This window comes from Rhineura floridana, chromosome 20 (genome assembly GCF_030035675.1).
Source record: "Rhineura floridana isolate rRhiFlo1 chromosome 20, rRhiFlo1.hap2, whole genome shotgun sequence".
NCBI lineage: Eukaryota > Metazoa > Chordata > Lepidosauria > Squamata > Rhineuridae > Rhineura > Rhineura floridana.
In genome coordinates, this window is record NC_084499.1 from 6936124 (window position 1) to 7055276 (window position 119153).

The 119153-nt window shown below is 45.8% G+C and overlaps 4 protein-coding genes across 20 annotated transcripts; 1 reads left to right on the forward strand and 3 right to left on the reverse strand.

The window, feature by feature from the left end:
- Positions 1-5824: 5824 nt before the first annotated feature.
- On the reverse strand, positions 5825-72886 carry ST6GALNAC6 (ST6 N-acetylgalactosaminide alpha-2,6-sialyltransferase 6). Of its 10 annotated transcripts, XM_061604435.1 has the most exons (8): positions 38218-38294; positions 31915-32024; positions 28389-28448; positions 23851-23915; positions 16668-16841; positions 14005-14402; positions 11621-11728; positions 5825-11496 (listed from the first exon to the last, which is right to left on the reverse strand). In XM_061604435.1, the coding sequence occupies exons 4-8, from the start codon at positions 23863-23865 to the stop codon at positions 11307-11309; spliced, it is 885 nt and encodes a 294-aa protein (XP_061460419.1). In that variant the 5' UTR covers positions 23866-23915; positions 28389-28448; positions 31915-32024; positions 38218-38294; the 3' UTR covers positions 5825-11306. The 10 variants fall into 10 exon arrangements, with proteins under 10 accessions (XP_061460419.1, XP_061460413.1, XP_061460421.1 ...); XM_061604429.1 differs by lacking the exons at positions 23851-23915; positions 28389-28448; positions 31915-32024 and adding exons at positions 38438-38513; positions 45878-45958 and having other exon boundaries at positions 38218-38351; XM_061604437.1 differs by lacking the exons at positions 31915-32024; positions 38218-38294 and adding an exon at positions 38438-38491.
- Positions 39414-57530, forward strand: LOC133373953 (uncharacterized). Its single transcript, XM_061604438.1, has 2 exons — positions 39414-39581; positions 55787-57530. Exon 2 carries the CDS (start codon positions 56506-56508, stop codon positions 57505-57507), a length of 1002 nt encoding a protein of 333 aa, XP_061460422.1. The 5' UTR covers positions 39414-39581; positions 55787-56505; the 3' UTR covers positions 57508-57530.
- Positions 72887-73184: 298 nt separating the features above from the next.
- Positions 73185-87609, reverse strand: ST6GALNAC4 (ST6 N-acetylgalactosaminide alpha-2,6-sialyltransferase 4). The gene is made up of 6 exons (XM_061604439.1): positions 87097-87609; positions 80363-80427; positions 78325-78510; positions 76655-77067; positions 74289-74396; positions 73185-73384 (listed from the first exon to the last, which is right to left on the reverse strand). The coding sequence occupies exons 2-6, from the start codon at positions 80372-80374 to the stop codon at positions 73195-73197; spliced, it is 909 nt and encodes a 302-aa protein (XP_061460423.1). The 5' UTR covers positions 80375-80427; positions 87097-87609; the 3' UTR covers positions 73185-73194.
- Positions 87610-95487: 7878 nt separating this feature from the next.
- Positions 95488-105863, reverse strand: PIP5KL1 (phosphatidylinositol-4-phosphate 5-kinase like 1). 8 transcript variants are annotated; one of them, XM_061603939.1, is made up of 5 exons: positions 105787-105863; positions 103858-103913; positions 100806-100918; positions 98288-98447; positions 95488-96464 (listed from the first exon to the last, which is right to left on the reverse strand). In XM_061603939.1, the coding sequence occupies exons 2-5, from the start codon at positions 103896-103898 to the stop codon at positions 95888-95890; spliced, it is 891 nt and encodes a 296-aa protein (XP_061459923.1). In that variant the 5' UTR covers positions 103899-103913; positions 105787-105863; the 3' UTR covers positions 95488-95887. The 8 variants fall into 8 exon arrangements, with proteins under 8 accessions (XP_061459923.1, XP_061459919.1, XP_061459922.1 ...); XM_061603935.1 differs by lacking the exon at positions 105787-105863 and adding an exon at positions 105225-105370; XM_061603938.1 differs by lacking the exon at positions 105787-105863 and adding an exon at positions 105096-105167.
- Positions 105864-119153: the final 13290 nt, after the last annotated feature.

Here is a 119153-nt window from a genome sequence, read left to right on the forward strand (position 1 = left end):
TGCTCAATGGGATTTACTCCCTTTTAAGTACACTTAGGAATGCAGCCTAAAAAAGGAATGCTAAAATAGATCATTGTTGGTCTTACAATTTATGATAGAAAAATGCAAAAAGGTAAAGATGTAGCAGTATTTATTCCCATACAAATCATTATAAAATTCTCTTCCTTGTTAGTCTGATGTGCGGTTCAACGCATGCAAGTTAATGCTTCTATAAAGTTTTCACTGGGCCTTGTCAAAAGCACAAGAAATGCTGGCCGAGGTTAAAGTACTAGCCAAATAAAGGACAACCAATCATTGAAAGACTGCCAGCCGCCTTCAGAAGTCTCAGCCAACAGAAGTTCTGTACGGGACTTTGAATCCAAACAAATATGTTAATGTGCAATGCACTTTGAAGGTCTATGGCTCTCATGTCTTGATTCTGGGCTTCCCTTGTCCACTGGATGCTAGAGGAGACAGACCATCCTGGTCTCATCCAGCAGGACTTGTCTTTTGTTCTTCCATAGGAGGTCCTATGGAGCCAATGAGCCATCAGCAGGTCAAGCTTGAAAAAAGGACAACCAAATGGAAGTTCCTGATTGTTCGTGCTGATTGTTCTTCTGCAAATATAGTCAGAATAGGACTCTAAACTATCCAGGTGTCTGATTGCCAGTGAGAAGCCAGTAGACCCAAGGGTTGCTGATTCGGTCCCAGAGGAAATGATACCCAGCTTACCAAGCAGTCATTTCTCTCCTGTAAGCATTTGCATTACACAAAACTTTTCATTCAGCGACGTCAACTCTTCTGATGTGAAGTTCTGCGTGAATGAAAGGCTTGCATAATACTTTGTTGACCAAAGTGAGTGATCAATATGAATAAAATTGAACGGCATCCACCAAAATAGGTGAGCAATAGGAATAAAAGAGAACCTCCCCTGACCATTGAAATGCTCCCCAGAATTACTAAAAACAAACAGTAGCTACTCTTTTGGGGACTTAGGCCCCTAATCATATGGTAACTCTGTAGGGCAGGTGTGGGGAACCTTTCGCTCTCCAGACACTGCTGGACTACAGTGCTGGCCATTGGCCACGACTGTTGAGGTTGATGGAAGTTGCAATTCAGCAACATCTGGAAGGCCAGAGATTCCCCACACCTGCTGTAGGGCTAGAAGCGAGTTGTGCATACATTCAACATGGAAGCTGTAGTGGTGTTATGATAAACAAGCAATTGAGGTTTGTATGTACCTTAGATATTGTAAATATGTAAATGCATGAGACAGCGTGCTTAGCTACCCATCTTCTGGCTCTGTAATAGTAAGAGATGGGGAGCCATTTGGCCCATGAAACCATCCTGGGGAAGCCATGCCCCCCTGCCCTACACCTGATGTTATATATGACAGGTAAAGATACAGCTGGGCCAAAAGGCAGGATGCAGGCACTGCCACTCAGCTGATTGGTGGCCCCTGGAAAGCCCCTTGCACCAGACTTTGCAAACCCTGAGGATCATGCGGGTGGCCTAATGAGGAAACATCAGTCTTTGGATCTTGTCTATGCATCCAGAGTTGGAGATCCAAGAACCTCACGGAGGAACTTGACACACACAAAGCCTAAGGTAGGTAAGAATTGATAACACAAAATGCTTCTGAATATTAAGTGCAACTTTGCTATTGTCCTTTCGTTATTGTATCATCTTGTCTACCTCTTTGACTACATTTTTATATTTTACATTGGATCAACACTGAACTTCATCCTTCCTATGATGTTCAAAAGTGTTCCGCATTTTCTTATTCTTACCCAGCTTAGTCTGAGTTTAGTCTTGATGGTTGGGGGCAGCATATCTTTTCTGGCGTTTGACATGCAAACACACAAAGTAGTGTGGCTTAGTTACCCTGTTGCTGCTTCCCAGCATTTGCAAATTGGTTTCAAAACAGGCAGACAGATGGCAACAATGAGCAGCAGTAGCCTGCCTTCCTTTCCAGCGTCCCTTCTGCTGTCATTGTGGCATTGGTAAAGTCTAAAAGGCTAAATCTGAAAAGCTAAATCACACGCTTGAGAGAGCTCTGGTTATTGTTTAAGGTAGATTACAGAGGACAATACCGTATGCCAAACAGGAATGGCTGAACAAGCCTATCTAGGATTTGTATTCTGCAGTGCACAATGATACTGTGGCGTGATAAAGAGGCCACTGAGGTTATCGTTAGCTTGCTGATAAAAAGGTGGCAGCGGCCAGAAACCATTCCAGTCCAAACTCTGGGGAAATGACCTCTGGGTGCCAATCACCTCTCTATGATCTGCTGCTTCATGGGGAAGAGCTCAGTGGCAGAGAATCTGCTTGCCATGCAGAAGGCCCTAGATCCAGTCTCCAACAGCGTCTCCGGGTGGAGCTGAGAGAGGCTCGTGCTGGAAACTCTGGAGAGCCACTGCCAGTCAGTGTGGACTATTCTGAGCTAGGTGGACCAACCGTCTGACTCACCATAAGGCAGCTTTGTGTGTTCCTATGGATAAATAAAACAACTTTACTGCTTTGTCTCACTTTGTATAAACACAGGATTGCCAGGTTGTCCTCGCCAGGTGCGGGATGACGCTGTCCAGGCTGGAATACTGTATTGTGGTGTGATAAGGAGGCTGTTGAGGTAATTGTTAGCTTGCTGATGAAAAGGTAGCGGCGGCCAGAAACCATTCCAGTCCAAACTCTGGGAAATGACCTCTCTGTGTGCCAAGTACGAAACAGATCAGCTGGGTGGGGAAGAATCACTGCCACAGTAGATGATCTAAGGACACTTCCAGACACGGATGACTTAGAAACACCCAATCTTTGCTGCTCTGCTTTAAGGTAGCAAGAAGTGGAATAGGCAGCTGTGCTTCCAGGCTTCTGGCATCTAAACCACATCTTGTAGACAACTGGGCACCCCCCCTTCTTTCCCCAGCCCCAACTGTTATGGGGGAGGGGATTTTGATTGGGAGTATCGTAGGGTGGGGAAATGGTTTAATACTCTCTCCACACACACACACACACACACACACACTCTGCACTCCCAATTATGACTGTTCTCCTCACCCCACTGAAACTTTGGTGGGGGAAGAAATTGATATAAAGGCTAAACACACAATTCAAACTAGACTTAGAGATATAGAGCGTCAAAGTTCAATAGCAGCAGCATCCAAAGTATGCTCCCCTCTTCATCACAATCTGAACTTTGACATTAGAACTTACGCACCATACCTGGACTTTTTAACCGTACCCAGATACCGATATGCATTCTCTAAGGCAAGATTCAACTGCCTAATCTCAGCAATATCGGAAGGGAGATACCGGGGTACTCCTTATGACCAACGTATCTGCCCCTGTAGGATGGGAGATACAGAAACACTTCTTCACGTTTTTTTTTGTATGCCCACTATACTCCCTCCAACGCTCAAGGTACCTAATCCCATATATAAAAATGTTTCCTAACAAGACCTCTGAGTGCTAGCTGACATGTTTCTTGGATGGCTCAAATAAGACCCTTACGATCTCTGTTGCTAAATTTATTCACGCAGCTCAAATCAAACGCTCCAAATCCTTTCCCTGAGGGTCTTTTTATAGTTTTTAGTTCGTTGTTTTAATTCCTCTAAGATTCTAGTAACAATTTATATCGTAATTTATTTTCATTCACTCTTGTATTTTCTATTCATTATTTCTTGTATTTTATATTTCCTGTATGGGTCTCTGACTGTTATAATAAATATTTGATATAAAGGCAACACCATTTGGAAAGGGAAAGATTAGAGGTGATTCCTCGAGAAGAGAGACCACACAGAAAGTAACGGCTTGAGCAACCAGCCAGGAAAGTTACTGAATAGCTGTGCAATGAATTGTCTATACCTGGCGAAACTGCACAGCTATGGTGTGGGGGGGAAAGTCAGATTTACTGAGCTCTGCGGGGAAAATGAAGCTGAAGAGAACAAAATGGGTGGAGCATGTTTTGATCACTCATGTCGTGTGGAAAAACTGAGCAAACAGAGAGTAACTATTCAGTAAATGCTCACTGTGGAAGTAGCCCATAGGTCCCTATTGACTCCTGACAGTTCTGATCTCCAGTCACTGCCCCTGCCTTCCGGGGAAATCTTAGGGTAGGGAGTGTTTTAAAAACTATTGTTGTGGACAACGGCTGGTAGGGATGGAAAGATCTGCCAGTTTTGGTTGTCTCAGTTTCTCATTTTTCCAATTCAGTTCTCCACATTGCTACAGCAATTTACAATTAATTGCAAAAAATCCTCATGAAAATTTTCCAGAATTTTAGTGTGAATTTCTCCTAATAAACACATTTTTTGCAGGGAGTTGTGACTCATATGCACATTTTTGCAAGCCATTTCTCGTCATATAATGAGGTTATAATGTTGTTTTCACTTGTATATTTATTTTTATGCACACTTCCCCCTAACATATGTTTTTTTTGTAAACATTGGTTGGAGAACTGCATTGTAAAATTCAAATATGTACGCATTTTGAAGGTTGGCTGTGTTTCAGTTCTCATGTTGTTTTCGCAAGTGTAAATTCGATAAATTCAGCTTGAAATGCAAACTGAATCGAAATTCTCACCCATCCCCAATGGCTAGACTACCATGCAATGCATATAAACAACAATGGCTATATGCAAATATTAAATAAAGTAAAGACAAGTAAAGGCATATAAACAAGGACCGTACCACCTGATTCTGTTCTCTCGTTTTTCTAATTTTAAATTTAGTTCATCACATTTCTGCAGAAATTTGTGACTTTTTAAAAAAAAATCCTCATGAAAATTATTTAGTATTTTAGTGTGAATTTCTTCTAATAAACACATTTTATATGCAGTTTGGATTAATGTACATATTTTGCAAGCAATTTCTCTTAATATGGTGCATTTCTGTATATTTTCAGCAATATGTTCATTTGCATGCACACTTTCCCCAAATTATGCATTTTTGTAAGCACTCTTTGATTGCAGACCTGTATCACAAAATTTGAGTCAGTGACTTGAAGGATTGCTGTCTTTCAGTTGTCACGTTGTTTTAGAAAGTGCAAATTGTATACATTTGACTTTGAATGCGAACTGAATCAAATTTCTTCCCCATCCTTACACCTGCTGAATTTGGGGGGTTTCACGGAGAGCCCTCTTTATCCCCCACCCCACCTACAATAATTTGAGCAGTCAAAACAAAAAGGACCCCAAAGAAAACCACGAAGCTCAAGTCGGTGAACTGGCATCATTGCTCAGCCCTCGTGCGTGGGAAACAGTTGCCATGGCAATAATGAGAAGAATACATCTGGGCAGATCAACCCTTGACAAGCGATGAGGGAGAAATTAGATTCAGTTCACAAATTGATAAAATCTGCACTTTCTGAAACAATATGAGGACTGAAACACACACCCTTTGAAATTCGCAGTTATCCAGATCTCACGATGCAGTTCTTCAGCCAAGCAGTGTTTACAAAACTGCATACATTAGTGGAAAGTGTGCACAAAATGAATATATTAGTTTCAATAACATACAAAATTGCAGTATGTTAGGATAAACTACTTGCAAAGATGTGTGCGTTGCTCAAAACTGCATTCAAAAATGTATTTATGAGAAAGTCACACGAAAATGGTGAAGAATTTTCATATGAATTTTTAGAAAAATTGGAAGAATCACAAGAAATGTGGAGAACCAAATTTAAGATTAGACAACTGAGAAGCCAAGAGAACCTAAATTGACAGATCCTTCAATCCCTACCAGAGCCTGGAAAAGTTACTTTTTTTGAACTACAACTCCCATCAGCCCAATCTAGTGGCCTTGCTGCCTGGGGCTGATGGGAGTTGTAGTTCAAAAAAGTAACTTTTCCAAGCTCTGATCCCTACCCTTTACTAAGCTGGCTGAACGCAGAGAGATCAGTACTGACTGGCCCAGGAGTTACTTTCCTCAAGATCATTTATAACATTGATTTGTTACCATTTAACCACCTTGTGGTTCATGGAATGCAGGGGGCTAAAAAGTAGATATGAGGGCCTTGACACCCTCTCCCCAAGGCCAGGGCTGGTGCCAGGCATGACTGGGTCCTTGAGCACCAGCCTGCCCTGGGCCCACAGCGCTGTAGTCCAACTCATCCATACAGGCAGCATGGAACTAATAAGCCCACCCGTGCATCCCACCTACCTCTCCTGTCCCTGTGAATAATGTGTGTGCTGCGGGCGCATGCCCGCCATCAACCAAGATGGTGGCAGGGGCATTAGCCCCTTAGGGAAGCCCCCGTTGCCATCTTGGTTGATGGCAGGCGTGCATGCGCAGCACATGTCATTCACAGGAACAGGAGAGGTAGGTGGGGTGTGTGCAGGCTAATTAAAGCCCGCACAGACTATATGGGGGGGAGGCTGGGAGCTCTCTCTACGTGATGTGCGGCAGGGTTGGGAGCCGACATTGCCGTGGATTGTGGAAAGGGAGTGCTATCTTCCCACCTTAAGGAGGGACCCTTCAGGCCCGACCTAGCCACCCTCTGGCGCTGGCCTGCCCAAGGCTTTCAGTGCAGGCTAACACATGGAGTGGAGATTTGAACATGCTTAGTGCTTGTACATACTTCAGCACCAACATACGCACCATTGCCAAGCCCTTGGGAAATGGCCATAGCTCAGTGGCAGAGTTCCTGGTTCCATCCCAGGGTTCAATCCCTGGCATCTCCAGGTAAGGCTGGGAGAGTTAGTGTACTTTACACAATACTGAACAAGATGGGCCACTGGTCTGTCTCAGTGGAAGGCAGATTCCTATATCCCTACGTTCTAATGGGCATTTCCCTCTTGGGAAGAATAGGAGCATGGGGGTCAGATTTAAATCAGGTCATGACAAAACAGGGGCTGGCAACCTTTTTGGCAAGTTGAGAATTTTGATAGAGTGCTGAGGGTACAAGTCATAAAATGGCTGTCATAACACAAAATTAGAGAGTACAATCGTTGCTGCTTCACACCTCCCATGCAACCTCATGTTTACCATGGGAAGCCAGCTATTTCCTGCTGGTCCTGTTGGTGGAGATACAGCTGTTAAAGGCACAAGCACCCTGTTCCCCCCCCCATGCCTGTCCCGAACCAAAGACTCGGCTGCTATACTGTACCCACTTTACTCATTCATTGCCAAAAATCCTAACAGGCTGGAGCAGCCAGGCTGCTTCATTTTAAAGAAACCGCTTAGGATACCTGCATATTTCGCTTCATTACACTCTTTCTAGGAGGGCTAACTTATTTTAAAAAAAAAACAACCTCAGAGTCTGGTGCCCCTGCTTGGGGTGCCAATAAAGGCCTTCACGGGAGCCATAGCACCCACATGCACTCGGTTGACGCACCCCACAAGAGAGGCTTCTAAAATTATGCATGTAGGGAAGAAAGTGGACAGGGAAACATTTTTCTCCCTCTCTCAATACTTGAGCTGAGTAGAGTCATTCAATAAAACTGAATGTTGGAATCTTCAGGACAGACAAAAGGCAGAACTTCATACAGTGTATAAACTATAGAATTTGCTCCCACGAGAGGTAGTAATGGCCACCAACTTGGATGGCCTTAAAAGAGGATTGTACAACTTCATGGAGGATTAAGACTATCATTGGCTATTAGCCACGACGGCTAGGTCCTGAATACCAGTTCCTGAGGTGGGGACAGTACTGTTGCGCTCAGGTCCTGCTTGCATTGGGGCATCTGGCTGGTCACTGTGAGAACAGGATACTGGACTAGATGGGCCCCCTTTGGCCTGATCCAGCAGGGCTCTTCTGAAGTTCTTGATGTATTCAAAATAATAGTTTCCTTTTAAGAAATTGCTGAACAATTAAGTTGTAGCACCTTTTTAGTTGCTTAAAAGTTTATTCACAAAGGGTTTTAGTTGATTAATCTAACTGATTAATCAATTAAACATTGCAGCCCTAACAATAAGAACCAACACTCTGGATTAAAGAATTCAGAATAGAGCACCTGAAGATGAGTTGCAAATCAAATGAGAGCCATATTCACCATTGCTTCAAAGTACTACGTACCAATTTTTGAAAGAGCCAAATGTTTAAAAGGTGGGGCTTGTTTTTTAAAAAATATAATTTTTACACAAAAAGAGAGCCAGCTTCTAAAATGATAAATAGTCTATGCTTAGTGCAGAAATGGTATGCTTGTTTTTTGCAAAGTGGATTATCAGAACTTTTTTTTTTTTTTGGCAATGTACACTGTCCATTCAGATCACAGAATATGGAGGGGTTTGGTTCAAAATTCCTGCTGCTGCGGTTGTTGTTTTTGCTACAGGTGGAAGTTGTGTTACCACCAGGGGCGACTCACAATTTCGTGTGTCACCAACCATTAGGCATGGAGGAGAATTTTGTTTGGTCTGCAAGTTTGAGCAAATCAACCCAATTCATACTTCCCTGCTGAATATGCAGATTGGAATGCTGATACCTTCTCCAAATTTTGTGACATAGTTCTCAGCTCAAATAAAAGGTATACAAAAATACACGTTAGAAGGAACACATATAAATGAAGGGTGTGTGTGTGTGTGTGTGGTTTCAAAAAAAGAAAACAGGATGGAACAGACTTATGACTGAACGTGTGCAAAGCTGACAAAAGAAAGACTAGAAATGGACAAATGCGTCAGCTGATCGCTGCCATCTGCTATTTTGGAAAAGGGGCAAAACCAAAACAAATATCCCAAAAGACTCAATGTTTAGTTGTGCAAGTGGTGAATTTCATTTTATTGATAGCTTGGATTGATTGATGGATTGAATGGGAGGTAGGGGGCATTAACTGCTGCATGGTGGGGGCTGTGCCATGAGATGGTGTTGGAGGAAGGATGAACGGGTGGAGGCAGGATGGTGACTAGGCCATCAGTAGGTGTCTGATCACCAAATGGCAACTAGCCTACCTCAGAGCACTCCCAAACTGTTGCTATTTTTGAGTGGGATTAAATCACATACCAACAAATTCAGGTTGCCCAATTAAAACTGATTTAGTACTCTTCACGGCCATGCTTCTGGGGTTCCCAGGGGTATCTGGCTAGCCAGTTTTGGAGAGGATGCCGAACTAGATGGAAACCTCGGTCTGGCCTGCTAAGGTGAGGGTAAAGTTTTTCACAGGTTGGGAGCCCTCTGTCTCCTTTGGTGTGCAAGGATTGTGGGTGAATGTAGGGATGGGCGAGAAATTCAATTCAGTTAAGCCAAAACTATCAAATTTGCACTTTCCAAAACAACATGAGAACCGACACACAGCCATCCTTCAACATTTGCACTTATTCTAATTTTGCGATGCAGTTCGACAAATATGCATAATGTGTATGGGGAAAGTGTGCATAAAATGAATGTACTGGAGAAAATAACACATAAAATACATTCTATAATGAGAAACTGCAAAAATGTGTACATTAAAGAAACTGCCTACAAAAATGTGTTTTTGAGGAGAAATTCACGCTAAAATGCTGGTCAACTGACACGAGGAAAAGCAAATTGCTGCAGAAATGTGGAAAACTGAGTTTAGGAGTGGAAAAATGAGAAACAGAGAGAGATGAAATTGACAGATCTTCCCATCCCTAGGTGAGCATGAGGAGACTAAGGATTTGAATTGGGAGGGGACTGAACTGAGGCTATCTTTGCTCTCCATTTTATTTTCCTTCCTCTGAAACTCTAGAGCTGAGCTCCTTTTAGCAAACTAATGCTAATGTGAAAAACCCACGAGTTCTTTCTTTAAAAAAAATCTCTTTTTAATTACATAGCTAACCGTTGATACATGATTTGTATCTCTTGAATTAAAACAAAACATGTCATCTGTTGTACCTCACCCCTCTCTCTTTTTTAGCTCTAGTTGGGGTATATTTTCAATGACCTTCTCTGAGTAATGCAAAGAATAAGGGAGGAGGGCAGGTTGCAGGGTGGGTGCTTGCATCTTGGCTAGGGATGGACAAATTGATCTCATTTTTCCACTCCTGAGTTCAGATCTCCATATTTTGACATCAGTTTGCAAAGTACTCATGAAAACAGCAGCAATATAGTGCAAATTGATCTTAATATACACATTTTTGCAGAGTGAAGTCCCTTAACATAATGCATTTTGTATTTTATTTTTTAAAATTTACATATGCACTTGAATGCATAATTTACACTCATATATGTATTTCTGTACACACTGGCTGCAGAACAGCATGGCCAAATTTAAATAAGTGCAAATTTCAAAGGAGGGCTGTGTCTCAATTCACATATTCTTTCGAAAAGTGTGATTAGGTAGGTCCGCCTTCCATCACAAACTGAATCACATTTCTCTTCCATTCTGTGAATGTGTGTTTATGAGAGAATGAATGGATAATGGATGAACGAAGGGGGGGGGAGAGAGACAGACAGACAGAGAAAAGGGGTGTCCCTGCCTAAGTTTGGCTTGAGCCTCACCACCACCACTGGCAGTATCCCCGCCCTCCAATTCCTTTCCCCCAAAGGAATGCTGCCTTCAACCCCCCAAAAAGTTGCCTTCAGCCATGTTATAAAGGGTTAAATAAAAGTCGTGGGGTTATTTCCAATGTTAGTCCTACTCAGAGTACAATCATTGAAACTAATGGACATAACTAACTTGGATCCATGAATGTCAATGAGTCTACTCTGAGTAGGACGTAGTTTAATACAATCCATTGTCAGACTGCACCTCTAAACTTTGATAGCTAAGAATGGAACGTCCATGTGCAAAGGCAGCCTACCTTTGAATACCCATTGCAAGGGGGAGGCAAACCACAGAGGGCTGTTGCCTTTGTACCATTCCCTGTGGGCTTCTTGGAAGATTCTGCCTGGCGAAAACGACACCCTGGACCCTTGAGCTGATCCAACAGGGCTCGTTTTGGGTGCTAATACTCTTGGTGTGCCATAGAGATGGGATTGTGCTCGGCTCCCCTTCCTGTGACCTGCAGTCGTGGCCGCGCACTGGAAATTGGGCTGCCACACAGATGATCAAGAACCTTGTAGCACCCAAGGCTGGTTTGAGATTTGGCTCCTCTGGTGGGGCTTTCAACTGTAGGCTTACCTGCAACAGGCTCCAAGACACCATTTTAAAATGTCCCACAGTGCTCTTGATATTATGCACCAGAGCATTGTGGAAAATTTTAAATGGCGGCTGACCAGCCTAGCAGCCCGACACAGGGAAGGTCTGGGGTTTGGCACCGCTGCTGCTGAGCCTGGTAGGAGCATCTTGGCTCCTGAACTTGCTTCACACGAATAACTTCTCTTTCCTCCGATTGCGGAGAAGGCTATGCAGCCCTAATGACTCCCCGCTGCTGCCCTGCAAGCTGGCGGGTTTGGCACTTGTGTGGTTCCCTCCTCAGTACCACCCTGCAGGGGCTTCAGTCCCAGTCTGGGTGGGAGAAGGTGATGTTATAGAGGCTTGCCCACTTGGCAAAGACCCGCTTCTCGGTGATGAACCGGTGGTGGTTGCCCTTCTGGCTGTGTTCATTGTGGATGTAGGTGACACATTCGTCCGGTCCCTTCTGTTCATAGTAATGGTAGGGCAACTTGTGGGGTTGAGGCTTCCTGCTGGTGGGAAGAGGACCGGGGGTGGGAGGAGCAGGGAGCAGAAAAGCAGAGACATAAGGATGAGGCAGCCCCGGGGCAAACCCCCCTCAAAATTGACAAGGAGCATTCAGAGTGCAAGACTTACATGCAGTAGTTAGGAGGGATCATCCCATAGACGTGGATCCTGTCACACAGCTCGACGGCTATCACCATGGTGAACCAGCCTGTGCTCAGCCACGATTGCGATGTCACTCTGTGAAAGCAGGGTGAAGCCAAAGAGATTGATCAAAGGGAAAGGAAACCTTCACCAACAGTTTTTTTTTTTTAATGCAAGAGCCATCTGTGGGTATTCTATATATGTTGCAGCATGGAGTGGTCCCGGTTCAGGATTCCAGCCACTCCATCCCTTCCTTCTCTTACCCCACCCCCCAGTTTTCTGTCACCCCACCCCACTCCTCACAGTCAGTCAGCTTTCTGTCCTCACTCAGCACACTCAATCCTCAATTGTTTTGAGGTGGATTCCCCCTTTCCCCTTATGGCCCACCCCCCAAAAAAGATGTTTTTGCACTTTTGCAAACCTTAGGATTCCTCCAAGCCTCCTAATATTTCCCTCTGGTGTGCGGGTGATTCTGTTTCGGCTACATAAGAAATGACATTCACCACCCGGACATCAGAAGTAACAGGAAAGTTCCTGCTCTCAGTTGGGTCTCCTGATGGCTCCCAGACTCTCTCTCTCTCTCTCTCACACACACACACACACACACACTCACTCTCTCTCTCTCTCTCTCTCTCTGTGATCTGTGGAAGCTGTCCTGCAAGTACTCCTATTGTCAGGAGTGAGGGAAACGGGAAGAGCACCTTTTCAGGTCTGGCATCCCCATGCCCTTCACCAGAGATAAGTGCCAGGTGCCTGTTTTGTTATCTTTCTGGTGACAAGCTAAGACTTGTGTTGTTGTTCTCCCAGGCATTTAAAGTGTACAATGTTTTGAGCACCCCCGTCCCCAGACATCCTTTTTATCGTGGATTCACGATTACTTGTGCTCATGATGGCATCAGGGCAGTTCCACACAATCCCGCTTTCAATATGCTTTGCGGCTGAAAACGGTTTGGGGCAGACATACTGCTTCCTTTCCATTCGGTGCACGACCCATAGCTTCCTGCTGAAATCCTGTAACTCTCCATACCACAAACACTCTGGGGGTTGGGGTGTGTGTCTTTCTGTCCTGCTTTTACTGTGCTACAGCGCAAGAGTCCCCTCTAGACAGCATTAATGCGTTAACACTGGGGAAGCATCACAGGGCAATTAACAAAGCAGGACAATGGGTGGATAGCCTAGTATAAATCTACCACCAATGCACTGTTGTTGCAGGATGCACTTGCAAGAAAAACAGCAGTCTAGAGGGGCCTTTATTTATTTTAACGGCTGTTTTTAATTGCTAGTTTTTATTGTAACGTAGTTCTGATTTTCTTTTTATGTACTGATTTTATTGGGGCCTCCAGACTGGCATTTTTTATGGCAGTAAATGTAGGTTTGTGCAATTAACGTAGGTTAAAGTCAGAGCTTGGAAAAGTTACTTTTTTTGAACTACAACTCCCATCAGCCCAATCCAGTGGCCATGCTGGCTGGGGCTGATGGGAGTTGTAGTTCAAAAAAAGTAACTTTTCCAAGCTCTGGTTAAAGCTCTGGGGCAACAAACCTTTTTCAAAACAAAACAAAGAACAGCCAGATGTTTTGCAGTAAGAAAAGTGACAGGAAGATGCACTAGAAAGTGTGGGATAACGACTGATTGACGAGTTGTTGTATAACTTCCATGCAAACAAATCAGGATGAATGCTCTATAAACAGCGGGCATCATATAACCTCCACACAAACAAATCAGAATGCTCACTAAACCTCTGCACAAACAAATCAGAATGAATGCTCAATAAAGAGTGGATGTTATATAACCTCCACATAAGTTTTGTGGAAAGAAGCCAGGATAAAGGCTCAATAAACAGGTGCCCAGGAGGTGCCCAATGCCTTATTTTACTGTTTGTAAACCATCCTGGAAACCATTTTCGCAGAAAGCTGGTATGTGGAGATGTAAAAAACATATCCTTCTTAACCTAAAAACTTTGTACCAGATGGAGCTTTTAAACCAGCGTCAAAGCCTATCTTCAAGGTACCATCTTGCAGCAATTTATTTATTTATATCCTGCTAAGTAGGAGCCCAGGGCAGCAAACAAAAGCACTAAAAACACTTTAAAACATCATAAAAAGAGAGTTTAAAATATATTAAAACAAAACATCTTTAAAAAAAATTTTTTTTTTAAAAAAACAGCTTTAAAAAACAGCTTTAAAAACGTATTAAAAAGCAATTCCAACACAGATGCAGACTGGGATAAGGTCTCAAATTTATGAGCAATGAGTTCCACAAGTTAAAAGGAAAAGATACAACCAGCCTATCTGCCCTCCCTCTTCACAGCAGGGCTAGCCCAGAAGTGAGGCTACAGACAGGACACGGGAGGGACAATTCTGAGAGAGTTTACCTGTCCTTCCCCGTCTCCTTTTTGAATAATTGATCAAACTGACTCATGCGCTTGGGGGAAGCCACAAAGGCCGACATGTTGGGAAAGGATCTGCAGACACGCTGGATGACTTTGATCAAGGTCTTCTGCATTCTGTGCGGTGGACCCCAGAAAATGAAGGTGGTGTCTGGAGTCTTGTTGACAAACTCCTGCGGCCTTTTCAGGACCCGGAAGATACTGGAATGGGCCACTACCCTGAAGGTGGTCTTGTTGCCAATGTCCACTTCATAGTTTGTTGTCGGAGCATCGTTCATGCGGATTGTGCATTCTGACTGGTCGATCTTTGCTCCCAGTTTGCTCCCAAGCAGGTGGCTAGAACTAGTGATGATCACGCATTGGCTGCAGTGTCGATCCAAAGTCTGGAAAAGAAATGCATGCCTAGATATAATGGCAACCATCTCTCTCTGGCCTGATTTGTACATTCAGCAAACTCAGGTGGTTTCATCCTTCCTGCACTGTGGTACTTCACACTGTCAGGGGAACCACATTTGTAATGCTCCCCTATGTTTGAAAAATAACAACAATGAATTCCTTGCACATAGAAAACTAGCATGTAAGGAAAAGGGACATTTCCCCTTTATATGCTAGTTTGTTTATATGCAGGGAGGCTGTTTTGTTTTTTACATGGAAGAACATTCAGGAATTTAGTTTTTCTTCTGGCCCCTACAGGGCAGCACATGCACCTCCCTGAGCTTTATTTATTATCTCTAGACTCTCCACTGAGGATACCTTGCAAAAAAGAGATCTGTCTTGGCAATTGTGGCCTTCTTAGTAGTGGTGCCAATGTTATGGAACTATTTTGAAGCTTAAGAAATCTGCCTTCCATTTCATGTTCCAGTGACAAAGACAGGGATGATGAAACTTTGGCCCCCTCCAGATGTTGGTGGATAACAACTCCCATCATCCTTAGCCAATGGCCATGATGGCAGGGGCTGACAGAAACTGGAGAGCAGCAACTTCTGAAGGGCCACCGGTTGCCCAAGCCTGGTACTTGTATTACCACCAATTACTGCTGCGGTGAAGGATCATTTTGCACAATTTTAAGCTGTGATTGAATTGTTACAGACTATTTTTTCTTCATTCCATTAAACACCAGCCTGTACTATATTTATCTATCTATCTATATCATGAATGACAACTGAGGATCACTCTCCATGCATCTGATAGAGTGGACTCTGGTCCACGAAAGCTTGTGCCACAATAAAATGTGTTACAGCCTTTAAGGTGCTACAAGACTCTGTTGGTTTTGGCTGATTAAATCCTTCCGGTATGGTGTAGTGGTTAGAGTGTTGGACTACGACCTGGGAGACCAGGGTTTGAGTCCTCACACAGCCGTGAAGCTCCCTGGGTGACCTTGGGCCAGTCGCTGCCTCTCAACATCAGAGGGAGGCAATGGTCAACCCCCTCTGAATACCGCTTACCACGAAAACCCCATTCACAGGGTCGCCATAAGTCAGAATCGAGTCCTGTGGTGGCAAGCTCTGCATTGTTTCAAATAACCTTCTCTGTAGAGTTCTTGCCATTTGACAATATATACAGCTTTAGGCTTTCTTATTTATTTTTTTTTACATTTCATTTAATGTTTTCATTTAAAAACATTTTCAACTGGCCTGTCCCCTCAAATGTCAAATGCTCCTAACAACCAATGCAACAATACATCGATACCAAATATGAAAATGGCAGATAAAACTCAGAGCTAGGCATCTGACGATGCCCCTGCAGATGTTGTTGGACTCCATCAGCCTCAGCAGCCAGTGATGGGAGTTATAGCCCAGCGACATCTAGAAGGCCACTGGTTCTCCAACCTAAAACTTTATTTAAAAAAAAATAGAAGAGATCAGCAGAAATTAAGAAGCAATTTCACACACTACAGCTTCATAATCACTCCCCCGCCAGCCTGCGATTCCTGGTCATCATCGATGGCTCCCAGGCAGAGCTTGGAAAAGTTACTTTTTTGAACTACAACTCCTATCAGCCCAATCCAGTGGCCATGCTGGCTGGAGCTGATGGGAGTTGTAGTTCCAAAAAAGTAACTTTTCCAAGCTCTGCTCCCAGGACAGTGTTCATATGCAAGACTGCCTTATCTGGAGTTTCATACATAATCTGCTAGAGCAGGATCAGAGGGGCATTCTGGGCATCCTGGCTGGTGACATTAGCTTTACCATGCCAGAAATGATGGGATTTCGTGCTTGAAAGAGTCTCCTCGCCCCTTTCCAGGAACAGCAATGCTTAATCTACAACAGGGGAAACTTTTTCAGTCTGAGAGCCACACTCCCTTCTGGGCAACCTTCCAAGGGCCACATGGGAAGGGTGGGTGGGGCCAGATGCGAGAATGGGTGTCCATTTTACTTTGGAACAGTCGGCTAGTTTCTTTCCACACACACTCCTCTCTATTCTCCATCCAGCCAAGCAAGAAGCATCATCACAGTTCAAGGAGACATTCCAGCCAGCCAGAAACTCTCAAGGAGGGTGTGAAGCAGGGACAGTGTGAGATGTGGCCTGGAACAGTCCCAAGAGCCACACAGAAAGGCATGGGGGATGGCATTTGGCCCCAGGCCAGAGGGAAGGTCTCCCTCCCTGATCTATAAGGCAAATGCAACTGAATGTTCAAGTGCTTCTCATACCTTGTTTCCAGAGACGGGCAGGTATCCGTATTTCACCCCCCATTTCTTGAGGCTGGAGGGCAGCTGGGGCTTGGCTTTTAAAGCAGTGTAACGGAAGGCCTCGTTCCTGCCGTTGTAGATTATGAGCAGCATGACCAGACCAAACAGGATCACAAAGACAACAGCGTGGTGGCCCTGCAGGCACAAACAGCGAACAAGGGGGAAAGGAGTTCAGCGGGAGATCGAAAGAGCCAGAAAGCACGGAGACTACTCTCCGGGGCACTTATTCACACAGCTTCTCTCTGGCTTGGTAGTAGCATGTGTGAGAAAGGGATCTCTAATTAATCACAAGCTGAGTGTAAGCCAAGGGTGTGATGCAGTGGCAAAAAAGGCTAACTCAGTTTTAGACTGCATTAGTGGAATCAGCGCTGCCAAGTCACGGGAAGTAGTAGATCAACTGGGTGTGATGGGTCCTGTAAAAGTCCACCATTAATGCACAATTATTGTGCCAATGATATTTATTTATTTATTTATTATTAAGGTGTTGGACTACGACCTGGGAGACCAGGGTTCGAATCCCCACGTAGCCATGAAGCTCGCTGGGTGACCTTGGGCCAGTCACTGCCTCTCAGCCTCATGAAAACCCTCTTCATAGGGTCGCCATAAGTCGGGATCGACTTGAAGGCAGGACATTTACATTTTTATATGCCACCCTTCCTCCCAGCAGGAGCCCCGGGCGGCAACGTAACAACATAAGAATAACGTATTATGATATAAGGACATAAGAAGAGCCCTGGTCTAGTCCAGCATCCTGTTCTCACAGTGCCCAACCAGATGCATCTGGGAAGCCTGAGTGCAACAACACTGTCCTCACTTGTGATTCCTGGCAACTGACATGCAGAGGCATACTGCCTCCAACAGTGGAGGTAGAACATAGCTCCATGAATGTGCTCACTCTCCCCAAAATGCACAAAACACTTGCCCCAACCTCCCAAAATACCTTGGCCCCAAATGTAGTGAAAGCAGGGAGTTCCACTCCTCCTACTTTTACTGTCCCAGGAATCAATCCCCAGCCTCGGGCAATTGATCCTAGCAATCCTGGTATGCTAAGGTTGTGTATGCTTACACCAACCCTGCACGGTAGTACTGCCACCACCCTTCTATTGGTTAACTACTCTGGGGTGAAGGGACCCCCAGAGCCCACTGAACACCTGAGCCTCTCAGGACCAGAGGCTAGATACCCTCCTGGCCCCTTCAGAAGTCTTAGGTGAAAACGTTCCTCTAGTATACGGTAGTTTGGTCAAGTAGCCAGGACTGAAATTAGGAACTGAACCCCTTCTCTGGAATAAACACACGTTGCTTTAAAATAAGTAAAGTTTATTAAAAGAAAAAAATAAGAAAAGGGATAAAAGGGTACAAAAGATAAAAAGGTACATACAAATGATTTTGGAGCAGCAAATCCAATCCTAGGACCAACACCCAAAGGGGCAAGGTATATAACAAAACAGTCTACAAAAGGTTCTGGGCACAAAATAAAAATAAGAAAGCTAACTGCCTCAGCTGTACTTACAAAGCTTCCGATCTTTCTGGAGTTAGCGTTCTTCCCCTCCGGGTCTGCCAGTCAGGTTGGATAATGGAGCCACCGCAGAGCATCACCATAAGCAAGGTGGTGCCCGCAAGTGGAACACAGCCCAGAGTCCGAGGCCTCCTCTTATGGAGAAAATCCCTGCCTCAGCCGGAGACAATCACCTAATTAACATTTTCATCAAAGGAATGATGAAAGGATGTTCCCACAGCACCTGGCGCCGTTCCTCTTGGTTTCTCATAACAAGCCGAAGGAGTTTTACGGCCTTGGCGGAACCAGGCCCCTCTTACTGATAGAGAGGTGCCAAATTGCTGCAAGCTGATGCAGCTGGGCTGTAAAATCACCAGGTCACCGAGATGGGAAAATATACAAAAAGTTTAACGGTTTGCTACAAGTGACCCAGGAAAATAATTAAGGGGATCAAGCTGGCATGACACCAAACACACAAAAGTCATGGGGGGGGGCAGAGTCTTTTACTGTATCTTCCTCTCTCATCCCATTAGACGAGGCAGGGCCGGCTCCAGGCATGCAGGGGCCCTTAGGCATCAGCTTGCCCTGGTCCCCCGGTCAGTGTGTGTGTGCGCGTGCGCACGCATGGCCAGAGCTTGGAAAAGTTACTTTTTTGAACTACAACTCCCATCAGCCCAATCCAGTGGCCATGCTGGCTGGGGCTGATGGGAGTTGTAGTTTAAAAAAGTAACTTTTCCAAGCTCTGCGCATGGCCCCCCACATGACCCCCCACCTGTCTAGTCTTTACCATTGCCTTTAATGAAGATGGCGGCCGCCGTTTCCCTAAGGGGAATGAAGCCTCCGCTGCCATCTTTGTTGATGGCACACGAGCGTGCTATGCACGCCCATCTCTGCCATCAACTAAGATGGCGGCAGCAGCTTCAGTACCTTAGGGAAGCTGTGGCCGCCATCTTCATTAAGGGCAATGCTAAACAGCCGGCTCCTGGGTAAGTGGGTGGCGTGGGGGGGCCCGCGGATCGTGGAAGGGGAGCAGAGGGCCCCTCAGGGGCTCCTCTAGCTCCGGGACCCTCGGGCCAGTGCCCAACCTGGCCGCCCTTTAGAACCGGCCCTGAGACAAGGGGTCACCAAACTGTGGTCCGGAGACCGACCCTGTGGTCCGCCAGCTTCATTTAAGTGCAGCAGCTGCTGGATCCTCAGAACCCAGTCTGCCCAGAAGGTGAGCAGGACGGACCGGAAGTGACGGGGGAAGAGGCACTTGAAAGGAGTGGAGAGGATTAGCAGCAAAGTTAATGGGAGGCTAGAATAAAAAGGGTTAATACTGATGGAATTAAAAGTCATACAGCATCTAGCACAGTGCATTACAATTGCTACAATGGGCAGAAAAACTATGAAGTGGTCAGCCAAGACCCTGAAGTGCTCTGTGGGAAACAAAGCTGAGGAATCACTGGTCTAGAGCAACCTTCCCCAACCTGATGTTATGGCTTAAAAAAACTTAAATGCTTTATATTTGCCTTTTGTGAGTTAATTATTTAGTGTTGTGATCCTGGGGAAATCTGACTAAGGAACTCATGCAATTGCTCGGACAGGGAGGGGTAAGCGGATGGCGGGGATGGCGGATGTGGTGGTTGAAAAGCCACAAGAGCATAAACAGCCTGGACTGTGCATTAACTCCAGGGAACCTAAGTGGTTTTTTGGCTTTGAACAACAGTCATGCACTTAAGCCCAAAATGAGTCACGGCAATTTTTGCATAGTTATCTATATAGCAAGCCCGTAAGACGGCATTGAGGATGCCTGGCTTGGTGCAGGACAGCGGCTCCCAAACCTTTTTCCCCACAGATCACTGGAAAATTGCTAGGAGTCTTGGCATACCACTGGATGTTCTTGTTATAGCGATTGTAATGCTCTGTGCTAAGTGCTGTATGATTTCAATTGCATTTTGACTGCTTCAGTTTCTTGTGTATTGTATTTTATTGTATTCCATACAATTCAACCTGTAATACAATAAAACGTACAAAATGAAAGGACAATTAAAAATCAATATGAATATCGGCTGAAGTTGGGTCGTTTCCCATCCTCAACCACAAACACACAGACATGCCGAGGACCACCTAAATGGAATTCACAGAACGCTAACAGTCCACAGACGGGTTTTGAACAGTCTTGAGATGCAGCAACTGGAGCAGTTCCCAAAGTGTAGTGCAGAGGTGCGGAACCTCCACTCCAGGACCCGAATGTGGCGTTCCAGGCTTCCTTATCTGGCCCTTGGAACGTTCCCCAGGCCACACCCCTCACTGCCTTGCTTCACACGTTGAGTGTTTTTGCCTGGTTGGAATGTTTCGTTAAATTCTGATAATGCCTTTTCCTGGTCTGGATTAGGGATGGGGTAGAAATTTATTTATGACATTTATATACTGCCCCATAGCTGAAGCTCTCTGGGCGGTTTACAGCAATTAAACGTGACTGAGTCTGCATTTCAAGGTGAATTTATTAAATTCGCACTTTCTGAAACAATAGAACTGAAGATCAGCCATCCTTCAAAATTTGCACTTCTCTGAATTTTGCGATGCAGTTTTCCAGCCAATCAGTGGTTACAAAAATGCTTCTATTCGCGAGAAATGTGCATAAAAATCAGCATAGTGAAAAAAATGTACAAAGGTGCATTATATTAGGAAACATTGCTTGTAAAAATGTGTACATTAGTCAAAACTGCAGACAAAACTACTGTGTTTGTTAGGAGAAATTTGCACTAAAATGCTGAAGGATTTTTCTGAGTATTTTGCTGCAGAAACTTGGAGAACTGAATTTAGGATTGGAAAAATGAGAAACTGAGAGGATCATAGAATTGTAGAGTTGGAAGGGGCCTATAAGCCCAGAAAGTCCAACTTCTGCAGGAATCCAAATTAAAGCATATCCAACAGGTGAATGTCCAGCTGCCTCTTGAATGCCTCCAGTGTTGCCCACCACCTCCCTATGTCATTGGTTCCATTGTTGTACCGATGTAACAATTAGGAAGTTTTCCCTGATGTTTAGTTGAAATTTGGCTTCCTGCACCTTGAGCACATTATTCTACTCTGGGATGATCAAGAAGAGATCCTGGCCCTCATCTGTGTGGCAACCTTTCAAGAACTTGAAGAGTGTGCTCTTATCTCCTCTCAGTCTTCTCTTCTCAAGGCTAAACACGCCCAGTTCTTTCAGTCTCTCCTCATAGGGCCTTGTTTCTAGTCCCCTGATCATCCTTGTTGCCCTCCGCTGAATCTGTTCCAGCTTGTCTGCATCCTTCTTAAAGTTCAGTATCCAGAACTGGACTCAGTATTCAGGATGAAGGGAACCGAATAGAGGGCGCCAAATAGAGGGGAACCAATACTTCACGTGATTTGGAAACTATACTTCTGTTAATGCAACCTAAAATAGCATTTGCCTTTTTTGCAGCCACATTTCACTGTTGGCTCATATTCAGCTTGTGATCAACAACAATCTCAAGATCCTTCTCACATGTAGTATTGTTGAGCCAAGTATCTCCTATCTTATAACTGTGCATTTGGTTTCTTTTTCCTAGGTTTGGAACTTTGCACTTATCCCTGTTAAATTTAATTCTGTTCTTTTCAATGCTTCAGCCTATCAGGATCCCTTTGAATTTTGTTTCTGTCTTCCAGGGTATTGGCTATTCCCCTCAATTTTGTATCATCTGCAAATCTGATAAATCCCTGCACCTCCTCATCCAAGTCATTAATAAAAATGTTGAAGAGCACTGGGCCCAGGAGCAAGCCTGCTGTACCCCGCTCATTACCTCCTCCCAGTTTAAGACGGAACCACTGATAAGCACTCTTTGAATATGATTCTGTAGCCAACTGTGGATCCACCTGATAGTTGTTCCATCCAGCCCACATTTAGCTTGCTTGGTAATCAGAATATCATGGGGCACTTTGTCAAAAACTTTGCTGAAGTTGAGATATATTATGTCCACAGCATCCCCACAGTCTACCAGGGAGTTTATCTGATCAAAAAATGAGATAAGATCAGTCTGGCAGGATTTGTTCTTCATAAATCTATGTTGGCTTCTAGTAATCATTGCATTGTTTTCACTATGCTTACAGACTGACCGCTTTACAATCTGCTCCAGAATTTTCCCAGGGACTAATGGCAGGCTGATTGGCCTGTAGTTTCCAGGTTCCTCATTTTTGCCCTTTTTGAAGATAGGGACAACACTAGCCCTCTTCAATTCATCCGGCACTTCACCTATCCTCCACAATTTTGCAAAGATAATAGACAGTGGTTCCAAGAGTTCTTCAGCCAGTTCTTCAATACTCTAGGATGCAGTTCATCGGGCCCTGCCAATCTGAACTCATTCAAAGTGATTAGGTATTCCTTGACCATTTATCTATCAAGTTCAAGCTGGAATCCTGCCCCTTCAGCTTCACGTTTGCCAGGATGGTCATAGACCCTCTTTTGGGAGAAGACTGAGCCGAAGTAGGAATTGAGCACTACTGCCTTTTCTTCGTCATCTGTTATCATTTTGCCATCCTCACTGAGTAACTGTACCACCATTTCCTTTCTCTGTCTTTTACGATGGATGTACCTAAAGAAAGCTTTTTTTGTTGCTTTTGCCACCTCTCGCTCACCTCAGTTCATTCTCAGCTTTAGCTTTCCTGACGCCATCCCTGCAATTCTGTGCTACCTGTCCATACTCTTCCATTGTGGTCTGGCCTTCCTTCCACTTCCTCTGTGTCTTTTTTGTTTTCAGGTCATCTCTACGCTTTCTGTGGAGCCACACTGGCTTCTTCTGCTGTCTTCCACCTTTTTTCTTTGATGGAATTGTTTGCCATTGTGCCTTTAGAATTCCCTTTTTTAGAAACTCCCACCCATCTTGGATTCCTTTTCTCATTAGGGTCACTTGCCATGGAACCTTACTTACCATTGTTCTGAGTTTATTAAAATGGGCTTTCCTGAAGTCCAGGGTAAGCTTGTGGCTATCAGCTTTTGCTTCCTTTAAAATCAAGAACTCAAGTATAGCGTGGTCACTTTCCCTGAGTTCCTGAAACTGCCAGTTCATTCACCAAGTCACTTCTGTTGTTTAGAATCAAGTCAAGGATAACTGATCCTCTAGTTGCTTCCCCCACTTTCTGTAGGAGAAAGTTATCTCCAACACAAGTCAGAAATTTCTTAGAGGAGCCATGTTTGGCAGAATTTGTTTCCTAATAAATATCAGGGTAATTGAAGTTCCCCATTACTACTACATCATGCTTCATCGAAACATTGGCAATTTGCTTTTCAAACATTTCATCCTCATCTTCTCCTTGATTGGGTGGAACTGAAACTGACAGATCTTTCCATCCCTAGTCTGGATGAAGGATAATGGTTTGTGTGCGTGTGTGCAGAAGCAATCCTAGTGTAGAAAGGTAATTTTTACATCTGTTGCTCCGCCCACTTCTGCCTCTGGCCCCGCCCATCACTGACATGTTGCCCCCGAAAGGTTGCCCAAAAGGGATTGTGGCCCTCAGCCTGGAAAAAGGTTCCCCTCCCCTGATTTAGTTCAGTATCGCACAAAGTGCACCATCCATATTCATGCACCAATATAAGACGCTGTGCTTTCTCCATGCACTCACCACAAACGCTTGGAATTAGAAATTGAGATGGGAGGGGGAGCTCACCTTGTTGTTTTTCATGTCGCTGTCGTGGCCTTAGATTGGAGCCTTGATCAGCGTAACTTGGGTGCCTGTAATTAAGTCAAAAGGATAGGATGATCTTCGTGGTTCAGTGGTCTGTCCAAAGTTGTCCCCCAAGTTCAAAGCTCCCCATTATTCATCCCCATCCCAGACTTGTGGGGCTCAGGTCAGATCTCAAGATATCAAGTGGTAGGAGGGAGGTGCCCAGAATGACAAAGCAATATGATATAAAGTCACAATTTTATTCCGTTTTTATGAATAAAAATTATATAAAAAGCCCAACGCGTTTCAGCTAATCACATATAGCCTTCATCAGGGGATGCTGAAGCCTGACGAACGTGTTATTGACAATTTGTAATCTTTTGAATAACATCAACAATACCATCACTTTGAAGGAAGAATTTAAACAAGCATCCCCTGATGAAGGCTATATGTGATTAGCGTTGGGCTTTTTATATACTTTTTATTCATAAAAACAGAATAAAATTGTGACTTTGTATCATATTGCTTTGTCATTCTGGGCACCTCCCTCCTACCACTTGTTATATTGAATGACATCCACTTTTTTTCTACCTCAGATCTCAAGATATGCCAAGAGAAGCCAAACAACTATGCCACATGTTTCGATTCGCATATTATCTGGAAAGTGGGAACTAGGTAGGTTTGCCTATAAAAGAGGATCCAACCCCCCCATCCCCACTGCAAGGACAAATTTCCGCATACCACTCATTTCCACCTGCACAAGGCTGGCTATGTGTTCTACTTTATAGAAGGCAGCCAGCTGCCTCTCTCAGGAGTAGGGAACCTTTCTCTGCCCAAGGGCAGCATTTCCTCATGGGAAAACCTTGCAAGGGCCACATGCCAGTGATGGGCAGGGCCAGATACGAAAGTGAGCAGAGTGACAGTTCTGACCCTTGCTTTGTACAGTACATCTTCCACCCCAGCAAGCAAGATGCATTTTATTTATTTATTTTAAAATATATATCCCACCCTCCCTCCCAAAGAGAGCCCTGCTGGATCAACCCAAAGGCCCAACTAGTCCAGCATCCTGGTCTCATAGTAGCCAACCAGGCGTCCCAAGGGAAAACCCACAAGCAAGAACTGAGTGCAGCAGCACTTGGTGATAGCAACTGATATTCAGAGGCAAACGGCCTCCAACAGTGGCAGTAGAACATAGTTAGTAGCCACTGACAGCCTTAGCCATCTCCCTGTATCTGTCTATCTCAGAGATTCCCAACGTGGGCGGTAGCGCCCCCCTGGGGGGCGTTACAGCCTTTCAAGGGGGTGTTGGCATGACTACAAACTTTAGGGGGGTGCTTGGGTTCATTAGGGGGGGCGTTGACATTTGGCGGTCTGATGCGACAGTTGAAGCATGTAAGTTTAATTTTATTTAATACACAAATCATTCATTTTTAAACTGTTTTGTCCCCAGTTAGAATGTATTTAATAGTCTCAATTCATGGAAATAGCACTATAAATAGCATGTGCTCTTTAGTAAAGAAATTCTGAATAGTGGCCAGTGTCATATCAAGGAATGGGGAGATTAGCCACGCCCTGGCACTAGGTAATGTTCCGATGCTGTCTTGGGGGATGTTGGAACCAATCACGAGAGAGTGTTTGATAAACTGGGTGTATTGGTGGAGGGCGCATTCTTCCAATGGATGAGTGCCGTGTGCAAACGGGTGATGCGGACAGTCAGTTATTCGCTGGTTTTCTTCAGGAATGGGACACACTCGCTACCCATTGTTTCTGTGATGTTTAAATGAACTTGTTTAACGAAACAATAACGGTAAACTGAATGAGTTTGTTGTTAAGTAACACAGTGTATTCTATTGGTTCATACTGTGTGAACTTAATTAGTTTTTGCTTATGCATGTATATTAATAAATCATACTAAGAATTCAATGTGTGATCTAAGTGCAATAAAAAGGCACGATAAAAACGATCAGTAATAATAATTGAAAATACCTTTTATGCATTACTCATATTTTAAGGGAAGAATAGGAAGCATTGGCATATACTTAATCTGAGGGGGGGCGTTGGGCACAAAAAGATTTTGCAAAGGGGCGTTGGGCCGAAAAAGGTTGGGTAACGCTGGTCTATCTCTTTAAAGATATCCAACTTGGTGGCCATCACTGCCTCTTGTGGGGGTAAATTCCATAGTTTAACTGCGTGTGTGTACAGAAGTACTTGTGTTTGAGTCTTCCAACATTCAGCTTCATTGGATTTCCACGAGTTCTACTGTTATGAGAGAGGGAGAAAAACTTCTCTGATTTCTCCATGTCACACATAATTTTATACATTTACATCATGTCACCTCTTACTCGCCTTTTCTCAAAACTAAAAAGCCCCAAATGCTGCAACCTGTCCTCACAGAAGAGTCACTCCATCCCCTTGATCATTTTGGACACTTTGGACACGGTCATCATTTCTAAATGTGTGTCTGCCTTTAATTTTATGCAAATCGACGTCCTCTTTTTGACAATGCATTTCCCCCTTCTGGGGGAAATGAGTAAGTGACCATCTGCGATGAATGATCTGTGTTTGACCCCATGACCGGAAGTGCTATGCTTGATGAAAGACTGTTGGATTCCCGCTAAGGATGGGATCTGCTGGCTGGTGCTACTTCAAAAGCATTCCATCGACAGGCCGTTCATTCTTTGTCCACTGGCCTCTGCTTGTACAGATCCGTTTTCCCCTTCCCCCCAAATATTGATATTAATATCAATATTTTAAAAGGAAATATTGATGTTTTAGAGGCTTTAAAAAAAATCAATTTCCGAAAACAGCCATAGAAAATCACTATATAAAAATCTGATCCACAACGATAGAGAATAAGCGAATTAATCAAAAATTCGGTACCCAATCCAAATTGGGCACAATTTTAGCACATCCTTAATCCCCACACAACAATTCAGCAATGGCTTTTTAAGGATGAACAGTACACACAATCTTCTGGAAAGGCATTCTGTGCAACTCTGGATAACTATTTTAAATCAAGGGTTCCCAAACTGTGGTCTGCTGTGGTTCATTCAGCAGGTCAGCAATGTGTCTCTGATGACCAGCAGGAGCAGCAAGTGGAAAGGGTGGGCACAGCAGCTGCCTTCTTGTTCTTAGAACCTGGTGGTCTGCCCAAAAAGTGAGCGGGGCAGACTGGCTGAGCTTGGAAAAGTTACTTTTTTGAACTACAACTCCCATCAGCCCCAGCCAGCATGGCCACTGGATTGGGCTGATGGGAGTTGTAGTTCAAAAAAGTAACTTTTCCAAGCTCTGCAGACTGGACGTGACCACGGTAGGCAGGCATATGAAAGGAGTGAAGACGATTAGCAGTGAAGTTCATGGGAGGCTAGAATGAAGAGGTTTAACAGAACAGACACATTCATTGCATTACATACGCATATTGATTTATGATTGTATTTTGATTATTTCTCATATTGTATTTGATTGTGTTACAATTTGAATTCCATAGAATATAAAAGGCCTGGTTAGGCCTCATCTCGAGTACCGCGTCCAGTTCTGGACACCGCACTTTAAGGAGGATTCATACAAACTGGAACAGGTTCAGAGGAGGGCAACAAGGATGATCAGGGGACTGGAAACAAAGCCTGTGAGGAGAGACTGAAAGAACTGGGCATGCTTAGTCTGGAGAAGAGAAGACTGAAGGGAGATATGATAGCACTCTTCAAGTACATGAAAGGCTATCACACAGAGGAAGGCTGGGATCTCTTCTCGATCGTCCCAGAGTGCAGGACACGGAATAATGGGCTCAAGTTGCAGGAAGCCAGATTTCGACTGAACATCAGGAAAAAACTTCCTAACTGTTAGAGAAGACTGAGGGGAGATATGAGAGCACTTCTTAAGTACTTGAAAGGTTGTCACACTAAGGAAGGTCAGGATCTGTTATCTTCTTATAGGCTTTAATTTGGATCGTATGCTTTAATTTGGATTCCTGCATTGGGCAGGGGGTTGGACTCATTGGGCTTATAGGCCCCTTCCAACTCTATGATTCTATGATCATCCCAGAGTGCAGGACATGGAATAACGGGTGCAAGTTACAGGAAGCCAGATTTCAGCTGAACATCAGGAAAAACTTCCTAACTGTTAGAGCTGTATCACAATGGAACCAATGACCTGGGTGGGGGGGCCTCTTCAAGGCATTCAAGAGGCGGCTGGACAGCCACCTGTCAGGTATGCTTTAATTTGGATGCCTGCATTGAGCCGGGGGTTGGATTTGATGGCCTTCTAGGCACCATCCTACTCTACTATTCTATGATAAAAGAAGCAATTCAAAATACAATTAAAAATCATACTGCATCTAGCACAGCACACTGCAGTTGTTGCAGCAGGCAGAAAAATCACTAAATGGTTTGCCAAGACCCCTCTGCAATTTTCAAGTAGTCTGCGGGAGAAACAAAGTTTGGAAGCCACGGGTTTAAAACTTTTTTAAAAAAAATCTTCCACAGTGAAGGGAGCATCCAGATGCCCATAATAAACCATTGAGAAATGCAGTCTGATATAGCTACCTGATCAAAGTCCGCAAGCACATCAATGTTTAACCCACAGTGTTAGTCAGCCGAAGGTACCTAAAGGGATTGGACACAAAATCCTTAAAAAAAACCAAAAACCCAGCTATACCTGGTAGACTGGAACGGCCGGGCTGTCATGTAAACCACATATTATTCATATAAAACCTTCTGCTCAGTTCTATGACAAAGCTGGATGAAAAAGCAAGCACTGTTGCTAGCGTACAAGGTTCCCCAAAGGGGTGGGGTCACGTCAATGCACAGGGGGGTGGGACAGGGTGTACTTTGTGCTAGGGTGGGGGTGAGGAACCTCAGGTCTGGGGGCCGAATGCAGCCCTCCAAGCCGTTCTATTTGGCCCTCGGGATCATCCCTATTCTAGGCCACCTCACCAGCCACACCCATGGCCAGTGCTGGCTGGTGCCCATGGGGACCGGTAGGGCAGAAGGCAGGAAGGCCAACGCCTGGCTCAGCCAGGCAGAGCCAACTCACGCTAGCTTAGTCCCCCCTGCTCTGTTCTACCAGAGGCAACACCGGGACTAAGGAGGAAGAAGCTGACAGCCAGGACCACTCCCTGGGCTGCACGCAGGTAGAAGGCAGGCAAGTGGGGGCTGGCTGAGGGCACCCTGAGGCTGGTGGGGCAGAGCCCCATTCGCCCTCATGGACCAGCCCCCCCTGCCCATGTCTGGCCCTGCTTTGCTTGCTCCGTCCGTGCGGTTTTTTGGTCTCGTTTCTGCATGACCGGAACGAGTCCTTGAACTCTAATAGTGAATGAATGAATTTATTGTTACGGTCGATAGACCTCTCAAACATTAGACAATACAATACAGTACTATACATATAAAATTTAGTCTAATAATGCCTCTCTAATAATTTAGTCTAATAATGCCTCTCGCTGGCCTGGATGGGAGGGCAGAGGGGAGTGTGTGTGTGAGTTGGTGTAGAAACTAGCCTATCGCACAAAGGTCAAATTTCCATTCATTCTCCACCCACTTTTGCTTCTGGCCCCACCCCCAACTGGCATGTGGCCTCTGGAAACTCACCGAGGAGACAGCATGGCCCTCCGGCTGAAAAAAGTCCCCCACTCCCGTGCTAGGGTTAAGCGCTGGAAAGTTGTGAAGTACTAATAAGGAAATGGAGTCTGAGCATGTGCAGAGTGCAACACCACTATGTAGCCACAGCCAGGACTCACATAGCTGGGACTGGCAGAGGGGCTTTTTAGACAGAGCGAAGCCCTGGACCTTCTTGATGTAGACATAAAGAGGAAGAGGGAGCCTCACAACTGTGGGGCAAATGTGGCCCTACAGACCACTCTGTCTGGCCCTTGGAACTCTTCCCATGCAACCCCCCTCCCAGTCAGACTGCCTCTCCCCAGGACCCTCCCCAGGACCCTCCCCCTCTCCTTGCATCCTCCTCGAGAGGTTTTGCCAGGCCAGAAGATGTCCGGAAGATGACTCTGACATGCCTCCTGCTTCCTGGATGGAGGAGAGGGAGGAGTGCGTGAAGAAAGTTGCCTGTTGGACAAAGGTCACATTTCCATTCGTTGCTCTGCCCACTCTTACTTCTGGCCCTGCCCACGTGGCCCCTGAAAGGTTGCCCAGAAGGGAATGAGGCCCTTGGGCTGAAAAGAGGAAGCGGAGGTTGCCGCTCTGTCTCCTTCTTCTCACTGCAAGCATGCAAAGAAGCAGGACAGGATCAGGAGGCGCTGGGGACCGACAGTGGCTCCCCTGCAGGGGTGTGGTCTGTGGTGGGTGCTCAACAGGATCTGCTCCTTACACCGACCCTGACTGGTCAACTGGAGCCTAGGATGCCCGTTCTGAAACAGCTGCACTGAATACCAGTGTGTTTCCAAGCACAGTTAAAAGTGCTGGTTTTAACCAGGAAAACAACGGTGTTGAACCTTTTGCAGACTGAGGGCCACTTTCTGTTATGAGCAACATTCCAGGGGCCACATGCCAGTGGTGGGTGGGGCCAGAGGCAAAAGTGAGCGGTGCATTTGGCTTTTGTCCAGTCGGCTCATTTCCACACATACTCACACACCCCTCTCTGTCCTCCAGCCAGACAAGCAAGAAGCATGAGCAGAGTTCAAGGAGACGTTCCAGCCAGGCAAAAGCATTCAAAGGGGGTGCAGAGCAGGGCTGGTAAGGGGTGCCACCTGGGAGGGGGTGTGTGGAGAAGGAGGGGGCAGCCTGGGGAGAGCCCCGAGGGCCAGATGTAGAGGTCTGGAGGGCCCCATTTGACCCCCAGGCCTGAGGCTCCCCACCCCTGCTATAAAGTCCCAAACAGCTTCTTACTGGGGCACCCCAAAGGACTGCCCTTCTCCTGCAATAACTCGTCCAACTGTTAAGGTCAGCCCCAGAAAAAGGAAAACTTTATCTCTTCCTTACTTTCCGAGATGGAGGTGGCAGCTGACGTCTCTTCTGAACTGTCACGCATCACAGATACTTGAAAATTTTTTAATACCCTAATTGGAGAATCTCCCCACACTGTACTCAGTGATTGGAAAAATACTCTAATTGACACAGAAAGGGGGGGGGACCAGCAGGCTCTATAAACAACACACAGAACAGGAGCGGATGGAAAATCTGGCCCTGACCGTCACGCACTGACTGGGTCCTGCCCAAGGACAGGATCGCTACGTATGATTAACTTTTGTAACTTGATTTCCTCATGGGTCACTTGCCAGGAAGAAGCTGGGGGAAACAGCCGCATACTGATTTTTTTTAACCGATTGGAACATAGGAAGCTAATCTGCTACAACCAAGAGAAAAACGTGACAGCTTTATTATTGTCTCATTCACTTCCCAGTGCAAGGAGGATCTGGTCCATCACCTACCCCCACACTCTGGAAAATGACATCGCTCCTGGGGGCTGGGGAGATGCAGGGCTGTGGCCCTCAGAAGGGAATGTGGCCCTTGGGCTGAAAAAGGCTTCCCAGCCATGGCTTATAGGGTACAGGGTGGATCACACAGCACATACAGCCCTATCCACTTAGGCACTGGATGTCCACCCTCCTCAAACATTGGCTGCCTGAGGCAGCTGCTTCACTCTGCCTAATGGCTGGACCGTTCCCTTCCCCAGAGCTTGGATAAAAATTCTCCATCTCCTGGTTGAGTCATTTAGGACCATAGGAAGTTACCTTATACTGAGTCAGACCACTGGTCCATGCAGCTCAGTATTGTCTACACTGACTGGCAGCAGCTCTCCAGGGTTTCAAGCAGGATTCTCTCCTAGTCTCTCCTGGAGATGCCACTTGGGAATTGAACCTGGGACCTTCTGCGTGCAAAGCAGATGCTCTACCACTGACCTACAGCCCCTCCCCAACCGCCCTCCCCTGGGAAGCAGATCAAAAGCTACAGATCAGAGTGGTAAAGGGAGTGATAGGGGCTGAGATGAGCAGAGTAAAATAATAATAATAATAATAATAATAATAATTTATTTCAGTCATAGACCAGATATATATAAATACAACTACATATGGCTCAAAAAAAATTTTTTTTAAAAAGTTAGAATTCAGAGAACCTTAACCTGAGCTTTCCTGCGAGGAACAGAAGCCACGATATATTTAGCAACTTTAAACGTGACCTGAGGTGAGTGATCTCCCAGCAGATAATCAATATAAAAAAATTCTGGTCTACCTGGAAAAGGAATTAAAATAGGGAAAATTAGCTGTTGCCTTAAGCCATAATAAAAAGGGCATCTCAATAAAACATGCACGTTGGTTTCAATTTCTCCCTCACCACAAGGGCACTTTCTCTCGTTGTAAGAAATTTTATTAAACTTGCCCTCCAAGAGGGCAGAGGGGAGAGTGTTCATTCTTGCCAAAGTAAAAGCCCTTCGATACTTAGGAAGTGTTAAGTCACCTAAATAGGGCATGGGAGAGAAATATCTAGGATTGTATCTATGTTTTCTTACTAACATCAAATGGTGTTGAAAATCAATATCCTTGATACGTTGGCAAAAGGCTGCTCGAGCTGAATCCCAGCCCATTTCTAGAATTATTGGCTTAGAGAAGCCCAGTTTAGCTATTTTATCTAAAATTTGCATTTCCCATATTGATTTAAAATCGTCGACTAAAATCAGAGGAGAAAGGCCTTTTGGATCAAAAATCATTTTTAACCAGGCATTTATTTTAAGAACCCAGATACGTGATTCTATAGATTGAAGTCCTGTTTCTAACCTCAAGATAAAACTGGGAATATAAGTCGAAACAGCAAGAGTAGCTCTCATAAAGATGTTTTGCATGGATTCTAAAACCATAAATTTCTCAGAGATAGTAATTTGGGATCCATAAAGGAGTTGCGGAATAATTTTTGCCAAAAATATTTTAACCGCTGATGGAAAAGATTGGCCGCCTTGCTGGTAAAAGAAGGTCAATAAGGCCTTCATTGATATTTTTGCATTTAGGGCCGCTGCGTTAGTCTGTAATTTGAAAGATCCTGAAGATTGAAAAGTTAGGCCCAAATATTTAAAGCTCTTTACCTGCTCTATTATTTGACCATTGATGCGCCAAAGATGTTTTGGTCTCTTTTTGGAGAAAACCATGACCTTAGTTTTTGAGTAATTTATAGTTAAGAATTCCGCTGCACAGAAGGAGGCTAGAGCAGATAATAGGCTCTTTAACATTGACATTAAAGCAATGTCGTCCACATATAAGAGCATAAAACGCGGAACACCTGCTAACCTTGGAGAATGAGATAGAATGGGAGCTAATTTAGTTACCACATCATTGATATAAATATCAAATAACAGGGGCGCTAAAGGACATCCCTGTTTAACCCCTTTAAAGGTGTAAATAGGGTTTGAAAGGTGACCCATATTGGTGCATCTAACTTGGAAAGATGTATTTTCATACAGACCTCTAATTAAGGCTAACAGACGTCTGTCTATACCTAAATTGTACAATTTTTCCCAAAGTCTTGTTCTGGATACAGTCAAATGCCATCTTTAGATCTATAAACGCCACGTATAGAGCATTACCTTGTCTGGTGGTGTATTTTGATAACAGATGGTGCAATACAAGGGCATGGTCCGTTGTAGAACATCCCTTATGGAAACCTGCTTGCTCTTGTGCTAGAATATCATTTTGGTCTATCCACATAATAAGCTTCCTATGCAGATGGGCCGCATAAAGCTTGCTAATTATATTAAGCAAGCTAATAGGCCTATAGTTGGCTGGGTCAGAATGAGAGCCTTTTTTGTGAATAGGAATAATGATTGCTGATCTCCAGTCATTGGGGATCTGCATAGATGCATCAATATGTGAAAAAAGGACTGCAAGCACTGGAGCCCACCAGTCTGCATTTGATTTAAATATTTCAGACGGAATATTATCAGGGCCAGGTGCTTTGTTTGATTTTAACTCTGCTATAAGCTCACAAATTTCATCAATAGAAACTGGAGGCCAACTTGGAATTTCATTTGGCTGGCAGAAAGACGTACCCTCTGAGTCATATCCTATTTGATATAATTTTCCAAAGAAATTTTCCCAAACACTTGAAGAAATAAAGCAGTCCGGTTTGACATAAGGCTTTGGCCAATGATGCGCTATAAGATGCCAAAAAGTAGAAGAATTTATTAATTTGGAGGCTTGTAATAGCCGTTGCCAACTATCTCTTTGTTCTAGGGTCTTCTTTTTTCTTATTAATTTCTTAAATTGTTTTCTCGCTGTGTGATAATTTTGTAAAGATTCTGAAGATCATGTTAGTTTATATATCTGATGTATAGCTATGAGTTGTTTTTTATTTATAACACATTCTTGGTCAAACCAGGATTTAGATTTATAAACTATGCAAGCTGATTTTTTCCTGAGGTTAACTGACAAAGTTATTTGAAGCATAGATGTTAATTGTTGGAAGTATTGGAAAAGATCATCTGACTGGGATGAAAACATGATTTGGTCCTTAATACGTTGACATTCAGTTGAATTTAATCTAATAGTTATTTCATTTTCAATTTTGGGAGCCCATTTAATCCTGCCTGGGCGTATAATCATTTCTTCTGCTGTGAGAGTCTGTCTCGTTAGATGTAAGAAATACTCATCAGGGCAGAGAATTGTGGGTATTAAAGAATGATCACTTTCTAATCGATTTATAATTTTACAATTTACCACCCACTGAAATAATTCAAAAGAGATGAAAATTAAGTCAATCGAGGACGCTCCTCTAGGCGATAGAAAGGTGAGTTCACCTTTCATATCACCATTGGTGCGTCCATTTAATAATATTAAATTTGACTTAGCTGCTAGCTGCATTAGGAGAAGCCCTGCATAATTCATGCCTTTGTCTTGTGATTGTCTGGGAGGAATATTGGGCATAGGATCTGGAGGGCATGATACCATTTGATATTTATTGTATAGAGATTCGTCTGATGAGCCTATTCTCGCATTGAAGTCGCCGGCTAGAATGATCATAGATTCAGGATGGGAAAAAAATTAATTGGCTATATAATTCTCGAGTAGCTCAATTTTCTTTGTGACAGTATTCTTGTCACGACTGGGAGGTAAATAGACATTAACCAATAATAATGAGGAATGTGCAAATTTTAAAATTGAAGCAACTGCCAGTTCAGGTAATGAATCCGTCTTAATAAAAACAGTCTTAAGTGTTGTATTTATAAGTGTGCAAATGCCACCTTTCGGGCGGCCACCCCTTGTGCTAGGGGTAGCATCCATATGATATGCTGAATAACCGTCTAAAGTCAAATCCCCAACTAGCCAGGTTTCCTGTAGGAAAATAATATCAAATTGGGTTAAAAGTTTCTTAATGTTGAGGTCATCAGCCTTAGATTTCCAACCCGCCACATTCCACGAAGCAAACTTCAATTGGGAGGAGTTAGGCACAGTTCTTTGTCAGACGGCCAAAGAATGATTGGAGTTTGTGTCTTCACTTCTCCCAAGTTGATGATAGAGGTCAAAATTCGTCATACGTTGTGGTGGATAGCTGACGGGTGCCGAAAGATTAGAGCAGTTAGATTGTGTGGGAGCTAAGGGTGTTTGGTGGAAGAAACCCTTTAAATGGCTATTAGAAAGACTGTCAGAGTCTGTTTTGTATAGGTCGATTGTCAAGTGGTTAGATATATCCCAAGGATCAGCAGTGAATGATCTATCCGATAGTAACTCTTCTGTGTCCAAGATCTTTGTCTTTTTTTTTAACTCATTCAGCAAATTTTCAAATCTGTTGGTGATTTCCAATTGGGCCTCTACCGATAATTGTGCATAAGTCTCCAGAAGATGATATTCTTCTGGTATAAAGTCGAAATCCGCTTGGTTAATATCAGTCTCTGGGCAATGCAAAGTGTTAAGATCAGAGGGATTTATATGAGATGTTTTAGACTCATTGGTAGGTGACAGAACCGGCTCCTGCCTCTCAAATTCTTTTGAGGAAGTATGGACCTGCATCCTTGGAGAAAGAGATTTCGTTGATTTAAGTTGAGATGAAATAAGACTCACGGGAGGAGCCATGTTCTCAAACACTCTTGATATTCATAAATCGTGGTTTGAGAAAATTCTTCTGTTTCTGTATATGGTTTTTACAAGGTTTTTACTACAGAGGGTAACCATAGCTCTGGCCTTTGTATAATTATAAAAAAGATACTGAATCCGAACAATATCCTCTTTCTTGAGTAATCCGGGGATTATGTTTTCTATTATATGCCATAGATGAGTTCTACGTTCTCGTTGTGTTAAAAAACCAATAGGTTTCGGAAAGTTCTGTATTACTATTTTATCCGAATTGAGAACCAAATTCCAGGATTTATGACATTGATTGGGTTGAACTTTATTGTCAACAGGCTTCATTTCTTCAATATGTGACATAGTCTCTGGGCATGAATGGGCTACCTCATCCTCATTAGTGGTAGCCGGGTCTGTCATAGAAAGTTGCACAGCAGGTATCGGGGTGTTAACCTTAACCTTCTTAGATCTTCTGGGCTTTTTTTTATTTTTCCCTTTTCTTTTTTTCTCCTTCTTCGGGTTAGTGTTTTTGGAATTTGAGGAGTCTGCTAATTTAAGCAGCTTTTTAAAATTCATATGACATTTTGATCGGGTTTTCAAGGTTTTCAAGTTTTTAGATTTCCTAGTTTGAATGGAGGTATGATTCCTCTTCTTCTTCCTTTTCTCCACTGGGTGACAAAGATCCTTACGTGTTGTCTGAGATGCTTGGGTCACTTTGTTTGAAGTTTCTATACCTTCTTTTGTAAAAAAATCTTTTTTAATAAAGAATTGTGTTAATGTTGTAATAAGAGAATTTGATTCAGCTACAAATCTTGAGATCAGAGTCAACGAATGTGTTACAGCTTGACTCCAAGTTTCGTTGAATGATGTTGATTTTTTGTTAAGAGAGACCTTTTCATCCAGGACATCATGCTGGATAGTAAGGGCTGTTGTAGTCAGCATATTCCAATCATCCATTGGTCTAGAAATTTGAAGTGATGAGTCAGATCTTTTCTGATACCAGGTCTCATTCAATGCTGCTGTACAGAAATTAGGGGTCTCGGGGGCTATTTGCTCCCTTAGATGCAGACATGGTAATGGGGAACTATGTCTAGTTACCTCATAAGAATCTGAAGACTCAAGTGGCGGCATCGAGCTAGATGTGCTAATTGCTGTATTATTGAGCTCAGACATAAATTGCATTGAGAGTTGTTCTTCCTCTGCCTCTTCCAATTCTTGTGCTAGGTTTGGTGAATCATTCTCTATTTTGTTACAGTGCCAGAGAGAGAAATTTGTTAAAGTGCAGTTGTTGGGTGTGTTATCATGTTGTAGTAAGTCTTTAATGTCAGTCTTAGAGTTTGCTTTATTACAGTTTGCATTGCTTACACTGTTATCATTTGGGTAGTAATATTGTGTAATTTTGGCTTGTTTCTTTCTCACGGGGAGTAACCACTCTTCGGCATTCGGCTTGATGCCTAGGTCTTTAGATTTTTGCCATGTTACCAATTAAGTGGTTTTCAACATTAATCAGAGCTGGAAACAGCTTTAGTTTGCCCGACTTAGAAATTCCTGTAATGCTGTTGTGCTATAACAATGCTACTGTCATGGCCCCGTCAGAGGACTCCTCAGATGAGGACGACTCGGGAGTAACAGCAGCAGACCCAGGAGCAGCAGGAGACACGGAGGAGCCTCCTGAGAATCCAGCTCCTTCTGCCCCTCAGCTGCAGAGCACCCCAGGGACAGCAGAGGCCCTGCAGCCAGACGCAGACAGTGAACAGGATACTCCCCCCTCACCTGCAGAACGTAGACAGCAGAAGGTCAGGCAGAAGAGAGGCAGGCCTGTCTCCTTAAGGCCCAAACGCTGAGGGCTCACACCTGCTGTCCATCCTGCTCTTTATAAGGCACACCTTGGCTGCAGCTTGTTGCTGACTGCAACGTCAGGCGTGGCTTTGTGTAGACCTAGTTTCCCTGCAGCATCTCTTTGACTGACCCCTTGGCAATTGATCCCGGACCTGCACTGACCTCGCTTCTGGACTTCTGACTCGGCAAGTACGCTTCGGATAGGCCTGGCAGATTTACAACCCGACTGCTGGCTAAGGACTTTCCTTCCCTGCCAAAGACCCAGGAATTTCCAGGCCCCCCCCCCCCCGGCACTGCTGATGCAGTGTAGAGCTGACAGCTACCAACAAATTCCTGGAGTTCTTTGTAGTTCTTTATAGATCACATTACAGTATAGGGAGAGGTTCGTTAGTCTCTTAAATCAACTCCGAGGCAATGCTCAAGGCTACTGAGTGTTAAACAAACACCGAAAATTTATGTTTCGAAATCCATTGTCAGCAATATAAACAAAAAGTAGGAAACTTCTTTTGAAGATAACTTGATAGATCTGTTACACTTACTTGGCTTCTAAGAAGAGTAACATGAAGTTTTATTCTGAACAGTAAGGGAGATAGGTAACTGCTTGCTTCGGCAGCCATCTTTTTCCAAGTTCGAGCAGAGTAAAAGGGATTCGGGTGAGAAGAGAAATAGCCCTCTAAGGAAGAAGTGGAGAAACCAGGAAATAAAAAGGGGGGCTTGGGAAAGTGTGCTCAAAACAGAAGCCTCAGAAATGACACTCACCAGCTGGAAGTCTCGATGTGGCTTTCTGTATCAGCAGCTTCATGATCAACAGGGCGGGCACAGCAACAGCTCAGTCCTACCCAAAATGTTTATCACTAGTCAACATAAGACACGCCTTTATACCACATGGCAGAAAGGCGTGAGTAGCAACAAGCAAGAGGGAGCCCTGGCTACGGCTCTGTCTTGAGCGGAAGGCTTGGCACTGCACATCTTTTCCCTGAGCTTGAGCTTTGGACTTGGGGATCCCTCTCTCTCTCTGGCATCCTGACGTTTCCAGTCTCATTTGCAGTTTGTCCTGTCCAGAGGCCTTGGGCTCCGAAAGAGGAGTAGCACCCACTTTATGCTTAATAACAATCCCTCTAATAGCAAACTCAGCTGTTGAGTGCCACTTGGGTTGTTGTAGCCAAAATAGAGTCAATAAAAAACAAGAGAGGAGGTATCCGCATGCTCAGGAGTACCCCAAGGTTTGCAGGAGGGATGGGGAGAGAATTTCAATTTTGTTTGCAGTTAAAGGCAAATCTACCTAATTTGGATGTTCCAAAACAATGTACAATCTGAAGCACAGACTTCCTTCAACATGCGCTGTTAGGAGTACTCTGGCTAAACCTCACTTTGGTTCACTCAGAACCGAAAGGGTGGCAAAGCCCTGGAGTATTCTGGATTACATTTACCCCTTGCACCCCTGTCCCCTGACTCACTGTGTCTGCCTGAGTACTGTGAGATGAGGAAAAGCGGCTATGGCAACCTTTTAGCGCTTACAGAAGAATGTGCAGGCCCTCAATTAAATGTTATCTTCTTTTTGCAGATTTTCCTTTCACATAGTAGAAAAATCCCATTAAGACAGCGCCGGAAGAGCAGAACTAGGTTTTTCTCAGAATGTCAGCAGGAAATACATTCACAGCATAAGGTCATATCATACCCAGACCCCTCCTTTTCACGCTGTAAGAGAAAAACTGTATTTGAGACATAAGATGGTGATCTGAACTCCAGCATGTAACTACGCTCTCAAGAAATGCAGCAGAGGACTTCAGTGTCTCGGACTGTACAAACCTTGAGGCAAAGGGATTATTTCTTGTTTTTTGGTCAGAGCGCCTTCATATCACTTCATATCATTCTACTTCCCTCGCTCTTGGACCTAGGACAGGTAATTTCTGCTACCTGTTGATTCTTGTAACAGTAGGAACCTTTACCTCAGTGTTATGAATGGGTTAGGATATAACTAATTTAACACTAACAATGATTTTGTATCTCTACTCTTCTCGTTCCTTGCAATTTAAGAAAGCTTAGCTTTAGCCTGGTTTGGATCTACATAGCTTCAGTTACACGCATACTAAGGTAAAGGTCCCCGCACTTATAGCGCGAGTCGTTTCCGACTCTTAGGGTGACGTCTTGCGACGTTTACTAGGCAGACCGTATATATGGGGTGGGATTGCCAGTTCCTTCCCTGGCCTTTCTTTACCCCCCAGCATATGCCGGGTACTCATTTTACCGACCATGGATGGATGGAAGGCTGAGTGGATCTCGACCCCTTTTACCGGAGATTCGACTTCCTCCTTCCGTTGGAATCGAACTCCGGCCGTGAGCAGAGCTTCAGCTGTGTTACCGCCGCTTACCACTCTGCTCCACGGAGGGTCCTCCACACATACTATTTAGGCACATTTCAGGGCAAAGCGCCTGGTTTATCTCTAGCCAAAGATCCCTCTCCTCTCTAGGAGGCATGTTCAAAGGGATAGATGGGTGGCAGATTCACACATGAAGATTCTCAATATACACATGTGTAACAGCGCAAATTCTTCAGCCAAGTAATGTGTACAAAATTGCGCATGCTAGGGTGAAGTGTCCATAAAAATGCACGTATTAAGTGAAAATAACTTACACAAATATACTATATCAGAGAAAATTACTTTGCAAAAATGTGCATATTAGGCCAAATTGCACGCAAACATGTGTATATAAGGAGAAATTCGCACTAAAACTCAGGAATTTTTATGAAGACTTTTTAAAGAAAAATGTGCAAACTGATGTGGAGAACTGAAAACTAGAAAAATGGGGAAATGAAATTGACAGATTCGCCCATCCCTAGATTGCAAAATACCCAAAAAATACAAAACCAAAAAATCTCTAGGAGCATGCCATTTTAAGTATAATGAAAGGCGAGGATTGTTTTCAAGGTCCTTTAACAATGTGTTAAAAGAATTTTAATAACGTGTGGGAGTTAAAATGAAATCCCAGCATCTCGTGATTCTGAAAGAACATTCTGGGCATCACAATAGTGCTGAAATGCCAACATCTTACATGAAGGCTGCATTCTAACTGGGAGTAAGCCCCACAAATCTCAGTGGGGCTTATGTCAGAGTAAAACATGCATACAATTGATTCTTTCAGCAAAGCTCCCGAAAGGGATGGAGAAAGGAATATAAACCACTTTCCAACAAATCTAGCGGCCTTCCCTCATACTGGGAATTTTCCTCTGCCTCTCCCTAATGCACTCAGCTCTCTGCTGACAGCCCATGAGCCGCTGGCTAAGCAGGAGGGTGATGAGATTTATGCCTAGCTTACTTTGAAAAAGGAGGGGGAACCTTCAAACTTTTGTGACATAATCGTTTAGGGTTATGATCCTAGGAAAATCTGACTAAGGAATTCATGGAATTACTAAGAGAGAGCGGAGGGGGGGTATATAAAAAGCCTCAAGAGCATAAAGAGTTCAGACTGTGCATTAAATCCAGAGAACCAGAAGTGCTTGTGTGTCTTTGAACAATGGGCTATATTTAGGGATGGAAGGATCAGTCAGTTCTGCTTCTCTGACTTTCTCATTTTTCCAACCTTAAATTCTTTTCTCCACATTTCTGTAGGAATTTTCTTTTCTAAAAAAATCCTCATGAAAGTTCTGCAGCATTTCCGTGCAAATTTCTCCTAATAAGCACAGCAGGTCTGATTAACATACAGATTTTTGCAATGCATTTTTTGCATGTTATTTTCACTCATGTATTCATTTTCATGCACACTTTCCCCTAACATATACATTTTTGTAAACGTTAGTCGGCTGGAGAACTTGCATCGTAAAATTCAGATAAGTGCAGATTTTGAAGGGTGGCTGTGTTTTGGTCCTCATATTGTTTTGGAAAGTGCAGATTTGAGAGATCCGGCTTGAAAGGCAAACTAAATCAAATTTCTCGCCCTTCCCTAATTGTATTCTGCTAAGCCCTTCTCAGAGTACACCCAAAGAAATTAATGAACCTAGGTTAGTCATTCCTGTTAACATCAACGGGTTCTACTCTGAGTAGGACTAGCATTGACTAACCAGTGATTACATGCTTAAGCTCACAGTGAGAAGCAGCAACTTCTGCATAGCTCTATACAGCAATGGGTGAATCGGTTAATTTCAGATTCACAGTCTTCATTTTGTGTGTGTTTTTTTAAAAAAAAATAAGTCCTCATGATAATTCATCAATGTTTTAGTGTGGATTTCTCCTGATACTGTTCATATGCATTTATGTCTAATATACACATTTTTGCAAAGCAATTTTCCCTAACATAATGCAGTTTTGTATGTTGTTTTCATCAAGGGCTTATCACCTGGGAGCATTACTTTGTACTAAAGACACTGTTTTTACATCCATTTTCTATCTGCACCGTCCACAGTAAGGGCTCCATTCTAGCTGCAAACATTGTGTTTTCTATTCACACTGAGGGGAAGGATCAATCACACAGTTCTTAAATGACCACGTCCTCTAATATAATAATTTAATAATAATGCTTGGCAACTGGGCATGCTCAGTTTGTTCTATCAGCCTCAGTAGGTTCCATTTAAAACAACAACAACCCAGAAGTGCGATTATTTGTATTTTCACTGGTATGATACAGCTGAAATACAAATCTTTGTTTGAGCAGGGTGCACAAGTTTTGGGGAAAAGAAAAATAATGGTACCGTGTGCAGCAACATAAAAAAGGCCAGCAGAACGGAGGAGAGCAGCTGGAAGTTGCTTGTCAGCCCAGAGGAAACTAAATGAAAGAAAAGAGGAGGAGGTAGTGGGTGTGGAGAGGGGAACAATTGACATACCCACCTAAAAGCATCAGAGCAAAGCCTCTGCAAGAAGGAGTGTAGCGGAAATGGTTTTTCCTCTCCTTTTCGTATTATCATATTTTCCTCTCCTTTTCATATTATCAGCAGATTGGGTTAGTACAGATTTACAGGGGGAAACTGCATAATTGTTTGTTTGCCATTAACGTCACATGAACCATGCAAATTAAAAGGAGATGTAAGTAGCATCAAACACACAGTAAGCCACCTTGGATATGATCCCTGATATATGCATTTTTATGTACACTTTACCCCAGTATATGCATTTTTATACACATCACTTGGTGGGAGAACGACACTGCAAAATTTGGATAAGAGCAAATTAAGTAGGTTCACCTTTAAATGCAAACTGAATTGAATTTCTCCCTCATCCCAAGCTATATAGCAAGCCCACAGGAGGACGCTGCAAACTCCTGACTTAAGAACGTAGCAGTATAAGAAGAGCCCGGCTGCTGGATCAGGCCAATGGCCCATCTAGTCCAGCATCCTGTTCTCATAGTGGCTACCCAATGCCCATTGTGAGAACCTCAAATACAGGACCTGAGTGCAAGACCATCTCTTCTTCTGTGGTTTCCAGCAACTGGTATTTGGAAGCATACTGCCTCCCGCCGTAGAGGCAGAGCACGGCCATCATAGCTAATGATAACCTTATCATCCATGAATTTATCTAATCCTCTTTTTTAAAGCCACCCAAGTTGGTGGCCATCACTGCCACCAGTGATGGCACCAGTGGGAGAGAATCCATAGGCCTGGCTGTGGGAAACATGCCCAGGGACAGCCGATGTAGCAGTGCGTTCCACAACACTTGGCAGCTGCCCGGCGTGTCCGTAGGTTCATTAGTCAGCATTATTAGCAGTCCCTATTGCTGATTGTGTGTGTGTGTGAAACTGAGAGGGAGCAGCCCGCCTAAGGCAACCTTGTGAATTTATGGCAGAGGCGAGACTGTAACTGGGGACTTCCCAGTCTACAGCTCAGTCTCTGAGTTACTGCACTGTCTCAGCTCTCAGTTTATTCTTCTTCTGATTTTGTTTCCTTGTAACACGCACATCCATGTAACATTCAGTCATATGTGCATCAATCAGCCTTGCAAATGAACCCACAAAAGCCGGCAATATTTTTCTCTCCCTTTTTTGCAACCAGCATGGAAATGCAGGCTTACTAGCCCTTTTAGCAGGCTAGTAAAAAAAAGTTGACTTTCACCAATCAGGCTGGCACAGGAGGAGGGATGAAGCATGTAAAAAAAAACCAAACACCTTCCATATGCTTTTCCATACTGATTGTGGCTTTTGCTCCTCTGAGATTAGCATACAAACTACGTGGGCTGGCAGAGGAGCAACGGAGTGATCCACACTCACTCACCTGCGTGGAATTCCTGGTTGCCTATGGCGACAATGCAAGTTGTTAAATCCAAGGCAGTTTTATATTTTAAAAAAGCCAAATAAATTGTGTGTGTGTAGGCAGAGTTCAAATTATTGGAGGAAGAAATGGTGGGGCTTAATAAAATCCACAAACTTCACCCTGATTCCCTCCCCCAGTTTTAATATTATTTGTTAAATTTCTATCCCACCTTTCCTCCCAAAGAAGCCCAGGGCAGCATACAACAAAACAGCCAAAAATACAACTAACGTTTAAAAGCCAATTTTTAAAAAACCTGAAAATATTTAAAAAGTTTAAAAACAATTATCCTCACAGCTAAATAATTTGAGGGTTGCCAGAAGCAGTGACTTGCAGCCAGCCATTAAATGCCTGGATGAACAGGGATGTTTTTAAATTCTTCCTCATTGTTAAAAATGAGGGAGACAGGCATACCTTGCCAGAGAAGGCATTCTATAAATGGGGCACCACGACCAAGAAGGCCCTGTGTTGGATCAGCAGCAACCAGACACAACCCAGCAGAGACAGGGAATCATACAACATAGACGTCTAAACAAACAGTAACTGAGAGGTAAAAACAGTAGCAAAAGGTAAAGGGCCAGGTCTCCTCTCCCCCTATCCTACCCCATAATATGAATGCAAAAGATCACTGCATGAGACTCAGGAGTGGCACTGCCAGTCAGAGTAGACCAGGGGGTGCCAGTGAGGTGCCTGAGGACACAGTGATGACCTTTGAGGTGTTCCCCTGATGCCCGTGAAGCCTCTGAGCCCCCCCCACACACACTTAATGCCCCTTTGGTCATGAGGTGGTGAGGGTGGTTACCTTTTTCTCCCTTGAAAAATGCATAAAGCTGAAGGAGGAAGTTGGAAGAGTGACTCTCTTTCTCACTTCCTCTTTTCAGCTCTATGTCCTTTCCAAGGCTCAGATTAACTCTACTCAAAGTAGAGGAGGTGACATACGCAGCACTCACTCAAAAATCCACATCTGCTCCCAGGCTGAAAAAAGGTTGATGACCCCCAGAGTAGACAATACTAGGATATCTGTAGCCACATGATAACATTTGTATTGAACTGTACAATACTGGGTCAGCGGAGTTTCTCCTCAGCACGCATGGTACTGTCTACTCTGACTCAGTGAAAGGTGGTTTAACACATTCATGAGAGAAGAACTGCTCCATGCATGAGTTGCAAATAATAAGAAATTTTGGGGAAATTTTTTGAACTCAACAGGCTGGGGCTGTAAACACACTGGTCACCAGATCAAAGCGTTTCCATTAGCCACGCCTGGAGGGGGAATGGGTTGATCTGTTGATCAGCTATGAAATCTCTTAGAAGTGAATTTTTTTCAAAAGCCCTCAAGCAACTCCCACCAAGTTTTACAGTAAAGAGAGGTGGGGTTTAAATAGTGTTGTGTGCCCCTGTTTTCCGAAGAGAGGGATACAGACACGCTAGAACCAGCAGAATGGTGAGTGTGTTTCTACTCTATGATCCCATTTTAAATAAACTGTTCTAAATAAAAGTGGGACTTGTGACAAAATGTTGCAGCATAACCTCCCTCCTAAAAGCAACGCCCCAGCTCAGCATGCCGGCCAGCCAGCCTCTTTTAGGGAAGTCCATTCCATCCTACTCCTAGTTTTCAGTTTTTCTTTCACAACTGTCACTCTACTTCTTGTGGCTACTAAGCATGCTCAGATTCTTTTTCTTTTTCAAGAAAGTCTTTTGTACTTTTTCAAATATCGGGATCCCTACTCGTCACCCTGAGTATGCCAATACCACCCTCATTTTGGTTGCGGTACTGTCGGCGCTTGCCAGCCGAGTTTGCTAGTAGAAGGAGAGATGGAGTAGATCACAGAAGGGGAACTGAACATGCATGCAACTACTGCTGTTTGGACATTTGGGCGTGGGCCCAATTTAAGTCCTACAAGTATGATTTAAAAGCCCAGCAAAACCACGTAAAGACAATCCAAGTTGAAGTTTCTCCTTACCGAGGCAGGATATCTTACAAGAGGGAAGCAGGGTGCATGGTTGGGGGGGGGGTCTTCTCCTTCATGAGGTGCCATGAGATGGTGCCGGTCCCGGTTGCTGGACCATTCTTCCATGATCCAGCTTGCATGTTTGTTCCTTTCATTCAAAGCATCACTATGGGATGGACAGTGAAACCTACAAGCCAGTGGTCTTGCTTTCCAAGATCTGCTAAAGCAAAATACATTAAAAAAAATACTGAAATGCAGATGGCCCAGCTTTTCAAATATGTTTGTTGAGGGTGGGGGGATCAAATTGAAAGCAGTCACAGACTCTCACGGGCGAGTCTGCCATTTGGAGCAGAGTGCTTTTTATCTAGCTATGCTGGAGCAAATAACACCAGATGGAAGAAGACCAAGTTTGGAATAATCTCCCGCTCCTTGCCACTCGATGGCTAGTTTTTCCCAAACAGGTGTTTTCATTAGGGCAGCCTTTGCCAACCTGGTGCCCTTCAGATGTTTTGGACTGGATGGAGCTGATGGGAGCTGGAGTCCAAAACATCAGAAGAGCACAAGGTTGATGAAGGTTCCACTAGAGGTAATTCTTTTGGGGGAAAAACCTCAAGTGAGGTCAAATTTCACAGCACAAACACACAAATGATCCAGACTGAGGATCCAGTAAGGATGGGGTAGAAATTCAATTCAGTTTGCATTTAAGGCTAAATCTATCAGATTTGCACTTTCCTAAAAATGGGAACCAAATACAGTCATCCTTCGAAATGTGCACTAATCTGCAAATTTTGCAATGTAGTTCTCCAAGCAAATAATGTTTACAAAAGTGCATATATTAGGAACAAGTGTGCATAAAATGCAACCTGCTCTGGATGGGGTTGCACTCCCCTTGAAGGAGCAGGTCTGCAGTTTGGGAGTCCTCCTGGATCCTGAATATCAGGTGGCTGCGGTAGCCAGGAGTGCTTTTGGCCAACTCAAACGGGTCTACCAGCTGCGTCCGTTCCTGGAGGCAGTTGACTTAGGCACAGTGAAACATGCATTGGTGCATCGAGGCTTGATTACTGTAACGCACTCTATGTGGGGCTGCCTTTGAAAACGGTTCGGAAATTGCAGTTGGTTCAAAATGCAGCAGCCAGAATGTTAACTGGAGCACGGCGCAGGGAGCCTATCACCCCTGTGCTTTATTGACTCCACTGGCTCCCAATTTGCTTCCGGGCCCAATTCAAAGTGCTGGTACTGACCTTTAAAGCCCTAAACAGCCTTGGACCAATGTACCTGAGGGACCGCTTATGCCCATATGTACCTGCCCAGGATTTAAGATCAACTGCCTCTGGTCTCCTCTGCGTGCCTGGAGTGAGACATTAGACTGACAGGCACGTGGGAGAGAGCTTTTTCAGCTGTGGCCCCCAAGCTTTAGAATACCCTACCTCTAGAAGTCTGCTCTGCTCCCTCCCTGATGGTTTTCCAGAGACTTCTGAAAATGATCTTGTTCCGGAGAGCCTTTGGGAGGGACTGAAGGTAGAGCCTGACATTGATTTTATGCCTTCTACATTAAATTTTACCCTTGTAGTCCCTTTAGTACCAATCCCTATATATATATGTATATATGTGTGTATATATATGTGTGTGTGTGTGTGTGTGTGTGTGTGTATATATATATATGTATGTATTGTATTTTATGTATTTTAATTGCATTTTATGAATTTTATTTTAATGTTTTTGTGATTTTATTGTTTTCAATTTTATTATGTACGTGTTTGATTTATTTTTGAAAGCCCCCTGAGTGCCCTATTATAGGGTAGAAAGGCGGGATAGAAATATTTTAAATAAATAAATAAAATTGCATATATTAGTGAAAATAACATACAAAAATGCCTTATATTAGGAGAAACTGCTTGTAAACATGTGTTAGTCAAAAATGCATACAAAAATGTTTATTAGGAGAAATTCATGCTAAAATACTGAAGAATTTTCATGAGGGTTTTTTTGTTTTAAAAAAGAATGCCGATTGCTGCAGAAATGTGGAAAATGTAACTTAAAATGGGAAAATAGAAACTGGAGAGAACCAAAACTGTCAGATTCTTTCATCCCTAGGATCCACTGGTGGCCCCCAAGCATCTCAATCAACCATATACAACACCAGAGAGGAATCTTGGAATGTGTGATACAATCACAGAAAATTAATCTGTTGTCATCTGTCTCAGATATATGCTCAGCAGCTGGGGAGGGGGTTAATCAAAGAACACTAAGCAACTATGCCTCACCAACCCGTGCAAATTATTTTACCCCTGCTGGAGAGCATCTGGTCCAGAAACTTCACAAGCAAAGCCTCTCGCCACCCCAAATCAAACTCCCTGCCTTGCCTTTTGAACTCCTTTACTTGTACTTGGGGAAGGGTTGTGGCTCAGTGGTAGAGCATCTGCTTTGCATGCAGAAGGTCTCAGGTTTGATCCCCCGCATCTCCACGTAGAGCTGGGAGAACCCCTTGCCTGAAACCCCAAAGAGCCACTGCCAGTCAGAGCAGACAGGACTGAACTAGATGGACCAATGCTTTCACATGGTATTAGGCAGCTTCCTATCTTTCCTATCAGCGGTAGCTCAAGGTAGCTCATGGTTTGCATGAAGAAGGTCCCAGGTTTAATCCCTGGCATATGCAGGTAAGAGAATCCTGCCTGAAATCCTGAACAGCTGCTGCAAGCCAGTGTAGTCAATACTGGGCCAATGATCTCATTCCATATAAGACAGCTTCCTATGTTCTTACGACTAGGAGAGTCCTCTGTCTGAAAATGTGGAGAGCAGCTGCAAGCCAGGGTGGACCACACTGAGCTAGATGGGCTAATGATCGGAGTCAGTGCAAGGCAGCTTTCTAGTTTTCTTTCCCCCCTCCTTTCTACATTGCCATGCCTTTTAAAAAATAAATCTTACAGTGCTGTTTTTCCCCCTCTTTGGGTGGAGATATTGCCACTTGGTGGTCACAGTGCACTCCGAAAAAGAAGTCACACACACACACGCACAAATCCCTAGCCCCACTCCCATCCTTCTCTCCAACCCTTACCTCCATCCTTTGAAGATTTGTTGAATAAATCATTAGCCGCTACACTCACACACATCATGCCTTAGCCAGGCAGGACTGAGGATATGGACAGCTGGGTCCATTTGGAGGAGGTCTACGGTCCTTCCCCAAAGAAAGATTGAATGATGCTCTCCAATCCAAGGAAAGGCCTGTTTGTTGTTAAACTCACCCGCCTGCTGTCAGACAGTCCCAACCCAGTGAGCCAAGCTAGGAGCTATCAGAGAGAAACCAGCACTGCATCTCAGGATTTCCAGACACTGCCAGCTCCCCCCCCCCGTACACCACCTTCTTGATCTTGCGGTGTGCCACCAAGCCAGTTCCAGATTCCAGCAGGCAGGGCTGTTTTTCAACAGCTCCTCTGGGCTGGTACCACCTTCACTCACACATCCCACCAAAAGAAGCTGTTAAACCTCTGGGATCCAGAGGAAAAGATGACTCTCTTGGATTTTGCAAGCCTCTGGGTCCTAACACGTCTCGGTTTCTCCCCTCTGCATTCATGCTTCGTCACAGGAGCAGCAAACCAGGGACGCCCTCCTCCTCTTCCTGTGCCCTGATCAGATTTCAGCTGTTACCAAACAAGTTGGGGGGGGGGGAGAGAGACTGAGCGAGAGAGCCATTAGGAGGACCAGTGAGGTGCTGGAAAAAGAGATATGCCGCCAAGGTCCACAAGAGCAAAATCCAAGCAATCTGTTTCTGTGGGAGATTTATACCCTGCCTTTTGATCAAATGGTTCTCAATGTGGCTCATATAAGCAACAGGTTGTAAGCATACAAAAAACCTAAAACTCTCACACGCATGCATACACACCAGGGACCTTTAGTCCTGATAGATGACGCCAGAAGGCCACCCCCAGAGCTGCTGGTGTTGATGAAATAACCCACTGCCCTGATGATGCAGACAGGAAGAATTCAAAATTATAATTGTATTTGAGAAGTAGGTAAAGGGTTGCTGTTGTTTTTGGTAGGTGTATTCTGCAACATGTCATTGCATAGGAACATAAGAAGTTGACCATTGGTCCATCTAGCTCAGTATTGCCTACACTGACTGGCAGCAGCTCTCCAGGATTTCAGGCAGGGATCTCTCCCAGCCCTACCTAAAGATGCAGCCAGGGACTGAACCTGGCACATGCAAAGCAGGTGCTGTGCCACTGAGCTATGCCCCTTCCCCTCAGTTGATGCAATAGTGCCTCAGTGGTGGATTTACACTTCACCAACCACGCATCATTCCACTTCATTCGTTGTTCTGCAATGCTTCCCCTTGTGGACTGGGGATGATGGGAGATGTGGTTCCAAAAAGCCACAGAGGGCACCACATTGGCCTATGTCTTGGCTGCCCTGGGCTCCCTTTGGAGGATGGGCAGGATATTTATTAAATAAATAAATAAATAAATGTTTTGTATCTACCCCTTCTTAAAAGAAAGCTTTTTTCAGAATCTCTGGTCACCTTCTCAGAATATTCTTTTCCCTCCTCCCATCTCTTCCCTTCACCTGCAGGCCCTGCTAAGGACAAACTTCTGAAAACGACAGACTCGGTTAACAGCAGGTGTGGGGAACCTGTGGCCTGCCAGAGGCTGCTGAACTACAACTCCCATCAGCCCCAGCAAGCATGGCCAATGATGATGGAGTTGTAGTCCAGCAACATCTGAGTTCCAAAGGTTCCCCGCACCTGGTTAACAGGATACACTGCCTTGTAGAAATAGATGTCATATGGGACACGAGATACAGCCTTTTCGGTGGCCGCCCCTAGGCTGTGGAACTCCCTTCCGAGTGAGGTGCGATTAGCTCCCTCCTGGCCATTGTTGTGTTCAAATTGAAACCCCTGTGTTAATAAAACTATAATTCACTGGTCTTACCTAAACCAGCTTAGGCTTCATGAGAAATAGAACCAGAGTGGCATTTATCTGACTTTCGGTATAAAATGTAGATTTATTTCCTTGTGACCTGACCCTTACCGACATTCCAGTGGCTCACATAATAAAAGCCGGATTACGCTGGAGACTCCCTTACTATGCATTTCATACCGTATATATGCTTATGGCTTTGCTTATTACTGTCAAAATGTTTCACACAGAAATGTCAAAGGCTGCTTTATTGTCCCTCATAGCTCTCGAGTTGTATCCCTCCCTTTTGATATGCAAGACGAAATGATACCATGTCTGTGTTTAAGTTAGAGGGCGCCCGGTTGCAATTGAACCTCCTCTTCCCATGCGCCTTTGTCCGTTCCTGCATAGTGCTTATCTCAAGGACATGTGAAATATGTAGACAAGTTGACAGTGCAATGTTTCTACTTTTGTTCTTCTCCTGTACCCCTTTTTGTTTGTCACATACGTCCTAAAGCTAGGGCAGTTAGCAATTGTTTCTTTATGTTTTATGACGTGAACATGATACTGTAAACTTCGGGGTAAACCTATATAAACCCCCATCTATCAATAAACGCGGTTCCCATGCTCACCTGCTTTGGCTTGTAAGTATTGGGTCCCCTTTGCAAAGGCTTTGTTTTGTGTTGTTTGATCTCTGATAGTGGGTTCATTTTTACTCAGCTCCGCACTCTCCTGGGGTGTAATAAGCGAGCTGGGGTAACAGGACAGCTTGCGTGTTGGGTTTGGATCTAACAATTGGGGGCTCGTCCGGGATCCCTTGTGCGGACCCCCTTTTTGCCATTGCACCCCTTAAATTGATAACAGGCGCCACGAGGATTTCCTCGGTTATCAATGTGAGCGGGCGGCTTTGACAGTTCGGGGATAAAGCACAGTTGAGGAAAAACCCGCTATCAGACGTCATGGGAAATACAGAGGGTGTGCCGGTCAAGGACAGCCCTTTGGGAATTATGTGCATGCTGTGGCAAGAGGAAGAGTTGCCAGTGAGGAGGAGAGGTTTAAAAAAGAACCGCGGATGACTGCAGTATCGGTGCCGGGTGAACGGTGGCCGAGGGATGGGTCCTTTGAAACCGTTCCGTTGTTGGGATTGCGGAGACGGATTGGGGATACCCACCCAGACCAATTGGAATTCTGGCTCCTATGGAAAATAGGGTCACAAAAATGGGACAGTCTTACTTTGATGGCAATAAGAACTCTGTCCATTGAGGAACCCCCTCCTTCTTATTTTAATGACAATACGTCAAGTAAAAGAACGGTCCTGAGCCGATCTATAATACCTTCTGCTCCGGATCCGCTCCCAGCTCCCGGGAGCAGAAATCCCACTCCGGAGAAGAGGTTTCTTTCATGTGTGTCGGATGATGACACAGATGAAAGGGAAGAGGAGAAGGGTGCCTCAGGGGGTATGGACACGCGCCAGCGAACAAAAGAAAAGAAAAGGCAGGAGGCAGAAGCGTTAGAGATGCCATTACTTGTACATGATCAGCCGTACGTAGATGCCCGAGGGGGCATCCAGCGTACCGAAGTAGTTGAGCTAAAGAGCTGGTTGGAATGGGATTTAAAAGAATGGAGTAGGATGGCTGGAACTTTTGGTGAGCAGCCAAGGAGAATTAGAGAGTTGTTGGGCAGGTTGTTCGAAAGCCACAATCCGACATACTCGGATGTGGAACATTTGCTGAGAAGGGTTCTGACAGGTGAAGAACGTAGCAGGTTGTGGACGTTGGAGACTGCATGGGCTGCGGAGGCAGCGGGAAATAGAGCTTCGTCGGACCAAGCACGGGTGGCTGCAGCGTGGGTAGCGGGAGACTGGACGCAGCCTCGCCGCGCCCAGCTGCAGACCGACAGGGATAGGCTGTTGACACACTTGGAGCGGATGTCACAGAAACCCCCCAACCAAGCTAAATTCATGGCAATAAAACAAGAAGCCAGTGAACCTCCCAGAAAATTCTGGTCGCGCTTGTTAGAGGGAGCACGTAGCTATACAAATCTGAACCCAGAAAACGTGTTGGATCACCCAACCCTCATTGCCAATTTCGTTCATCAAGCGCAGCCAGCGGTGAGGGATTATTTTCTGAATTTCAGACCCGGATGGGGGGGGAAGCTGTGACAGTGATATTGGAAGTAGCGGATTTTGTGTGGGATAAGGACAAGGAGAAAAGTAGGAAGAAGGAGAAAAAAGAGGACTTTGAAATGCTGGCTCTTGCTATAAGAGGCCAGCCACCAAATAGAGGATTTCGAGGTAGAGGCAGATGTTTTCCGAGGGGGCCGAGAGCCGGAAATCAGAGAGGAAGAGGACAAACGAGGAGTCCATGGCAAGGAGATAGGGCTTGTTTTCAGTGCGGAGAGTACACACATTTCAAGAAGGACTGTCCGTGGAGGACAGGGAACGTGCAACACATTTCTAACAACCCTTCTTACCCAGATTTCACAGGTGCGCAAGCGGATTACCCACCTCCACCCCCTCCCGTTGTCCAACAGACGCCGGCTTCATGGGATCAGTACGGAGGGCGCCCAGCACACCAACAATGACTAACTGTGGAAAGGGAGGGGGCAGGATCCGGTCTGATGAATCTGATGTCTTTAGCAGGGATGTTTCTTTCTCTCTCTCTCTCAACTTAAGAACCCAGACTGTCCCTAAACGTGCAAGGACAAGCGGTGACCTTTCTGGTAGATACGGGAGCTACATACTCCCTGATTAATGTAGCGCCAGGAAACTGGTTGAGTAAAGAAGTAAAAATGACAATGGGGGTAGATGGAAACCCCACGCCCATGTGCACAACACTACCGTTGCAAGTTAAATACAATGATAAAATGTTTAACCACGTTTTTCTCTACTCTGTTTCTTGTCCCATTTCCTTAATGGGACGTGACATGTTGTGTAAACTGGAGGCTACCTTAACCTGCACCCCTGAAGGGGTGGGCTTGCTGATGAGTGTATTAGGGGTGCCTGCGGGTAATACACTTAGACACAAACATGCAGGAGACGGTTTACCGGGAGACCTTGCTGACCTGCCATCTGACTTGTGGGGCACGGAAGATACAGACGTGGGGCTATTGCGATCAGTAAGCCCCGTTCGAATTCAGGTAAAGCCATCCCTCCCGCCACCAAACGTTGCCCAGTACCCTCTGTCATTAGAAGCAAGAGAAGGCATACGCCCCATAATAGAAGGCTTCATTGCAAAAGGAGTTATCCGGCCGCAGCGGACCCCCTGCAACACGCCAATACTACCAATAAAGAAACCTCCAAAGAAACCCGGAGATCCAGTCCGGTGGAGGTTTTGCCAAGACTTGAGGGCGGTAAACAGGTATGTGATCCCTTTGCACACTGTTGTTCCAGATCCAATAACAATTATCAGTCAGACGCGAAGTGGTTTACCGTGATTGATCTCAAAATGCCTTTTTTTTTAGCATTGAAAGGGTACCACACAGGTGTTTTCAGCACAAAGACAGCAACAGCTGGAAGCAGAGCTGCTAGAGAATCCAAATGTCAGATTTGAACGCTGTGGACCATTAAATCCAGCCACACTCTTACCCGATTTACCCCTGCCCCTCCCGGAGCATGACTGTGTGCAAGTCTCACAATCTACCTTACAGATCAGACCAGACTTGTCTGATGAGCCATTGCCAGAATCGGATACAAATGGCAGCTCCTATTACAAAAATGGGATAAGATATACAGGATTTGCGATAACAACACAGTGGGAGGTGGTGGAGGCGACAGCCCTCCCAAGACGATGGGGAGCGCAAGCAGCAGAGATTTATGCGCTGGCCAGAGCATGTCAATTGTCAGCAGGTAAGAAAGTGACTATTTTTACCGACAGCAGGTATGCTTTTGGAGTTATACACTGTCACATTCATCTGTGGAAATACAGGGGGTTTACAACTGCAGGGGGCAAGCCTATCCAACACTTGGAGCTTGTGCAAAAACTGTTACAAACTATTCTTGATCCCTTACAGCTAGCAGTGGTGCATTGCAAGGCACATACTAAGGAACAGGACCCAGTGACTTTGGGAAATGCCCTGGCTGACCAGACTGCACGCCACGCAGCATTATTACCTATGAGTATGCCAACTCTGGCACTAGTGACCACTGCTTTTGTCCCGCCTGTATCTGTTTCAATACCCCCACAGGAAGTGAAGCAATGGACTGAACTAGGAGCGATCCTGAAACAACAACTATGGACCATGCCGGACGGCCGAGCGTGTCTACCCAGAGCGTTGTATCACGCAGCAGCAAAATGGTTCCATGACCATGGAGGCCATTACGGCATACTTGCCCTATCAGATTCGATCACACGTTTCTGGTATGCCCCTGGAATCCAACCCGTACGCGGCGCAATAGTGAAAGCATGCCACATTTGCCAAGCCAACGGACCAGCTTTACCAAACAGGGCCCCACAAGGGGGTAGACCCGTGCCGGCTGCACCTTTTACTCAGCTCCAAATCGACTTCGTTGATCTCCCTAAGGCGGAAGGAAAGAAACATCTTCTAGTCATGGTATGCCCTTTAACAGCATGGGTAGAGGCATTCCCAACCACAAACGCTACGGCAACAACGGTGGCCAAAATATTACTGAAAGAAGTAATACCGCGGTTCGGAATTCCAGAGGTAATAGACTCAGACCGAGGAACACACTTTACAGGACAGATTTTGACAAAAATTGAAGAAGGTCTGGGAATTAAACATGTGTTCCATACCGCTTACCATCCACAATCATCCGGAGCGACGGAAAGACAGAACCGGGAAATTAAGACAGCGTTGGCTAAGTATACTCAGGAAACAGGCTTAAGGTGGCCTCAGGTACTCCCTCTCGTTCTTTTCCATTTGCGTACCCGCCCTACCCGGGCGTTAGGGCTTTCACCGTTCGAATTAGTGTATGGCAGGCCTCCCACAAAAGGGGGGTGCTTGCCAAATGTGGAGGTTTCACTATTGGGGGGGAGATCACATAACTGTATCCCAGTATCTTTCTTTGCAGACCAGGCTCCGGGAACTGTGGAAAGCTGCCGGATCCACTAAGACGGTACCCCTTGAGGACCAGGTGCATCCATACAACCCCGGGGACTTTGCTTGGGCAAAGAAATTCGTGAGGGGCGATTCCTTGCAGCCAAGATACACGGGACCACATCAAGTCCTGTTGACTACACAAGCTGCTGTTTTCCTAGAAGGACGAAAGTCGTGGATACACCATTCCCACGTAAAGCCAGCTGTAGTAGCGGCACCCCCACCACCCCAGGTTCCCAAGATACGGTTGCAGAGGAACGAAGAAACCGGCCAGTGGCAGGCGGCACAATTCCCTTTCCAGAACGCGGACATTGAATAAGACATCAACACAGAAATGCTCCAACAAACGGAAAGGATGTCTATTTACTTATGGGGGATGACTGTGTTAGCTCGATATGCCTTACCCCTTTGCTGCCCCCCCCGAACGTGAAGATATGCAATGATAATGATTATTACTACCTGAAAGACTTTGGACGAACAATCCCAAAAACACGGGATTGCCCAGACCCTTTTCTTTACGATGTAAATCAGATAAAGGAAGGGATAGTGAAGGCTGACATAGCGGGACGGTTGTGTCATAAATCAGCCGTTATCTTGCAACATAATTATACTGGCCGCTGGGTAACGCATTGCACCCAGGCTGAAATCGAATGGCCTATTAGACTTGCACTTCGATGCTGGTAATATCGACATATGCCTAATTACGGCTGCCCTCCAGAGGTAGACATAACATCTATAAGTTCAGAATATAACATGCTTACTTTCCAGGTTAAATATGGAACAACCCAGCCCAAGATGGCAGAAAGACCAAAGTTTTGTGTAGGTATTGGAGAACCATCATGTTATGCATGGCTAAAAGATAAACTGGGCGCTCAGAAACCCATACAAGACAAGGTGACACAAGCTACACAAACCAGGAAAACATGGGGCGGGTTCAAACATAGAAACACTAAAAGAGGCGATGGGTGGGACGGAAATACTTTTGTTGCCTTAATGGAAGAAACAGCTCCGGAAAAGGGCACCTGTTATGTTTGTGCACACACCCCACCGCACGGACAGGCGGGAGTCCCCTTGACGGGGGCCCCATTGCCGTTAAATGACTATCTCTCCTTCGCCTCACATTCCAGCTCACAGGAACTAGAAGGGGGGTTGGTTCTTAGTGGGCCCATCGCTAGATCAGTATGCGTAGGCAGCGGAAGCCAGCCAGCGGGAGGGATGTTATGCGATGGCTTAATTTACTCTACAAAACCAGGTAATTGGTCTTTTATAAATGAAACACGAAAAGCAGCGGGTTTAACGTGGCTTTCTATTTGGCAGCATTTGCTACACCTGACTTTTGCGGACCACCATTTAGTACCTTTCCTTACAGATCTAGTGGATCATCAAACCCCAGCTGGACTCTGGTGGCTTTGTGGGCACTCAGCGGTAAGGAAATTACCAGTAACGGGCTCCTGGACCTGTACTTTGGGAAGGGTAGTTCCAAGACTCCGGGTTTCCTCCACGTTGCCTACTCTGCGTCGCCGTAACAAAAGAAGCGCAGGGGAGGCAGTGCTGAGAGGTTTCTTTCCACAGTATGGCGCAGCCAAAACATACCAGGAGCTCATAGAATTGTCTCAAGCGTTTGAGCGTTTTATGAATGATTCGGCCATTGCCTTTTCGGATCTCACCAACGAACAAGGGCATAACAGACAGTAAGGCTGATGTCACAAAACACATTAACGACATCGGAAATATATATATCACGAAGTAGAGCACATAGGGAATTTTTCCTTGGCCTCGAGCTTCTCCAATTGGTTTTCAGCCTGGCCCAGTTGGCATAAGATCTTATTTTATATTGTTGTAACAGGTGCCTTGTTAATTTCAGTTTGTTGCTGTGTACAATGTATTCCCAATTTAATGCAACTGGCCTCTGCCTGCCTGAACCGACTCACAGTGTCCCTTTTCAAAAAACCACAGCCAACTTACACGGAATTGGCTTTGAGACCGGCTTGGCAATCCAAACAAGGTGATGCAGCTACCTGAGATACTAACTAGTCTCTCAGGGCTGAAAGGGGGGATTGTTGTGTTCAAATTGAAACCCCTGTGTTAATAAAACTATAATTCACTGGTCTTACCTAAACCAGCTTAGGCTTCATGAGAAATAGAACCAGAGTGGCATTTATCTGACTTTCGGTATAAAATGTAGATTTATTTCCTTGTGACCTGACCCTTACCGACATTCCAGTGGCTCACATAATAAAAGCCGGATTACGCTGGAGACTCCCTTACTATGCATTTCATACCGTATATATGCTTATGGCTTTGCTTATTACTGTCAAAATGTTTCACACAGAAATGTCAAAGGCTGCTTTATTGTCCCTCATAGCTCTCGAGTTGTATCCCTCCCTTTTGATATGCAAGACGAAATGATACCATGTCTGTGTTTAAGTTAGAGGGCGCCCGGTTGCAATTGAACCTCCTCTTCCCATGCGCCTTTGTCCGTTCCTGCATAGTGCTTATCTCAAGGACATGTGAAATATGTAGACAAGTTGACAGTGCAATGTTTCTACTTTTGTTCTTCTCCTGTACCCCTTTTTGTTTGTCACATACGTCCTAAAGCTAGGGCAGTTAGCAATTGTTTCTTTATGTTTTATGACGTGAACATGATACTGTAAACTTCGGGGTAAACCTATATAAACCCCCATCTATCAATAAACGCGGTTCCCATGCTCACCTGCTTTGGCTTGTAAGTATTGGGTCCCCTTTGCAAAGGCTTTGTTTTGTGTTGTTTGATCTCTGATAGTGGGTTCATTTTTACTCAGCTCCGCACTCTCCTGGGGTGTAATAAGCGAGCTGGGGTAACAGGACAGCTTGCGTGTTGGGTTTGGATCTAACACCGTCTTTCCGGCGACAAGTAAAGACTGTTTTATTTCAACGGGCATTTGGGATAGAGAACGACCAGGATTAAGTGTCATAGGTTTGGTGACTACATTATATTATTTTATTATTTTAAATTGTCCGCTGTTTTTAAAGTATGTTTTATGGTTTTAATTTTTCTCATAGTTTAATTCTATTTTTAATTGTATACTTCTGTATGTTTTAATGGTGTTGTTTTTTAGTGGTAAGCCGCTCTGAGTCCTATTGGGAAAAGGGCGGGGTAGAAATAAAGATTATTATTATTATAATATGGGGGGGGGTCAAACCACACATTATATGTAGTAATGTACACGACTACCCCACCCCACCTCGTAGGATCTCGTAGGTAAGGCAGCAATGTGGGGTGGCAATAGCCACATCAACCTTAGGCTGTTAGGGCTGAATATGTACGCCAGAGCGATACTATGGGTCAGAGAGAGTACAGCCAGCCCCCTCCCATAGTTATATTTTATTATTTTATGTAAACCGCTTTGGGGCTCATGCTGGCTGAGGCCAATGTTGTAGTCCAAAACAGAGGGAAGGCCCCAGGTTGGCAAAGCCTGTTAGAATTGCTGCATCTCAAAATACTTGGGAGCAACATTTACTATCCGGATAGGCAGCTTTGGGAGGGTGGGAGAAGATGAAAAGAAACAAGCAGGTAACCAGAGATCTTATGGTGGTAGGGAATCGGGGTGGGGGCAATCATTGCAGAGCAGGCAGAATATAAATACAGGTAGCTTACTATGTATAAAAATTATTTACTTGCGGGAAGAATTCTGTCAGCAGGGACTAGATCTTTTTTTAGATGGAAGTTGAAAATACTAGGAGGGGGCCTTGAATATCCCTGCGGGGGCCAGGCCACTCTGAGCCGACAGTTCTGAAAACATACATATGTTCCCATGAGCGCATGTGTACTGGCTACTAGCCACAATGACTACGTTCTGACAAAGTGCTGGCACAGGTGGGGCCATCTTCTTATGTCCTTATAATTTAGTGCAAGTGCAAAATGTGGTATTGGTTGAAGACGCTTCTTAAGTACTTAAGTCACAAAATGGCTGCCATGGGAGGGCATGCCCATGCACAAAATGGCTGCTGATTAGGGGGGCAGGGCCAGTCACAAGCCGCCCATTTCACAGAAGGCAAACTTTCCCCCTCTCCTGACAGAAAAGCTGCCAATTTCACAGAAGACAATAAAATGCCAATTTCACAGAAGACTTTCTGTTTCTGTGAGCCAAGGCATTTCTCCCTCTCTCTTCCCACCTCCCCAAATCAAATGTCTCTGACTGAATTGTCACTCCTAAGCACATGCACACCCTCTCTCTCTCTCTCTCTCTCTGCCTGCTCCATTTTCTCCTCCTCTTGTAGTCTACCTTGCACTGAGGCCCAGGCAATGCCATTCATCCAAGTCCACACTACTTCCAGATAGCATCCAGTTAGAAGTATTTCCTCTATTCCCTCTGCTGATGCTGTTTAATTAGAACTGTTTTCATCTCATTGGACAGTTACAATGGACAGAAGAGAGAACAGATCTAATTGGATGCTACAAGAGGCAAGAACTGCCTCCTTTCTCCTCTTTTGCAAATCTTTTGCAGGCCAGTCAGAACGTGGAGGGCCTAAAGCGGAATTAAGAAACACCCTGCTGCATTAGGCCAAAAGCCAATCTATTGGAGCAATCTTGTTCTCACAGTGGCCAACCAGATGCCATGAAACAAGGAACTGAGTGCAATAATCCTCTCCCCACTTGCAATTTCCGCTGGCATTCAAAACGGTATTGTCTCAAATATTGGAGGTATTACATTGCCATCATGACTAGAAGTCCTTGATGGTGTAAGCAATCCGTGGAGAGCGCAGAGAAACTCACACAGCCATTATAAATTATAATCTGGTGCAAAGAGCATTATAAAGCCTGGTGGGCCCTGGTACATCACTGTGGGCCCTTTGGTGCCCATGGGCACCACAGTGGTAACCCCAGCATGGCAGTGATCTAGCCTGGGCATTATTGGTGCATGGATAAGTGTGGCTAAACCAAAACATAAGAGCCCTGTTGGATTAGGCCAGTGGCTCATCCAGTCCAGCATCCTGTTCTCACAGGGGCCAACCAGATGCCTCTGGGAAGCCCGCAAGAAGGACCTGAGTGCAACAGCACTCTCCCTTCCTGTGGTTTCCAGCAACTAGTATTCAGAAGCATTCTGCCTCCGACAATGTAGATAGACCATAGCCATCAGGGCTAACAGAAGGGGCGTAGCTGATGCGCTAGCCATACGTGGCAAAAGCTGCTGTGAGTTATCAGTGTCAGAGGGGCATTCCACAGCAAGTGGGAACTGCAACAAAACGTTGCCGTCAGCAGCCATGCCTTCCACCTCCACTCCATTCCATTCCCCCTTCCGCCTGGCTAGCATGGTATGACCACTGTTCCTCCCCATGGGGGTTGGGGCATGTGTAACTTCTTTATTTTTTTTACTTTAGCAAACCTCCCAAGCCTGGCAGGCAATACCTCCTTCTTGTGCATTGGTTATACTGTTTCAGCCGAGGATCAGCACTCATGCCTATGTTAGAAACAGATGAAATTACGCCGAATCAGCACCTACAGCCAACAAGCCTGGTCCTTAAGAGGTGTGCAGGACCCTTAGAACAGGTAGAATGCCACTTCCTGACAGTGACAAGACAAAATCTGGCATAAGAAATCGTTGGCCCTCCAAGTATTGCTGAACGACAACTCTCGTCATCGCTGGCTACTGGCCATGCCTGCAGGAAGCTGCCATTCAGCATCATCTGGAGGGCCAAAGGTTCCCCACACCATGCCACCCTGCGTTTATTTGAACATCACTCTATTGCACTCAGGCCCTGCTGGCGAGTTTCCCATGGGCCCCTGGTTGGCCATTGTGAGGATGCTGGAACGGATGGGCCATTGGCCTTACCCGGCAGGGCTCTTCTTAAGTTGTTAGCCCCTCGTGCACCGTACATTTAAACACTATTGTACCACGTTTAACTGTCATGGCTTCCCCCAAAGAATACTGGGAACTGTTGTTTATTAAGGGTATTCAGAGTTGTTAGGAGACCTCTATTCCTCTCACAGAGCTACCGTTCCCGGAGTGTTTTTAACAATTATTATTATTGATTAGATTTATATCCCACCCTTCCTCCCAGTAGGAGCCCAGGGCGGCAGCAATCAATCCCTCTTCCCAGGGCACTCTGGGAATTGTAGCTCTGTGAGGGGGAAAGGGCAATTTTCAGCACCATTAACAAACTACAGCTCCCAGGATCCTTTGGGGGGAGCCATGTCTGTTTAAACTGGTATGATATTGTTTTAAATGCATAGCGCAGATGGGTCCACAGTGTCACGCAAGACATGAGTTTCCAGTTGGGGAAGGTCCTCAACTGCAGTTGCCAGTGCATCAACACATACTTACCCGGCTGTTCCCCATGGTAACTCTGCTCTTGAAGTAGCATTGCCATAGCAACCCTGTATTCCCCCCCCCCAGATTTCTCTTTCTCAGCAGTTGCAGTGAAGGAGGAGTGGCTCCCTGCGGGGGGCACGGAAAGTCCCCCCCCCGTTTAAAATACTTAATACTCTTGCTTTGAATATAAACAAGCAGCATTTGGTTTTGATTTTATTTATTTTCCAAAGCTTATTTATCAAATAGCAAACTTAAATAAAACAAGGGGGGGGGAATTGTGGGTAAATCTGCACTTAAGATCAGTCACATCCTCAATGCAGCAAGAAGTAAAAGTTTCACAGTCCCCCAGTGCCGGCAGCCAGCAGAGCGCAGGATGTTTCTCTCCTCTCTGCTTCCTTTCAGATCAAGTCGTCCAGGCTCGAGATAAAGACGTCCTTCTAGCAAGTCCTCAAGCTGCAATCATTTGATTTTTAAAAGATGGTGCGATGGGCGTGGTCCAAATTCCAATTTTTAGGGTGTGTGTCTTTTAAACTCTTCATTTCAGACATTTTTGTTGCATCTTTAATGAAATAACAAACAAGAGCATTTGCCCTCACACGGTGGTGGCCAATATGGTAGAGTGGTTGGATCAGGGATAGCCAACATGGTGCCCTCCAGAGGTTTTTGGCCCACAACTCCCATCAAGTCCAGCCATTATGGCCAATGGGTCAGGGCTGATGAGAACTGCAGCCCAACAACATCTGATTGATTGATTGATTACATTTATATCCCTCTTTTCCTCCAAGGAGCTCAAGGTGGTGTTCCTTGTTCTCCCCTCCCCATTTTGTCCTCACAACCCTGTGTGGTAGGTTAGGCTGAGAGTGACTGACTCAAAGTCATCCACTGAGCTTCATGGATGAGCAAGGATTTGAACCTGGGTATCCCAAGTCTTAATCCAACACCCTAACCATGACACCATACTGGCTATCCCCAAGGCAGAGTGTCGGAAGAGAATAAGGGGAACTTGGCTTCAAATCCTCACTCTGCCAGGAAGCCCACTGTATGACCTCGGGTGACGCACTAGCTACAGTCTAATCTTCCTCACAAATTTATTTATTTTATTTATTTATTTATTAAATTTATATACCGCCCGACTAGCAATAGCTCTCTGGGCGGTGAACATAAAATAGCATAGAAATACAATGAATAACAAAATAATACTAAAATACAATCAACAATCCAATACAATAAACATTTTTAAAATTAAATCAGTGTAACTTAAAATGCTTCAGAGAATAGGAAGGTTTTGACCTGGCGCCGGAAGGAGAGCAGAGTCGGCGCCAGGCGTACTTCCTCAGGGAGACTGTTCCATAGTTCGGGGGCCACCACTGAGAAGGCCCTAGGTCTTGTCATCACCCTCCGGGCCTCCCTGTGAGTTGGAACCCGGAGGAGGGCCTTCGTAGCAGAACGTAGTGCACGGGCCGGTTCATATCGGAAGAGGCGTTCCGCAAGATATCGTGGTCCCGCACCGTATAAGGCTTTATAGGTTAATACCAACACTTTGAATCTAGCCCGGAAACATATTGGCAACCAGTGCAAGCTGGCCAGAACAGGTGTTATATGCTCGGACCGCTTGGTCCTTGTCAGCAATCTGGCCGCCGCATTTTGCACTAGCTGTAGCTTCCGAACTGTCTTCAAAGGTAGCCCTACGTAAAGCGCATTACAGTAATCCAAACGTGAGGTTACCAGAGCATGGACCACTGATGTAAGGTCCTCTTTACTCAAATAGGGACGTAGCTGGGCTACCAACCGAAGTAAGGATAAAATAGGGAAGGGGGGAGAACCTAATGTGACACCTTGAGTTCCTTAGAGCAAGGGCAGCCAATGTGATGCCCTCCAGCTCTTGTACTACACCGCTCATCAGCCCTAAGCATTGGTCATGCTGGCTGGGGCATATGGGAGTTGGAGTCCAACAACAGCTGGAGGCCACCATGCAGGCTAAGCTTGCCTTAGAAGAAAAGTGGGATAAAAAAAAATGAGACAAATATAACAAAATTATACCAATGGAGAAGGCACACACACACACACACAAACACAAAGAATCATAGAATCAAAGAATAGTAGAGTTGGAAGGGGCCTATAAGGCCATCGAGTCCAACCCCCTGCTCAATGCAGGAATCCAAATCAAAGCATTCCTGACAGATGGCTGTCCAGTGTCGGAGAGCCCACTACCTCTCTAGGTCATTGGTTCCATTGTGTTGTAAAAATCACCAAGTCACAGTGATGAAAAAACATCAAAGATTTAACTGCTTGCTAGCAAGCTGACAAGGAAGGTGTTAAGGGGAAGAATTCCCCATAAAGCTTTGGGAGTTAGCCATTTTAAATGCAGGCCAGGGTAAGGCAGGCAAGCTGGCATGACACGCTCATGAGAAGACATGATTCACTAGAAAAGATAATAACGCTTGGAAAAACAGCAGGGAGTAGAAAAAGAGGAAGGCCAAACAAGAGATGGATTGATTCCATAAAGGAAGCCACAGACCTGAACTTACAAGATCTGAACAGGGTGGTTCATGACAGATGCTCTTGGAGGTCACTGATTCATAGGGCCGCCATAAGTTATAGTCGACTTGGAGGCACAGAACAACAAAAAAAATATATTTATTTGATTAATATTTCTGAACAAGAAAACTTTCCTAAATTCCTATGAAAGTTTTTATTTTGAAGCCGGAGTCGGTACATTTCTACCGACTCCGACTCCACCCAAAATTGCTTCCGACTCCATAGCCCTGCAACAAATACCAAACTCCAACAGATCAACTTCTCACAAAGGCCAGCCAGATGCCTGTGGGAAGGCCACAAGTGCAATAGCTCTTTCCAGTGACTGCTCAGTGGTTGCTATTCAGAGGCACGTGGCCTCCAACAGTGGAGGTAGTACAGAACCATCCTGACTAGGCTCAGCTTCCATGAATTTGTCTAATTCCCCTCTAAAGCAGTCCAAGTTGGTGACCACCACTGCCTCTTTGCAGCAGCGCATTCCATAGTTTGACTGTGTGTTGGGTGAAGAAGTACTTCCTTTTGTCTGCCTTGAATCTTCCAACATTTAGCTTCATCGGATGACCCCAAAGGCTAGTACTGAGGGAGGGAGAAAACCTTTCACCCACTTTCTCGCGCCATGCATCTTTTTATAAACATGCCTAAGAAGAGTCTGCGGGACCAGTCCAGTGGCCCATCTAGTCCAGCATCCTGTTCCTGCAGTGGCTTACCAGATGCCCACGGGAAGCCCACAAGGAGGACATCACCCCAACAGCGCTCTCCCCTCCTGTGGTTTCCAGTATTCGGAAGCATGCTGCCTCCAATGTGGAGGCAGAGCATAGTCATTCTGGCTAGTAGCCATTGATAGCCTTTTCCTCCATGAATTTATCTAATCCTCTTTTAAAGCCATCCAAGTTAGTGGCCATCACTGCCTCCTGTGGGAGCGAATTCCATACTTCCTTTTGTCTGTTCTGAATCTTCCCACATTCAGCTTTACTGGACGGCCCCAAGTTCTAATAGTACAAGAGGAAGAAAAACGTTTCTCCACCCGCTTTCTCCGCACCATGCATAATTTTAATAAAATAATCAATTCAAACATTAAAGGGCCAATCTATTCCAGTCTAACCCCACTCAGTTTCTCATTTCTCAAACGCCCTTGATCGATCTATTCAGATTTCTTGAGGCCTTTTCTGGGGCTCCAATGATCATGTATTATTGTTATTGTTTAGAGAGAGCCATTAATGCACACAGCATTTTTACAAAGGCAGATTCCCGTGAGAGGCATACACATTTAAATGGTTACGTGGAAATGTGCAGGCACTTGACTGGACAGCAGAAAAGATCAGGATTTACAGCTGCTTAGAAAGTATACAGAAACTGAACAGTGATCAAACTAACCAGTATGACCTGCAAAAAAAAATGTTGCAGTCAGGAGCACTCCTGTTTAGTTTCCTGCCTGTCAACTCTGCTCTTTTCCAGGACACTCCAGGAGATAACCCTTCTCTCTGTTTTCTCCAGTTTTCAGCCTGGTCCAACCAGTATTCTGTGGCCGCTAAGCCTGCACAGCCCACATTGGGATGTTTTTGGGTTGACCCCTGCCCCCATTTGTTTTTTTCCCCTTATAACTTTTTTTTTTTGCGCTATTGCAAATCTTGGTTCCCTTTCTGCCCCAAGCCTGCTGATACGTCCCTCTTGTGGATCCATACTTAGCAAACTGGTGTTGCTATCTGTATACAGGTTGTCACCACAGACATAACAGCATTACTCCAGAACTTCAGAGTACCATTTATTAAGTAGCTTTGGCAATGATTGACACTTTGGATGAAAGGTCACACAAGAAGGGCAAGAAGTGTGCAAGGCAGGAAACAGATCAGGAAGCTCCCTTTGTAGGGTGATGAGCTGGAATGAAAATGTGCCTTTGACTCGAGACGCAATGTTGGATTTTGCCCCTTTGGAGATCAGCCAAAGACCCAACCATCTCAGAGCACTGACATAGTCAAAACACACACCATCAACGCAGAGTCTGCACAGAGCAGGGATGGAGGACCTCAGGCCCGGGGGCCGAATGTATCCCCCCCAGCTTCTCTATCTGGCCCTCGAGACTCTCCTAGGCCATGCCTGCCTCCCCAGTTCACCAGCCCTGCCCCACACCCTCCTCAAAGGGTTTCCCTAGATGGAATATGTCCTTCAACTGTGATGCCTCTTCGTTGCCTGGGGGAGAGGGAGAGATGTGTGTGTGTGTGTGTAGAAGCCTGCTGTACAAAATGTAAAATGCACATTTGTGGCCCCTCCCACTTTTGCCTCTGGTCCTGCCCACCACTGGCATGTGGCCCCCCAAAGGTCGCCCACAAAGGGAATGTGGTCCACAGCCTGAAAAAGGTATATCCCCTTATACCTGCATGTGTATACCCCTGATGTATACACAACATGCATAGGTGTTTAGCACCAGGTCCTACATCTCCTGTCCGTAGGTTGCATTCAGCTAAGTCCTACTTAGAGTAGACCCACTGAAATTAATGAACCTACATTAGCCATATATATTCATTTCAATGGGTTTACTCTGAGTAGGGCTAGCACTGAATACCATCCAAGGTTAGCCCTGCTCAGAGCAGACCCACTTAAATTAATGAACTTAGGCCCATTAATTTCAGTGGGCCTGCTCTAAGTAAAATTAGCTACCACCAATTAAAGTTGGCTACAACCCCCCCTTTTGGAAAAAAATGCATTTGCTCTGCCTACATGGTACTTTGCTTGCAAGTGCTGATATGACCTCAGCCACCCACCACCTTCAATTTGCAGGGAGCCCAATCCAAATCTTGGGCCCAGAAAATCCTGCTGGCACCACATAGCTCAGATGCAGCCCTGACAGCAAGGGGCAGAAATTGGGTTCCTGCCCTCCGCCTCTGAAATATTTGCAAATTTGTGTCACAGGCCTCTGTGCTCCCAGTCTCCTAAGTACCTAGTAATGCCCCTGCAAGTGCCCACGCCCAGGTTCCACAAGACAAGGCACCGACTGCAATTCAGATGCCCTTTGTAGTTTTCCTTAGCGGAAACCCTGCACAATTTCTTCACAAACAACAACACACACAGACCCTGCCGCTAAGGAACGCAAGGAACTGTTAATGTTGGTCCTCTCCGTTCCTCATCTTTCCAGTCTTAAATTCAGTTCTCCACATTTCTGCAATTTTAAAAAAAATTAAATCCTCATTGACATTATTCAGCATTTTAGAGCAAATTTTTCCTAATAAGCACATTTTTATATGCAGTATTGACTACTGTTTTGAAAGCAATTTCTCCTAATATAATGCATTTCATAAGTTGTTTGCATTAATATCTTCATTTTATGCGAGCTTTCCCTTGATATACGATTCCTGTAAACATCGGCTGGAGGACTGCATTGCAAAATTCGGGTAAGTGTGAATTTTGAAGGTTGCCTGTGTTTCAGTTCTCGTATAGTTTTTGGCAACTGTGCATTCTGAATATTCAGCTTTAAATGTGAACCAAATTGAATTTCTTCCCGAACTCTACCAGCAGCCTGCATTTCAAAAGACAACATAAAAATGACCGCCGCCTCCTCCTTCTAGAATTGACACCCTCCTCCTCCACTTCCTGCCCAGGACTCTCTTAGTCTGACTCTTTCGGTCTCTGGCTCATTCAATACCTTCTTGCCAGCCCACGGGAAGCTGAGATGACTCAAATCACGCCTTAACTGATCACAAAAGCGTCAGCAGCATCCGCTCCTGCTGGCCACAGGCTGAGCCGCCCCCCCCCCCCCGGTTATCAGCAAGAGAGAGGTTCAGAGCCAAAGTAGAAACTAGAGCCAAAAGCAGAAACAGCAGGCACAGGGAGTAAAAGGGGAGGGAAATCAGGATCAGGACCTCAAAAAGGGAGGGTCAGTGGGTGAATGGAGCTCTGCCCCACCAATCCCAGTCTGCCCTCAGCCCCATCTATTTGCCTTCTTACTTACAACCAGTCCAGGCAGGAGGGATGGAAAGCTCTGCCAATTTCGGTTTTCTCTGGTCCTCATTTTTCCAATCTGAAATTTGGTTCTCCTCATTTCTGCACCAATTTTGCGGGGTTTTTTTTTTTAAAAAAACAATGTCTTTCCCTTTTTTGCTGTTGTGACCATCTTTATTGAGATTTTCAATACAATAAAATAACAATTTCTCATGAAAATTCTTCAGCATTTTAGTGCAAATTCTCCTAATAAACACAGTTTTGACTATACATTTTGCTAGGAAAGTCTCCCGATATAGTCATTTTGATGCACACTTTCCCCCGACAGATGCATTTTTGTAAAAAATGGTTTGGTTGGAGAACTACATTGCAAAATTCGGGTAAGTGCGAACAAAGGGGGACTGCATTTTGATTCTCACATTGTTTCAGAAAAGTGTGGATTTGATAGATTCAGCTTTAAATGTGAACTGAATTTCTCCCCCGTCACTACCAGGAGGTGGCCCTGCCTGCCAGCCTCCTACTCTTCAGCCTCAGTGTTGCCCCTTGTAGAACTCAGCGGGGGGGAGGAGGACTGGGACCACACTAGCATGAGTTGGCTCTGGGTCTGGCTCCACCTGCTGTGTGGGTTCCCTGCTGTCTGCCCTACCAATCCCACTTGGCCTCCGCCACCACTCGGGAGGGCTAACCCCTTCCTCCACACTGTGGTCCTGATGGAAAAAATCGGCCCTGCCCTACAGTTTTGACCTCCTTCCCGCACTCCCAGTGGCTGCTACTCCTGGACCGTGACTCCCTTTCAAATTATTTGAAAGCCTAAATCTTGAAGGACCGCCCGCTCCTCCCGCTGCTGACGCTCATGGCAACTGTGCATGCTTTCACTTGCAGGAAGCTTGATGGGAAGAGGATCAGCTCCCTTTCCCACAATTCTGATTGCACCTGTTATTTCTTTTAAAACAGGGTTGGGACACCTTTTTTTTCTTGGCGGGGCCTGATCTGGTAATGAACAGGGCCTGAGTCAGTTGTACATGAGTAGAGGTGGGAGAGAAATTCCATTCAGTTCACATTTAAAGAAGAATGTATCAAACTCACATTTTCCAAAACAACAGGAGATCCAAAACACAGCCACCCTTCAAAATTCACACTTACTCTATCTTCTGTCAGATACTTCTGTAGCCCATATGGTATCTCTTTTCGCCCTGGCAGCACTAAAAATCTGAGAAAAAAATGTTTCTGATAATGCAGTAAATTGTCATGGGGATGCTCTGATCTACTGTTCCTAAGACCAACTGCTTTTAGCTTTATTACTGATTCTTAACTTTTGAAGCAGTTAAATTTTAATGGATTTTAAATAATGCAGTGTAATTTTAAGGCTAGTTATACAAGTATATTAGTCCTTTTACCTTTGTATAGAATGCATGCCTTAAGTAGCTTTATGGTGACAATCTTAACCTTTCAGTTTTGACCTGTATTTGCAATGGCCTATGGCTCAAGCAATAAAGTTGACTGACTGGCACCTATTCGAATTGTGTGATGCAGTTCTCCAACCAACCGATATTTACAAAAATTCATGTTAGTATATGAGTGAAAACAACATAAAATGCACTATGTGATGAGATATTGCTTGCAAAAATTGGCACTAATCAAAACTGCCTCCAAAAATGTGTTTATTCGGAGAAATTCACACTAAAACGCCGGAGAATTTTCATGAGGATTTTTTTTGGAAAAAATCAATTGCTGCAGAAATGTGGAGAACTGAATTTAAGATAGGAAAAATAAGAAACGGACAGAACCAAAATGGCCAGATCTTTCCATCCAACTGAGATATACCCCTCACTTTCTACCATCCCCTTTCTCTCTCTATGCCACCCCATTTCCCTCTGTTTTTCCTTGTCACCTGCATGAAATAAAGCGGATGTCTGCATGAAATTAGGCCAGGGCCATCTGTGGGCCATGGGACAAACGTAGCCGACCCCTGTTTTTAAACAAACTACAATCATATGTTTCTCAAAGAGCCTACACCACATTCACACCATACATTTATCCCACTATTATTCCACTTTAAACAGTCATGGCTTCCCCCAAGGAATCCTGGGAAGTGTAGTTTGTGAAGGGTGCTGAGAGTTGTTAAGAGACATCTATTCCCCTCAAATGTTACAATTCCCAGAGTTCTTTGGGCAGAGGGACTGCCTTTTAAACGACTCTGACAATCATTGCTCCGTGAGGGGAATCTCCTGACAACTTTCAGCACCCTTTTTTTCATTTATTATTTATTTATTAGATTTATATGCCGCACTTCCTCCCAGTAGGAGCCCAGGAAACTACTCTTCCCAGAATTCTTTGGGGGAACCCATAGTGCTTTAAATGGATGGGGCCTACAGCAGAGAGGTATTTTACTTATTTATTTATTTATTTATCTATAAAGCCTTTCTAAAGTGCTTAACATCTAAAAATCTCTAACTGGTGTACAAAAATACAAACATAGAAACTGTAGGATAAAAACAATATATTTTCTTTCCCATTACCTGCTCCCAAGATCCTTTTCATTCATGGTTGAGGTGAACCAACCTGAGGACTGCATTCCCTTCTGCACAACCTTCCGAGGGCCACATGCTAACGGTGGGTGGGGCAGAGGCAAAAGTGGGTGGAGCAATGAATATACATTCTACCTTTGTACACACACTCACACAGCCCTCCTGATGCTCCAACGAGGCATCATTGGAGTTCAAAGGCACATTCTAGCCTGGCAAAAACCCGCAAGGAGGGTGTGGCCGCAGAGGGGGTGTGGCCTGGGAACAGTCCAGTCCAGAGAGCCAGATAAGAGGCCTGTGCCCCCAATTCCCTATCCCTGTGCCAACCTCTGCACTTACAGGAAGACAGATTTCAACTGAACACCAGGAAACTGAACACCAGTATTAGGACAATGGAACCAGTGACCTGGGGAGGTGGTGGGCTCTCCAACAGTGGAGGCCTTCAAGAGGCCGCTGGACAGCCACCTGTCAGGGATGCTTTAACTTGGATTCCTCCACCGAGGAGGGGGTTGGACTCGATGGCCTTATAGGCTCCTTCTGACTCTACAATTCTATGATTCTACCTTGACATCCAGAGAGAACCAGTGTGGTGTAGTGGTTAAGGTGTTGGACTGCGACCTGGGAGACCAGGGTTCGAATCCCCACACAACCATGAAGCTTGCTGGGTGACCTTGGGCCAGTCACTGCCTCTCAGCCTCAGAGGAAGGCAATGGTAAACCCCCTCTGAATACCGCTTACCATGAAAACCCTATTCATAGGGTTGCCATAAGTCGGGATTGACTTGAAGGCAGTACATCATCATCATCACCTTGACATCCCATTGGTGGTGTCCCCCACTAAATTAGCTTATAGTAGGCTCCACCCCAACCTTGCTTAACTCCTCCCTCTTCCAAGGTTCTATCCTTTAACAGGTTGCAGCCAACTAAGTTCTTTGCAGAGTGGTCGATGATTTCAAGTTGGAAGCAACCCTAAATCTCAGGAATTTTAGCAATCCTAAGTGGTAGAACGTTTTAAAAAATAACACAACTCAACATACCAGAATAAGAGCTGGCAAAGGGCAGAGAAGTACGCTATCTGGGCTCTCCAGCCTCAAAGAATGCTGCTTCCTGACCAATGCAGACTTCCCATCATGCAATGTGTCAAGTACAGAAAATATCATTTCTGAAAGTAGACAGAACCAATCCAACCCCAACGAAGATTGGTTTTTTTAAATACTATTAAAAATATCTCCTCCCCTCCAACTTACAATAAAATATGTTGGAGGCAAAGGTTTCCCCCGCCCCGCCCAAGGGCGATGACATTCCACTCAGTGCTCAGGAAGCGGAGGAGACGGATTCCTTGCCTCTCAACAGGATGTTGAAAAATGTGTGGCCAAGATCAACAGAAACGGAACAGAACTGCCCATCTGCCACACACACGCACAGCTTCCACCTCAAATGCTTGAAGACCTAAGCCACAGGAAATACCAAAACGAGGACGCCAGTTAAACAGTTCAGAGACTCACCAAGTGCCAGCAAAAGTTACGTGGTCTCTGTAAAGCAGAGACTGGGACTCCGTGGAGGGCCGTGGCTCAGTGGTAAAGCATCTTGCTTTGCATGCAGAAGGTCCCAGGTTCAGTCCCCAATGGCACCTCCAGGTAGGACTGGGCAAGATCCTTCCTTGAAACCCTGGAGAGCCCCTGCTAGTCAAGAGTAGACTCTTCTGAACCAGATAGGCCAATAGTCTGGCTCTGTATACGGCAGCTTCCAATGTTGGGCTCCAACTCTCATCAGACCTAGTAGCCAGCATGGCCAACAATCAGGGATGATGGAAGTTGTAGCCCAGCAACTTCTGGGAGGCCAAGATTCCCTGTCCTTGCTTGTGTAGTTCACAGATGCACCCCACTCCTCCCAGTCTGGTCCTCCATAGCACAGCAGGGTGAAATTAGTCCAGAGAGTTGCCTTTCCAAGAGGCTTTACTTCACGCCAAATAGATTCACGCCCTAGTAGCGCTTCAGCCATGGACACCTTCCTCGACACGAATTTTCCGCATTGTATCTGGTAGCAGACAACTTCTCTAGCAGCAAAGGAGTCCGTGGCACGTCACCCACACTCCGCCTACCCATCCGGCCACGAAGGGTGATTGAAGACAATGTTCCTTTTCTTTGCCCAGCGAGAAAAGACAGCCTTCTCTGTGATGAAACGGTGCCCACCTTGGGGGGCTCTTTCATGGGCCAGATACATCCTGCATTCGTCCAGTCTGCCCTTCTCAAAGTAGTGATAAGGCACAGTGGGCTGGCTCCTGTTTCTGTCAAGCAGAGAGGACAAAAAAATGGAGGGGGGAGTGTAAGTGTGCAGCAACTCTGAGTAGTTACCTAGTGGTGGTCTGGACTGCACCCATTAATAGGTTAAGAGTTGGGCTACTCTGCGGCCTCTCCCACTTGACAACCCCAGGCACTTGTCAGAGACCCCTAAGGCCATATGAGGAGCCTGGCTGCAGGATCAGGCCGAAGGGGGCCCATCTAGTCCAGCATCCTGTTCTCACAGTGGCCAACCAGGTGCCCCAATGTGAAGCCCACAAGCAGGACCCGAGCGCAACAGCCCTCTCACCAGCTGTGCTTCCCAGCAAGTGGCATTCAGAGACAGACTGCCTCCAACATAGCCATGGTTACTAGTAGCCATTCGATAGCCTTATTAGCCACGTCTCTGTCTAACCCTCTTTTAAACCCATCTTTTGGTGGCCATCACTGCTTCTTGTGGGAGCGAATTCTATAGCTTAACCATGTGCCATGTGAAGAAATCCTTTCTTTTGTCTGTCCTGAATCTTCCAAACGTTTGGCATCATTGAATATCCCTGAGTTCTAGTGTCATGAGAGAGGTATGAAAACTTTTCTCCATCCACTAAACACTTTGTTTCTGGTGAATGACTGCTTCAGTGCATGAGCCGATGGGCCTCCAGAGAGATGTCACAACTATGACGCCCGCTGTCCCTGACTGGTCATGCTGGCTGGAGTGATGCTCGGACTTCAGGGGGAAAAGAGACCAGGCACAGCCCCATTCCCTACTGGGATGCTCAAGAGCTGCTCTACACATCCTCACGGTTGCTCAAGAGGTCCCTCTACTGGCCACGCACAGTACCACTTGGTGGTCACTTAAGCCGTATGTGTGTACCACCTACATATGGCCTCACACCTGTTTCCCATGTGCCATACCTGCAGTAGCTCTCGTTGACCATGCCGAAGACAAAAATATGCTCACACAACTCCATCGCCAAGACCATGGTGAACCAGCCAGTGCTCAGGAAGGAGCCGGATTTCATCCTGCAGATTTGAGAGACAGACGGCGAGTGTAAGGATGGGCAAACCTGTCAATTGCAGCCATTTCCCTCCATTTCTCATTTCGCCAGTTCAGTTCTCCACATTTCCTCATAAGTTTTAAGTCCCTGCCAGAATTCACCAGCATTCCAGTGTGGATTTCTAAGACAGTTCTGAAAGCAACAAACAGAACTTCACTCAAGCTTGCTCTGGATCCCTAGAAGGATTCCGTTAATCACCTAAAATATATATATAAACGTAATTGTGATTAACCAAACAGAGGTTTTTATACAAGCACTAGGACAGGCAGGACCTATTACATCAAACAGAACATCACCTGCAGGTCCTGCAATATAGTTTACATCATTGAGTGTAAAAGACCAGGATGTCATATCCAATACATAGGAAAGACCACAACTGACCTGCGCACGCGCTTCAGGAACCACAAGTTGGCAATCTTGACAAAAAAAGTGGAGCAACTAGTTGCAAAACATTTTAACATTGAGGGTCACAGCCTGTTGGACTTTTCCATTACAGCGATAGAGATGCCAGCAGATCCAGCAGCATTGACCAAAAGGGAGAACTTTTGGATTTACTGTCTGGACACATTGGCACCACATGGCCTGAACCTGGAGGACAGTTCCACCACTACTTAGCTTCTGCAAAGGAAGCCCCTCTGAGCATTCCATCCTCAAAGCTCTATAACTGCCACCTTGGTAAGAGCATTTGTATGTTGGCAGCTGACGAAGGCGGAAGCTGAAACATTTTGTTAATATAATAAAAACCTCTGTTTGGTTAATCACAATTACGTTTATATATATACTTTACTCCAGTATATGCATTTTTGTACACAATACTTGGCTGAAGAACTGCCTTGCAAAATTCAGAGACGTATGAATTTCAAAGGATGGCTGTGTTTTGTTCTGCGCATTGTTTTGGGAAGTGTGAATTAGGTAGGTTGGCCTAGAAATGCAAACTGAATTGAATTTCTCCCACATCCCAAGAATAGTGGCATGCCATACGGTACAGAAGAGCATCACCCTCCATCACTCGTAACCTAACTTATACACAGTGGCAGAATCATGCATTTGCTATGGATGGAATTGCAAAGAGCTGGTTGGGGGAACTGAAGAACAGAGGAAGTTGGCTTCTACTGAGTCAGACCAATTGCCCATTGAGCTCAGTACTGTCGACACTGACCTCTCCAGGGTTTCAGACAAGGGTCTCTCGCCATCTGTTGGGAATGCTTTGATTTGGATTCCTGCATTGAGCAGGGGGTTGGACTTGATGGCCTTATAGGCCCCTTCCAACTCTACTATTCTATGATTCCTCCCCCGGAGATGCCAGGGACTGAACCGGGGACGTTCTGCATGCAAAGCAGATGCTCTACTATTGAGCTACAGCCACTTATCCCAAACTCTTTGCAATACATGAAAGTGCAGGACTGTGATGTCCCTGTATATATAATACTGTAAATATGGTAAGTGTGGGTTTATTAGAGCAAATGAGGTAAGTGGACTGAGTGAGAGAGGGGAGTACATGGGTTGTTGATGAGTGTTGTATTATGATTGGCTAAGCGCTTGAGTGTCTGAAGATATAAATGAGAGGATGACAGTTGGGGTTCGGTTGGTTCTGAGGGTTGGAGGGTGGATTGGATTAGGCGGGTAGTGAGGCAGGTTATTGACGACTAGAAACATAAAGAGTAACGCATCTTATGAAACCACATGCTTGTTGACTATACCTTTAAGTAATCTTGTTATTCCCTGTGTATATAAATAAATATTTCTTGGTTTACCAGAACGCCTGATCCTTGGCTGGGTTTACACAGACCAGAAGGGTGGGCAGAGCACATACCAAGGTTGGGAAACAGTATTAATGGTGGCAGCGGTGAAGAGATAGTGTAACATCATCAGGTATCCAGAGCAACCCAGGGCTGTAATCTTTAGAGGCACAAAGATTCAAAGGGGCTGTGGCCTGCAAGTGCACCTAGACACAAAGTAGCAATAGGCCAGGAGGAGACTAAGGCACAGTCTCAAGGCAATATTGTTTATAGGGAGTGTCTGGTGGTGCTGCCTAGCAGTGGGATCTTGAGAGATCTTTGCTAGAGCCGGTGAGAGAACCGTTAAGAGACCCGGACCCTGAGGTGGGACCGTGACAAGGCGGTGACCACAGGAAGAAGCCTGACAAGGACCTTCCACACGCAAAGCATGCTTTTTAACTTGACAGTCCCACCCTGGAGATGACCCACTCTGGCTGCCTCTCACCTGTTCTTCCCTGTCTCCAGCTGGAAGAGTTCATCGCAGTGGGCCATCATCCTTTCGGTCAGCGTGTAGAGGCGCAGGCTTGGGTACATCTCCTTCATCTTGAGGAGGGTCCTGTAGACCAAGCCCACCTTCTCTCGGCTCATCAGCCTAGTGGGCCCCCAGATGACATAGTGTGTGTCCCGGGACTGCTTGAAGAAATAGGTCTGGTTCCGCAGGAGCAAGGGAATGCTGGTGTGAGAAACAACCCTGATGGTGCTCCTGCTGCCCACATCCTCCTCGTAACCCTGAGTGGGGGCCTGGTTCATCCGCAGGACGCACTCCTTCTCGTCAATCTCCTTCCCCAAACGCGAACCCAGCATCTGCCCCGAGCTGGAGACCACGGCACACCGACGGCATGGCACTCGAGCCAATGGCTAAAGGGAGAAGAGAAGTGAGCCCAGAGGGTGCTTGAAGAAGCCCAGGGGAGATGGCCAGAGCTCCCTTTGATAACACTACTTTCTTTTTCCCTTTAAATCTAAGATCCAAGTCAAAAGTGGGAAGGGGCTTTTTAAGCAAAATCTGTCTTTTGAAGATTCCGGGCATGGCTGCAAAGTGAGGCACACACAAAAAACCATTTGTCTATTCATGTTATCACTCTGAACTGGCTTTGTAACATTGACACATAGCCAAATCTGCCTGGCCGCCTGGCATTGTGTCTGATATCACATTCACTGGGTGATCTCCAATTGGCTGGGGACACACCGCAAATTCACCTTAAAGAAAACAGAAGCACAAAGGGGCTGAAGTAGCTGCCAACTGGGCAGCCAATAAAAGGTGAACTGGGAAGAGGTTAATTTTGTGCCCCATAACCGCAGTTATTATATATATAATACTCTATATGTCATTATAATATATATTGCCAAAAATTAATTAATTTAATTAACACCTCTCTGCCTCATCTTTTAACATCTGAGAGAGAGAGATTTTAGGAACCACGCTTTTCTTATGATTGCACTTCATTTTACACTGTTTTTAATACTGTATTTTAAATTGTTGTAACCAGGGATGGGGGGAGGTGGGGAGAACAGAAATAGGGCTGGTGGTGGAATGGAGCATCCTGGAGAAGAGCAAGGCTGACTGGAACGCTAAATAAGAGCACTTAATACTGCAGCATTTTGTTGCAGATCCAAGTTGCCTTTTCAAACATTTTCTGGGTTGTAGTCAACTGAGTCCTACTCAAGCAGACCCACTGAATAAATAAATAAATAAATAAATAAAGTTAGTCATGTGTATTAACTTCAGTGAGTCTACTCTGGGTAGGGATATCACTGAAAACCACCTTTCTGAATATTTCTCAAAACCCCAAACACACTCAGCTGGGTCTACACATGGAGCCAGAATGCGGTGCAGAACAGACTGTACTAGTCTAGGTGTGTGGGACTCACATTTCTGAATGCTTCCCCATGTTTTGTTTTTTTAAACACCCAGCAAGTAGAAAACCTTCCCCCCCCTCCATTTTTTATTTTTATTTTTTACTTATAGGAAGGGTTTCCCTTTTTTTTCTCTCAAGGGGAATGAAAATGCCACCCCAAAGCACTACCTGAATTGGAGCAATCCATTCTGCCAGGCCACTCAACTGGCCATCCTCATGTTTTGACAACAGTCGCTCATAACCTCGACGCTCAACTCACCTTCCCGTCAGGGACGCTGATGTAACCCTCAAACTGGGTGGCTCCAGGCACGGCTGCCAGACCTCCCTCCTGCTCTTCCAGATGACGGCAGCCGAGCCAACACGACGACACACAAAAGTGAGGGCACAGCAAGATGTACAGGACAGAGCAGGCACACAAGAAAACCAGGATTAAGAACAGGCGGGACTGAAAGAGAGAGAAAGAGTCAGGGTTTCATGCTGGTGCACAGACAGACATGCATCACTGAAATGGGGAACATATTTCAGCCCAAGGGCCACATTCCCTTCTAGACAACCCTTCTGAGGACCATATGCCAGTAATGGGTGGTGTTGCTGTTATGTGCCTTCAAGTCGATTACGACTTATGGTGACCCTATGAATCAGTGACCTCCAAGAGCATTTGTCATGAACCGCTGTTCTTCCCCAGTCGCTCGGTGAGTGCCTTCTGACCTGGGGGTCTCATCTTCCAGCACTATCTCATGTCGCGTTTTGGATACTCCATAGGGTTTTCGTGGTAAGAGGTATTCAGAGGTGGTTTACCATTGCTTTCCTCTGAGTTCCTTTGATTTGATTTGGATTCCTGCATTGAGCAGGGGGTTGGACTTGATGGCCTTATAGGCCCCTTCCAACTCTACTATTCTATGAGTTTGGATGCATCTTAGTCCAGTGTCTCAGCTTAGACCATTCCGCATTTGGTGCCCCTGCTAGGAGCCTAGCCTCTTGATCTAGACTCCTGACGGCACTGCTCTCAGCTTCAACACTCTCAAGCCCCCTCACAACGTTAAGGTGTGCATCCTAAAGGCATCACCACACCACCCCAGTGAGCAGCCCAGTGGCCACATGTGGAATGGGATTAGAAAACCTACAACAGGTTTAGGAGAGGGAGGAGGTTTATTTATTTATTTATTTATTTGTTTCATTTATAGACCGCCCATAGCGAGTGGCTCTCTGGGCAGTGTACAAAAAGGTTAAAATACAAAATATCAACAATAAAATCAGACAACAAATAAACACAAGCAGCAACAAAAGAAAAAAGAAAAAATTAAAAAATTAAATTATAACATAAACGCTTAAAATGCCTGGGAGCATAGCCAGGTCTTAACCTGGCGCCGAAAAGATAGAAGTACGCCAGGCGTACTTCTTCGGGGAGGCTGTTCCACAGTTCGGGGGCCACTACAGAAAAGGCCCTAGATCGAGTAACTGTCCTCCGGGCTTCTCGATGGGTTGGTACCCGGAGGAGGGCCTTAGATGCTGAGCGAAGTGACCGGGTAGGTTCATAGCGGGAGAGGCGTTCCACAAGATACTGCGGTCCCACGCCGTGTAAGGCTTTATAGGTCAAAACCAGCACCTTGAATCTGGCTCGGAAACAAATAGGTAGCCAGTGCAAGCGAGCCAGGACAGGAGTTATATGTGCTCTTCAGTTTATGCTGGGTCTGAAAGGACTGGGAAAGATGCCTCCCTGAAACCCTGGAGAGCCACTGCCAGTCAGTGCAGACAATACTGAGCTACATGGAGCAATGATGTGACCTAGCTTCCGATGTTCTACTTAAGGGCCAGATGTTGCTGGATTACAGCTCCCATCATGAGGGGAAGGGCCATAGCTTTGCACCCAGAAGCTCCCAGGCCTAGCCCTTTCTTAAGAACCAGGATCGTATTTTATTTTTAGGTGAAGGGCAACAGCTCAGTGACAGAGTGCATGCTTTGCATGCAGAAGATTCCTGATTCAGTCCTCAGCATTACTTTGCAGGCTTGGGAAAAGACTTCTGCCTGAAACCCTGGAGAGTCACTCCCAGTCAGTCTGCAGACAAATGGTCTGACTTGGTTGAAGGCAGCTTGGTCTGAGCAAAAGAAATCCAATAGACAGTCCTTTGAACACAACCCACTGGGAACGTTAACTCTACCAGCCTGTTAGAGCCAAATCGGCAGAAGAAAAAGAAGCAGGTGGCCAAGGTCGAATGGGAGGAATATCCGCACAGTGGACAAAGCACACTGGTGTAAACTCACATCCTGTAATGCCTTCCCTTGCATTGTATACTTACAAGCACCTGCATCCTTTTAAGGTCTTATAAGCCATGTATCTGCCTTGGGCCTCGGGGGCGATGCCCTGCAAAAGAAGAAAAAAATGGATGGTTCAAGAGGCTAGTTCTCAGTGACATCTCAGTCACATAAAGGCCCTGGTAGAGAGGGATGGGGGAGAAATTCAATTCAGTCTGCACTTAAAAGTCGTATCTATCAAATCTGCACTTTCCAAAACACCATGGGAACCAGACTCAGCCACCCTTCCAAATTCACATTTATCCAGATTTTGCAATGCAGCTCTCCAACCAACCAACGTTTACATGCATATGTTAAGGGAAAGCGTACATAAAAATATCATAGTGAAAATCACATACCAATATGCATATCAGGAGGCTTTGCTTTCAGAAAATGTGTACATTAGCCAAAACTGCAGACAAAAATGTGTTTATTAGGAGAACGTCACACTAAAACATTGAAGAATTTCCATGAAGAGATACAGCAAATTGGCGCAGAAATGTGGAGAATAAGATTGGAAAAAAATGAGAAATGGAGAGAAGTGTAACAGACAGATCTTTCCATCCCTGCTGGTAGATCAGCATTTCGAAATGAAGGAGGTCACTGCAGAAAAGCGGAAGGAACACTGTCAACTCTTTTTCACCTTTGGATCCTGACCTTTGTCCAGGCATGTCCAGGACTTCAAAAATGAGGAACCTGAGTAAAAGCAGCACAACGCACTTTACCGCAGTGCGTGTGAGATAAAGAGTTCATTCAGCAGGCAGGACAGAGTGCCTCAGCAAACCAGAGCAGCAGGGACGAGGGAATCTGAAGCCTTCCAGGTGTCGCTGGACTCCACCTGGCCAGCCTGGCTGGGGCTGATAGGAGCTAGAGTCCAATAACATTAGGAGGGCTGCGGGTTCCCCTAACCCTCCAGTGCAGGGAGAAAAGGCAGCAAGGCCCTCCAAGTGAGGAGGGGGAAAGCCAGTGGACCAAGAGCGTTCCCAGAACTAGAGTCCGGGGAAGGGAAAATGTTTTTGGCTTATGACACACACGTATACTCTTTTGCTTTAAAATGATCAAGGCAGCTTCTGATATAACACAGTTATATCCAGCTAAGCAGTCATGAGCATTCATTTCAATGTGTCTACTCCAAGTAGGAGAGCCACTGTGGCGTAGTGGTTAGAGTGTTGGACTACGACCTGGGAGACCAGGGTTCAAATCACCACACAGCCATGAAGCTCACTGGGTGACCTTGGGCCAGTCACTGCCTCTCAGCCTCAGAGGGAGGCAATGGTAAACCACCTCTGAATACTGCTTACCATGAAAACCCTATTCATAGGGTCACCATAAGTCAGAATCGACTTGAAGGCAGTCCATTACATTACCATTACTCCAAGTAGAACTAATCTTGGATACAACCCACAGTTAAAATAAGAAATATATACAGGGCCACCTGTGCTGCACATTTAAAGCATGATCATGCAACTTTAAACAGTCCTGGCTTCCCCCAAAGAAACTCTTAAAATGGTTAAAGAGAGAAGGAAGGCAGTTTCTTCAGTCATCCATTGAGGTCTTTCTCTCTTTTTAACAAGAGATATTGTCTTTTTGCATTCTTCCCTGATAATGTGCCTGACTTCAGTCCATAGTTCTGGTTCTCTGGCAACTAAGTTTAAAGCCTCAAACCTGTTCCTTATTTGATCTTTATATTCTTCTGCGATGTTATTTAAATTGTATTTTGGCATTATGAGTGCTTTGTTGTTCTTCTTTAGCTTTACTCTGATTTTCAGTACTACCAGTTCATGATCTGTACTGCAGTCTGCTCCTGGTCTTGTTTTTGCAGAAAGTATGGAACTTCTCCATCTTCTGTTGCCAATTATATAATCAATTTGATTCCTATACTGACCATTTGGTGATGTCCACGTGTACAGTTGTCTTTTTGGTTGCTCAAAAAATGTGTTGACAAGAAACAAATCATTGGCTTCACAGAATTCAATAAGTCTTTCTCCTGCTTCATTTCTGTCACCTAGCATTTCCCCACAATTCCTAGTTCTTCTCTGTTCCTGCTTTTGCATTCCAGTCCCCCATGATTATCATCATATCTTGTTTTGGTGTGTGATCAATTTCCTCCTGTACTTCTGCGTAAAATCTCTCCAATTCCTCTTCTTCTGCGTTTGACACTGGAGCGTAGACTTGGATGATGGTTATGTTAATAGGTTTCCCATTTAATCTCATTGATATCACTCGCTCAGACCTTGTATTGTAGCTCCTAATTGCTTTTGCTACATCACTTCTCACTATTAAAGCAAGCCCGTTTCTTCTTGATTTCTCATTTCCTGCATAAAATATTTTGTAGTTGCCTGATTGAAAATGTCCCACTCCAGTCCATTTTAATTCACTCACGCCAAGTATTGTAATGTTGATACGCTCCATTTCTTGCTTGACAATTTCTAACTTTCCGTGGTTCATGCTTCTCACATTCCATGTTCCTATTGTGTGCGTTGTACAACTCCGGACTCTCCTTTTGCATCTGTGTACATCAGCCTCTGGGCTTCCTTTCGGCTTTGACCCAGCTGCGTCATTAGTCACAGCGCTACTCGTACTTGTCCTTTGTTCTTTCCCAGTAGCTCGGTGAATGCCTTCTGACCTGGGGGTCTCATCTTCCAGCACTATCTCATGTTGCATTTTGGATACTCTGTTCATAGGGTTTTCGTGGTAAGAGGTATTCAGAGGTGGTATAACACTGCCTTCCTCTGAGTTTGGATGCATCTTAGTCTGGTGTCTCAGCATTGACCATTCCGCCATGCGTGACCCTGCTAGGAGTCTAGCCTCTTGGTCTAGACTCCTGACGGCATTGCTCTCAGCTTCTTCAACACTTTCAAACCCCCTCACCACGTTAAGGTGTGCATCCTAAAGTAGGCTACTAAGTAGGCTACTAAGAGATAAAAGTCCTCACACGCTGGTCGATCTCCATGCAACTATGGAGAAGCCCCACAGAGGCCACATCCACACCATCCATTTCATGCACTCTTATGCCACTTTAACAGTCATGGCTTCCCCCAAAGAATCCTGGGAACTGTAGTTTGTTATGCGTGCTGTGAGTTGTTGTTGTTATATGCCTTCGTTTATGACCTATGGCAACCCTACGAATTTTGGATATATTCATAGGGTTTTCATGGTAAGAGGTATACAGAGGTGGTTTACCATTGCCTTCCTCTGAGCCTACAGCACCCGGTATTACAGGCAGGCCTGATCTTGCTTAGCTTTTGAGATCAGACAAGATCAGGTGTGTTCAGGGTAGTATGGCCGTACGCTGTGAGTTAAGAGACCCCTATTCCTCTCACAGCACAACAGTTCCCAGAGAGGTTTAACAATCATTCCTTCTTCTCAGGGCGCTCTGGGAACTGTAGCTTTGTGAGGGGAACAGGGGTCTCCTAACAGCGCCTGGCACCCTTAACAAACTACAGCTCCCACAATTCTTTGGGGGAAGCCGTGGCCATTAAAGGGGTATCACAGTAGGAAGCTGCCTTATACCAAGCCAGACCATTGGTCCTTCTAGCTCAGTACTGTCTACACTGACTGGCAGCCCCTCTCCGGGGTTTCACAAAGGGAGTCTCTCCCAGCCTTACCTGGAGATGCAGCCGGGGACTGAAACTGGGGCTTTCTGCATGCAAGGCAGATGGTCTGCCACTGCACTATGACCCTTCCCCGAATGGTGTGGATGGGGCCACATTTCTGGTGCTGGAAGGAGGCAGAGTGCCGCTCCAGCAGAGCTTAATGAGAGGCCAGGGGTAGGGAAGGTGTCCCTCCAGGTGTCGCTGGACTACAACTCCCAGCATCCCTGACCACTGACCCTGCTGGCTGCTGGGTGCTGGAGTCCCAAAGAGCTGCAGCCTGTCAAAGGCCAATCTATGTGATTAAATGGAGATGGGAACAGGGTGCTTCGGGGAGCTAACTGATGCTGGGAAACAGCTGAGAGCTGGGAGGGAGGGGTGTGTGGGAAAGGGCCGGAGAAGGGAGAGCCACAAAAATACAACTCTATTCCTGGCAGTGGTTAATTTGAGACAGGCTCCGTTGTGTTCAGTGCCCAGAGTTTCAGCTTTGAGATCAGGGCCAAGAGCAATGCTGAGCATGTGCAAAGCACCATCCTCCCACCAAGAGGTAGGACCCATCAGAGCAACTCCCTACCCCCACCATCAAAGTGTTTATAGAGATGGGAAGATGCGGAAAAACTTTTTTCCCCAATTTATTTTCTTAAAAGTATTTTCGGCTGCCTTTTAGTGAGTTCCACCAAAACAACAACTATACAAAGATAAAAACAGCATAAAATTGCCAAGTTCAGCATTACAACTTCTCACTTTAGTGTTTAAACACTCACTTGGGAGCATTAGCAATCATATGAACCAACAAGCAATCTCAATTTGTATGGTTCCCTCTGTAGGCAAAACAGGATTATCTGTGCAACAAGAGGGTGAGTGCGTGGGCTAAGAGTTGCACAAATGGAAACAAAAGAATTGCCTTTCTTACCCCAAATAGGTAACTGAATACGAAGTATACTCACACTGGTCACAGAAAACCAGGGATGAGAGGCGTAATGGAATGGAGTAACTTGGAAGAGGTCATGGCTGGCAAGAACTGTGAAAAGGAGCCCCCCCCCCAGCAACATTTGTTTCAGGTCCCACTTGTTTCCTCATTTTCTGAATGGGAAAGCAAAATAAATATTCACAAGCTTGATTTTTTAAAATCCTTTTATTAAAAAAAGTGTGTGTTTGTGTTGTGGCTGGTGCCCACTGGGACAAGTAGGGCAGCAGTCAGCGAGGCCAATAACAAGCGAAGCCAACTCATTCTAGTTGTGTCCCCATCCTCCTCTCCGCTGAGTTCTGTCAGGGATGCTTTAACGTGGACTCCTGCACTGAGAAGGGGGTTGGACTCAATGGCCTTATAGGCCCCTTCCCACTCTATGATTCTACAAGGACAGTACTGAGACTGGCAGCAGCTGGCGGCTGTTCTTCAGCACCTTGGCCAGCTCCTTGAAAGGTCACACTAAAACCCGGAGCGGATTCCACTGCCCAACTGACATGGAGCTGCCACTAACTGCGACTGAGGAGGAGGCAGCTGATGGGAAGTACCACACCGTGGGACAATTGTAAGAGAGAGGGCAGGCAGGCAGAGATTGGCTGAAAGCAGACTGAGGTTGGTGAGGCAGATCCCCCTTACCCTAACAACCTGCCCCCATTCTTTCACACGCGCCTCTCTAGAATCTTCTGCATGCAAAGAACATGCGCTGTCACGGGGCTACGGCACACCCCACACTGAGCAAGTTTCTTTCCATTTCTTTCTCTCCACATCTCTTTATTAGACCAGCTGCCTTTTAATCATTTGTATTCTCTTTTAACATCACTGGTCTATTTTTCAATTCAGCCCCTGCAAAACAATGCTAGTTTGGGCAGCTTTAGCTTTTGAAGCTGGGGCTGAGTTTTGTTGGATCGGTTGCAGGGATTTTTGATCTGTGTCTGTCCCTGTGTTGGATTTTACGACTGGATTTTATTGCTGAACCATTGCTGGATTGGATTTATTGATTTTTATAGTTTTATTGAGTCGCTGCACTGCATGCTTCAAGCCTGTTCGTCTGACTGTATATGTAATTCACCTAGAGAATATTTCTATTACGCAACCTGTAAACTGAGTAAAATAAATGAACGTAAAATAAATGAACGTAAATGAATGAAGTTGTAAAACTTAATAAAGAATAATTAATAATAAATAAAATTATAAAATAGAATGGGTTGTATCCAAGGTTAGTCATACTCAGAGTAGACCCACTGAAATTAAAGGGCATGCTAAACATCAACCAGTGGCTCCCACACTTTTTCTCCACCATGGATAACTTGAAAATTGCTGAGGGTCTTGGTGGACCATGTAATGATTTTTCTGTCTGTTGTAGCAATTGTCATGCACTGGGCTAGATGCCGAGTGATTTTTTAATTGTTGTGTTATTCCTTCTTTTACATCTTTAGCAACAAGGGAGAGGGCCTTCTCAGTGGTGGCCCCTAAATTATGGAATGATCTCCCTGACGAAGTGCGCCTGGAGCCAACACTGTTATTTTTTCAGCGCCAGGTCAAGACTTTCCTCTTCTCCCAGGCATTTTAGCATGTGTTTTTAAGTGGCTTTTTAAAAATGTTTTTTTTAAAATTTATATATCTGTTTTTAATGTTTTTAATTGTTGTAAACTGCCCAGAGAGCTTCAGCTTATGGGGCGGTATATAAATGCAATAAATAAATAAATAAACCTTACATTGTATTTTTTGTGTTACAATTTGCCTTCCATAGATTTCAAATTGTAATACAGTAAAATACAGTATCAGAAATAAAAAAGCAATAACATTACACTTAAAAATCAGTATGAAAATTTAATGCGGATAGGCCACAGGCCACAGTCTGGGATCCCATGACTTAGATCCATAAATTTCAATAGGTCTATTCTGAGTAAAACTGATTTGGACACATCCTCATAATCATCATCACGATTTCAGGACTGGCCAAATGTGGCGGTGGTGGTGATAAAAAATGGATGATGATGATGAATAAATAAAATCATAAATAATAAAAATACACACACCACTTGACCATGATGGGCCAAGCCAAATGCCCAAATCTAGTCTTAACTGTGTAAGGCAGACACAGTTGCACAAGGAGGAGAAGGGGCACTCTGCATTCTGCACATGCTCAAGCGCCCCTCCATCTTTTCCCGATCGGTACCTGAACTCGAGGAGGAGGAGGCGGGCCGCCGGCGTTCTCCCTTCCAAGTAACACAGGACTAAAAAGCAGGTTTGCTGCTCCGGCTCAAGTTCATCCCGATGACTTCACAAAGGTTGGGGCGAGAGTTGCGGCGCGGGAGGACTCGGGGCCGCCGCCACCGCTGTTGCTACCTCTCCCGGAGGGGCGGGCAGAGGTGGTGCCAAAGCGCTGCAGCGGGGAGAATGGAGCGTGCGAGTCCCTCCGGGCCGGGAGGAGAGGCGCACAAGGCCCCCGGGGCGGCTGGCTGGGGGACCCTTCCAGGACGCGCCGCAGCGAGCCTCGGAGGTGCCAAGAGGCGCGCCGCGGAAGGAGGCGGCGGCTTCCGCGCCTAGCTGATCGCTGGCGGGCTCCGAGAGACGGGCCTCGCCCGGCACCCGCCAGTCGCAGCCGCGATCGGCATCCAACCCCACGCCGCCGCAGCTCCCTCGCCAAAAGCGCAGCGCAGCGCGGCGCGCACAGGCCCGCCTGGCTGCCGGGGCCCCTCCCTCGCAGCCACCGCCTCTGGCTCCTCCTTTTCCCCTCCCGCCACCCGATCCGAGGGCTCTGCGACCGTCGCTGCCCCTTTCACCGCCCAGCAGGGGCGTCCCAGTCCCGGAGGAGTATACGGTTGTGTCAACACTAGTCCTACTCGGAGTAGAACCATTAAAATGAATGGACCTACGTTACAAGTGTCTGTTCGCTTCAGTGGGTCTACTCCGAGTAGGACTGGCGTCGAACACCGAGCCAGACGGTTGGTCAATATAATCGCCCACACTGACTGGAAGCAGCTCTCCAGACTCTTCTCTGTGGCCAACACACTCGCCTTTCATGCTGATTGGCTCATAGGATACTGAAGACATAGGGATCCTTCTGGGTCCACGCTCCCAAAAAAGTAGGAGGTCTAAGCCCCTCTGAGACCTTGGACAACTATACCCCTGCCCCCTACTTACAACCTGCCTCACGTTCCTAAATTACAACTCTAGGTGTGGCACTACCAGTTATCTTCTTCCTCCTCCTTTGTCTCCGTGACTTGTAGAACTCAGCAGTGGGGAGGAGGATGGGTCAAAACTAAAATTAGTGACCCCTGTCATTGGCCCTGCTTACCCTTCCCATTGCCCCCCCCCACCTTCCACCCTCCCAGTCTCAATGGGTACCTGCCACTAGTACTGACAAATTTTGGAATCCAAAGTCTTGCTGTAACGCATTCCCCAGGCAACTCGGACCCTTGGCACCCAATAACTCTTAAGCGCAAGTATTTGATAAGCTCACTGTCACCTGATAATGCTGGGTGGTTTCAAATGTCACTTTGAGCTGCCACGTTGTGAGCTCTCCCCTTTAAAAATGTATTGCTCAGCAGCAGCTCAGGGTGCAGGGAGAGCTGATTGCTCCAGTGAAGTGGCCGAGATCTGCCATCCGGAGGGGTACTGAGCAACCATCTTTGCTTTGCTTCCCCTGCAGAGAGGAAGTACAGGCTGCAGCAAACTTCGGTCCTTCTGTCAAGTGAGCAAGAATGAAACATCTCACTAGATTCTAGTGAGGGGGCGCCAGTGTGGCAGCCATGGGCACACTGGCACCCATGGAGTCTTCCCTTGGCACCCATAAAGCCACTTCTTTGATCATGAGATGGTAATGGTAATCGAGCTAAAGGAGGAAGTTGGAAGAGTGGCACTCTTTCCCACTTCCTATTTCAGCTCTGTGTACTTTTCAAGGCTGAGATTAATTCTACTGGATCCAAGTTTTATCTAGATCCTTTGGAAAAGCAAAATGTGTGTGCAAGCACTTTCCCCTCTCTTTCTGTCTCGAGGGGTGGGATGTGTGTGTGTGGGGAAATGGTCCAGTGGGGGGAGGTGCAATTGACCCGGGGGATGGGACTCATTACTGTACCCGCATCCAAACATCTACATGCATCTGTGGGCCTATAAAGGTTTGCAACCCCTACAGAAGTCTATTCCATTTCTGAAGTACATCAGTGCTAGATGAGCAGTGTTGAAAATGTAGAAGATGGGAGATGGTGGAGAATCTTTGGCCCTCCAGACGTTGTTGAATTACAACTCCCATCAGCTCCAGCCAGCATGGCCAATACACAGGGATGATGGGAGCTGAAATCCAGCAACATCTGGAAGGCCAAAAGTTCCACACCCTTCCCTTTATTAAGAACTCTCCTGGGAAATTTGCTATGGTTTGGTATCATTTTGTTTAAGGAATGTTTTCCCCCATATTACTGAGAGATTTGTAAAAATTTTCCAGACTTTAATGCAGATCAGGAGAATATATTTTGTTGACTTCTTAAAAGAAAAAAAAAAGAATATAGATTTTTTAAAAACTGTTTTAACTAGCTGTATTTTTCATTTGTATATCTAATGTTATTGATCTGTGATCATAATAAATACATCATTCATTCATTCATTCACCTGCCACCATCACCCAGCCAGCAGGGCCAATGGTCAAGGATGATGGGAGCTGGAGTCCAACAACATCTGGAGCGCCACAGGTTCCCCCATCCCTCCTCCAGAAGCTCAATCCTGTTTTGATTGTGCTGCCATTTTCTTATGTTGTTGTGTTGTATACTGCTTAGAGATTTTTAAATATTAACCAGTTTACAAATGTTTTTACATAACATCTCTGCAGAGCTGGACACATGCATCTTGCCTCTAGTACATAGGCCAGGTTATGTTGATGCATGAACACAAAGGATATGGTTCATGTGGTGCACCTTTCTCTATATGTTTTGCAAGTGCTGAGCTGGTTTTAAATCAGTGGAAAACAGGCTTTTGTAGAGTAAAAGTTTCCATGAAGTGATCCTTGCTATGTGTGAGACAGGCAAGTGTAAATTTGACACTTCCTCTTTCCTACTGACTCAGTCTCTGGCCACATCTGCTCCTTACATTTAACAGTCATGGCTTCCCCCAAAGAATCGTGGGAACTGTGGTTTGATAAGGGTGCTGAGATGAGACCCCTATTCCCCTTAGCGGTACAATTTCCAGAGAGGTTTAACAATAAATCCCTCTTCCCAGGGAGCTCTCTGCTTGTGGGCTTCCCATTGGGGCATCTGCTTGACCCCTACGAGAACAGGATGCTGAAGGTCTGATCCAACAAGGCTCTTCTTACGTTCTTAAGAGTATTCATCACCGGCTATGTGATGAATGGGTATTAGTGGGCTGCTGAAAATTATATCCATTGCATTCATTTCAGAATACATGAAAACTGAACAAATGTTCCGTTCAGTTGCTCCAAAATAAATGCACAGCCCTAGAAGAAATCTTTTCATCTATAAAGGTCCTCCTTTCCGTGGGGAAAAAGTGGCAAAGTTCTAGACATGGTCCTGACTGCTTTGCCCTCCCATCGCACAACCCCAAGAGCCAGCGGCTTCTCAAGCTATTGATCAACAGACCTCTTTTTGCTTAGATGGCTGGCCATGCTGTGACAGAGATGGGAAACTTGTAGCCCTCCTGGTTTGTTGGACTACAGCTCCCATTAGCCCAAGCCAGCCAGGTGGAGTTGGAGTCCAGCAGCATCTAGTCGGGGGGGGCGCAGGTTCCCCATCGTTGCTATAAAGACACAAGAGGAAGCCATTAATATCTGATCAAGATGGCGCCTTTTTGGTTTACACGATGCAGTGTCCACATTTGCCATAGGGATGTGTGCCTGCCTTGGTTGCTTCTCCTTGGACTTTCATAGTCCTGCAGAGGCACAGAGTGGTATTCAATGCTAGTTGTGCTCAGAGTAGGCCCATTGAAGTTAATAGATATGACTAACTTGGGTTTGTTCATGTCAATGGGTCTAACTCAGGAGGGTTGGCAGCTGGAGCGCAAGGGGTATAAATCTCAGTCCGAACCTGACCGAACATGGGTAAGGTTACATCATTGTGCCTGCCACGTGGCAGTGGCGGCGGCAGAGAGAACCTGCTTCTCCACCACCATAGCATCCACAAGTTGCCATCTGGCAGAGCTTTTCCGAGTGGTAAATGGGCTTTTGTCATCTGGCCAAGGTAGCATTGCTCTGACACCCTTGGAGGCCTGCTGTAACAATTTGGGGAGGCATTTTAGGGACAAAATCGCTCAGATTCAGGCAGAGTTGGATGCCACAGTTAGAGGAAATCCAACGGAGGTGTCCAGAGCACTGCCTGTTCCATCTCTACTGGCTCAGTTTCAATAACTGCAGCCAGAGGATGTGGACTAGCTGCTCAAAGAAGTGCAGCCCACCACCTGCCCCCTTGACCATCACGGCTTCTTACAGCTAGCCACAGGGGGTTGACTGGGGGGGGTCCAGGGAGTGATTAATTCTTCACTAGAGGAGGGGGAGGTACCATTAGTCTTGAAGGGGTCGGTGGTGCATCCCCTCCTTAAGATGCCCTCCCTGGACCCAGAAATGTTAAAACAACTATTGCCCAGTGGCAAATATCCCTTTTTTGGGCAAGGTGCTTGAGATGGTGATGGCGGTCTAGCTTCAAGCATGCTTAGAGGAACTTGATTTCTTGGATCCATTCCAGTCTGGCTTCAGGCCTAGCCATGGCACTGAAACTGCCCTGGTTGGTGACATCTGCTGGGAGAGACATAGCAGGAGTGCAACCCAGCTCGGTCTCCTTGGTCTCTTGGTGGCTTTTGATACGGTTCAACACAGTATCCTTTTGGAGCCTCTCAGGGGGTTGGGGGTTGTGCTTCCGTGCTTCCCCTCGTACTTTCAGGGCTGCTTCCAAAAAGTAGTCATGGGAGGCTACGGCTTGGCACCATGGGAGCTGTTCCACAGGGTTCCATCTTGTCCCCCATACTATTTAACATCTGTAGGAAGCTGCTGGAAGCTGCTGTCAGGAGATTTAGAGTGAGGTGTCATTAATATGCAGATGACACTTCACTCTTATCTCTCTGTGCTTGGAGGCTGTGAGGGCTGGATGTGGGCCAACGAACTGAAGCTAACTCCTGGCAAGACAGAGGTGTTATGTGTCCAGAGTTCTCATGGAGGTGGGGAGATGGCCTGTTCTGGACAGGGTTGCATTCCCCTTGAAGAAGCAGGTCTGCAGCTTGGGGGTACTCCTGGATCCAACATTGTCACTGGAGGTTCAGGTGGCCTCAGTGACAGGAGTGCCTTCTTCCGGCTCTGGCTGGTTCGCCAGTTTCAGCTCCTTTTGGACAGAGATGACTTGGCCCCAGTGCTCCATGCTCTGGTAACTTCCAGACTGGACTATTGCAATGCGCTCTACGTGGGGCTGCCCTTGAAGACGACTCGGAAACTTCGACTGGTCCAAAATACAGCGGCCAGATTACTGGCTGTGATTTCCTTCAGATCTCATATAACTCTCGTTTTAAAACAGCTGCTCCCCGGAAGACCCTCTCAGGTGTCGAGATCAGCAGAGGCGGCCCTTTTAGTAGTCCCACTGCCCTCGGAAGTTTGGGGGGGGGGGGCTGGGAGAGGGCAGTTTCTGTGGCGGCCCTCAGTTGTGGGACTCCCTCCCCACCAAGGTACATCTGGCAACTTCATTGTACAGCTTTAGGCAAATGCTGAAGACACACCTCTTTACCCTGGCCTTTGATACCTGAGACATATATATTTGGGACCCACCCTATTTTGTGATTTTAGGTTGCTTTTAACGTTGTATTTTGAACTGTTGTGACCCGCCCTGGAGCCTATGGGTGAAGGGCGGGTAATAAATGTTAATACTAATACTAATAATACTCTGAATAGGACTTTGTTGATTACAACTCAGTTGCAGCGGCAGGAGATTCGTCACCCGTACACCATTCCAGGGAGAGTCAATGTGGAGTCCTCATGTTGTTGGACCACAGCGCTCATCACCCTTTGGCTCTGCTGGATGGGGCTGATGAGAGTTGGAGTCCAGAACATCTGGATGGAAGCACGTGGCTACCCCTGCACCATTCGCCTGCCCCACTGTGTCTGTGGTGGCAGGCTTTTAAATCAGCCCATACTAAATTCTGGCTGTTCTGCCATGGACTGAGGTTATGTGTCAGACTCCCAGTTGTGGCATAGTGGTTAAAGGGTCAGCCCAGGACCTAGGCAACCAGAATTCAAATCCTCACTCAGCCATGAAGTCCATTGGGTGACCTTGGGCCAGTCACCAACTTTTAGCCTAACCTACTTCACAGGGTTGTTGCGAAGATAATATAGAGAGAGGCAGAGCCATGCTTGCCACCATGAGCTCATTGTAGGAGGGTAATAGACATGAAATAAATAATAATAAATAAATATCCACCTCAGTTCTTTTTCTGGCATTTGCTGAAGACTTCCCTCTCTCAACAAGCCTTGTAAGTGGAGATTTTTTTATCCCAGTTGGTATCTGTATTTGAAATTGTTTTTATATGTGTAATTGTTTATACTCTTTTTAACATGTTTTATACATGCAATTGTTGTATTATATGTAAATATTTAGTTGTATTGTGAAATTGCTTCAAGATGCTTAATAAATTGATTTGTTAAAGAAATAAAATGTCCTGATTTGTGTGCATGTCAGTCAGGTCCTGCGTCACCACATGGCTTCCTCAGGCTGTTGCTTGGGCCCTACTACCCTGTCAGGGTCCAGCCTTGATAATTGTCCCAGATCTTTTTTAAAATTGTCAGTGTTCCGATGCTGCGCAACAGGGTAGGTGCCATTTTAATTTCTCACAATGCCCTGGAGCAATGCTATGCTGGAATCCTTGTGAGGAAATCAAAGTGGTGGACACAAGGCACCATTGGGGAGGGGGTGCTGTGGGATGCATTAGAATAGGCAGGGCCATCAGCAGGCATGACTGGGCCCTTGGGCACCAGCTTGCCCTGGCCCAATGCACTGTAGCCCAACACACACACCCATACAGGCGGTGCGGGGCTAATAAGCCCATCCAGACATCCACCCGCCCCTCATGTGTGAATGATGTGTATGCGTAGCGCACATGCCTGCCATCAACCCATGGGCGGTGGGGGTGTCAGCCCCTTAGGGAAGCCCCTACTGCCATCTTGGTTGATGGCAGACATGCACGCAGAGTGGGCACGGCCTTCACAGGGACGGGGGAGGTAGGTGGGGCATGCATGCAGGCTTACTGAAGCCCACGCTATCTGGGGTGGGGTGCCTGGGATCGTGGAATGGGAGCGCTACCCTCCACCTAAGGAGGGCTCCTTCAGGGTCCCTTCTGACCGCAGGGACCTCGGCCTCCGGCACTGGTCCTGGGCATCAGGGGGCTCCATGCCCAGAATCCTGTTGCAAGTGGAGCCCAGGCCTGTTGCCAGTTGGCATCCACCCAGCTCCTTTGGGGACGGGCCGTAGCCCAGTGGCAGAGCATCTGCTTTGCATGCAAAAAGCCCCAGGCACAGTCCCCAATAGCATCTCCAGGTAGGGCTGGGAGAAAAAGTCCTGCCTGGATCCCTAGAAAGCCTCTGCCAGTCAGTGTGGGCAGAACTGAGCTAGATGGACCAAAGATCTGATTCAGTCAAAGGCAGCTCTCCTACGGTTTCCTTTAAGCCAGTTCTTTATTCAGAACTATGAGGACCTTACTTTCCTTGTTAGGTGAAGGGCCGCAGCTCAGTGGCAAAGCATCTGAGTTTGCAAAAAGATCACAGGTGCAGTCCTTGGCAACTCCAGGTAGGGCTGGGAATGCCACTGCCAGCTGGTGTAGACAATATTGAGCTACATGAACTGTTGGTCCAAGGCGGCCTCCTATGTTCCTCAGCCAGTGGGGCAGGATGATTCTGTATTAGACCGGGATAATGCTATTTAAAAAGAAAATTAAAGCATTTCTATGGAGTGTCTTCCGTGTTTAACAAGAAGATTTAGGTTGCAAGCACACTAGTTGCCTACAGCAAAGCATTCCCATTGGCCACACCTGGAGGGGGAATGGGTTGATCTGCCAATCAGTTGAAAAATCTGTTTGAAGCCGAATTTTTTAAAAAATGCAACTGAGTTGCTCCCACCAGGTTTTATAATAAAAAGGGGTGGGGTTCGATTAGCATCGTGTGCCCGTTTTCAGATAAGAGAGGTGGAGATGCACTGGAACTGGCAGAACAGGGAGTGCGTGTCTACCCTAGAGCTCCTCCCTTTTTCACAATCAATGGGTTGTTGCCACTGCACGCTGGGGCAGTGGCAGCTGGTGGCTCTATGTCAGTGGGGCAGTGGAATCCGCTCCAGGTTTTAGGCCAAACTTCCAAGGAACTAAGATGCGGAAACATATTCCCACATTAGGCTCAGCACCTTGGACAGCCCCTTGAAAGGTTGGACTAAAACCCAGAGCAGATTCCACTGCCCCACTGACAGGGAGCCACCAGCGGCCACTGCGTCTGGGGTCCCTTTGATGTCTTCCCTGATCATTAACTCCCTCTGGCCTCATTAACACCTCTACAGAACTATGCCAAAGAACGAGATGGAATCCGGCAACACACACTCACACTCTTGTCAATTTCTGTATTATCATCACAGCACTGCTGATTACAACGTCCAGGATTCAGATTTAAATCCCAGTTTTTGCAGAGAAGTCTCAGCTTCACCACAGCCTGCCCCCTCAAAAAAAACACAACCCATACACACCACACCTGCAGAAAGTCTGGTCTCTCCTGGCCCAACTGACATAGCCCAGCTGCCAGGATGCAGGGGAATTTCACTTCCTGGCAAATCCTACCCTCTGGGGGCCACAAAGTTGCCACAGCAACTGCCAATGCCCCGGAGGAGTCACTTGGTATACAGTTTGTTGTTCTGTTGTTGTTTTCTCCACAAGTCTATACAGGGGACGAGACTTTGGGGAAAGACCCGAGGGTGTTTCCTTCGGCACCCACAACCATTCCCCATCGGCTGCATTCATGTGGTATGGTCTTGTACCCACTTACAAAGCCTCCTGGCGTAACAGGCAGGGCCAACTGTGGAGAAATTTTGGCCCGGGTACCGAATGCCCTTCCAGAAATGCTCCAGCTTCTTGCGGAAGCTATAGACTGTGAAGAGGTCGACGATGCCGACAAAGTAGCGGTTATCGGGCCCGTCGATCACATGCAAGGCGTTCCGCGAGTGAGGAAGGAAGCGCCTGTTCTGGGCCAGGTGCAAAAGCGACTCTGCCAGGGTGGTGAGGGTGGAGGACTGCCCGCTGTCCTCTGTGACGGTAGTGGAAGGCGGGGTCGTTTGTTCGAAGCTGGTCCCCTGCAACAGGTACGGGGCCAGGACATCCCGAAGGAAGGTCTCGCTTCTCGCGGAACGCTCCGGGTCCTTCTCTAGGTTGCCTTTTTTTTCCAAGTACAACGTCAGGACGTTCTGGACAGTGTACCTGCTTTCTCGAGACAGCTTGTAAAACTGGTCCCCGCTGGAGGAGTGGCTCAAAGACCGAGGATTCAAATCTTCACGTCTGGGGTGCCCTCTCTGAAGGTCACTCTCGCAGTTGTCCGTCCTGTCGGAAGAACATCAGTACATAAGGAGAGCCCTGACGCCGGCTTAGGCCAGTGGCCCATCTAGTCCAGCATCCTGGGCTTATAGTAGCCAACCAGATGCCTCAATGGGAAGGCCAGGACCTGAGTGCAACAGCCCTCTCCCCGTTTGTGATTCCCAGCAATTGACGGCCTCTGACAGTGGAGGGAGAACACTGGCAGCCTTCTCCTGCATGCAGAAGGAAGGAAAGTTTTTTAAAACCCCATAAGGCGGAGTTCTTTCCAGAGGGGGTGCCTTAAACTAGAGCTCCTAGCAGTCAGGTAATGGCCCCTTACCTCTTGCCCCAGCTCTGCTCATCCCACTGCCAAAGAGTCAGACTAAGAGCCAAATGAGATGCAGGGTGAACTTCCGTATCACACGCATCATCTGCTTTTTAAAGAAAACCATATAGCAGCCGTGCATACAGAGCGTAGCAGCGTTAACTACCAGGATGCATCAGGCAGGTAGAGAGAGTCTAATCCTTTCACCCCTGCACCATTCCCAATCAAAATCCTACCTTTGTCCTATTTCCCCCCCTCCCCATGGCACCAAAAGGAGCTTTCCTCCCAATACAAACAGCAACTTCAAAGGAGCGTCTCACCAAAAATACTCTGGGCCAGAGTCAGAGGAGGAAAGGGTTAAACTTCCCCCTCCTTACCTGCTGCAATCCCAAGTTAGCCATTGATTTTTAATAGGTCTACTTTCTGTAGGACTAACATTAGATACAGCTCTTGGTTTCCAGACCTCTCACCATCCTGTTCACTCTTAGAATCACAGAAAAGTAGACTTGGAAGGGGCCTATAAGGCCATCCAGTCCAACCCCCTACTCAATGCAGGAATTCAACTTAAAGCATCCTTGAAAGGTGGCTGTCCAGCTGCCTCTTGAATGCCTCCAGTGTTGGAGAGTCCACCACCTCCCTCGGTCATTAGTTCCATTGTCGTACCACTCTAACAGTTATGAAGGTTTTCCTAATTTTTACTAGAAATCTGGCTTCCTGTAACTTGAACCCAATATTCCATGTCCTGCACTCTGGGATGATCTGGAAGAGATCTTAAGCCTCCTCTGTGTGACAACCTTTCAAGTACTTGTACAGTGCTATCATATCTCCCCTCAATATTCTCTTCTCAAGGCTCAACATGCCCACTTCTTTCAGTCTCTGCTCACAGGGATTTGTTTTCAGTCCCCTGATAATCCTCAGTGCCCTCCTCTGAACCTGTTCTAGTTTGTCTGCATCCTTTTTAAAGTTTGGTATCAAGAACTGGATGCAGTACTCAAGATGACGCCTAACCTGTGTTGAATAGAGGGGAACCAATACTTCAAGCGATTTGGAAACTATCCTTCTGTTAATGCAGCCTAAAATAGCATTTGCCTTTTTTGCAGCCACATCACACTGTTGGCTCATATTCAGCTTGTGATCAACAATAATCCCAAGATCCTACTTGCATGTAGTATTGCTGACCCATGTATCCCCCATCTTATAACTGTGCAGTTGGTTTCTTTTTCCTAGGTGTAGACCTTGGCACTTATATCCTTGTTAAATTTCATTCTGTTGTCTTCAGCCCAATGCTCCAGCCTATCAAGATCCCTTTGAATTTTAGTTCTGTCTTCCAGGGTATTAGAATCCTTCCCTTCTCTGTACATGAACCAGACTCTGCTATCTGTAGAGCCCACATCCCCGAAACTTGGAGGGGGGACACAAAACCAGTTGTCTGCCTTTCTATAGGACACCTTCCGCAGTACCCCATCGGCTAGACCTCGATGCTTCCCTGCCAAAAGCCCCCAAACATCCCTGCTGAAAGGCTCACATTGTCCTGGCAATTATGTTGGTAAGTGCATGGCTCAGGATCTGCTCATCCTCATGAAGGGGCTGCACGCCCACCAGGAGGCTGTAGTCTATCACGCCCAAGTCCTTCAGGAACTGTGTGTCTAGCTCCATTTGGTTCACCATCCAGGTACGCTGTTGACCTAGGTGGACAATAAATGACATTTAGCAGAGAAGGACATCCATCAGGGGAGACGAAGTTACAAGAAGAATATGAAGCTGCCTTATTCTGAGACAGACTATTGGTCCATCTAGCTCAATACTGTCTACACTGACTGGCAGTGGCTCTCCAGGATTTCAGGCAGGGGTCTCTCCTAGCATCTATGGAGATGCTGTGGATTGAACCTGGGGCCTTCTGCATGCAAAACAGATACTCTACCACTGAGCTACAACTCTTCCCCATTCCTGCACTAAGCAGAAGGTGCACTGAGCAAAAGATTCCTGCACTGAGCAGAAGGTGGACTAGTAGACCTCCAAGATCCCTCCAAACTCTATCATTGCCCTCCTCTGCAACCATACAGCCCAGTGTCCACTTCTGCCAGTTCAATAAGGTTTCCGCACTGGAGCTTGGAGCTATGAGGGAGATGTTGCTTCAGCAGTGAAGCAGCTCAGGCTGAGTTTATATACAGAAACTAGAGGCTCCACCCCTTCCTGGCTCTCTGTTAGGCTCTTACCTGGGCAGGTGCTTAGGCAAACTTTCCCTTTTTCACAAGAAGCCTCACTTGTAGCTAGGGTGGAAAAATTCAATCCAGTTCGCGATTAAAGGCAAACTTACCTAATTTGCACTTTCCGAAACAATATATGAACTGAAACACAACTATCCTTTGAAATTCACACTTCTCCGAATTTTGCAAGGCAGTTCTCCAGCCAATTAAAGAGTACAAAAATGCATATACAGTACTGGAGTAAGTGTGCATAGAAATGCAGTGAAAATAACACACAAACAATAATACACAAAAATGTGTATGTTAGGCAAAATTGCATACAAAAATCATACTAAAATGCTGATGCATTTTCATCAGGACATAAAAAAAATTGCAAACTGATGCAAAACTAAACTCAAGAGTGGGAAAATAGTGCCAAAATGGTCAGATACATCCACCCCTCTTTGTAGGTAGCTGGGGCACTTTGTCAGCTGCCTCCTCTGCTCCTGTGGGTGACGAGGGGGTCCAAGAGCCAGCCAGAAGCCCAAGTAACCAGCGTGAAGACCTCTGGTCTTGGGGCGGGAAGGTCAAGATCCAACGGCATCCAACGGGTTATGAGCGGTGCAAGGATCTACAGCGGTTCCTGTTCCCCCTGCTCTTCCTTAAAGGTTCCAAGTCTTGGCAGGGCTGGACCTTGATACCCAGGCACAGGTTGACCTCCCTAATGAAGAGCTAGACCGATGCTGTGCCGTTAACACAGGAATGGAGAGCCTGTGCCCCCCCCAATGGTGCTGGACTCCAACTCCCAACATCCTTGATCACTGGCCATGATGGGAGCTGAGAGTCTAACAGCGTCTGGAGGGCCACTTGTTAGCCACCCCCTGCGGTGGACGAATCTCTCAGGCATTGTCCAGCTATGTGTTTCTGACTCTCTTGTACGGTATAATGCCGCTGCGGAATGACTCCCAGGACACTCTGTATTCCACTGCAAAAAGAGGTGGAAGGATCTGTCAGTTTAAGTTCTCTCAGCGACTCATTTTTCCAGTTTTAAATTCAGTTCTCCATATTTCTATAGCAATTTTAAATCCCCATGAAAATTCTCCAGCATCTTAGTTGCAAATGTCTCCTAATAAACACATTTTTGTATGCAGTCTTAACTAATGTACAATGTCTGCAAGAAATTACTCCTAATGTAATGCGTTCTTGCATGTTCTTTTCACTCATATATTATTTTATATTATTATTATTAAATTATATAGTATGTTATTTTCACTCATAGATTCATTTTTATGCGTAATTCCCCTGATATACGCATTTTTGTTACCACTGTTTGGTTGGGAAACTGGATCGCAAAATTTGGAGAACTGCATTTTGAGGATGGCCGTGTTTCAGTTTTCGTATCGTTTCAGAAAATATGAATTTGATCAATTCAGCTTTAAATACAGACTGAATTGAATTTCTTCCCCAACCTTCCTTGCAACACCCAATGCAACTTGCAGCCCACCACTAATGCACTCTTATTGCGTCAATGACACGGTGCAGAAGAGACCTGCAAAAACAAACCATCAAAAAGCCGGTCTGGAGGGTGAGGACTGTCATTTCTGAATTTCTGTTTTTACCTGTTCCTGCTTTTATCATGCTGTTCCTCTGGTTTTATGTAATTTCTATATACTGCCGCTTAGGGTTTTTTGAAAAACGTTAAGTGGTCTAGAAATGCTTTTAAATAAATAAATAATGAATAAATGAGTCAATGTCCAAGGCCTGGGCCCCAATTAGCATGAAGAGTGACCTTTCCTGAGATGGGCCGGAAAGTCATTCCTCTCCTTCCCACCCTGCAGGATGGGAGGGAGGACCTACCAAGGCAAATGGTCTTTTCTCCAAAGTTTAGGTCCTTAAATACCACAATGATTTCGCTGCCTTTAGGGGCCGGGTCTGACCAGCGGCCAACTTCACACCCTTTAATATCATACCTATAAGTGGAAACAAAGGGCAGATGAATGCCAGAGAATTTTACTGTTTTCTTTATTTCTTACATTTATAGCCCTCCTTCCTTTCATCAAGGAACCCAAGGTGGCATACACGTGATTTCCAGGCGGTCTCCCATCCAGGCATTGATCAGACCCAGACCTGCTTAGCGTCAGCAAGATGGTGGCCTCACGTGCCTTCATACCATACCCTGCCATTCACACCCCACCTGCCCTCCTAGGAGCCCTAGGGGATTCCCACAACAACATCCCTGTGAGGTAGGTTAGTCATGAGAAATGGTGACTGGCCCAAGACCACCCCAGTGAGCTTCACGGCGGAATGGGGATTTGAACCTGGGCCTCTTGGGTCATATAACCCAACACATCAACCACTACACCAAAGTGGCTTCTTAGCGCACTTTCGTTCTTTCAGCAATCTCCCTCCCTCTACAGAAACAGACCAGAAAACAAAGAAAGCTCAATTAGAAGATGTGGTAATAGCAGACAAGCTCCCGTTGCTACTGCTACTCATCTGCGCTGCAGGAGAGTGTTGGGCACCTTCCAGGGTGTGTGTTTATACAGCCACAAGAGTGCCTGCATACTATAGTCAGCATGGATTTTTCACATTCCGGAAGGTTAAATTGAAAATACCCCCCATGTCATTCTAATGCTTCCCATAAGCTCATTTCAAAACAAAACCTTACAAAATTTATAGTCCTGAATTCAGAAACACTTGCTTAACAGCCCTCTAAATTTGCATGGCGATACACAAAACAGTCAAGGAGACTCGAGAGTTCAAAGTGTAAAAAGAGAGAGAGAAAAGCCAGACCGTTTTGGGACTTTTTTCTGTCAGAGTTCTCATAATCGGTTGAAATTAATTAAATATCAGCTATGTTCACAGAGTACCTGTAATCCTATTACTGACCTTGCCCCATACTCTGACCTTCATCATCTTCATCTTAAAAGTTAAAAAAATGCCTGGCTGATTTTTAATTAATTTAAGAAATTTAGCAGTGAACTAAATGATAACATCGGGCATGCTCAGTAAGAACCAACCGTCCATGACTCACAGCTGCTGGGCTTGCCTAATCAGGGGGCAACACCCACACCAGACCTTTATTTCACTTGAGACAGTCACGGCTTCCCACAAAGAATCCTAGGAAGTGTAGTTTGTGAAGGGTGCTGAGAGGAGACTCCTATTCCCCTGACAGAGCTCCAGTGGCCAGAGTGGTTTAACAATCAGCCACTCTGATTGAAGCTCTGTCAGGGGAACAGGGCCTCTCCTAGCAACTCACAGCATCCTTCACTAACTACACTTCCCAGGATTCTTTGGGAAAAGCCATGACTGTCTAAAGTGACATAAAGGTCTGGTGTGGATGTGGCCAGGGACAGCTTTGGTTTCAATTTGGGTGGAAGGCTACATGTGCCTGCTGTAGAATAAAAAGGTGGGGAAAACACTGAAAAATGATACTATTCACAGTGTTTTCTTTTTGGAAAGGAAAAGGGCTTCCCCTCTGCCCAGCATCATCCAATCTCCTCCCCTTCCAGTCCCCTCCCCCTCCCTCCCTCCTCTTCCCCTCCCGTTCCTGCCCCTCCCCCAGGTTAGTTTCACCTATCCTAAGCATGATTGCACAGGAGTAAATCCCCAATGGACTCAAAAAGCATACAGAGGATCAAACCTGCCCTCCCCTCCTCCTCCCCCCTCCTATCCCCTTCCTCTTGCCCCTTCCCTTCCCTTTCCTTATCTAATTTATTTATTATTTGATTTACATCCCGCCCTTCCTTCCAGCAGGAGCCCAGAACCCCTCCCTTCCCTTCCCCCATTCCCTTCCAATCCCCTCCTTCCCCTCCTCCTCCTCCCCCATGGTCAGTTTTACCTATCCTAGGACTACAAGCTGGGGGACCAAGGTTCAAATCCCCACACAGCCATGAAACTCACTGGGTGACCTTGGGCCAGTCACTGCCTCTCAGTCTCAGAGGAAGGCAATGGTAAACCACCTCTGAATACCGCTTACCATGAAAACCCTATTCATAGGGTTGCTGTAAGTCGGGATTGACTTGAAGGCAGTCCATTTTCATTTTCAAGCATGATTGCACAGGAGTAAATCCCACTGAACTCAATAAGCATGCAAATGATCAAACCTGCCCTTCCCTCCTCCTCCCTTCCACCACCTCCCATTTGTCCCTCCCCTCCCCCTTCCAATCCCCTCCTTCCCCCTCCCCTCCCCTCCCCCTCCAATCCTCTCCTTCCCCCTCCCAATTGTTACTAAATAAAATAAAATTGTTACCAAATTCTTCCAAGCTACACAGGAAATTCTTCCAAGCTACAGAGGAAGTGGATTGGACTGTGAAAGACCAACCCAAATTGGGTTTGCATTTTGACAAATTTGTAGGGCAGTATAGTATCTCAGAGAGGAGGTCAGGTCTCCTGCTCCCCTGGTGCATTCACTATAGCTGCCCAATTTCCCTGCTTTTTGAAGTTTGATAGAAATATCTGTTGGCTATAGGTATGTTCTTAAAACGCAAGGGTTTTTTTTGCCTATTAGTGAATTAGACATAGGTCTTGCTGAGGCAGTCTATCTGTGTCTAAGCTGTGCCAGTTAAAACTTGCTAGAAAGATTGCATATCCTCCCGTAACAAAAACAAAAAAATCCCTCAAAATTGAAACCTAGCATGTCAGGGAGAAGGGTTCTAAGCCTTTCTCCAAAGAGTGCAGTAAGCAGAAAGCATTTCATATGGAAGAAGGCATTCTCCCACAGCAGAATCCTGTGCATGTTTCCCCAGAAGTAAATCCCACTCTGTTCAATGGGGTTTACTCCCATGTAACTGTGCAGCAGAGAGGATTCTAGCCTCAGAAGGGTAGGGCCTCCTCTTCAGTCAACTCAGATCCACCGTCCCTTAGCTCAGAAGGGTGATGATCCTTTCAAACCAAGCACAGAACTCACCGCTCAACAATCCTCTCGTGAGGGTAAAAGACACTCTGCATGATGATGAAGTATCTCTGGAGATGCAAAGAGAAAACAGCAGCAGGTCAGTCCGGCGACAGAACAGTTCAAACATGCAGCCCTTCTTAGGACGCTTAATGCTGAGATAGAAATAGGGTTGCCAGGTTCAGGGCCTGAGACTGATCCTGTATCTTTAGGAGAAGAGAAAGTCAGCCAAGTGCAGGCGTTCTTGCAACCCTGTAATGGGAAAAAGCAAAAGGTGGAATTCTTTCTTCCCCCTACACAACTTTGAAAGATACAGAAGACCTCTTGGTTGCCAGGTCCAGCCTCCAAGAGGTCTTCTGTATCTTTCAAAGTTGTGCAGAGGGAAGGGACAATTCCACCTTGTGGATTTTCCCATTACAGGGTTGCAAGAACACCTGCACTTGGCTGACTTTCTCTTCTCCTAAAGATACAGGATCAGTCTCAGGCCAGGAACCTGGCAACCCTAGACAGAAAGGAAAGTGAAAAGGCCTTCCTCCTGGACCGGGGAAGGAAAGTACCCATAAATACTACTTAATACTCTGAAGTACTTCTAAATAGCACATAATACTACGAAGCATCGTTTCTATTTTTAAATAAAGCACCTAAGCAGATATCTGCAGGCCATATCAGTCTCTCCGCACCCTGCAAAAAAACCCTGTGAGTCTCCAAAGAGCCCACAACAAATCTGTCATTTTTAATGGATTTTTTAAAAAAAAGTTTTGTAATTTTTTAAAAATATTAACCACTTCCTTAGGTCCCCAGCTGTGATGCCATGATGCCAAAAGGTTTGTGTGCCCCCCCAAGCCTCCTCACAAATTTGTCTATTAAAAAAATGTTGTTTTTTAAATTTTTAATTTTTTTTAACTGACTGCTGTTGTAGATTCCTTGGTGTGACACTGTGATGTCAAAAGGCTTTTTTGGCTTCCCAAGGCCCCTCAAAATCTGGTCATTTAAAATATATATTTGTAAAAATCTTTGTTCTGCACCTGGAAAACTCCAGATACTATTAAACACACACACACACGCATCAGAGCAGACAGACCCTGCAAGAATAAAGGATGGTGAGGGAAAGAAAAAAACAAGCAGACCCAGGCACCAATTCTTCCCAAGTTAAATAAAAAACATCATAACGTTTAAAAACAATAATTAAGGCCCTGGAAGAGATGGAGGGACAATCATATAAATGTCTGCTCTCTGGGCCTTATAGATCTTACTGCTGTGGCAATTATCTCTCACTCCCTCTAACAGCAAACTCAAGTGCTTGAGTGCCGACAGGATTGTTGCTAAAAGAACTGAGAAATAAGCCCTGCAGAGATCCTCTTTGTCCAGCATCCTGTTCTCACAGTGGCCAACCAGATGCCGAAATGGGAAGCCTGCAAGCAGAACCGGGGCACAACAGCAGCTCTCCCTCCTGCGGTTTCCAGCAACTGGCATTCCAAAGCATACTGTCTTTGACTGTGGCGGCGAAACACAGCCATTGTGGGTAGTAGCCATTGATAGCCATTTCCTCCATGAATTGTCTAATCCTCTTTTAAAGCCATACAAGCAGGTGGCCATCAGGAGTGAATGCATGCATAGAGGAACCAGCAAGGTACAGAAGAAGGAAAAAAGAGATCAAACCTTCTCCCCCCCCCCCACACACGCAAACATGCTGATGAGGACTAGATGTGCTGCGTCACAACCACAGAATGTTGAATGCTGGTTGGAAAAGAAAAATGGAAAAGCGACAGGTGTGGAGAATAAATTGTCCTGCTTGAGTCTCTAACAAGCTTCTTGTGTCCTGGAGGATGGCAAGTCTGGAATACCAATGGAAGCATTCCTGTTGGGAGTTATGAAGCGCTGCAAGATTTTGCTGCAGCTACCACTGGTTAACTACTACAAGCAACAACTCACAGAAAACCTTACCTTCTTTTCCCGGGGGACAACAATACTGTGAACACCTATTGGAAAGAAGGAAGAGGAACACAACTGAGGGCCACAGGATTTGGCCTGGTTGTCCAAGATGGACGATTGTTGCTGACTTTTAAGGCTTGTTTCCATTCAAGTGCTACACCGCAGGCCTGCCCAGCCAGGGGTGGAGCTACATCCTTACCCAGGAACTTGACAAGGATGGAGTGGGGGTATCTCTCCATGTACTCAAGGTACTTGGGCAGGTTTGAGAGGAGGAAATGGATCTCTTGCTTGCTCTGGGTCTTCAGGAAGAAGCGCTTGTCATTGCTGTTGGCAGGGAAAAGGCAGGCAGTCACCACACACGGAATGAAGTAATTTATTTATTTGTTCTTTACATTTATATGCCGCTTTTCCTTATAAATATGCTCAAAGCAGCTAACCACAGAACAAAGATGCTAATTGATACATCATTACAATAACAATCAAATAGTAAATCATTTCTATCATGGGCTCCTGCTGGGAGGAAGGGCGGGATATAAATCAAATAATAAATAAATAAATTTCAAAACATTTAAAACAACAATCCAACCAACAACTCCGTTTGAGTACATTATATTTTAAGGTCATCACAACACAACCAATCAATCATATCAATTAAAACATAGCAACATATCACTCTGGAGAGCCAGTGTATAGATGTAGTGGTTAGCCTTTCGCAATCAGTGTGCCTCCAGATGTTGTTGGACCACAATTCCCATCTTTCCTGACCATTGGCAATGCTGGCTGAGGCTGATGGGAGTTGTGGTCCAACAACATCTGGAGGCACACTGGTTGAGAAAGGCTGGTTAGAGTATTGGATTAAGAAATAGAAGACCATGGTTCAAATCCCTGCTTGGGCATGAAGCTCACTGGGTAACCTTGAGCCAGTCACTGTCTCTCAGCCTAAACTATCTCACAGGGTTGTTGTGAGGAGGCGGGAACCACATTTGTATGCCGTCTTGAACTTCTTCAAGGAAAGGGGGGATAAAAACAACAACCAACAACAATAATAATAGAGTAGACCTACTGAACCTAAGTTGATCAAGTTCCTGGGCAAGGTCTTGGAGCGGGTGGTTGCTAACCAGCTCCAGACACTTTTGGATGAAACCGATTATCTAGATTCATTTCAATCCGGTTTCAGGCCCGGTTTTGGTACTGAGACAGCCTTGGTCACCCTGTACGATGACCTCTGTTGGGAGAGGGACGGTGGGGAGTGTAACCCTGTTGATTCTCCTTGATCTCTCAGCTGCTTTTGATACCATCGACCATGGTATCCTTCTGGAGCGACTTATGGAGTTGGGAGTTGGAGGTACTGCCTGGCAGTGGCTCCGCTCCTACTTGGTAGGTCGGCTCCAGAAGGTAGTGCTTGGGGAACATTGCTCGATACCCTGGGTTCTCCAGTATGGGGTCCCGCAGAGGTCAGTTCTGTCCCCCATGCTCTTTAACATCTACATGAAGCCGCTGGGGGTGGTCATCAGGAGTTTTGGAGTGCGTAGCCATCAGTATGCTGATGACACGCAGCTCTACTTCTCCTTTTCATCTTCTTCAGGTGAGGCTGTCAATGTACTGAACCGTTGCCTGGCCGCAATAATGGACTGGATGAGAGCTAATAAATTGAAACTCAATCCAGACAAGACTGAGATGCTGTTAGTGAGCGGTTTCTCTGATCAGATGGTGGATACTCAACCTGTTCTGGACAGGGTTACACTCCCCCTGAAGGAGCAGGTTCGTAGTCTGGGAGTTCTTTTAGATCCTTCATTGTCACTTGAGGCCCAGGTAGCCTCGGTGGCACGAAGTGCATTCTACCAACTTCGGTTGGTAGCCCAGCTACGTCCCTATCTGAGCAGCGACGACCTCGCCTCAGTTATCCATGCTCTGGTAACCTCAAGACTGGACTACTGCAATGCACTTTACGTGGGGCTACCTTTGAAGATGGTTCGGAAACTGCAGCTCGTGCAAAACGCTGCGGCCCGATTGTTGACTAGGACTCAACGATATGAACATATAACACCTGTTCTGGCCCGTTTGCACTGGCTGCCTATATGTTTCCGGGCCAGATTCAAAGTGTTGGTTTTGACCTATAAAGCCTTACACGGTACGGGTCTGCAATACCTGATGGAACACCTCTCCCAATATGAATCTACCCGTACACTGCGTGCAACATCGAAGGCCCTCCTCCGGGTACCGACTCATAGAGAGGCTCAGAGGATGACGACAAGATCTAGGGCCTTCTCAGTGGTGGCCCCCGAACTATGGAATAGTCTGCCTGACGAGGTGCGCCTGGCGCCAACAGTGCTTTCTTTTCAGCGCCAGGTTAAAACTTACCTCTTTTCCCAGGCATTTTAATACATTTTAATATATTTTAGTATATTTATAACACTCTGGTATACTAAATTAATTGTGTAATATGTTTTAGCTTTTGGGTATTTCTGTTATGTGTGCGGTAGTTATTATGTGATTTTATCATATTGTATTTTATATTCATGTTGTTCACCGCCCAGAGAGCCGTTGGCTGTGGGCGGTATAGAAACTGAATAAAATAAATAAATAATAAAATTAATTAATTAATTAATTAATGTCACTCTGGATGACATTAACGTTGAATACTACCCATGGTGTATAAAATTGTTTATCAGCTTTGGCTGGTAAGATAGCTGCGGCCGTTTCTGGACCAGGATAGCCTGACCACTGTTGTCCACACCCTGGTAACCTCCAGGCTGGATTACTGTAATGCGCTCTATGTGGGGCTGCCCTTAAGGTTGGTCCGGAAGCTGCAGCTGGTGCAAAATGCGGTAGTGAGACTGCTCACTGGGGCAAGGTATTCCCAACATGTCACCCTGCTACTGAAAGAATTGCTCTGGCTGCCCATTTGGTACCGGGCCAAGTTCAAGGTTCTAGTCTTGGTGTATAAAGCCCTATACAGCTTGGGACCAGAATATCTGAAAGACCGTCTTATATATACCCAGCCAATCATTGCGCTCTGCAGGTGAGGGTCTCCTGCAGATACCATCTTATCAGGAGGTCCATTCTGCACAACATAGGAAATGGACCTTTAGTGTGGCAGCACATACCCTGTGGAACTCCCTACCCTTAAATATTAGGCAGGCGCCATCTCTGTTATCTTCTCAGCGCCTTTTGAAGACTTTCCTCTTTCAACAAGCCTTTTAAGTTGAGACCTATCCCAGTCTGCATCTGTGTTGGAATTGCTTTTAATATGTTTTTAAACCTTTTTTAAAAAAAACAATATGTTTTTTAACCTTTTTTTTTAAGATGTCTTCAAAGCTTTTTTAAAAAAATGTTTTTAAAGTTGTTTTGTTTTAAAGTATTTTAAGGTCTGTTTTTATTATGTGTTTAGTGCTTTTGTTTGCCGCCCTGGGCTCCTGCTGGGAGGAAGGGCGGGATGTAAATCAAATAATAAATAAATATACAAATATAGGCTAAATGATGAAAGTATACACAGTTCATAGCAGCTTAATTATGTATTATAAAATACATAGCAATTAATAAATCTATACCATGCACAAAAATTTAAAGGCTTAAAGTGCACACATTTCATAGCAGCTTGATCACCTCTTCACCAATCCCCACAGGAAGCCACTCTGCTGTCAACAAAAAGATGGCTATTGAATTTACTTACTGTTTATTTATTATGCCATTTATATCCCACCTTTCCTCCAAGGAGCTCAAAGTAACGTACATGGTGCTTCTCCCTCTCTATTAGATCGTCACAACAACCCTATGAGGTAGGTTAGGCTGAGAGGCAGTGACTGGCCCATGGTCACCCAGTGAGCTTCATGGCTGAGTGGGGATTTGACCCTTGGTCTCCCAGGTCCCAATCCAACATTCTGACCAATTCTCTACACTGGGCCCGAGGCCTTGGCTCTGTTGGAGCACCTACCTTCACACACACCTGTGCAGAAATGAGCTGTTTATAGTATTGGTTTTCAGTGCTGAGTAGGTAATTGTGTAGGTATCCCACAGTGGTACAGTTCTGAGGCCAGCACTCCCCCCAAAACTGATGGCAATTATAGAGGTTTCCTGCCCTAAACTCCTAACCCTAAAACTCTAAACTGATTGATTATTTGATTTATATCCCGCCCTTCCTCCCAGCAGGAGCCCAGGGTGGCAAACAGAAGCACTAAAAACACTTTAAAATATCATAAAGACCTTAAAATACTTTAAAAACAACAACTTTAAAAACATTTTTTTTAAAAAAAAAAGCTTTAAAAACATGTTAAATAAAAAGGGTTTTAAAATCATATTATTTGGGGGGGGGGAAAGGATTTAAAAAAAACATATTAAAAAGGAATTCCAACACAGACGCAGACTGGGATAGGTCTCAAAAGGTTTGTTGAAAGAGGAAAGTCTTCAATAGGCACCGAAAAGATAACAGAGATGGCGCCTGCCTAATATTTAAGGGGAGGGAATTCCACAGGATAGATGCTGCCACACTAAAGGTCCATTTCCTATGTTGTGCAGAATGGACCTCCTGGTAAGATGGTATCTGCAGGAGGCCCTCACCTGCAGAGCACAGTGATCGACTGTAAGACGGTCTTTCAAGGATCCTGGTCCCAAGCTGTATAGGGCCGTGTACACCAAAACTAGAACCTTGAACTTGGCCCGGTAGCAAATGGGCAGCCAGTGCAATTTTGAATCCAGTCCTGCCCACAGCTAGGAGAATGCTAGGCTAGATGGACCACCAGTCTGGCCCAAAATAAGATTAATTCAGTTTAATTCCCTCCATTTCCAGTGTTCAGGCTGTGAGTGATGATCCTTATGTACCAGCAATGTACAAGGGGGAGGTGTCAATAGGCTTTTGGGAATCTCAAAGTTTGCAGATGCCCCCCCCAAACAAACTTGGAAAGAAAAGCCTAAAAGGGGGGGAAACCCCAGTGAGAAATAGGGGTGGGGGAGAAATTCAATTCAGTTTGCAATTAAAGGCAAATCTATCAAATTTGCAGTTTCTGCAGCTCTATGAGAACCAAACCACAGGCATCCTATGAAATTCCCATTTATCCAAATTTTGCAATGCAGTTCTCTAACCAACCAATTAGAGGAAAGTGTGCATAAAATACATATATTAGTGAAAATAAAATGCAGAAACTCATCATATTAGGGCAGGGGTTCCCAAACTGGGTATCCCAGTGGTTCACAGGTGTCATCCAGGTGGTCTGCAGCATATCAGTAGATTTGTGGCTGAAGATGGGAAGTGACCCACTGTATAGAATATTCATATTAATCTTAATTGTATTTTTAGTTATTCTTTTATTTCCTATATTATATTTCATTCTATTACATATTTTTACTTTGTATGTTACTGTATTACAATTTGAATTCTATTGAATTACAGTTGCTACAACAAGGCAGAAAAATCATTAAATGGTTCTGTCAAGACCCTCGGCAATTTTCAAGTGGCCCATGAGGAAAAAAGTCTGGGAATCGCTGTATTAAAGGAAATTGCTAGCAAAAATACATACATTAGTTAAAATTGCCTACAAAAATGTGTGTTAGGAGAAATTCTCACTAAAGTGCTGATGAGTTTTCATGAGGACTTAAAAAAAATCTCAAAGTGCTTCAGAAAGGTGGAAAACTGAATTTAAGACTGGAAAAATGAGAGGCCATGAGAACGAAAACTGACAAACCCTTCCGTCCCTTATGAGAACTGTATGTGCAATGCTCACTGATTATTGGGGGAGGAGGCAAAACAGGAAGGCAGGGGAGCAAGGAGGAATATTCTGAACAGTGGCATTGCACACTGCCACAGTTTGTTGCAGGTCTTTTCACATTGTGGGTCTGGGGGTACTCTTACGTGAGGAAGAAGTCAGCCATGCTTTTGGAGTTGGTGATGAACTGCAAGTAGGAGCTCCTGGAAGTCAGCGACCGCTCGTAATCGTCATCCACCATGCCAAGAAATTGTCTGAACTGAGCAAAAACAGGAGCCGCATATGTCCGCATCTCAAAGCCCTGCAGGGAAACAGAACTCGCATCGATAGAGTTCAGTAACGAGGCTGAAACAAGGGGCAAGCAAGATGATCGGTGGGCTTGGACACCATCCCTCTGGAGGAAAGGCTTTCAAAATGAGCAAAGTCCCCAGTTCAAATCTCACTTGTGCTTGGGGAAGTATCCCTTGGCCCTTTTACCCATAGGTATGGATGGGGGAGAAATATGATTAGGTTCACATTTAAAGCCGAATTTATCAAATTTGCACTTTCCAAATTTTGCAATGCAATTCTCTGACCAAATAATGTTTACAAAAATTCATAGATTAGGGGAAAGTGTGCATAAAAATGAACATATTAGTGAAAATACCAGGCAAAAATGCATTATAGTCAGATAAATTGCTTGCAAAGCCGTGTACTTTAATTAAAACTGCATACAAAGTAGGAGAAATTCACACTAAAATGCTGAACAGTTTTGATTTGTTTATTTTTTTTACATCACAAATTCCTGCAGAAATGTGAACTGAATTTAACTGAAAAAATAAACTGAGAGAACCATGACTGACAGATCTTTCCATCCCCACCCAAAGCAATTCCTCCTACCTTGTGGCTCTGCTTAAGGACTGCTTTACAGCCAGTCTCCCTCTGGACGTCCTGCAGAGAGAAAGACAGAGTCACAGTCAGAGCGCAGAAAGAACATCCACTCCTGCGCACCCCCTTGACCTCAGAACTCCCACTTCACTGGTGCCATGACTCATTTCCAGCAAACTCCCCGTGCTTGCCTATAATAAAAGACATTCCTTGACTGTACTGCAGTCATTTCACGCATGTGTGTGTGCAGGATTTCACAAGATGTGGGCATACATGGGGCCGGCCAAATAAAGTACTTCCTTGCACAGCAGCTCTTAATTAACTATGGAATTTGTTCCCACAGGATGTACTCATGGCCACCAACTCGGAGAGTTTTAAAAGATTAGACAAATTCATGGAGGATTGGGCTTCCAACGGCTACTCGTCTCGACAGCTATGTCCTATCCCCATGGTTGCAGTATACTTTGAATACCAGTGGCTGGAAACTGCAGTTGGGGAGAGTGCTCTGGCGCTCCGGTCCAGCTTTCGGGCTTCCCATTGGGGCATCTGGTTGGCCACTGTGATGGGCCCCCTTGGGCCTGATCCAGCAGCCAGGCTCTTTTGTGTGCTAAGGAGAAGAAACTGTGACTCGCATGGTGTTAAAGTCAGTTTTCAGCACTGCAGGTTGGTCAGTAGTCAATCCACAAGCCTACAGCAACTGCAACTGGCAGAGTCAACAACTGCAGCATTCCAGTGGGACTCACCTTAAATCAATTATTACCCTGCTTTTCCTCCAGGCAGGTCTCAGCAGAATACATGGTTCCACCACCTCACCAACAACCTGTGAGGTAGGCAAGGCTAAGAGACGGTGACTAAACCAAGGGCCATCTGTGGGTAAGGATCAGAACCCACGTTGTCTGCTGGCCTGCCATGACCATCTAAAGCCATTACCCTCTCTATGTTCTCTGGTATATACAGTATGCTACAATTAAATATGTCAGGGAGCTTAAAGGGGGTCAGGATATGATAAAAAAATGCCCCCACCCCTCCCTTTCCCACAGTTGCGCTGCTAAAGAAAACTTGAGGGGACACCAGGAGTGGGTTTTTTATCTGAAAGGATTGTAGGCTCATTTCTTCTGCTGAAGACAAGTCCGTGGGGTGCGTTGTGCACACTCAGATACGACACCCACCATCCCTGGCCATGCCTGCTGGGGCTGAGAGGAGTTGGAGTTCAACATCTGGAGGGCCAAAGGGCCTCAGCCTCTTCTGGGCAACCTTCTGGGGTCTACATGCCAGGGGTGGTCGGGGCCAGTGGCAAAAGTGGGTGGAGCAACACTCGTAAATTTTACCTGTGTGCAATAGGCTAGTTTCTATGCATACCCCTTTCTATCCTCTCTCTCCCGGCAAGCAAGAGGCATGATTAGAGTTCAAGGACACATCCAGGCCAGGCAAAAATGGGGGGGGCTGAGGAGGAAGAGGTGTAGTTGAGCAGAGTCCCAACGCCCGGGTAGACAGGCATGAGGTTCCGACGCCTGCTTAAGCCTATTGCTTATTTATTGCATAGCGCCATCCAGTTGTACCAGGGATGAGGATCCTACAGCCCTCTCGAGGCGGTTGGATTAGAACTCCCATCATTCTTAACCATTACTAGGTGCACTGGCCCGGGGCTATTGGGAGCTGGGAATCTAATGTCTGGAGGGCCGCAGGTTCCCCATCCATGTATAGCTGCAATTCTGTGTGTGTCATTTCATTTGAACTTTATTGCAGATACCCATAGACCTTTGCAAAATACAGAGCCCACTCTTTATACCTGGCTCTGGATGGTCAAGCTCGGGGTTCAAGGAGAAACCAAACGAAAAGGTCAATTCCTCCCAAACATGAATTCTACCTATCCCTGTCATTGGCAGCTGTTGCCCATTGGGACTGGCAGGGCAGAAGGCAGGGAGCCCAAGAGTAGGTGGAGCCAGAGCCAATCGACCAGCGGAAGCCAACTCATGCTAGTTTTGTCCCCGTCCTCCTCATCCCTGCTGAGTTCTACAAAGGGCAACAGTGAGACTAAAGAGTAGGCAGGCAGGCCGCTCCCTGGACTGGTTGTAAGTAAGAAGGCAGGCAGGCAAGGGATAGGCTGGGGCAGACTGAGGTTAGTGGGGCAGTGCCCTATTTGCCCCAATGCACTGCTCTTCAACCTTGGGTCCCCACATGTTGTCGGACTACAACTGCCATAAGTCCCAGCTAGCTTAGCCAATGGCTAAGGATGATGGGAATTGTAGTCCAGCAACATCTGGGGACCCAAGGTTGAAGAACAGTGCCCTAATGGATGAGCCACCAATGGTCACCAGAAGACTCTCATCTCATAGCCAGTAAGGCAGCAGCAACCATGGATGCTTGACCCTTGCGCACGCACCCTGAAACGATACTCACTGTGGTTGCTGGGTTATTGATCACATCACAGACAGCGGCTTTGAGTCCCTCCTTCATCATGCAAGTGAACTCGTAGAGCTCATGATCCTCGTTGATCTCAAAAAAGCCCAAGAGGTTCCACTGTTGGCGGATTCTCCAGAGGATCCGAAGGAGGAATGAGTTCATCCTCCGGCTTCTCCTTCGTCTTCCTGGGATCTCAGTCTGCAAGGAGAGGAGGCAGAGCAACACAGAGGGTGGAGAGTAAGGAGCGGGAGAAATTTGATTCAGTTCCCATTTAAAGCTGTCTATCAAATTTGCAGTTTCTGAAAAAGTATGAGAATTGAAACACAGCCATCTTTTGAAATTTGCCCTTCCCTGAATTTTGCAATGCAGTTCTCTAACAAAACAGTGTTTACAAAAATGCATATGTTAGGGGAAAGTGTGCATAAAAATGAATATATGATTGAAACTAGCCCATATGGCGAGAAATGGCTTGCAAAAATGTGTACATTAGTCAAAACTGCATACAAAAATAGGTTTATTAGGAGACTTGCACTAAAATGCTGAACAATTTTCATGAGGATTTTTTTAAAAGAAAATACATTTGGAAAATTGCTGTAGAAATGTGGAGAAATTAATTTACAATTGGAAAAATGAGAAATGGAGAGAAAGCAAAACTGTCAGATCTTTCCATCCCTAGTGGGAAGAAACCTAAAGGGTGATATCCAACTAAGGGCTCCTAACATTCAGGGTAATTTATGCTCATGATGGCACTGAGGCGGGTATATGCAATTCTGGTTTCAACACTGTTTGCGCCAGTAAAAAGTTTGGGGCGGACATATTCCCCTATCCACACTATACATATGAAGTATTACACCACTTTAAACAGTCACGGCTTCCTCCAAGAACCCTGAGAACTGTAGTTTGCTAAGGGTGCTAAGAGTTGTTAGGAGGCCCAGTATTCCCCTTCCAGAGTTACAATTCCCACAGAGGTTTAACAATCCATGCCTCTTCCTGAGGAACTCTGGGAACTGTAGAGAAAGAGGGGTCTCCTAACAATGCTCAGCATCCTTCGCAAACTACAACTCCCAGGCTCTTTTTGGAGAAACTGAATGTTTAAAGCGGAATGATACTGCTTTACCTGTAGAGTGCAGATGTGGCCTGAGCCTCTTCTTAGCAGAGCTTAGTTTTAACTTGTATATGTCTTGATACTGGTATAAAACAAAATATTTTTTTAAAAAAGAAGCCTGGAGGGTACCAGGTTGGAAAAGGTGCCATCAGATCAAGATCTTATGCCGATCTACAGTTGCGTGCTTATACCCCCCACCCACCCCAGAACTGAATAACACATGCCATTGCCATGAGGCACAATGCTAGGGGGGGACACAAAGCTTAAATTAACATTTGGGCCACAATTCTAGACCCGCTCACCTGGGAGTAACGTCCCATTGTGGCCAAATGGGACTTTCTTCTGAGTAAACATGCACAGGTGTCTGAGTCTTGAAAAGGCCCTGGATTGGTGTGCCACCATGATGTAAGAAAGTCAGCTCGAAGCATTCCCTTCCGGTCAACCTTCTGAGGGCCACATGCCATCAATGGGCAGAGCCAGAGACAAAAGTGGGCGGAGCAATGCAGGTAAATGCTACCTGTGTAGGTTAGTTTCTACACAGACTCACAGACTCCTCTCTGTCTTTCATCCAGAATAGCAAGAAGGATTCTCAGAGTTCAAGGACACATTCCAGGCAGGCAAAAACACTCAAGGATGGTGCAAAGCAGGCCCAGTGAGGGGCTGCGGCCTGGGAAGCGTTATGAGGGCCAGAGAGAGAGACCTTGAGGGCCACATTTGGCCCCAGGGCCTCAGGTTCCTCACCCATGTATTAAAAGATCGATTTGTGGTTGATTCCCACACACCTTTTAAAAACAACAGGATATGAATATGAATAGCGGTTTGGGGTGGTTGGCGACACGGGGCAGCCTGGCCTTCCGAACCCTCTCAGGAGTGTCAGGATTGTGAGCCGGAGCAGGGGCCATGAAGTTAGGGGAGGGATCGCAAAAGTGGCTGTGGTGGGCGGGAGGGAAAGGTTTCCTACGCACCTGTCGTTTGGAAGCCATGATGAACGGGCAGCAGGATCACTTCTGAGGGAAAGAAGCTGGTGATGACCAGATGGGCTCTGATCTCCTTGGGAACCGTGGAACCACTCAAAGATTCCTTTCCTAGGACGGCAGTTCAGCAGGCAGGTTGCCACCTTCCGGACGGCCCCGTAGGAGTTCTGTTGCAGGAGGATTTGGTCACTACGGGTAGAGGCTGGTCAGTAAGGGAAAGTAGGACCTTGTAGAGAGTCAGGCCACTGGTCCGGCCAGCTCAGTATTGTCTACGCAGACTGGCAGTGGCTTTCCAGTGTTTCAGGCAGGGAGTCTCTCACATCACCGGGAGATGCTGAGACTGAACCTGGGACCTTCTGCGTGCAAAGCAGATGCTCTACCCCTGAAGTACGGCTCTTTTCCGGCAACCTCCGTCCACCCTCAGCCAGCCTCCACCTGCCTGCCTTCTTACTTGCAGCAAGTTCAAGGGGGTGGCCCTGGCTGTCAGCTTCCTCCTCAGTTACATGTTGCCCTTGCAGGACACATCAGGTAGGAGGACGGGGACAAAACTAGCATGAGGTTCTCTGCCTGCCTGGACCATCACCTGCCTGCTGTCCTGCAATTAGTCTGATGCATAGAAAAAGTTTTGGACATCAGCAAACGCGTCTGACACAGCACTTCAGAGCAGGCCTGGGGGACTGGACATCAGCTGGATCCCGGCCCACCAATTGAATCCAGAGACAAAAGGGAAGCTGGAAACAAGTCAGAAACAACCCTCAGCACTTTCCCTGGATGCCTCGCTGACATGAGCTCCTTGCTTCCTTCAGCCCTGCGAAAGGGGGGCTCAGGGAGAGGGAGGGGCGTCACAGAGAGTACTGTGGGCCGTAGTCCACAAAAGCTTTGTTAAGTCTTTAAGGTGCTGCAAGTCTCTTGGGTGCTCTGACACGTTTCATCAACATGACAAAGAAATGGAAACTTTCCGCTGCAGAAAACAGGCTAAGCAATGCGATGGGAAGGAGCTTCAGCTTAGTAGATCCGCTGTGTTGCATGTAGAAGGTCCCTGGTTCCATCCCTGGCATCTCCAGGTGGGTCTGAGAATCTCCCCTATCTGAAATCCTGGAGAGCTGCTGCCAGTTGGTAGGGCTAGATGGGCCAGTGTTCTGGCCGGCAGAGGCAGCTTCCTATGGATTGGCAAGGGGTGGCCTCGCAGAACAGAAGCCACTTCATACCAGGCCACATTATTGGTTCATCTAGCCTAATCTCGTCTACTGAAGCCAACCTAGTGCTCGCCAAAAGGGCCGTAGCCCAAGGGGAAAGTCCGTGGATTGTATCCAATGTTAGTCCTACCCAGAGTAGACCCATTGAAATGACAACGCATTAGCTCAGGGGCAGAGCACCTGCTTTGCATGTAGAAGGTCTCAGGTTCAGCCCCCAGGCACAGTTGAGGAAGACCTGGGGAGCTGCTCTGCCAGCCAGCGTCAACAATACTGAGCTAGGTCTGACTAAGGCATCTCCCTGCTTTGGACGATAACTCCCATCAGCCTCACCCAGCATAGCCATGGGAGTCATGGTCTAAAACATCTGGAGGGCGCCAGGCTGGCAAAGACTAGACTGCTCTGCAGTCCTTTTCGTCTCATTTTTAACTGGTGATGCCAGACACCAAACCTGAGAGCTTCTGGATGTAAAGCACATGCTCTGCCTCCAGTCCATAGTTCCTATTCTGCAAATTGTGGTGTGGTGGTTAGATTGTCGGAGTAGCACTTGGGAGACCAGGCTTCGAATCCCCACTCTGTCATGACGTTCCCTGGGTGACCTTGGGCCAGTCACTGTCTCTCAGCCTAACCTACCTCACAAGGTTGTTGTAAGGGGAGGGAGATTCATGTATGCCACCTTGAGCTGCTTGGAGGAAAGGCGAGATATAAGCATAGCAAGTGTAATGAATAAATTTAGGATGCTTTAATTTGGATTCCTGCATTGAGCAGGGGGTTGGACTCTATGGCCTGATAGGCTCCTTCCAGCTGATTCTGATTCTAGGATCTACTACATCAACTTAGGATGGTAGCTCAGTGGGTGGAACATCTGCCTTGCATGCAGAAGGTCCCAGGTTCAATCCCTGGCATCTCGAGTTAAGAATGTCCCCAGATCAGAAACTCTCTGAGAACTGCTGCCAGTCATTGTAGACATTACTGAACAGGAAGGACTATTGGTCTGACTTTATTTTATGCAGATTCCTGTGTGCCTAAATCTGAGCTGATTAATGATGAGCCTTAAATAGATTGATCCTTTTAAGTGGAGGTGCCAGGGACCGAATGTGCATGTGGAAAACAGTTCCTCCCCTCCTGCACTAGGGTT

Bases quoted from the DNA above. Each gene is read 5' to 3' on its own strand.
- ST6GALNAC6 (XM_061604427.1), bottom strand. From the start codon at position 72,886: ATGCTGGCTACTAGGTCTGATGAGAGTTGGAGCCCAACATTGGAAGCT. The intron at 14,403-16,667 runs GTATGAGAAGCA...TTTCTTTTCCAG, and splicing joins TGCCCGTCTCTGGAAACAAG to ACTTTGGATCGACACTGCAG. The intron at 11,729-14,004 runs GTAAACTCTCTC...CTGCTTTCACAG, and splicing joins AAGGAGACGGGGAAGGACAG to AGTGACATCGCAATCGTGGC.
- LOC133373953 (XM_061604438.1), top strand. From the start codon at position 56,506: ATGCCTAATTACGGCTGCCCTCCAGAGGTAGACATAACATCTATAAGT.
- PIP5KL1 (XM_061603935.1), bottom strand. From the start codon at position 105,359: ATGGCTGTGTTTCGCCGCCACAGTCAAAGACAGTATGCTTTGGAATGC. The intron at 100,919-103,857 runs GTGAGTTCTGTG...TTCCACTTATAG, and splicing joins CACGAGAGGATTGTTGAGCG to GTATGATATTAAAGGGTGTG. The intron at 98,448-100,805 runs GTAGGTCCTCCC...TTGTCCACCTAG, and splicing joins AGAAAAGACCATTTGCCTTG to GTCAACAGCGTACCTGGATG.
- ST6GALNAC4 (XM_061604439.1), bottom strand. The intron at 77,068-78,324 runs GTGAGTTGAGCG...TTCTCCCTTTAG, and splicing joins TCAGCGTCCCTGACGGGAAG to CCATTGGCTCGAGTGCCATG. The intron at 74,397-76,654 runs GTGAGAGGCAGC...TCAAATCTGCAG, and splicing joins CTGGAGACAGGGAAGAACAG to GATGAAATCCGGCTCCTTCC.